Source organism: Varroa destructor, unplaced genomic scaffold (assembly GCF_002443255.2).
Source record: "Varroa destructor unplaced genomic scaffold, Vdes_3.0 BEIS01000007.1, whole genome shotgun sequence".
NCBI lineage: Eukaryota > Metazoa > Arthropoda > Arachnida > Mesostigmata > Varroidae > Varroa > Varroa destructor.
The window spans coordinates 31,043,375-31,187,553 of NW_019211460.1; the positions used below are offsets into that span (position 1 = coordinate 31,043,375).

Below are 144,179 nucleotides of genomic sequence, written 5' to 3' on the forward strand. Positions count from 1 at the left end.
AATACAAAGATGATAAGGGGCTCTCAGCCCGCACTGAGATCCGGTCGTCCGATAAGATCTGGCCGCCTGATTAACACCAGACACCATATAGCCATCGGTTATTTTTTTCCTAATTGCGGTTTATCCATTCCGACCAATGCACGTAGATGTTTCGGAATTCTGCGAAATGTACCGTACGGGCTGTCGTAGTTGTTAGGTCTAGATACTTGTCATCATCGGACAGACTTTCTAGAAATCTGTACATATTGAGTTCATACAATTTATTCTGGTTGAAAGCCAATAACCTCTTTGTGTCTATCGAATCTCAAGGTTTATAGCGGGTATTTCGAAGTAAAGCAACAAGAAAAGGCATGTTCTTAAAAGTATTTTACAATAGATTTTTTAAAATTGTAATTGCTGAAGCAATCACAGACAACGAAATCAAAGAAGTTTTGCGTTAGACGATTAGGAACTCAACTCGAATTCTATTAAAACAAATTCAAATATTATATCACACATAAAATACTACGTTTTATTTATCGTACGACTTTAAAAACGCAGCTGCATCTGTAAGTTGTGCTCGTATTTTCTCTAAAATGGTTACGTGATCGGCGACGCCAGTTAGCCTAAGTCCCAGCTGCTCAGTCTGGGCTGGAGAATAAGTACGTGCAGGGAACTTTTCTCTGACAATGCAATATAACTTGCCATAGCAGCGTCCCCCTTTGATTTTTATATTGAACACATTCCCTAAACTGATCTACTCCGATGGCTGCAGTCAACCATCTGGTGATTACTAAATACCTTAACGTCGTCATGTTTTCCGTTTATGAAGATGGCTTTGTATTGGAATTGTAAGCTCGTTAACGTCCATCTAACAGATTTACAAGACATGCACAAATGTAAATTTGCCTCGTTTTAGAATACTTGCTCTAGATACTTGCAAGGGTGACTAGCCTTAAATGCATGAAAATATTTTTTTAGCCCTATCGTAAGGTTCTTCTGCCGAATTAATCGATCATGCATCCAGTCAGCGGTAGGCCTACCCTGTCAGTTTCCGACCGTCTCGCGCTGCCTACGATGAACAAAGAACTTAATGTACGGTTACCACAGAAATGCGTCTGGTCATCATTCTAATACCACTTGGACATCTTTTGAGGGGCCAACAATGCGCCTACGTCTTTCTTCGAAACCTTTCGGGAACTGCTTTGCCGCCAAGACTGGACGAACTCAGTTGTGCGAAATAGGGGCCTGTTTCAGGATGCTTAGCGGTTCAACACAAGAAAAGTGGAAGACGATCAGAAATAAAGCCCCAACATCGGGTAGGTTATAAATCTATCGGAAGGGATCGTAAATGGCAAATGACGACGGAGAAATACGCTGTTCAGGTAGGTGACTTAGAGATGACCTCTAAGAAGATGGCAATGAAAACAAGCATAGAGGCTGAAAAAGAGGCTCTGATCTGACGCTTTGGTTGTAAAGAGTTTACGCTTGCGCAGGCGTGAACGATATAATTGTAAAGGAACTGCATAGCAGACAACCACTGGACGAATCATTGCAGACTTAAGTGGAATAGACAAAATTGGACTCAGGGAAGAACCAAAAAAGAAATAGTTAACCTACTTCTGAAACCCAGCGAGTGCCCCACAGTTCTAGAGTATTTATATATATATGTATATAAAGACTCTGCCATGACTCTCAGTAGAAATATATTAGGATTCCATGGAATGACAGTTGACCATAAAACACAATAGGACCGAGCTTACCTTAAAGCTAAAGGCGATTTTGAACTGCAATTGTTTGAGTGTTATAGGGTGCGTCAGGCAGGACACTTCCGACCTTCAAGCAAAGCTACAACTCGAATATGTTTTGTTTTTGCTCCAGTCGCCTATTATTTCATTTTTCTCGTAGTGTGGCAATTCACACATTGGACAAGCGGCAACGTTTTTAGTATGACTCCCGTGGTGAGACTCATTCACGACACAGGCCTGAATTGGATCCGTATACTTAAACTCTAAAGATCAGAAGGCCTTGCCTCTTATGAATACCTGCTGTATCTTGACTGAGTGATAAGGGCTTCAGTGCGGCCGATTATAGACCTTTCTTTCAGCGTCGCATCATTCTCAAATGCCCCTGAAGCCTAACTCATTCAGACCCATTGCTACTACGAAAACAAGCATGTGTAATACCATGTACATACAGACGCCCCTAGAGGTCTTGGCTAAGCTCGGTAAATATTTGTCTTGCGAAGATACGTGAGGCCGGATGATGAGAACTTTCAGACGGGCTGAGTCGCTTGAATAGGTGTTATCACGAGATCAGACAACCGGGCAGGTAAGATCTTTGGGTGAAAAGAAAAACAAGATTTGGACGAAGGAACAAATAGAACAACATCAATAACAACAATGAGTAAAAGGGGGATGAGTATGATAGAACGAAGGTCTACCTGTACAGTAACATCGACGATTATATGGTGCTGCTGCTGCTGCCGCTACTGCAGCTCACATTGAACGTATCTTCTCTCCGGAAAACGCTTAATCGCTTAAGGTCGCCTAGGTAAAGATGAGAAATAATCTCGGAAAATTTTAATGTTTCGAAATCTAAATTTTCAGTGCCGGCATAACTTCGTTCTATACAGTGTGGTAAAGGAACACAGTGTATAATCGGAGTATGTTATAGGAAGGCTTATCTTGAAACGTAGGACAAAGCTTTTATTGTTATGATGCTCTACGGTTCTGCGGAAAGGTATACTGCATCTGGCAAGCGTAAAACCAGGCCGATTTTTATAGCAGTTTTTGCCCTCTGGGATTTAAACGATTCTTCGTACGCACAAAGTTCTGCCTCGTCCTGAACAAATATGGATCAAGCCAAAAAAGGAAACAGAATATGAGAAGCGATTGACTTGACACGTACTCAAGAGTATTCTGCGTAGAAGACGTTATCGATTCGAGCATTGCAAAGTACAACGCGATCGCAATCCCCGATATATCCAGTGATTCTAAAAGTATATACCTATATGTACAGTAGCTTAAATGTCCTATAAGCTGTGTCTTAATGGATCTATGAAGACAGTATCATCAGCACGCTGTTTGTGCAGTATGCAGTTAATCACGATTTCAACTGTCACACTTCGTACAATTTTATCTAAAAAAGATCATACAGATAAAATCATAACGGAAACAAATAGTGAGCTTTGGAGGCGTTATAACGTTAGGATCAAGCTCGGTTGTACAGACGGGCTATTTTGTACGTATAATTTCACACCTTCCTGTCGTTTCAGACACTTTATGGCTTCAACGCCCAGCGCGAGCACTATGTGAAGTCGTCAATTGGTTCGCTCGTTCTCGTCGGCCTAGTTGTCGTCATTGCTGCCATCCACCTTCTCCTCCTCCTAAGGACCTGTAGGACCCCAAGACCTAGCTACCCCGTTGTGCAGAGAACGATAACGCCGCTCATCGATGGGTACAGGAGATCACTATGAAGGAGGCTGACGGGTTTGAATGTTAAACGATATATGAAACACATGCGAGCATATGTACATTCATAGGCAAGGTTCTCTCTACAGAGGCCTAACTTGAGTCTGAACTAGGTCCTGCCATTAACCGCCAAACGAACTCTGCAAATACAGACACTGTGGCGCCGTGCAACACCTGAGTCTCAGCAACAGCAGTAGCAGTGGGTAAAACTGCTAGCCTAAAGACCTAAAGAAAAGCGAGCAGAACTTAACTCGATGGAGCGCGCCTTTGCGATTCACGAGAGGCTAGAGAAAGCGGCTCTGAACCATCGACTCGTCGACGTCGAACCCGCTTGTTCGGCCTTGCGTTTGAGCTCACGCAGGCAGCAAACAGATCTAGCCTTAGCCGGACGGACAGACAGGAGTGTAGTGCCGCAAAATGAATGACCAATACCCTACGCCAGAGCTAACTTCTCTTGTGACCACAACCTAGAGCCAGGTCGAACATTAGGTTGATTTCTTGGAAGTTGAGCAGGCACCCGCACACAAATAAGCATACACACGTATACAAGTACATCAGTCACTTACGTATCGATAGGATGCTACCGAGTGCAAAACCGACAGAGTCTATGATCTGGTCGTGCTATCCATATGTTGTTCTCCTTGCACAGATTCACATATAGGGTGATCATGCATATATTTTTATGTACCATTTTTACTGTTATCTCCAGTCATCCACTGCCGTAGTTCGCTAATAGCCACGGGTAAACTGCGAGCAACGTGGAATATGACGCGTAATTATATATATTTAGACTCCGGTTATCTAAAGCAGCATAGCATCTGCTTTTTAGGCCTCACATGAAAGCTATTTGACGTTAGTTCGTTATTGTCGAGAAGGGCTTTAAGGCCCTATCTCTTGCGAATACAACACAACGGAGTTTTCAATCTAAGTGGCAAAATGGGACGTGCATAGTTAGAGCAACGACCTGTGCGGAGGTTGCTCCTGCTATCAGAGACCGCATTACTTTTCTACGTAATATTTGATAATACCATATCAATGAGCTTAGAACGATAACGCTGTAAAATATCCATATATATATATATATAGTCAAGTATTTTCTCTGATCTTTTCAGATCAGTCTGTTTGCACTGTATGCAAACGAAATCTTCGTCCTATCATGGTGTCCTGTGACGATGCTGGGTGATCATATTGAATGAAAATTTCGACCCAATAACCCAAATCAAGTAGATGAATACCCGTATAGCGTATTGGCATGAGAAATGGGTTAATTCCGTAGAGGGTATAACTTATGCGTTTCATGCAAGAAACCAAGTAGAGCTTTTCGATGGTATGACATTCACAACATCGACCTAAACAACAGTGAAGAACAAACTGATGATTAATTTAGAACATATTCTCAACTGTACGGTTAGACAATGCTAAGTAAGAGCGTTCATTATAAGTTGCATAATTTTTATTTATACGTAGTGTCTGATATTTGAAAAAAGAACCCAAGAGATACCTTTGTCTTTTACCTTTAGTCTTGAATGGAATGGCTCCGCAGCAGCGGCTTTTTCCACATAAAATACTGGCACTTTTTCTGCGGCAAACTCGGTTGACATGTTCACAAGACACATAAATAGGACATAATGGCATAACAGTAAAACAACTGTTAGCGCGTTGTTTTAGCCCCCTCTCAGACGCGCATCACTTGGCCTATAAACCTGAACAATGCATAATGCATGTGGACTTACCGACATCATTGAGCAGCGTATACATACAACAGTTCTCGTTAACCTAAAAGGTTTCAAAAGTGTCCGTTGCAAACGTCGCAATTCTCCGACGCGATTTTAACACGACCTGCACAGCAGCCTACTATCGACGGTGATGATTTCTTGTCGAAATGCCGTGATCAGCGGGGTATCGTAACGATCCCGTGCCCATCTTTGTGACATCGCATCTCAATGACGACAATACTCGCACGTCAAAAAAGAACGGAATCCTATAGAGACTCGGTGAGTACGCTACGCCGGGTCGTCAATGAAAGTTCATGTCGTACCCGGTAACTCGAAGACAAACAAGTAGCACTTAACTCGAGAATTCCGTTGACCGATTCACCGGCCGGTTGTGAGCTAGCCAGCCCGCTCTCTATGAAGAAGCATGCGGCAAGTCTGTCGCCATTGTGCAACTTCATTCGGTATTGAAACGCTCATCTAGAGCGTGCTTGCTATCGTTGAACTTCAGTGATGCCTTTGTTTTGTGCAAAGTAGAGCGAGAAACAGGCCATACTGACAATCGGTGTCACTTTGCTGAGCTAGTTTTGCCTGTGGCCAAGCGGCTCACGTATTGATAAAATATCCCGCTTTCTTTCTGGATAATTTAAACTTTTATAACGTTAAAACTAACAGCTGCTGGCGTACTCTATTAGTCAGGCGGATCTTTTCTGTTAAACTGAATTGTTTCTAATAGGCTTTTGGGCAAACCAAATCCCCTTCTACTGCTTTTGTGCAAAGCAGTAGTGGAAGATTCCTTGCGAAACAATTGGATAAGTGTCCAGAATTTGTTGTCTGTTGGGTCAATTACCCAAATGGATTAGGATTTTTTTCAAGTAGAACCTTCACTTAGTTTTTGGTAAGGCTAGGCTAATTTATTGATAAACTACGAAAGTGGCGTGTGTCCTAAGTAAGTGCGCCATGCGGCGGTATTGTCAGTCTTTCCGATAGGGAGAGCCTAATATTCAAGGGCATTGGGGTGGGAGGTTTCTTCCCAAACGGGACTAAAAAATTATCCTTGAAAAAATTTGACTAGAATTGTACCGGTATCATATCTTTACGAATCCGACAGATCTACTTTTATTTATATCTTCATTAAATTTTCAAATAATGGTTGAGAAAAAATTAGTACAACACAGTTTATTACTAGCAGGAATACATGCATCAATTTAGTGTAGGTGCACTAAGAAGGATACTGCCAGAAAGGCAGTGGAAAAGAGAAAACAAATAGATTTTTGTATATTTTCTGACTAGGGCCATAGCAGTCGACGATAATAGGTGGTGCCGTAGAGTTCTTCGATAGACATTCAGTTCAACATTGGATTCGAGTCGTAATATAGTATCGAAAACTAAGAGATAGAACTTCGTTCGCTTCCGCGCATTACATAAAAGTGCTCTAAATCATACTGAAGATATTTACTGTTCAGGGAATTTGAATATTATCTAAGTGTAAATGGCCAAAAATGTAAGTGGAAAAGTCTGATACGATCAATTTGTCACACATTCAATATTATGTCAGTTTCAATGAACTCGCAAATATTTTTACTTATTTAATAGTTTTTCACTGCAAGCTTCCTATCTATTGGCTACAAGCGTCTGGACAAATTTTGATTTTTGCTTCAAAACAGCCTCAATTAGACGTGTTACGGAAAAAAAAGGGACGTTCTTTTATCTAAATGATTTGGGTTATGTCAGCTTCATCCGTTCCCCTCTTCTTTGCGCACCGAAGGTCGGTTCCTTGTAAACACAATTGAATCCTTATAAACATAGCTGAAAAGAAAAGACCTGTCCTTATCGCTGGCTGCACGAGCAGGCCGTCTGCTTTGTACAACCTTAAGTCCATCTTTCCCCTATGCTGTGGTTCTGTTCAGAGGTTGACAGCATGGCGTCTTAAGCGAAACCTGAAAAGTTCGTCAGCATCGCGCGGATGCTAGGAATGCAAGGTGCGCAGGGCCTCATCTACCTCTCGACTAACTCTCTTTCTGCCGCTTTTGATAATGTGATTCGTCCTGCGAAGTTTCTGCTGACTAGTTAGCAGAAGCAGAGTAGCGGTTGTGTAACAATGCTTCTGTTGCGACTGCAAATGCTGTCTTGAATGTCTCCCGAAGCTGCCGCCGCCACTGCCACCAACGATGACGACGACGAAGAAATTCATGTCGCGGCGACTCGACGCGTTTCGTTCGCCTAATGTACATGTCCTCCGCATGATCCACGCTGAGGGACAAACTTCGTGAAGCGGCCCCAGTCCAAGATACAAGTGACATTGAGGCTCCATCACACAGCTACAAGCGGTGCTTCTGCTGTCGCCACTCCAGTGGCAGCAGCTACATTCTATAATAGAAGCTCTACGAGCTTCACAATTGGTCTTGTTACGAAAGCGGCTGACGCACCTCCAGCAGCAAATCATCAACAAGAACCTCTTGGAATCAAATCTTCGAGGTGGTTTTCTCCGCGACGACAGCCTCCAGCGGCCTCGCAAACCTCACTAGCTTCTGCTTCACCTGTACTCCTTTTTTTCTGTTTGGTATAAAGAAAAAGTAAGAGAAGGACAGACGATAGATACACGTATTGCTAAAGAAGGCAAATCAACTTCGGCTGAGGAGAGACGACCTGGACCTAGGTGAAACTGACCTCGTTGACGCCTCTGTTATCACGCACTTTATTCATCTCTGGTTGTTCATTGTATGCACAAATAGGCAAGGGGCCTGCAGCCGCGCGCTAGTTGGGGATAGTTAGTTGATGGTAGCGACGACGGAGTTGCGATGGCTGTGACGGTGTTGACCAAAGCATAACGCCGAGGAACTCTATTTTACACAAATCATTGTCATCGTAACGAGAAGCTGATGCTCAGCTTCAAAACCTGAGAGTTCATTAAGAGTGAATAACTGCACGAAGCAGTGAACAGTGAAGGACTGAACGATGGACTTTTCAGGACTATTCTTGTATCCTCATACGAGCCAATGTTTTTTGAGACGAACAATCAAGTCAGCCAGTTTGATTTGTGGCAGTAGGCCGAGACCAACTGGCTGGGTAGGGATGGTCTGTGCCATTTATTTGATCGCAGAGAACAGAAATAAGGTGACTTTAACCGTAGCTGATTTATTTGTAGTCATCGCTAATAGACTTCTCAAGCCCGGACGTTTCAGTAGGCTCTTTAGAGCAGAAACATTCCGGATTGCCAGAACTGTTACTTTTATCGAATATGCCAAGAATCTCTAGCTTCAGTAATATTGGCCACATATTGGAGCATTTATGAGAAGCTACGTAGTGTCTCGTGTGTTGTAAGCTTTAAAAAAGCAGTAAATTTTTTACTTCTTCGATTTGAAGTTGAGCTCTTGAAAGGCACTGAACTTCGCAGGTTTGCCTAAGCTATGTTCATACCCTTCATTTGGAGTTTGGGAAGTATTTTGTGTTCTGGGTAGAGCGTCTCTAGCTGCATACGATAGTAAAGTTCCAACATGTTCTCTCCGAGTTGTCCAAACACCCCAATTTGCTCCATCGTATCATAAAAATAATCATTCTGTTTCAATTGTACTGTCTGACTTGGCTAACGGTGACATTGCCATTCGTCTGCTCGGACCGCCGTCTTTTGCGTGTCTAGCTAGTTTTAAAGGCCACTCATATGATCGGGTCGAATATTATTTTTTTTGTCGATGGTTTCTCGTCCGGAAAAAGTAAACTACGCTATCGAATACGCCAATTTTTTTTCCATTGATTACTCTTCTTTTCCTGGAGTTTGATTCCTATTTTAGAAGGAAAAAACGCATTGTATTAGGATAAAAAAGGGAATTCAAGCTGAATCATGGTTGTGGTTCCAAGCTGTATGTTTTTTATAGGTCTGATTGGTTGTCCATGAACATGCGTCACAATTATCCATCACCAGGCCTAATAGAAAAAGAAATGTTTTCAAAAGCGGCATTATGCTGCATATAATGACTGTTGTGACACCCAATGCGCGCGAAGGACACAGCTCTTTTGACCGGAAGGCACACCATCCCAGCAACGACGTCACAGTTGCGCCGTTAGTCGCTGAGCTCTCCTGCTTTCCCCTCTCCTAATATATATACACGTTCGAGTTAATGTAGATATCTATATGTACTTTAACTGAGTGCATAACACTCTCTGCCAACGACCTCATCCCTGGCGACCCGCCCGTATATGGTGAACGAGCATAATCCCGGCTGCCGCCATCGGTAGAATCCAAATAAGTGCAAAAACTACGCGGCGCGCTCATTTTATATATAAAAACTATACTCAATCGTTAAGCAGAAGACGATCTGTCTTTTTATCTCTTTCTTTCAAGTGTACGAAGACTCGGGTCAGGTTGGATCAGGTCGGTGGGCCTCCGAGACTAACCGATAGCTCTTTGTTACAGTGCACTGAGGACAGTCCAGGACAAGCCTGGGGCTTACAGGTATATGTGTGTATGTTTATAAGCGCAAGTCTGTATATGCGTCTATTAACACAGGTATATATCGCGGCCGGTATGGACTAGGAGAATTGGAATAATAAATGTCTATCTGTTAATGCACAAATGTTATTGCTCTCGGCCCCTGCTTAATACGCTGCCGTTACACCCATCCTTTCCCCCCATCCGATATTAGGTAGCTCTTCGTATAAGATTGCTGGCCGCTTGTCTATCTCGCCGATAATGTCAAATGCTGTAGTTTTTTGTGAGGGACACAAAAGTGTCTTTCCAGTCGCCAGGGCAGTCCAGCTTTGCGTATGCCTAGAGAGCAATTGAAGGTTAAAAACACTGGATTTATATTAGGTAAACGGAGAAGAACTAGAATTAGAATAGAAACCATTTACAATGTTTCCCTGTTCTGATCTATCGGTTTGGTCCACTGCAATAGAGTTTATCAATCGTTTCTTCGTAACGGGAATCGGAAAGGAAACTTATATAGGCAGCATTACAAAAACATACATTAAAAAAAAAATATATATATATATATATAATGAATTGCTTATCAGACAATATTAACGTAGGTGTCAACTTCTGCGAAAATATAATACGGGAAACGAAACATAATATGCTAACTGTTAATTTTTTTTCCTACTTAACGAATCGATCTATTTAAGCTACCGAATTTCACGTTGGCGGCCGCGTGACGCGACACAGCACAAAGTAATCATAAGTCTATGGTGGTGCTAGCATCCGAGCAGTAAGAACAGCGAGCAACAACATGTTGACAGTCCTGTCCCGGACTGGTGCCAGGAAGTCTTTATTTACCTAGGGGGTTACATGGACAATGCAGAAGTACGCTATCTTGTTACGATTCGCAATGACGTTGAGAGAAGCCCGCTCGTAATGCTGTGGGGTGCTAATATCTGATCGCAAAATGTAAGATTTTAGATTCTGTCTCATTTAGCTGGCAAAGGATAGTCCAGTGGAGTGCGACATTTCGGCACCTTCGTTGAATTACGAAGCTCCTCGACATCTATGTACCCTCAGTAGAGGGTACATAGATGTCGAGGAGCTTCGCGATTGGCGATAACTGTGAAAAAAAGAAAAACTGACGACAGATAATCTCAAACAAGAAACCGTACTTGAGATCTAAGAAAGTTTGATCTCGTTGCAACACAGTGCACACGTTATAGTAAGCGTCTTTTATCAACACAGCCTGCGTGAAACGAGGGAACAGCGTTGTTAAGGTCAATCGTCTTATTATGATTTCATTATGCGAGAGTGACAAGGAGAGGTGCACGTCGGAGCAGGCCGCCAGCGACACTACATTTGGTGATACGAAGCTCTGGAAGATTTGCCTTCTAGGCGGATTACGATTAGGAATAATCGAGAATCGCCAATCAAGATAGGATCGAGAACGTACAAACGAACGATGTATCCATACGGCTATTTCATATTAAAGATTTCCTTCATTCAATTCTGAATTTAAGCTGAAGATATCTTCGTGATTCATAAATCCTGAACAAATTCTCCTTTCTATAGCAATGTCAGATAAACTCCGGATATGGCGCTAATCGTCCCACCGCCCGCCTAAACCAAACAGGTCCAATAATTCTAGAAATCTATTTAACATAGTTTATATATAGTAGGAAGTAACCGGAATAAAGTGACGACGTTATTTCTCAACCCTAAGGAGTATCTCCGAGTATTCCAGGAACAACTAGAATATTATATTTCGCAGTTTACTGCCAGGCTAGCGGATATAAACGTTATGTGAAGATAGGTAAGGTCGCCTCTGTGCTGTGACTCTGTATGGGATAGAGATGAATATGGATGAAGTTCTGTAACATAAAAGGTTAAATAAACTGAAAAAGAGACATGTTATTTTTGATAACACACATAGCCTGTCACGTGTTGTGTGACGCACAGATTTCTTCCAACGTACAAACGCCAAGGAATTAATCTTTATGGAGCCTGAAGATCTTACAAAACGCAAACGTCAATGCACAGAATCTCTACATCTTGCATGCAAAGCTAACGCTAACTACGAAGAACATGTGGCAAAAACTACGTAGTTACTCGGATATTCATAAAGATCGCGCTCATTCGAAGTTTAAATATGCAGATTATTATCTAATACATGTTTGTCATCCTATTTCAATTCATCTTTTGTGATCAGTTCAGACGTTGGGCAGCCCGGCCCGAACAACAGGTTCTCGGCGAAGTCACCTTCAGTAAGAGGTTTTAGTTGTAAACAAATAAAAGTTTCATATGTGCAATTGTTTCTGATTAAAGGTAAACGAATGATGCTAACCGAATTCCCGGGTTCTTTTCTTTCAAAAAAAACCCACCGGGTCAGATTTTTTTGTTTGTACTGCATGTCGTTAGTAGCACATACGAGTCTTCTTAGTGCTAATCTACGTTCCGCCGGGAAGTATCAAAAACATCAGCGAGTTGTTCGGTTCTCGAAGAGTTAAACAAAAGTTGGAAAAAGCTAAAAAAAACCCAACGACTTCAGTGTGTACTTATAAATAGACAGAACTACTTTCCCATGATCGGAAACCGTCAAAACAGGATACGAACTAAGGCCTTGAACTGATTTTGTCGAGCCCATCATAGACAAACAAGACGAGCAAAATACGGATCTCCGTACTAATGAAAAAAAAGGCTGTGATGCCCTACCCCATAAGAATGATCAGTATACGGTAGAGGGTAAAACAAATTTGCGGCCTATAAAGGTAGACGAAGGAACAACGACACCCTGTAGACTAGCGGCGCCTACAGCTGCTTCAGCTGTAAATCTGTTTTATTCTATTGAAGATCTATTTATCTTAGATTATAGGATTAAAACAGGTTTTGTTACCATACTGATGATTCAACGACAAGTTTAGGTTTACTCTCTGTCTGATTTACACCACAAACGGTCTACGTGCAGGCCTCAGCGGACCATCAACTTGAACACAGCCGTTTTCTACCTGACTTGGACAAAGGGGATCTGTTAAGTTTTCTGTTATTAGAAACTCCGCACTGTTTTCATACTAATCAATTTCAGCGACTGTCTTACATTTCTACGGTGTGCGTATGCATATCGTATGCAGTTATCGTATAAGTAATTATGACCCATGTGTGTGAAGTTTTGGTATCTGCTACAGACCATCTTTATTCAAGCTAAGTTCATCTATATAAAAGATGCAAGTTTAAAAAAACGCTGGTCTCTTCGGTCACCCTCCGGTGCCGACAACGTAAACCATTGATGGTTCATTGAGCATGCTCGCTCAATCAATCAATCAATCAACAAACGTGCATATCTACAAAGAGATATATATTTCTGAGGCGGGGCTTTTGACCAAGAGCGCCGTCAGCAATGGACAGCATCATCTCATTTCTTTGACAGAGCGTTCTATGATCGCTTTGTCCGCTGATCGGTCCTATCGGGCTCATGCAACGTATAAGAAATCTTGCCGATCTTCTTCACCGCCCTGAAAACTCTTTTACTCACTGCCCATGCTGATTTCCGCTAGCAGACTCCCGCATGAATAACATCTTTTGATAGTGCCGCTGAAATCCATGCAGGCACACACCCTTTGACGGCATACTTCTTGTCGTCTGCAACAGACTGTAACTATCAAAACTGGTACTACCTTTTTGATAACTACCGCTTTTCAATTTAGGGCCCTCACGATCCGGAAACCTAGTGAAACCTTTACAGATCTCCTTAGTAGGTAAACGTTGACGGCCAACTGGGTAAACCATGCAGTGAAAAGCGCAGCTTGCGGACCAAAAATTCAGTGTTAGCGGTTTGCTTTTAAGATGAGATCGCGGATCAGCCAGTCGGACGTGGCGCATATGAAACTGGTAGTAGTACACCAAACTATTGATCTCGGGCACAGCGTACATATGTACGTATATGGAAGGCTTGATTTCGACAAAAGAATATTGACCTTTTAGTCTCGTGGTCGCCCGGAAGAGGCAAATAAAGAAAATAGAGGTAGGTTAATGTCTATTTTAAGATCTAGTTTCAAATCAAATAGCGATTTCGTGCTTTTGACGCCAGATGGTAAATGTCTTTTCGCATCCTTTTACAATCGCATACAATTTTGTGGCCTTCGCCTTTGATCGTGTACTAGGCCGTATCCGACCCGGATGGCCGGCTTTTCCCAACAACATCGTAACTGCTACGGCCGCCCACACGTAAAACTTTTGAGTATAATTATTCTTGAAAAGACGTGCCGAAAAGTACGAACCTAGTACTAGTGAACCGACGCTAGCGTACATTTGCGTTACACGTGATTCCTCTAGATCAGCGTTTATGGTGTGGACATTGTCTAATTGCGTTGCCAATGCCGCTCGTCATTGTACATATACTTTGTAGGGATTTTCGCTGGAAGGCTCTATTTCCGTCCAACGGTAGCTCAAAGGTAGCTTGCATATGTCAATCGCCAGCTCTGACGCGCTTAATTCGGCCGGGTCCTGAGACAGTATAATGCTACTATAATATTTTGATCGGCCTGCGCCCAGCTCGCAAATAAAAGCCGTTGTGGGTATTTCGAGCTTACAGCTAATTCATTGTAAAGGACATTGCGAACGACAAACATATTCTTTACCCAAGACCGCTTGTACTTACGAGCTTGTCTGCGTTTCGCTTTCGTTTTGATCTTGACCTAAATTGGCGTTTGCTTATCGGTTCGACGGCATTCGAAATACCAAAAGTATTGATCTCAAGTCCTCGTTGTATTCTAGGTCGAGAGAGACAGTGCGACAATGTAACCGTTCAAACAGTGTCCTTGAGTATGCTCTTCTCAATTACATTTCCGCATTAGTGGCTGGTGTAGTTGTCGATTCTAGCCTCTGCAACATGCTGCCGTTTCTTCAGCTGCTGCTGGTTCAGCTCTTCTTAAAGATGCGAACTTCGAAATGTCGTGAGCAATTCCCGCGCGATCAAGATGTCGAGTGTGATGGATTAGGATACTCCCACCAGTCATAAACGCCATACGAACTCACCAGCTGAACTGCGTTCGATTGCCACCGCAATGGCGAAGTCACTTGAGACAGCGGAGAAACGGAGCCATGGTAACCGCGCATGGTAAAAGCGTTCGCGCAGCGGGGCTCTCGCACCGCTTGCTACTACTAATACTGTTAGTTGTGCTGTATCAAGGTTTACGAGTGTCTCACTCAGCTTCCGTGCCGTGCTCGGCTCTAACTACACTTCGGGTCTAATAGTTGGCAGCCATCGCTTCCGCATTGCAAACTGCGCCATCGGGTAGCGTATGGGCGAGCAGCCTCGGCAGAACTAATGACAGCGGCCGGGTTAGCGGTAGCCGTTGTTGCAGTGTAGGCCTTAACAGAGTCTGGCGACCTCGCGTACAATCGAGTCGAGCTGCCTCGAATGAAATAGGCTCGTTCTAAGGCGTGAAGAATGCCCAATGAAGATACGCCGATGTACGCTAATGAGAAACACCGACTGTAACAATAGATACCATGCTACTAAAGAGACTGCCTGAGGTCTGCACTGTGAGAACTCGCGTACTTCGATCGGAGTTTGAAAAGTAAAGCAACTTTTCAAAGTAAAACTGAGGGAATGACACATTTCACAGTTCTTCGGTATTAGGGCAGCAAAGTAGCTTTTGAGTAGTTGTGCAATTTAACCTTAATACAGGCATATAGGAAAAATGTTATTATTTCAAGGTATAGCTGTATTCAAGCAGTGTTCATGGGTCAGTATCATCATTTGTTGTAGTATATTTCGGCAAAGAGAGATCAGAGGATAAAATGGTCGACTAGTGTTTTCTATCGTCTAAATTTAAATAGTAAGCTAATAAATAGAAGAATTATAATAATCGTATTATCATTAAGTGTGACTGACCATCCCAGTCCACCTTGTCGTCCGGCGGTGTCTCACCGGATGGGATCCCATAGGCTATGATGACCACTCTTGATGATCGCTCTCATCGTTGGCCTTGTACTCTTTGTCGCCGTTCCTTCCGTTAATGTGCGTGCACGTGCCCCCACGCAAATTTATCCAGACGCTAACATCCCTCGCATGAATGCCAATGCGTCCTTTGAGTACCAGCAGCGGTGATGGCAATAAAAGCACTATGGTAAACTCGGCGACGGGGCCGGCAAGGAGCCCTTCAGTGTCTCTGACAATTGCGAACTCAGATATCATTCGACGCACTCGTCCGGTGCTCTGATAGATGACTCCAAGGCTTTCTCTCGATCTCTCTTTTCCTAATTCTTGTTCACATTAATCTTTACTTTGTTCAAGCTGCCGCTGCCGCTGCTATCGCGGTTGCCAGCCAACATAGAACCGAGGGCGCCTATGTTTTGTAACGGCTATCGGTTTAGGCAGCGTACGAGCAGAAAGTCGCGGGCGGCGTGGAATGTAAGCTCTGTCTCACCAAAATCTGTACGATGGCCACGGTAGTAATGATCGTTTCCGAGACGAAAACCATGGGCGACCAAAGCATTGGCGGCCGGCGACAGGGTTGAAAGTCGGACGTGGCGCACTCGTCAATTGTTGCTCAGATCGCTGAACTGAACTCTGATTGACGACAAAGGGCTTAGGCGACAGCGGCAAAAAGAAAAACGACAACGTCGAGATCATTCAAAGGGGTGTCTGTCCGCTAGCTAGGCTGGGACGTGAAGTTCTGGTTGGTGCTAGTTTTCCTGCGTCCATTAATTTCTTACCGTTCCAGTTCAATGGTCTATGATAGCTGCCAGATTGCCGCTGTCTCCCACGCTAAAATGGCCTTCTTTTAAAACAGTTATCTTTGCGGTGGCAGTTTTCAATCGCTAGCTAGGTATTATTTGTGACCCCGATGGATGGATTCAGTTGGTCCTTAACTTTGAATGGCAATACGAAACTTCTGCAAAAAAAATACATGTCCCTTGTGAGATCGACTGTAGCGTACGGACGACTGGATGAAAACATCCAAATGTTATGAAGCCTTATTTTTATGCGATTTTTGATTACGTGGAGTAAATCTAGGGAACTTACAAATTCGTTCGTGTCATTAACTTACTTGATTCATGTTTGGCTTCTGAGTTGGTCATGGTTTTGCGTACCTAAGATATACATATAGGTGAAAATCTGGCGTGGATACTTTTCGATCTCCGAAAGACATAAGCGTAACAAAATTCAATGTAAAGTTATGTGGAGATATTGCTGTTAGTGATCGTGGCTGTGCTTCTCTCACATTAAAGCACTCAACACTGAGAAGATCAAAACCACAAATAGCCACAAGAGCCGATCAACGGGCCTGGTAAGTCGTCAGGTATCTAAATGATAGGACCACAGACATGGAAGGTAAATAGCATAATTCTAGTCCAATCAAAAAAACTTTGCGTCTATTTGGCCGCTCACATAGTGCGCCCAATTCTTTTGTATATGTGTTTCTGCTATTATCGATACTAATAGTTGAGTTTGGGTCGCACTTCGTCTGATAGTATCGTGGAAGCGAGCCTCACGATCAGACGGTTAGCTGCGTAGGAGTATCACAAACGTACGAAGCTACTGCCCTTCTGGCCTGTGCAAACGACCCTCTGCGTTCTGTACCTACATTAGTAAACAACGGTGCAGTATCGTTGGCCTAGGCAGTTCCGATGGATTTGGTGCGGAAATGTAACAGAAACTCACAGGAAAAGGGCCGGAGTCCTTGAGATTGAGTGAGCGGCGCGTTCTGCTTGTGATTTAGTCCAGTAACTAGTGCACTCGTCCTTTCGACGAGTTCATTCTCGTTCTAGGTTTTTTTCGCTCAGTCCCGGACGCAGCATTCACATAACAATTCCACTGCGTTACAATGCCATACGACTACAATATCAACAACAGTAGCGCCAACAGTGTAGCAGCGTTCGATCAGAATCAATGGGCAATATTCATTGCTGGTGCTTCCGATTCAAACCGACCGGACTTATGTTCAGGAGCGTCAACACTGCGTACACACATACGCGGCTAAGCTCCGCCATCCTCTCAGTCGAGTATATGCTGCCATGCGCGATAGCTTGTCCTTGTGGGGGCGCCACGATGTAGTGGGTGCACCACTGACTAAACAGAAACAAACGGCCGCTGCATTCAATGCAAATAATAAACATGTCCCCCCTTGTTGTGCCGCTGTCAAACAAAGCAACCTTGAACGACCTTGAATGAAATAAAGGTTCCGTTAGAAATGCGAGGGTGGACGCTAGTTCGATAGGCGCGTCCCGAAAGATTTAAGTAGCTAGGTACCGCACTGAATGAAGTGCTATAGACGAGGCAAGGCGGAAGAGGCCGGTTAAATCAAATAGTGCAACAGGTATAAGGGCGTCATTTTTGACAAACAGGAATACAGTACACATTAGGATTTTTATGATAATCAAAGTGATGTCGGGATAAAATGCTCCTTCTCTGTTTCCAAGGGAGAACTAGTCGTTCAGTTAAGCTTCCGCCATTTAGTTAGCCACGGAAGCTTGTTATTATTATTTTCATTATAATAGGTGTTTCTTATTTTCGTTACACGAAAACTTTGCTGTGTGCGTATAGTTTTCAACTCGTTCACGCTGATAAACATGCGAGCATAATTTGAAGAAAATATGTTTTCTTGCGCAAACAATATTGCAACAACTCACATTGGGCATTATTCCTAACAGCTCTGGACTGATGCACATCTATTGTATTATTGCGAAACTTGTCCTCTTCGCTGGGGGCAGGCACTCTGTGAAACTGTGAGATTAGAGATCAGGCTTAACTGTGTCCAGCCAGGACCTGTCAGGTCATACGTACACGACATCGTAAGCGGAGACTTCGTGCAAGCCGCAACAGCAGCGCCAGTGACAACGGCAAGTTTCGCCTGTGCTCTATCACGTTACTTCATATCAGTAAGTGTCACTAGTCGTTTCATCTTTAAGATCAGCAGAGCGCATTCAACGAAGCTCGGTGCGTTTCATTCAGGAACACAATCTCGACACTTCGGCTTTGCTGTCGCGAGAATGGCTTGTGCATTGTGAGTGAGTACTGCGCTTCGAACTTCGCCCCCCCTTCGCTCTCTCGTTCGTTTTAGCGCCCCTCGTCACCCTCTGGGTAAACAGAGACAATATGGCGCCAATCGGATCAGAGTTCCACCGTGTTCCACTATGTTCGTATGTTGAGTTGCGCATGGCGTAGAGAATAGCCGGAATCAATCTTGAGCGTAATCTCGATCAGACCAACGTATCAAATCAGGCGTTCGTTAACTTTTTACTGAAACACAAAATGTCTCACCCGAATCAAGCGAATTGCCGCTGAAAACGCAACAACTGTATATGATTACAGCGAGAAAATTCACGCAGATTTTCGCAATCCTCAATTTTTGGGTATCGAGTGTATTGGCTTTAATATCCTGCCTTAAGTGGCGTCTCGTCCACCTTTGTATACTGTAGTATAGAGTCTCACCGCTGTGTCCATTGTGGAAGACAGAAAGAGCAGCAAAAATTTATTGTCACGTACAAAATCAATAAAAAATTATCCATAAGTAAATTGTATCACTATTGCTATTATTGTATTGCTTGTAAATCTGTGTAAGCTGGTTAACCTAAGAAAATCGAGACGTTGTAGCCGTTTGCCATAAAAAAACGTGTGCTTGCAACTGTTATTAAACGTACATTTATATTTGTCCTCCTCATAATATGGTATAATAACTCTTTTAATATATAGTCAAAATATCTCAAAGTTCTTAAATGGCTTTCGATTGGAAAGATGATTAAGTAAAACATCCTCTATTCATTCACCACTCAGCAGCATTCGGACAACGAGCTCTTTAGCCCTCAGATGTCCCACTTAAGCTGTTATGGCTGCCTTGCGCAGGCATTCTCGCTTTTAACGGTTGCCCCATCTGCCAGGAAACGAATGAGACTAGACTATCTCCATGGACATCTCTCCCGCCCCGAGTAAAGCTAAACATTTGGCATGGTATCTATTTTATCGCACTTTAGCTGAAGTTAGTTGAACTCTGTGGACTTCATTCACTTCAATATATTAAATAGAAAATTACTATTCGTTTAGCTCTATCAGTAAAATCGGATCCGTGTAAACGGTCCTTGCAGTATCTGAGTGCTAAATAATGTTAATCCTTATGAGAGCGGGCGTATAACCTATCGCTGGAAAGCGGTTAATGATACGATTGAGTAATGTGTTAACCCTTAGTAAATATATACAAAGGTAGAGAGAGGTAGGAGACATCAAGAAGCGAATAAATGAAGGCTTATATATATATTAAGGGCATGATTAGTTTAAATATAAAAAGTTCAGGTTCTGAAGGGATCAACATACGCACGCTACGTCCATAACTTCACTTTACAGTACCATTCGAAGTTACAACTTTTACACTGAAAAAGAAATTAGGGTATCCTAGAAAAGCATAATCGTTCGTCCTTGTGATATGGAACGGAAGAGGCTAGTCGATACGAAACCAGACGCAGCTGAGTTATTTAGGGAGCAACAAGGTGCACGCATGACTCCTGCGCTCTATATAGTTTAGCTGCTAGATCTCCTAATTCTAAAATTAGATTCAGTGTTAACATATGAAAACGTGTGTACTTTAAAATAAATGAAATGAAACGGTATCTGTGGGTATTTTAAAGGCCTTCTTTATAAAAAAAAAAAAAAAAAAAAAAAGGTCAATATTATTTTTTCTTTGTTTTGGAAAAAATAAGCAAAGAAAGTCGAAGGAAACGATGACATGTGGAAGCATATGATTTTTTTTGACACGCTTGTTAGAACACGTGTACGGGCTATAATTTGACAATTTCGAGCTAAAACTTAGCAATTCTTTCAAACTGAATCCTCAGTTTTCATTGCAAAAGTATGTTTGGCCAGTATCGATATCAAAACACTCACTACTTGCGCCATATCGAAAGTTATCCCCTACAGCGTTGCAGGCATTACTGCCCACTATTACTAATTGATAGTTACTGTCGTTAAAGTTAGTTCTCATGTAAAGCTCAGTAACTTTTACGTAACTCTAGGAAACCCGCATGGATAGATGATAATACCGAATTCTTTTCGTAATTCTATTCAGCCTATATAATTTTATACATTGATGATTGTTAGACTAATTATTCGCCAGAACCTCCACTCCCACTATAAACCTCCTCTTGCTTGTTACAAGGCTTTCAAGAGATCTATACTCTTTCGAGGCTTGCAAACCGATTGGAAGGAAAAATGGCCACCAGTTCCAAATAAACTCTTTCTATCTATGATACTAACAGGTAATAGTAACAACAAGTAATAAGGGTTAAGTTTCTTTTCACTGTCCCACTGAAGCTAGAAATCGCAGACAAGTTAAATTTTCAAAAAAAAAACCTCTAAAAGCTTTAGGTTTGCCGTATAGATATGTATTGTCTATCCACTCTAAGTTAAGAGCATACTGATTTGAATATAACACTGTTATATAAATCTAGCTGGCGGTATTATTACAACGACTACCTATGAGGCAAAGTTTTTCTATCTCTACTGAAGGTCAATTAGATTTACCTATGACTCTTGAGAAGTGCGTTTAAAATAATTATATCAAAATTCAACATTCGAAAATCGCATTATTTTTGGGGTGGGTCTTGATCTCTGAATAGTGAGGCCCATATGAGCCATATGCGCGGAGACCATTGCATACAAATTCTATACATATGACGACTATATATGGCTTTTGTGATCAAGAAGCGACGTGCTTTAAGCTACGTGTTGAGCACGTCTCGTTTTCGTTATTCTTCTTGGGCTACAACTGTAATTACTCGGAATAATTCGGATCCTCCTAAAATATATGGGCCATATTTACATTTCTAAATTAGGCAACGCAGTTCGCGGGTAGAATTTAACATGCAACTGATTTGTCATGAGGCTATTGTTCCAAATGATCCCAATCAGGTTCTGCTCGGATGCGGCGGACAGTTCGCCATGTTTCCGTGGTAGTAGTACTCAAAGGTTGGGAGCAGGTTAACTGCAAGACGACTTGAAGAAGCCTGCTAGCTTTTAGATCGACAAGTAGATAATTTGCGTTTTGTTATTACGGATTCTGTAGGATTTTTGGTCTTCAAATTCCTTTCGCCAGGTCACTCCTTGCAATGGACCTGCTCAACAGAGCGAACATGTAGAAGGTTGAAACTAGGACACATCAAATACGATAACTTTGCGTGACTGTGAGAATTTAGTTTGTCTCACAGAAGAAGTTTTTTTTTTTTATTAAATCTGTTCGTTCCGTTGCGGATCGACAGTTTAGGAATTATGACGATGGTGCGACCAAGTGTCATGACAGCTTAGAATAAACTTGGAAACGTATGCATCTAAGAAGCTCTATAATGGTAGCATTTTACTCAACTTTATAAAACAAAATTGTATTTACCGTTGAACTGATTAGTACTTAAATCGACATAACTATTTCCTATGAATCAACCAATCACTTCTTCTTATCCAGATGAACTTACAAGTAAATTATGCACATTTTTTTTCATATATTTGTAAGTTGCGCAGCATCCAAAGAGGCTATACTTAAGATATAGACTAAGAAGCGGTTTCTCAACAACGGTCTCTGTCGCGTTCACTGGTCACACTTCCACTCTCGATAAGCAACCTGTCCTAACTCTTTTGAAACCGGCTCATTTTTTGCGTCCAATAATACAGTTTTAAATATATCGTAGCTGTACGTATTAATACGGCAGCGAAAGCAATACTAATTATCCGCAGACTATTTGTTTAGCGTTCAACAGGGACTTCGTCCTTGTACCTTCAATAAATGGTACCTGCATTACCTTTTATACCAAACAATCAACCCCCTTTTCGCACTTGGCCTAGTCAGTCTATTACAACCACACTGTCACACTTCGCTGGTCATGTATTGATTTCCTTGAACCGTTTTTAAGTACCATTCGTCACATCTTTGATTGTTCCGGAGGGAGTGTATTAAAGTGGTAATGGGTCTCGATAGCTTAATACATTAGACCCTATTTTTATATACATTATTATTATCTGTAAACTATGTAAAATAAAAATAGCCTAACAGAGATAGCAAATGCTACCCAAGTTGACTCTATAGGGACATCTCTGACTGAAGAGTATTCTGTATGTACATGTACATAGGCGTATACATCGGCACATGAAACTATTTCCGCTGATATAGAGGAAATTCACAGTGTCTACAGCTGTATTGTTTGCCGCACAAAAGAATCCACTTTCCTTTACTCGTATCGTGTAACAAGTGCGGTGCGACATCAGCTTTTATGCCATTGTAAGAGACCAATGCCCATTGAGGTTGGACCCCTTTTGTAGAGTAATGGTACTCTTAAGCGCCCTGCTGAAAGCGCAATGGAACATGATCTATCCAGTTTTGAGCTGGTGGGATTTGGGGTAGTGAGAATGAAAAGTACTATATATATATATATATATATATATATATATATATATAAAGTTGTCACTTTTTAGCACTTCTGTCAAGCTAGCGCTGGCCCATTATATCTGCATCTTTAGATAAGTAAAGCTAACCTGAATTTCATGTTCGCAGACAAAGTTTTGAGTAATACAGTTGATCTATGACCGCTACCATGTTGGCCGAGTGCGAATTTCAATCCTGCCAGTTGGACCTGATTCCGTATAGGCTACTACCTACACATTCAATATTCCTTTACTAGGATTCACTACGAATCAGCTTAGATCTTCATTTAACAGTACTACATGCTGGCAGGAGAGAATCGCTAGTGCCACTAAATAAATTATCAGGCTGGGGTCGCCTCGGTAGTATTCCCCATCTCTCTAAACGAGCTAGGTTCCTGCATGGGGCTATAACCCCTCCGTGCGTCCTATGGACTTAACAAAACTGTTATGTTGTTCCCCATACTTCCGCGAGTTGTCCTTTTTTTATTCAGGATCCCTTTTATCATAGTTTCACTCGTTCTCTAATGCACTCGCTACCAGATGATGAAAGACATAAGCCTCTTCATACCATCCATCAGATCGTGACAGAGCAAGCGCGTATCTTTAATTTTCAGATCCTAAATAATGATTTCTGCCAAGGCTGTGTTTATGCTGACTGTGCCACAGGCTTGGATAACCCTAGGCGCACGAATTTTTAGTAGTTTATTCACTGTGACTCTCGTAGGCTTGGATGGAGTGCCTGCTACCCCCGTAAAAAGTTTATTCTTCCTTTTTCTAGGGCCATATATGTTTGCACATGGCGCCTCTGTGATAGCTGCTTGATGTAGTGCACTCCCCCTATATTACGTGATTGAGTTAAATACCCGCGTATCTCGTTATTTTTATACTTTCTGCGTTTAAAGAGAGTGTGAAAAGCTTTAATTGTTCCCTATCGATACGTAATATAGCCCCTGACTTCACAGAAGCCGAAGAGAGCCCATGTTGTTTCATCCATATTAAGATATCTCTAAATCCATGTGACTTTTTTTTGGAGTTCCTCTGCCGTCTGGGCTCGAACTGGGACAACCAGATCAGCTGCACAGGCGACAATTTTTACTCTCAAAAAAGGATTGCTTAGTTTTAGCACCCTGTCACATACAAGGTTCTTTACTTCCAAGCAAGCGGGTTTACGCGTTCGAAGGCCCTATTAATTGCCGTCAGGACTGATCTGTCTTTCTGGAAGCCACAATGGTTTTCTGATCAAAGACCCCTTTTCTCAGCAAAGTTTCTGAACCTTTGCTCTATTATGGCTTGCTACCTCTTGCCAGTGCTAATTTCGCCACTCGGCTATTATAGCATATACCTAACTGGCTTATCACACGATTGTATTACTTCAGAGGAAACCTTGGATTACAATAGTAATGTTGATGTTACATGGACAATGGTATTATGTTGATGATTAACCTAAACTGTCACGCTTTGTCCGGATTTCAGACGCACAAAAACGTTGATCAAGACCTTCTAGTTTACTCATCATAGAGACGATTTATTTAATAGTATCCGAAGCGTATATTACACTTCGTGTACACTGCAGTGTCACGAGTTTCATCCTTTTACTGCTTTCTAATTCCGAAAAAACCTTAGACAAGTTATTAATTTCTGTCTGCTAGATTTTTGAGCGTCACGAGTTTTTCGAGCTACCTACTAACAAATACAAATGGGTGCCACACTTAGAGAGTCCATTGAATATGCTGTGTCGGCCTGTATTCTTATTTAAAATAATTATCGAAACATTAATGTAAACACAAAGATATTAAGAGATACGTTCGCTTCGCTAAAAACAGGAGCAAACTTTTTTTTTGTTGTTAGGTGTTAAGTAATGACGAAAAGCAAAAATCCGATACAAAACAGATTAGTTGTGCTTAGGTGATACATGACTATGAACTAGAGCATCCGATTCCAGACAGCTTTGAGAGTGTATCAACAATAAGGCTAATATAGTCTTATAAATTGGATACTGAATATTTTTATTTGGGCGTGCTTGAAATGGATCTACTTTTATGCTTTTACATCCATTCGAAGAATGAAGTACGCCGTTGGAAATTTGTTGGACCAAAATGCACGAGCGCGTTTGTTAAAGATAATCTTTCCTCATAAACTATTCATCTCTTTTCACCCGAACGTGGATTAAGTTATAATTATATGTCAAATTTCCTTTAGGTCGCGGTTTAGAATTATAAAGCCTTCACTTTATGATTTTTCCGTTCTTCAGTGATCTCGCCAAGCGTGAGATAGCTGAATAATTTGGTGATAATATAAGGCGTCTACAGAGTAAAATATGAACAAAAGCTGAACGACTGTGATTGAACTATAGTGCAGTCGCCGTTAGCAGTTAAGAATAACTGTGACCAATTTGTAAAACTTAATGCCCCAATTGACAAAGTTTGGTGATGGGTCCATCCTGTATATTAGCACCTCGATATGCCTTTGGTCAATTCTCTCCTATTATAGAGGAAGGCGTACAATGTGCTTTAATAAAATTTGTATATTTCATACGCCCCTGCGGTATCGCTTTATTATAATTATTAATTAATTTATTTTTATATAACCTAAGTTTAATGAGACTGGGCTTTATTTTCAAGTCGATTCGCTAGTTGCGTAGGGTTTTATCAAGAGGACTGAAAACGATTCCACGCTATGAAGCGGATGCATTATATACGAGCATTAACGTTACAGAGGTTCTTTTATGTGTTCAAGAGTCTGCGGTCCCACTAATGCTTTTTTCCGGTCAGTTTTATCACGGCGGTTCCTTCTATAGCTTTGGATTCGGCTGTCCGTACGCGTTGTTGGAAGCTGCGGTTTCAATCTGTTTAGACCATGTACCCTGTATGGACCATGCGGCTATTATGTCAATTATTCCTACTTGTTCAAGAAATGGAAAGTAGATGTTCGTTGTATCGATGCGAGGACGTCTGCTATGGAAGGCACAACATCGGTGCCGTATTCGACGCTTCAAAATAACTAAATATGAACAAATGTGTCTATTTTCCAGATTAGCTCAAATCATGAGATCGAGTCACTGAGATGTAAAGGCAGAACGTCATTCTTCCGTAGGTGGTTTTTCTGGAAAAAAACGTTCCGGAAATGTTTGTAAAAATACGAAAGATTAATTCAACCGTTTACGAATTACAGATGTTGTCTTCTGTCCCTGTGCTATGCAGTCTGACAATGTACTTGAATACGTGTTTTTTTTTAGAATAAAAATTATTAAGGTTATTAACATTATTTTTCTGCACAGCTCGAGGGATAGGCTTAAGTGATAGGTGGCTTTTGAAGTTGGAACTCTTCAGGCGATAGCCGGCATGCAATCGTTTTACCATGATGAACTGTACCTTGATTAGATCTGTACTGTTTAATTCTAGGTTTAATTAATAACTGTTTTGTTTTTAATATAGCATTACGAATTAGCACCGAGTCTTAATATGTGCCGATTCGGCGTATTCTAAACCACTGTATATGCGTGGCCATCACGAAATTTGGCCTTGTGGCTCCCTTGGAAACGGAGTTGATTAAGCAATTGCCTCTTTCCCATCTTCTTGTATAGATTTTTCATTTAGGCGCAGCGCAGCAATATTGTCGTACGGACCAAGCTGGCTTTCACCGTGAAACCCTGTCGAATACTCTCTTCAACAGTAACCTTTGTCCCGGAAGTCTTCCCTTATTGCAAGAGGATTATGTTTTCGGTAACGATAGGACTATCTTGTCGTTTTATTCGTAGACACACATATATCGACTAATAGGAAGAAAGACGTGCTATAACGAGTAAGGATGTTTTCTACGACTGACACAAGATGGCAAGAGAATCTGAGCCGTACGGGTGGTATAATGGCGTTTGTCCAACGGTGTTGTGATACACGCAAATAAGCCCTTCACGACTAAACATATAGGAAAAAAAGCATCCGTTATCGAGAAGGCTTTGCTGAAGTAGACAACGGTGCATACTTCAACGGATACACAATACTTGAGCTTGAAATGCGATTAGCTTTTAGATATTAAATAAAAATGTTCAAACTTTCGGTGAGTAACTTAATAACGATTTTTCTTTGTACGGTAATAAAAATGTCCATTTTTTTCCTCTAGGCGAAACTTGTTAAATACAATATATTTAACCTTTGTGATTTAAGGTGCCGTTGCAATTATGGCTATAGGCTACTTGGTTAGGTGCATAGCTAAGGGGCGGTTTTAAGGCCACTACGTTGCATCAAATAGAGAAGGAACACTCAAATTCTATAACTGTGCATGGTGTTTACAACTACATTTTTGACAGACGCGTTGAGAAAACGAATTCGTCTGCTCGGAGCTTGGCTCATGCCTTCTACAACGAACGAAACCGACATAAAGCTGATTGGTTTGTGCGATCCGGGGCAGTTATTCAACTTTCAGAATTCAAACAGTCACACTAGAACTTCGATCTTCTGGATCTTCACAATGTCTCATTGCATCTTAGCTTGAAAATCAACTAAATTTGTTTGCTTGTTGCAGCTGTGTATGTTCGCTGTGCTTGCCATGACGGCAAGGCCGATATCTGGCCAAATCTTCTATTCAGCGTATCCACATGCGTACCCGAATGCCATCCCGTATTTCTACGTTTTCGGCTATCCTTACACGGGTTCGAACAGAGGACTCGCCTATTTGTACCCGTCACTAGGATACGCCTATTTTTACCCGACGTATGTTTACTCACACGCTTACTTTGCGAGATAACGAAAGGTAGCTAGAATAGATTTCCTGCTGCTATTGGAGCTTGCCAAATTCGCGTTGTGCGTAACCAGTGGCTGCTATGAACGACGCTGTTGGCGCTGGGAGTTATGTTGTGCATTTACGAAAAACGCAATACCGCTATACCTATAAAATTATTATTATATACTTATAAAAATAAGGATGTACTTTAAACACCAAGTCGTACCGCACCAGGTGCAATACATTTAGTAATTATATATATGGTAATTGTCAAGGTATTGAGATAATGGTTGTTCCAACACTGCAGGCTCTAGACCCTCTCTTCCAGAAGACAAACCCTTTGACTTGAAGACTTGAAGACCTGAAGAGAGCAATGAATTATGAATAAACACGGCTTGGATATGCTGGAAATAAGTATTAAGTTTTTTCTAACTGACGCTTATATAGGAAATTCATTAATTGTTCTAAATGTTTTGTACTAAGCTTATATGCTTGTACACAATCGTCAATTAAAGATAAATGATTTTGAAAACCCCTTCTAACGCTCAGTACGTTCTCTATGAAGAAAAAAAAACATGTTAAAATTAATAACAAGTTTATTTATAAAGTCATTTTCCGGTTCGTAAGCATCATTGTGCAAAGAGGCAAACTACCAATTTGATGTTTACTTTTTAAGCAGGTATGGGTAACCAGCATAGTATCCATATGCGCCGTATGGGGCATAAGCGTATGCTCCATAAGCTGCATAGGGGTAACCGTAGGTGTAGGCGTACGGATAGCTGGCGTAATAGACCTGACCAAGCGATGGCGTCACTATAGCAAGCACGACGACGCACGCCACGAGGGCGAACGCAAAAAGCTGTAACGAATACAGATATGTAGCAAACGCAAAAAATTAACTCTTGTGGAATTGAAGCTAATACATTTCTGTTTTCAAGTGAGACCCTTTAAATCTGTTTGCTGTACGCACTGTGTGTAAGAAACATGAAAGCAACATCTGTGATTTTATCATTGGCCACCCTAAAATCAACAGTCATCATCAAGAAGCCATTGGCCAGTCTGAGGGTACCCTAAACGTTGCTAAACCCATAAACGCAGTCATACACGATGTCTGAACTGAAAAAGATTTCGTACTCACAGAAAACACCTTGAACATGGTGGCTAATGGGTGTGTTATGCTGGTGCTGCTAGCTCTCGACTTGTGTCGTATAGTGTTCGTTTCGTCGATTATATATATACGTGCGAAGATCGCGTCAACAATATTTCACGGAAATTACGCCTTGGACGCACGCTAGCAAATAGTATTTTATAATATGTAGCATTCCCTTTCCGGGGTTTCATTCTTTGATCTTGCTCACATTTCCCGAAACTCCTCCGGTGTAGCTGAAAGTAAATCGTCATTGACAACGTCTCAGTACTTGGACGAAATCAACCACGTAAAAGGATCAGGATGTTTCAGCAGTGGCACGAAGCGTGCTGAAATTTTCATTAGCATTCATCTCGGCAGAGACGATAGAAACTGCCGGAAGTGCCGTAGACAACTAGAAACGATATGCAAACAGCTCATTAACTGCAGAAAAATAAAAAAAATCGTTTCGATGCCGGCTGATTGTAAAACACGGAATTTTGAATAGTGAATTTCCCAGATATAGATCTAATAAACTTGAGGTAATTAACTAAAGGGAAGGGAATTGAGGCATTAGACTTGTAGCGATAGTGTCATCCGCTATTCATCTTTAAGCAAAAAAAATCATAAACGCCCAGCGCCATCAAATTTTGATGATCTGTTTCGTGAGCTAGCAACTACTGGCCATTTACGTTGTATATTTTTAGTAATGCCTCAAGTTGGAGCTGGATGGCATTATCAGTGTCCACCGTAGTGTCATACCTCAGTTCAAACCAGCGTCCATAAATAAGTACAAACCTTTCAGCCCGCAGCAGCGACCACTGAGGTCATACTAAAAACAAACCAGTCCGATGGCCTCGGGACGGTTGGCTTGAAATGTCCCTGCACGTCGTTGCAATCTCAGCATTGTTCAAGAGCGTTCTTATACTAACAGTTGTATAGACATTAGTAACCCATCATATGCCCTGCAGGCCCCTACAAATGGCTTTGTTACCTGGCTGTTCCAGAGATCTCCCAGACATTTCAATGTTGAAAAGTGCAAATCATGTTTTTTCTTTACTTCAAAGAAGAAGGTGCCTTGCTTATCAGCGCGTTGAACATCGTTCAGTTGTGGTTCGATCTTTTTGGCCAAACTAGAAGCTCACAGCGGTACGGCTCTCAACGACACTGTTATAAACGATTATTCCCTATTGAATGCGATGCGTTTTCTACAAGCACTATTTTTAGCTTTCAATCATTGTCATGTTTTCCTTCGCCTTGATATGTCCGCAGAAGAAACCATATAGCTTTAAGGATTTTTCTGAAATTGCATTTTCGACTTTCTGGAACGTGAAGATCTATGTGGGGGCAGACGAATAACAGCTGATTCGATATTTAGTATCCAAACTTCAAAAGGCTGCGCCTTCACATGTCGCGTAAGCTAAACGTCAATTTCGCCTAATTCGATGCCTCATTACCATCGTATTCTCAGTTCTAACGTAAACGCGTAGAGCTTTATTTTTATTGGACAAAAATTGGTTTCGGCCAAGCTCAAGCGTCACGGGAAGACATCTATACGTCAGAATGACACTATCTCTGTACACGCGCGAACGCTCCAACGCTTTTTTCTACGTCAATTCGGGGCATCGATCAAGTTTTTTTAGATTGAAAGATACGTAGCTGTGCCACTTGCGGTAGACGTATTCGAGAACATTGTAGTCACCCCATCCAGAGTAGAGGTGAGTGATTCCACACCAGGTGTCTCCTCCTCAGCTAAGGATGCCACTGTACTAGAGCTGGGCCTCGATGGCAACCAAGGCAATAAGTGCCACAAGGGCAAAGGTGAATTCTAATTAAAATGAAAGAAACACTCAGTTGACGCCAATTAATCACAGTTGATGACAGGTCGGGGCCGCGATGCCATGAGGTTCACCGCACACGCCCAGAAACGCACATAGGCACATAAACATGTACTCTCTAAAACAATTTTACTGCAGCTAAATGCTTGGGGTGGGTCGCCACTCAAATACAATTTATATTAGCCTGAAAATCTGAGTATGTCCCGATAATGTCAAATTGAGTTGTTTCGCAAAAAATTCGCTAAGCAGGCACAAACAGAAGCCCGCTTCGTGTCTGGCTAGCGATATTCAGATGAACTTGTATAGCTACGAAAACAGAAGTCCTCTATACACTGTCCGCAGAATTCAAATTTCGAGACTCATGCTCGGAAAGGGGACGAATAGCTGATCATCTACCAATCTATCATTCAACGCCTTTCTGTCAAATATGTAACTAAAGAAAATGGTTCGGTATCGTTATTGTCGTTAATGGAATTATTATTTTCATTTTAAATGTCTCGACCCTCGTGTATGTCGACGTTATTATTTGCTGTCGTCACTCCTATCAATATTATGTTTTTCCGGGCCGGACAACTCTGCCTAATGGAGCTTTGTTCGGGCGCCTTGTTATTTGAAACGTGTTTAGGTATCCGCCATATGGAAGACTCACATCAAACTGAAATTGTGGCCATAGACAAAGCATATATGTGAGGCATTCTGTTATGAGTATTTTTGCTCATCTTAAAGTGAGCCCAAAATCTTCCATCAGGTGGCCATAAGGTTTGTTTGCATTGCACCTGTGTAATGCGAAGGCGGAAGTGAGCATTTAGAGATGATCCGCTTTTATATAAAGTCTAACTGCTACCTAGCATAGAAAAGCCATTATATATAATGTGAATCCGAGGCAATGAGCATAGCGCGAGTGCGTGGAAGACACTGATTATAATGTGTCTCATTGTAAAATTATCAACGTATAAGTTGCAGAAGGCACGTACCAGCCTGCAGCAACGGAAGATTCATAGGAAAAGCTTGGCAAATTTTTTGTCTACTTGTAGAAATATGTTTTGGGGGTTTGACACGGAAAGACATTATGAAGCGATAACTACAAGCAGCTTTACGGGTGTCGACAGCTTCTTGCCGCAGATGTGAAGTGGCAGTTACTATTAGATGTAGTACCTGCTGTGTGAGTTTATGCTAAAACGATGATCTTGTTAGGCCTATCTAATAATCTAAAGCTATTCCTAGGGATACCTTAAATGTTTCGTCGGTCAGCAATTCATTTAGCTATAAGATAACGTTTTCACAAAGATTTACGTTTACAAAAAGGAGCATTAGGTTGAAAATTACCTGGACGTAACCGGTATCTTTTCGAGTAACTAACAACCACTCCGGCACTCATCGCCCAAAAAAATGCGCTAAATTCTTGCTCGTAATTTTAACGGACTTGCGTAATACTACAAAAGCCATCTCGTCGAGACGTAAACACACGTGGAGATAAATTGTCCCGAAGCTAGGTTCAGGACTATATCTTGTAGTGGTAATAATTTTTATCGTTGCAGCTTAGACTTTTATCTAGCACCATTAGTAGATAGGTACAATTAGCACAAACAAACGCAACATGGACATACGTGTTTCTGGCATTTGTAAAAAGTACAGAATCTATAATTCGTAGCTCTCTCGGGGCATATGACAAAATTGAAATACATCAGCTCTAATCAAATGGGACACAAATAATATCGTCCGTCCCCAAATATGCGAAAATGAATCGCTCATATTGACTAGTACTTAAATCGTACACAATTTTTTTCCTACGTTCTGTAATGGATCTAAGATGATATAGCGTATGGTTAGTGGCTGTGAAGTACTCATCTCCAACGGCAATGAACAGAAAATTAACATACGCTGCGATCCTTCCTACCGAACATGGTCAACAGCGACATGCGTTCGGGTTACGTTGAGCAGGAGTTTTTGAATTTTTCATACACACATATTTCTTAGCGCATACACGATAAATATTCTCGTGTTATTATTAGGTCAAAGCAACGGCTGTCTGCCGCACGCCAAGGAGTGTTAGCCATTTTGTCAAATGACAGGACAATTTAGATATTCTTCAAAGAAAACATTCGTGCCGTTTAGTAAACGATTCGAAGCTATTCGCTGTACATAAATGTGTTAATCTATAAACGCTTGCAAACAATCTGTGCAAGATAACGGAATATTATGGGTGGCTAGATAAATCAGCGTTGAGAGAGGGTGATTTGAGCGCTTCCCTTCGTATCGAGCTCGCCTCAAATTGTGGCTAGTCGGCGATCGGCTCGGTGCTAACCGTCGACGCAAGTTGTCCAGACGCTTTCGCTACCATGCTATGGCAGATTAGTCCAGGTTGGTTAGGTTCTGTGATGAGCAATCCCTCGACTTCGAATTCATGACGTTGACCTAGTATTTCCTAGCAAGAAATAATTTTCTAGGATAGGTCGATGGGTTGGTATTTGTTGTCATTGTAAGTAGGGGTTTGGGACCCGATTATGTGCCGACGTTATGCTTTTCCCTGGAGCACTTTTTCCCTAGATGTAAAATAGGATCGCTTTGACGCCAGACTGACAAAAGCGAACCTCCAGCTATACGCTGATATCAATGGCCACCATAGCAAGCTGATGCTCAAGTGATTTCATATCACTGTCAATGAGTAGATCCAATGGCGATGAATTCTCGATCTTACGTGAAACTTCAATTCAGATCCCTTCTTGAGACACCCTGGCAAATCTAGCAATATTATTATTAGTATTATTTAGAGGATCTTTTCAAGTCGTATGGTGGGTAGGTCAATGCTAGCACTAGGACCGCTTAGTCTCACTGAATAAAACGCTTCGCAAACGTGCTATTATAGTGGGCTCTCGTCATGATTTTATACCTCCAAAATTTTACCATGCAGTCTGCAAATCGCTGCCCACTATATTTATCTCTATAGTTTCAATAGCAATGTAAAATTAATTTAAGCTAGCCGAAATATGGCGACATGCTTTTCATAAACCAATTATTGATCCGTCACAACTGTCAAGCGCAAAAGATTACTGGAAGTATCAACTCGTTTGCTGTTGATGTAACAACCTCATTCCCGCATTCGCTTAGCCTCAGTGACAGCAGCAGCAACAACAACAACTACTCCGAGGACGGAAAGAAGATCTGTCGATCGTCCGTTTGGCCAATGTTTGTTGAGGACAGCCGAGTTCGACAAAAATGAAAAAGAAACATTTAGAATTTATTGCCTTTTCCCCTGCTGGTATCAATGGTTTTAGTTCGGTAGTCCTCTCAACATTCACGTATTTTTGAAGCGTCAAGCTTCACGTGCCAGTGAGGAAGTGAACGAATCAATTCAGATTCATTTGTTGACTGGAGAGGAACGCGTGATGAAGCACGTAGCGTCAAAATGACAGGCCAACGCGGCCGATGCGCAATCTTGGGTATGGAACACCTCAACCGGACATACATATACATACATTTAGATATATTTTTGAACACCGAGACAGGGTAAAGAAGGAAAGAACCAAGCGGCCGCACCGAACCGTACGAGCCCTTTCAGAAACCAAAGGAAAAAAAGGTAACCGGTCCTTCTCTTCCCTTTTCTTGGCCTTTGCACAGTAAAAAAAACACAGTGCCATGTAGGCCGGTCCTATTAGCTGCGCGTAGCATTTAACGCATCCGATGTTCTTTTGTATAATTTTTTTGTAGAGTTTTGTAGAACACACGCACCACGAAACAACTATGTCGGTCTAAGGTGCTTTGAGTCCCAACTGGTCTACAAGGTTCGGCTGGATGACTGAGCCTGACAGCACAAAGGTTTGACTGGATGTGCCACCTTTAACAGGCAATGTTATGGCAGAAATTGTCTGCCAGACATCACTAACAGCAGATTCTAAACATGCCCTGACAATGTCGATACGGCAAAAAGTGTGCTTCGTTTCAGCCCAAGCTACATTGTTGGCTTAGTCTAAAAAGAGATAATGAGTGAATAAATAAAGTATAATAACTTGTTAAAAAGTTCTTCCTATTATTACTTCGATGTGAAGTATGTTTGAACACGTGAAGGCGACGTAAATGCGGCAGGCTGCATGATCACCACAACTGAACGAAGTAGCTTTAATGTATTCAGTTTTGTAATCATAAATATATCACAAACGCGTTCTACAGAATTAAAGAACATATTGAAGATGAGATCTATTAAAGAGCTAGCTTGTGCATAGTTTCTATAAGGCCATAGCTTCTGTGAATCAAGGACGTCCTGTTGGCGGCCATGATTCGCGTGGCTTTTAGCCACTGCGTTAACTGGGCCATGGGTTTGACTTATACGAAGCGTCTGAAATGAAAATTAGTTCTAAACGATTTCCAGCTATCAGGCAGCATTAGGCTGAGGCTTCATTCTGTTTTGCTCAATTGAATAGGCCATTGATCAAATGTTACTCCCTTCGAATTGCAAATTGCTCCAGATAGTCGCTAGTTGTGCATCTATGGCGACATATAATATGTATTCGTAGATGTTCTATCGCCCAAAAATATAGCACCGAAGCGTTATCGAAATACTGCTCATGTACGAACGTCGTAGAGTTCCCCGATATTTTTGGTTGGAGCAATTACGTTAAAAAATGTTATATCGAAACAAGAAAAAAGTCTACAACAGGTCAAAAAGCTTCAGCTAAAAAAAAAAAACCTAGACACCTAGAAACGACTAGATAAGCTACGTGAGAAAAACTTCAGCTTGGATGGAACCTCTAGCTCAAGAAATTCGTCCATTTTTGTTCCCTATCACGGTCTAACATTATGCAATTATGGTGTTTCAACGTGAATTTAATGGGTTGCTCTCGAATCACTGTTGGGGTCGCTGCGTATAAGACCTCTTTGTATTTGCATTTTAACCCAAATATTTTCAATCATCGATGAAAGGTGTACGTCCTGAATTAAACATGTGCATATATTCAGTTTAATGTTTGCCTTGTCAGAGCTAGATGTTTGCGGAGCGGACTGCTGTTTTTTTGCTGCTAAGGCCATTGGGGTTTCAATCAGCGCCTATAAGAACCTGAGTAAGATCGTACATGGGCGTGATATTATCGTAGATTATACCGACAGTATTTAGAGTAGTTTTTGGAAACGATTTAATTTATAATCCATAGCGCACGATTTTGGCGCCACTTCCTATGAGAGAGAGACTGGGTATAAGTACGCGCGTCACGATCAGAATCTGAAGTTAGTTAAAAGTCCCATTATATGTTTGTTACACTCAGTCAGTGACGCTTGTGGGTGTTGGTAGAAACTTGTTTCTACAGCAATATCTTCTGGAAGATTTTACTGAAAAAGTAGCCATGAACAAGGTTACATAGATAAAAGAGACAATCTTCTTCATTTTTTATAAGAATTAATCATCATTAGATAATTAAATCAACCGAAAAGCAATATCGCGAATTAGAACATATTGCTCGATTAGTGTTACACGCTTTACTGATTCGAAGTTATACCAGTATTAAGTAGTTGTCTCGATATGAACGTTCGTATATTTTTGTATTATAGAATTAGCTCATTTTAATTAATTAATTTTTTGGGTGTCCTTATAAATCTTTCTCTTTCGATATAAGACCGAAGGGCACCCTAGAGAGGGAGAGAGAGAGAGAGAGAGAGAGAGAGAGAGAGAGAGAGAGAGAGAGAGAGAGAGAGAGAGAGAGCGAGAGACGCAAGCGTTTCGCTATTGCTTCCCCATCTCCGAGGCCAAATATTTGTTTACTTTCGTTAGACATATATTATTAAAAGATGAAACATTGGACTCCACGTTCTACCTAAAAACGAAAGGATGGCAGTGACTCGCACATATATTATACACAATGTATGTATGTTAGTTATTGAATCAGTCTTCAATTTATCAGTTGTAGGGTAGCAAAATGCAACGAAACGTCATTCCAGGATATTTACCACGTAACAGGACCAATTCGTGATTGGATCGTTTGTAGTCTACAGACTCTTGTTGTTCGACCGAGCCTATCGTAGTCAGTAACTTGAACACCGGCCTTATTCATTCATTGTCTCTATGGGCTTCATTAGGTAATGCATTGCTTTTTAAATGTCCATGCAATTTACTTAACTGATCAATTGCTTATTAAGTAGCATTTGAAAGATTCAATTATCGCCTTTCGGCCTTCAATGAAAAAACTAGAAAGTGGAGCATTAGTTCAATTTCAATTATGTAACATTTTTTTATTTAAGAATATTTCTTAACTTAATTTTCTCTAGAGCGCATCACGTAGTAAAGTCATACGCAGGAGCTTGAAATCTCGGTATCCGAACGTGTGCATATACCGATACGTTTGTTCAAAACAAATATCAATAGTCGATAGACGTATGGGATCAATCTAAACAGGATAACAGTCCCGGGAATGGTTATTGTACGACTAGGTAAAGCCTTCCTGTCTGTCCTATTTCTCCCTTTTTGGAGCTTTGGGAAGCAGTCACAGTATTTGAGAGATGATTTGCTGGTCAGAGAGCATCAGTTAGCGTCTTGAGGCAACCTCGATGAGCACCGGCGTGTTGTAGATTGTGCTAAGTTTGTCTGTGTTCAAAAACATCGCATTTGGCCACAGTAAAGGTGGTCTATTAAATAATGCATCTGTACACTTGCGTGATCTCAGCTTATAAACGATATAAGGAGAAATATTAACTGAGAACTATTGTACTATTATGCCGTCAGCTATGTTGTAGCGTTATAGATAACCAATCTCAAATCGGTCGGGACCATTGCGCATACGTCGTGATACACTTAAGAGTATGCTATCATTTGTATTACTGTAGAAATGTATGTCATTATAAGTGTTATCTTGTTTTTTAAGCCTGATGATGCATTTTGTTTGCATCTAACAGAAGAGCATGTTTAATAACAACGTGCGTTACAGCTTGCTTTTTTGTTTATCGCCCTTATCATGGCCTTTGTCGTGTTATGACGACCACTACCAATACTTAAGCCCGTATCGCAGGGCTTTTACAAATTCAGTGTCATTTTTACTGTCGCTAAAGGGAAGGGCAGAGACTGAAAACTAATCAGCCTCTCCAATTTCTACCGAGAAGAGCTGACATTTGCTTATTTTGAATAGAAATTCAATTAAAACGTAAAAATTAATAGTCTCAAAGGCGTCTAGTTATAGAGAAATCATCTGGTTAGACTGCGGTTATACTAAATGGGAGGGGACCAGCACATTTGGTCATACAATACGTATCTCAATCGCGTAAAAAAAAATTAAATTGTTAACCGTATGGGTATAGTACGTCAATATTGAATCCTCCTCAAAGGCCAAAATACAATAGTAGCAAACCCGAACTTTGTTTTTATATTATCGCAAATCGTTACATAGTCTAAAGCTGACGATCTATAAACATGGAAGTACATCCAGCCATGAGGTACATCGTAATACTGAGAAACCTTGACCTACCTAGAAGAACTCTCTCTGAATCATAAACATAACTGCCGAAATAGGCATCAACAACGCTACCAGTCGTAAAAAAATGGGGGTGACCACCTCGGAAGGCACTTTGCCACAGCTACCTCGTCCTGATACCGTTTTTAAAGCCACATATGGCGCACCTTCGAAGACGGCCGCGCTGAGAAGCTGGCCATTATTGGTTTCATATAGTGTTCAGTATCCAACAAGGTAATGACTAAATATCATCGGGGTATTTAAGTTTCCCACGGAAAATGTATCTGATAGAACAGATGTTTCCACTCCGCAGTTGTAGAAACTCTACTATTGACGCATATATGATTGTTAGCTAAGAGGGCCTAGCGACACTGTAATTTATCAAGTTTCCCCGGGTAAGGGACACTGGTACTTGCCCGGACGTAACGTTGGGATACCATAGCTATCAAGACTTCTAGGCCCATATAACATTAGCAAATGTTATATGGACGCACCAGCTAGTATGGATATGCATGATGTAAATATAGTGACGTTGAACAATGAACACAAAATGGCAAAAGTGCATTTGTACATGGGAGAGTACATGGCGGAATAATGGGCTAACAAAATGCGAAAATAAAGGAAGCTTTGTAATAGCTAGATGGATTAGGACCCGCGCCCACCGGTACGTCGTATCAGTGGGGCTGTCCAATAACAAACTCGAAATCTGCTTCCATCATATAGATGCTGTATCTGGAATGGCTGGCGTTCGCGTTCAAAGAGACAGCTAATATGTCCGCTAAGTGGTTCATACAAACGGATTGAACAAAGCGTACTGTCAATGTGATGCGAACATACGCTAAATGTTATGTCAGTTGAGAGCTATGGTTTTGATGACCTCTGAGGTAATTTTTTGAGGACCAAGTGAATTTGGCAGATTTTTGCCATCGGTACTGGTCACAAGTTTCGCCGCAATATAAATTTAACTTTGAGGTCGGATCTATGAATATTACTTGACCCTCCTATTAATCTTACTTCGACTTAGACAAAGAATGCCTAAATTTATAGTACAATAAGGCCGCCACGTTCGCATTTACGGCCTTCGGTCTGGCGTTTTTTTCTCACGGCTATAAGGCAGGACACTGAACCATACCACCGTGTGTGGAGCTACCTGTGTTGACGCAGTCGTACGACGGGAACTAGACAGAAAATAGACGCGCCAATCACGTAGGAAGAACCAAATGACCGTCTGATGCGGATCAGTCCCCTTTCATCATTCGATATAATCCCCCCGAGTGATCGATCTACCCAAACGGATTGCGCCTTTCAACAACAAAAGTACATTTAATAGCACTCATCAACCTGTGAAGCGGTTACACATATACAAGGTAAACAGCGAATATGTAAGGGTTCTGTAAGCGGTGGATCACGAAGGCTATAGTTCCAACTGGATTTTGAACGTCTTACAGCTTGTCAGATTATTCTAATCTACGGATCTAAATCTATCTATCACTATTGAGCCTTGTAATTGTATCGTGTAACACGGCCAAGTTTAGAAACCGAGCTTGATCTAATTTCACTAGATTATTGCTTAATTGTGCCGCTGTTCGGGCCATGCCAATAAGCTCGACAAATATAGTTCCAATTCGAAATGCGGCAGTATGCAAGCGTATTCCAGCTCGTTTTTGTGTCCTACTCGATATCTTCGGCCAGAACCTGTCTTACAATTGGCCGTGTCGTTTTGTTACGGTCCTCGTAACCGAAGCTTAGCTGGCGTACGGCGGACCGCACTCAATGGGCTACAGTTTTCCGCCGCTAGGACAGAGAGACCAAGCTGAGGGATCATCAGCAACTACCAGAATACTTGACGTCGTCGAACAGCCGTCTCAGCTAAGAACTCTAAGAAGAACGAAAGAAGAAGAAGAAGAAGAAGAAGAAGAAGAATTTGATCTCGGGAACGCAAATAGGAAATCGTGACAATGCAGAGAGAATCGCCTAACTTTAGTTCGATTTCCAGTAATCGTACGTGTGAAGGCGATCATTTCTGCAATACTTTCGGGCAATAGAGTCTGCAAACGAACAACTGGTCAGGGTAATGGTCAGCTGATAAACAAAATGAAGTGCTAGACAGACGGGAAGTAATAAGCCGTTGATCAGAAGTTCTTTCAACTTCGCAACAACGAATTGTGCACTTTCTGCTCATCAGACGGATACATGATTTGTAAAATTCTAGCATAAAATGCGCAGCAGGGAACGCGTATACTAAATGAGCGCTGTCGAAGAAATTATATAAAAATAAGATAGCTCACTTGAGATTTGTACCAGGCATCGGATGCTTCACAAGTTCTAATTCGTTTTATGATAACGCGTAAAATAATGTTTCTGGATTAATATAGGTCTGGTTTGGTGTATCTTCAACAGTAATCCCAACAAAATAGACAGAATGACAAATAGTAATAGGCAAGTACCAGGGCGACTTTGTATTGTCGCGGAAGATCGCCACTTTTCTTCCGTTATCCTGCCACATATTCTACTTAAGTTACGCTTCTTTCGCTCTGACCAAAGGACTAACTTTGGTACATCGCATAGTAATCCTTGAGTCAATTCGAAATTAAGACAGAATGAGTAGTTTAGCAGTGACAGAAGGACGCAGGCTACGCCGGTGCCTCTGTTATGACGATGATGATAACGCAACGATAACGTGTTCGTCTGCAAACCTTAGGCCACTATAGACAGTTTAAACACGAAATCGAACGTAGACAGAACTTGTTTACTACTGAGGACCTGATGAATGCCAAACGGCGGGACGTAAAGCAGGTAATAGCGTATGGTGCAAAAGCACCAGAAAGTGCACGTAGACATTTCTTAATCACTGCACGACAGAGTAAGCGTAGGAGCGGTTTGTCTATAGTTTTTCGTGGTAGCAACAGTAACAAATAATATGATTTATAATACGATCAGCGATAATATTCAGAAAGCTGAGCTTTGTCAGTAAGAGATTTCGAATTGTATATGTTTATAGTAGACTAAAAAATTCACGCTAGCCCATACGTGGTGTAACTTTTCTTTAGATAATGAAGAGTTTTCTTTTCAGAGCGACGACCCAACCCCATTTTCTTTCTAGCTAGTAGTAAACGCTGACTAAATAGTATAGATATGATGGTAAGATTTGAACTAGCTGTACCTGTTTTTTTTTTCAGTGAAAGGGTTTGGCTTTTGCTTTAGAAATAAAAATATTCAAGTAATTATCAAAACACCGACTGCTTCCGGTGAAACAAACTTAAAATCTCCGCCTTTTTTTGTGTATGTTGGTGCGACAATATTCACTATTCACAGCACTCAGTTAAAAGAAATACGTTCACTGTTAGTTAGAACTTATTTTAACTTGAGTTTCTTACAAAATAGAAGTGACTGCAAGTAAAATGCTCCGCTGAAGGAGTCAAAAAAGAAATAATAATGTTCTGTCGTTTATCTTCAATCGTTTGAAATGCTTTATAAAATGTATATGCAAGGTAATACGCATGCTCGTCAAAAACAACTGAGATAATAACACATATGAATATGGTCGCTATTGAAATGTGTTATAAAAGTACTAACTAAAGTAATATTTTCATTTCTAGACGTTCTCTGACGAAGCTTTTAACGAGAACCAGACTTCGATTACGGTCAGTATTCGAGGTCACAGTACTGAACTGATATTTTTGCTATATCGTAGCTATTACAAAAACGAGAAGCGATTCGTGAAGGTATACGTTATTGTTGCTTATGAGGCTCTTATCATTAAGCTATTATTGCGATTTGGAAACACAGCAGATGCCATATATATAGCATGCACACATGTACAGCAACGACGTTGGCACATATATGTTCATCAGGTAGCTGCAAGCAACGCTAGCTTCCTGAAGTCGTATCGCCTCGGTGTTTTCTTCCTAAAAAACCTTTGCTCCCTTTCTCACACACGTTCATATACACACAAAATGTATGTTCTTTGGCGAACCTCCTCGTTGCAACCCAAACTCGAACTTATATAATGAACCGTTAAATCGAAATGGGCGCTTTTTGTCCAGTTTTGAGCATTGTCGAAAATCATGTCTTGGGCTAACACGCTCATCCTATTAAAGGACCTTCTCATACCTACACGTATTTTACCGTACACATAACCTTTTTGCGACTTTCTACCTTACTGCAATAACGAAATAATCATGTATCATACAATGCTTTCTAGCTAATGTGCGTCAGTGATAATAATAAGGGTCGGCGTTCTTTAAATTTTTCAAACTAGCCCGCGTCACACGCTAAACCGCGCCAGTAAGAAAGGGTGTAGGAAGAATCTCTTCCATGAGCAAGATGAAAAACGTACGCATTGATTGGCGCGAATTCTGACGGATTCAAGTTTAAAAGCTGTGGCAGGCCTTCAATCGATCAAAGACACAGCTTTGATATACAGCGAACAAGCCAAGTTTCTTCGTCAGCCATGTCTAGGCCATCAGTGAGTAAGCCAATTTTCAAGTTGAAACACGGTTCGAAGTTGTGATTTCAACGATATCTCCTCACCTTCATATACTACCAATCTCTTCTATAACTGGTAATCGTTGATCTAGCTAGACGTGGGAGTCATACATATAACTATGCTAATACAGAACTTCGCCGCTGCTTAAATATAGTAATATCGTGTCGTTCTCTTATAGCTGATCCTGGAGTCGGTGGCGATCTGTATTGCGTTTGCCATCTTCGTAACATCGTGCACTGCGCAATACGTCTATGCCAGTTACCCGTACGCGTATATATATGGCTATCCATACGCTATCCAAGGAAGTTACGGCTTCTACCCATACGCATTTTATGGATATTATGGCGGATATGCTCATCTACTGAAGAAATAAGCTTGCCAAGTCAAAGTGTTTGAACTGTCCTCCGCTAGCGCATGATCATATGCCGTTCAGGATACCTGAATGGAATAAATAAATAAAACTCAGAAACAATCAGAGTCAAGTTGCGATAGATTATTTTTAGCGTATTTTGTAAACAACTACTTCCAATATTGACGACCACTTACGAGTTTGGTGAGAGATTTTTTCGTTCTATTTCAGCTGTTTTCATGTTAATTATAAATCCGTAGGCGTCATTTTGATTAAACGACAGAAATTCGATTTGCGTCTCTTTCTCAGTAGAAATGTTGTTCTATGCTATATTCTGTGCGGTAGAACTAACGTGTGCAAAGATACAGCACATCTAACAAAAAAGTATAACTGTTGACGAGTGACGTCCCAAAATGGCAACAGTCGGACTAACTACTGTGTAATATGCGTGATTAAATAAAGAACGGCTTATTAGTATAAGAAAGAGATTAGACGCACATAAGATTAAGGCTTTCTTATTCAATTAAATTGCCACAGAATATACTCGAATCCTGCAAGTTATCCTCTCAGGAACTCGGCGATTCACAGATCAAAATACTATGAACCGTAGACATGTTAGCATGAGCTGACAGTCTTAGTGGGAATTTCTAAACGTCGTGTGAACGCTTGTAGAACTGTAGTAGGATTTGTTTGAGAAATAACTGAAAGGAAAATGATTTTGTCAGCAAACGTCCATATTCAAAGAAATTGTACAGATTTTGCACAAAATACACAAGTTTTACCCAACCGTCTTTAAGGTGCCTTAAATTTGTTACAAGCCCCCCAAACGAAGTAATGTCAACGATTGCTACTTTGTTTTGAACAATCTCTGGGGCTGTATATGTGTGTTTTTCAGACTAGTAACTTTTTAAAATATTAGATGGTCATTTTTGCGGATTAACTCGCATTTAAAGGTGTCGGATATATTAGCTGTAACGAACTTAGAAGTTAGAGATCGTTGCAAAAAGGTTCTCCAGACACAATTTACAGACCAGGATACCTAGCCTTGGTTCAGAATAGATGTCTTTCGTTAGTAAAATTATTATACTATTATAAACAGTCAGGAGGAACGTCTTCCTCGGGTTAGCCTGAAGTGGAAGTGTCTTCCCCGAGGCTAATCTATAGTGTCGATACGTTTACAAAAGAACTCCTTCGAGCAAGGCAAATATATGATACGGCCATAGCCTGGAATTTTTTTAGAAAAAATAAATACTTAATGTATAAATTTCTTGGTGTAATAAATCTAATGAAAATCTGACATACGGAGCAAAGCATCTGTAATTTCTTTTTTGCTGCCGTCAACTTTTGCTTTCGTTCCATTTCCTGCACGAACATTTGCTGATTTTGACAGTAGCGGGATTGCTAGTAATTATACTTGGGCGTTATTTTTAGTACTATGGTTACAATCGTTTTTAAGATCGGTTTAACATATATCTTCAACATTTAAGCTAAATAAGCATAATTGTTAGAGAATTGTACAACATTTGTTCTATATATTTAGCCTATAAGCAGATTTGTTTATACTCTGACCTAACAAGTATCATGTCCCGAATTTTATCGCTTGCATTTTCTGAGTCTCTTACAGCTACTGGTTCGCTAGCGAATCAGACATGACCAGATTACTTGCGTCTGTTTGTGAGGGAGTGTCCGACATCGATGTCATCTAGAAGGCATGGACAAACTCCTAAAAATAATGGATATATTCTAAAAAATATAAAAGCCATGCTGAGATTAATTCAGTGGGGCAAAAAATAACGTGTCGTTATATAAGGCATGCCATTCCAGTGTCACTTTGCCACACAAGATCAAGCTATCAACGGGCGCTATTTACAACGTAGTCAATATAACTAACACAAAAGATTATACCACACTTGGAATGATGTGTAGTCAACAATAAAATCGTTATTTTGTAGATAAAAAATTTAAGCGTCTTGTTTAATTCTGAGGAAAAGGCTTCCCACTAAATGAAACCTCTTCCATGCGAGGCAATTGCATCATAGGCTTTTCGGTAATGTCATCCGTGTTGAACGACCTTTTTATTCAACTGATCTTCTCTGCATTCAAACACAACCTGTTATTATATACTGCCCACGAAAGTTATGATTTCGATACACATCTGGGTTATGGATATCCTTCTAAAGGAGAAACCTAAAGAAGTTTATCAGTTGATTAATGGAATCCTATTATATTGCCGAGTAGAATTTCCGGAAACGTTCAGTGTCAGAATTCCTTCCCACCCGCTCTGCCCATAGTAAACGGTAATGAATAAGCTCTCATAAACCCTAGCCCTACCTATCGTATACTACTTTTACTTTAAAATGGGTACTATTCTAATCAAATAGACATTACCGTAAAAGGTCTTTAGTCAAAAAAATTAAACTCGAGTTTATGCCATTCCATTTAATTGCACCTTCATGCTTCTCTGTAGTTTCATGCCTGCGTTATGGTTATAGCTATGATGAGGCTCTCTGAGCGTTGGAAAAATACCCACCTTATCCGATGAAGTGTAGTGACGAGCAATACTCATCATCACCAAATTTGAAAGATGGACAAGGGATGAGCCTTTCATAAACAAAAAATAAACAAACAAACAAAAAAAGCTTGCTAAGATCCCTTTCTATCGTCGTAGATCAAATATGAAACACTCTTACGTTTCGTATTTTGTAGCGCCGCATGATTCCTTTATCCTTCTGAACCTTTTAGGTAGTGTAGCGTATTTGTTAGACCGTCATTTTTGTTTTCATCTTACACAGGCCCTTGCAAATAGGCTGCTTCTATTTGTTGGACTGATTACTCTACGAGCCAATGGACGCTTCCGGATGTTCTGGAATCTTACGAAGCACATCTGGGTTTCGGTTTAGTGATGCACGGCTTGGACCTACACTTCGGAACACGATACTGCCTGCTGATACCTTATTCAATACGCCTCTAATTCTATCTGGAACAGATATTATCCAACTGATAGGATCAATAATCTGCACAGATTCTGAAGTACGATAGCATCCCACATTTGAGGATCAGCAATATTATGGAGCCATAACCGGTTTGTGCATTGGAATAAGCAAACTTCGGGCTCGAATAGTGAAAGCTATGAGCGTCGAACAGAAGTTACATCATTAGTAACTTGACATATATATCTTTTAACGGACCCGGCGATCTCGAACGGAACGTAGAAGAACACATCGCGCAGGTCCACAATGGCCAACCAACGAGAACGATCGTGACAAATATTACTAGGCATTATTTCAAATTCTCAGTTTACCGTTTGTGTGCCATTACCTACGATGCTAAACCTTTAGGTATAGACCGGTATTGTAAATTCTATACGAAAGGAAAACTCATCCTGATAGGATGAGTTTTCCTTTCGTATAGAATTAAACGGCTGTCATAGCTCATGTGTCGATACGAACTAATAATAAATGTTGAAATAATCGTATCAATCGGTAATGTCATTTGCTCTAAAGCTAAGCACCTCTAATTACCCTAATATTAACTTGTAAGTAACTGGCAGTTGGCGCAGTTAACTGTACAACTTATATCCTTCCTCAATAGTAATGATTAAGTCGTTACATATAATTGAAGTAATTAATAGTGATAATGATTGTTACAAGCCGAAAAACAGCTGTTTAAAGTTGATTTTATTTGTAGAGAGCATTTTCGATTTACCACGACTGTCTTGAACAGTTCAAGACTCAACGGATATGTAATGTAATATACTGTTGGAAAATGCACACCAGTCTCTGAGCTTTTCCCAGTGTGGAGAACAGGGTGACTTAGCCCAGAAGTACGTACCATGCCAATGTCTATCGTTACCTGCATAACATAAATTTGACAAACTTTAAGTTTGTCCAGAATCAGTATTTTATCGATCGACATAGTTGCTGATTATTGGTTGGTTTCGTCTCGTTAGAAAGTTAGGTAGATTTTCTGGCAAGGGTTCTTCTGTTTGGTAAGGAATCGTTGTAAGTTGTACACGTAAAAGGTATTGAAAGCTTGCGCATTGGATATATTTTACGCTGCAGACTCTTTAGTACCTGTTCAATCACGATTATCTCTCATTACTAACTATTGTTACTGTTGACTATTATTATCGTTAACGTTCAGCATCCAGTGTAACGTGATTTGGCACAAAGTTTTCATAAAATACACTGAATTGCAGATTTAGCTGTGTTTATTGTGCCCTTGTATCTCTTGTAATTTCAGTATCTGTAAATGAATGATGGCAGCCAACATCGCTTTCAAACGATGCGAGTTTCATGCGATTTGTATGACTTGGTGGACTCTATGACTTTTCATATCAGTAAGCCTTGTTCGGCTTGAGAGATCATTCGGACATTGCAGTATACACAGCCATACTCAAATGCCGATAGAGCGTTTTCAAAACTGTCGATCCACTATCTTAAAAGTTAGCGCAACCTTTGTACAATATAATCAATTGCAGGTGTGCAGTGACCTCCATACGCGGACTAGTTCGAACTGCTTGTCGCTCTTACGTTGTTGAGAAGCGTTGTTCCATAAACGATCTGTACGCAATTCGTCCTAACGGAAAACTATTCAAACGTCTAAATAACTTCTTCTAACTGCCAGCAAGACACAACTGCTTCCAGTGATGATCTGAACGTGTCGGTATCTCCTTAAACATCTTCCATGTACAATATCAAAGAAATTGTCCTAAAAGGAATAGCTGCAAACAAACGAAACGCGACTTATTTCCTCGGCCCTCATGACATGAACATGTCACCCGGTGAAGGTGTTCCACGTGTTTCTACATGTTGTGGCGTTCACGAATGTGGCCGGGATAATAGACATAATAACTTCTATACGGAACATAGTCGTAGTTTGAGTACATGTAACAAGGATAACTGTAGGCATACACGGGTAGTCGAAGTAAAACTTCCGACGAGCGGACGGTGCTTCGAAAGTGACGAGCGTGACGAACATCGTCACAGCGAAGACGAAACGTTTAAAACTTGAAGTAGCATCAAATGATTTGAGCATCGGAAAGGTAACGTTTGTGACAAACAAATGAACAAAGATAACACATGGATGCTGACATCTACTAGCTGCAGGTTAGATCGAGTCGCTCAACCGACCTTAAACATTCGTGCTTTTGGCGCTTGAACGTAGATACTGGAGTTCTGGATAGTTCTACTCAGCCGTATTGGAGCAGGCTTCTCCTTCGTTAACACCGTGAGGCCGTACAAAGCATAAGGACTTGCAATAAGTATATTATCTAATCATCAAGACTGGTAAAAGTACGGAGCGTTTAACTTTGTCTCTGCTACAAATAACTCAATCTTCCAAATGCCAATTATTCCCTTCGAAACAATTTTCCAATCAATACAGGTATACCGCCGTTTTTCCACTAGTTTAAACAATTTTCGAACTTAACCTTGTAAATAAATCTTGATATTACGCTTAGCTTTATGTAGATTTCCTCGATGGTCTCAGACCTGCTATCTGCAGAAGAATGCGACCCAATTAGCCGGGTTCGATTCCACGACAGCGTAAGGATCACGTGCTTGCCAGCTGGTTGAGAGAACGCAAACGTGGTTTAGATAACCGCCGATGACTTTCTGTTCAAAATGGTCAGACACGATCCTGGTCAAATGTCCAGCTCCTCTACAAGCTCTTTAAGGATTTCGGTGATTCTTGTTGCTTTTTCGATGTTTTTGTCCGTTTGCACTGCCACAGGCCGCATAAAATAAGGACCGTATTCAAAGCTTTTTAGTTCACGGTGAAACAGTTGATTCAGATGATATATTCGGTATTTTTGTTGGCTGAGCGATATGTGCTAAAATAGCGACACTTATGCACACTAGCTTTTCAGATAGAACACGAATCACTCTACAATAAGAAATCTATAAATAAATAAAAAACGAAAACAGTCAGAAAGGCCTGTTGATCTATAACACAGCCACGGGTGGACTTTGAAATGTTTTTGTTATCTCCAAATGAGGATTACTTGAGTTATTGCGTCTGCAACTTGCAACCATTGACAAAAATATGTTTATAGCGTTGAAACAGTGAAGTGCACTTGAAACCAACACAGACTCAAGCTCCGCGTTCACGGGGTTCTATCGAGTCAAGTACAAGTAACCATCAGTATAAGAAATGCGTCTATTCTCAACACTAAATATAGATTATAGTGGCTTAGGGGATCTCACATGAAACTACCGGTCGCATAAACCCACTTCTACAAGAATTAAGGATGTGTTAAATGGGTTGCACAACTTGCTATCTCTCTTGTTGAACAAATATTCGCTCTAACGGGCAAGCATTAAAGCTTTATCAAACAGCACTTACACGGACGGGCTCAAAAATCGATCAATAGTAAACTAGATAGAGATAATTATGTTTTCACGTGAATATCCCAGACTTTCCCAGCTGTGATGTATACTGTCCCATTTGTAGATATGAAAGCGCTTCATAATAAAATTTAATCTGCTATTGTAAGCGTATTTTTGCTATTTGAACGGCGTGTGAGTGAACCCGATCGCCTTACCAGGTGTGTTTAAGATAGGACTATGAAGGGAGATATGTAATAGAAGGCCTTTGTTTAAAACAAGCTAACAAGATGATACAACAGTGCTAACGGACCCTTATAGACTGTAGTCCTACCTCGACGTGTTCGAGTTTCTATCTCTGCAAATATAATTCTGCCTGTGTATGTTGGTATTCCACATACGTGAGAAAAAAGACGTCTGATAAAACAATGAAGTGTATCATTTACTAGAGGTCATTATTCTAGTTTCTTTTTTTCACAGTATTTTTTCCTCGCTCTCCTGAAGCAATATGCAGTGAGGTAGGCAAGTATGTTGTCGAATAATAATTATAATAATAATAAACGAATGCTTGTTAAGGGTCAACAAAAACAAAGGGAGCATCACAAAAAAATCAGACCGATGCTTAATTTGCTTTGTGAATGCTACTACCGAATATTGTCGAGTTTCCAAGAGCAGAAATTGGTTTTATTTAGCCGAACCTAGATGGGAACCTGTGATGAGGTCATATCCCAATTTGCTCGCGCACGCAGCAAATGCACAGTACAGATGAGCGGCAGACCCAGTCTATTTCTCCAGTCATGCACGAGTCGGTGAGTCATACTGAGTGACGTATGTTTTCTTGAAGCTCACGTACAGGTCTGATCAAACATTCGACTCAGCCACTGTACAATAGCCTTGTTGGGATATGTGACGCTGGAAAAAATTGTAGATATCAACTAAATAAATGTAAGTTACGTCCAACTATTTCGAGGAACGTATCATGTATGACTGGCTAACCTCGTGGATATAAACCCTTTGTATCTTAGCGATATGGCCTCTTGATGGGCCTGTTTGAACCTTTAGGGGGCTAGAGGCTAGAGTAAATATAGTAAAAGCAGCTTGCCACTTGTTCAGATCCGCATCGCGCCCTATGTTGCGTTATCTTTAACACTTGTATCATACGTTGCAAATGTCCATGTGACTTACCTTTTGTTTGCCACTGAGTGGTAACCCTGTCAGCTGGCTCTACCCGTATGTGTATATTCATAGCGGAATACTCCCATGAGAGACTACACTTATTCATTTATGTATATTAGAGAAAGTGGAAGTCAAATGATATCCAATATGGTCATATTGTACCCTGTTCATGTTCAGATTAGCGATGATACATTTAACTGCGTAGACAAGGCTTAGTTTTCGGCCGGCCGTAACATTATTATTATTATGGTTACTTTTAGCAACACGAAACTTATATTCCATAGCTTTCCATAGCTTAAATCTGTTTTTTAATAGGAAGCGGAGAGATAAGGGGTCGTAGCATCCGAGTAAAGATAAAGAAAACTGAGTTATTAAACTTTAGGTAGTTAAGGGTTTTGCTGGGTGTGATGGCCCAAAATTTTATCAACATATGCGCAGTTCGTCAATTGAAGAACATTATGTCCCATGATGCAAAGAATTTCGTGATGAACTTGAACGACCCAGACGTTTCTGGGTTTGTGGCACTTTTTTCTGGGGTGATCTCTATATGCTCCATAGCGACCACATGTAACGAAATCGCATTGATTGTTTCTATATTCATTTTACTTAAAGTTAAGTTGTGATCAATTTGTAATGATAATATACGTACCTAGAAATATGGAACGCATCGAGGTGCCATTGGCATGCTGGGGTCGTTGAAGCCATTTAGGGTCGATAATCCGCCACTCAACTACGAACAGGATATGTAAAGTTATTTATTCTAAGTTACTGTATAACCTGTTATTTACAATAATTCTTCTATCTCGATTTTCATTGACCAATACCAATCTATGAAAACGTGCGAAAAAACCTGTACGTTGTTATATTGTGCAGTATGGATATATGGCGACCCTTCCACTTTATATATTTATGTGTTAATAGGGGATTTAAAAAATAAATATATGACCGGAAGTAGAATAGCGGAATTTTTTATTTTCAAATGTTTGTCTTAACCAGTAGGCTAGAGCAACGTTTTCCTTTGAGCACTCCCATGATGTCTCTTTGGTATCATGCACACCATGATAGTGTACTGGTATCACTAGAAGAACCCTGAAACAAATAGAAAAGCCATGTCAGACGAAAGCCAAAGGGTTAATTCGGATATACTGGAAGCAGCCGGGCTTAAGTCAATAGTAAATTTCACAGAAATGTTCTATGAAAAAGCAATTTGCAGTAAAATCAACCAGAGTTTGTCGTTGCTACTCTTTTATCTATTTTTACTCGCCTAGCTACCTATTTTGTATTTGTCGTCCTTGCAGCACTTTTTGCCAGATACTGTGCTTATCCGTACGCCAACAGTTATGCTGACGACGGTTACCACCTGTACGTAAACTATGGATATTACGACACTCATACCTATTTTCTGAACACGTGGAAGAAGATTCACTCGGTTAGAGTGTCATACAAAGCCGTTCACCGGCAAAATACTCTTGTCAGTTCTTGGGCGTTGTCCTCAATCGTGATGCCTAAATAGATCCTCGAAGCGCCACGGCTAAGTAGTGCAAGATTTCTTTTTTGGTCGATTGATCTATTAGTATTATCTAAGCGAACCTATCTTTTCTTTTAGTCTTTATTTCCCACTTGAAACTTTACAAAGATAAGTAGGTTTGTTAACAAATCGACAAACTCAATAGTTGCGTATGTGTCCTTACAGGTTTGAACCAGGCCTGACTGTACAAAATATATTCGCAAGACTGTATGAGCTTTTTCAGTAAGTTCCAGAAAGTAAACAATCTATCTGCGCATGTGGTTAGAGCGATTCGTCGTTCTCGTGCTTAAACAGATGCGCGTATAGTTGAACATAAAAAAAAACAAAGGTCTTCGGCGGGATCGAGGAGAATTCAACAAGCGACCAAGTAACGCTAGAAGACGGAAATTAGTCGAAATAGCTATATTTATATGCTTTAGATAAAATCGCTTGATCGGCTTCGTCAGTTTTATAAGACTTCTATAGAAATGACCTTCTTTTTGTTCACTGTTGACAACTTTTGGATAACATATTCTAGTAATGTTTAATGCTACATTCGTTTTGATGAAAACTGTTTCTATGTATGCAGTGTTTTTCCATATAATAATTTTCTCGACGTTCGATTTCATTCTCTTAAGACTTGCCCGTAGCAATAGAATGATTGTATAGTCTTCAATGTTTACTAAGACTGGAAAAAAATTCCCCGAGGCTAGGCCACTAACGACACTGCGCACTGCCTACCTCATAGGATATGCGGAAGACAAATCTGCGTCCTTACAATAGGGCAAGCGGAAGCACCGCTGCTACATTACGGGGTGCGTATTCCGACCGAATTTACATATGTAATTACTAAATACTGAATCCCAGCAAACAAAAGCTAGATGTGACTATTCATATAATCACTGCTGTTTTGATAGAACAGAGCCCTACGTAGGCTAGTCAAAACAGATTTTTCAAGGGCAAGAGACCTTTCCGAAATTTTACTCTAAAGCGACATTTTGTTCTGATTGGTAAATATCACCATATGCGATGACAGAGTCATTGGCAGTACTAGAAAGGGCATGTGAGGAAGGGCATGAAGAACGCTACTCATAGGCTTCAGTCGCCCTGAGAAAGACATTTTGTGGTGATGAATATAAAAGTCATTACGCCTCCCTTAGCTTCAACAACAAGCACAAGCCTGATCAACGATTGCGATTAAGCGACAGAAACAATATCTTCAACTAGCCATGCTCAAGTTATCCGTGAGTGGAGTCTTGTAGCTTCCTCTTTAATATAGAATTCACCGAGATCGTTTGGCAGGTTTTATATGTTAAGAAGACTCATTTTATTTTCGCAACGGTGATGTCGTTTACCTCGGTGTTGAGGTTTGCTATGAATGCATAGGGTCGCTAGAAAGAAGCGTATCTGAAAGAAAGAGCGATTAAACAGACCAACTAGATAACATCAACTCTAATCTGAGTGATTTTTGTTTACCTTTTAATGGTAAGTTGTCAATAAAATGATGAGATTAATCTAGGGAGCTAAATATTCAAGTGGAGCATGACTTTTATATTCCAGTTCGTTTTCGTATTAGTTCTGGCACTGCTTGTCGCAATGTTTGGGGCTCCGGCAACCTGCCAGTATGTCTATTCTGGATACCCATACGGGCATGCCTATGGTTACCCATATGCTGCATACAGTAATTATGGCTACCTTCCATACGGATATTACGCTTCACCGGCGTACCTTCTCAAGAAGTAGCGCCTCTTCTCAACGTTTGACAGCTACCATGATATCCCGACGCTAACCAGCTCGAGAATAGCTTGACGTCAATGTTACTTACTTATTGATTCCCGCTACTTAAAATGCTAATGGTGCCCAACTTTCCTCGCATCACATATTTTAAAATGTACTGATAAGCAAATTTAACCATTGAAATAAACAAACAGGATCAAACATGTTATTATCGAGTTATTATTGGACTTGAGTTTGTAAAATTACATTGTCTTATATATATTGTTCCACGATTAATTCGTTCCAAGACGCTTACGAATAAATTCGACCATTTTATTTGTTTTGCCCTGCCATAAATTCGAGAGCGTCTGATGGATTTTAAAAAAAAATGCTCTCGTGGCTAACATTAGACTCTGGTCTTAGAAAAGGAGATTTGATATATGCACTTTACACACCAGCGGCAATTACCTGCCTTCTTATATAGATATAACGGTAATGATGTTTATATGTCAAGGATACATTATGAAGTATTCTCTCTCTCTCTCTCTCTGTACATACAGGTGTGCTTTACGTCACCACAAGTGACGACTGTGCCAAATGTGCACACAGTCATAGTGCACACACAACGTGTAGCTTACGCCGAACCATGTGTTCTTATTATCAAATATAATAAATACAAGCTTTTTGCATCATGGACTTCTGTTTCTGTTTCTGCTTATTTTCTGCAAGCGACATACTATTTACGTTTATTAACTACATATTTGAACACAACTGAAAATAATCTCTGTGCTTTCTAAAGATATTGTATCGAGTCTACTTTCTAATAAATGACAGCACTTCAATTAAATCACTATGAAACCCCTTAATTAGTGCTGTATAATATGTCTAAAAGATAAACATCTCACTATATAACCGTGCCTGTCAACTGACGTTGGTCTGATCAAAAAAGTTATTGCTGAAGTACACCGTCTAGTTGTCCACGCCGGTAGTTAGAACAGGAGCGACGGTAGCGTCCTGCGATATAGATATACTACACCCCTAACACATAAACTAAGGTTAGGTTAATTGGTATAAGCGAACGTTCAATTCTTATTTGTTTCCATCGAATACAACTGATCCAAGCAATTGTATATAGAATATATGTTAAACTGTCATAAACGTCAACGATGTGTACCGGAAATTTTGAATACGATTAGTGTCACCGGACACTGTATTCCGTATGGCGTATATGTCCAACAGCGCCATTTAGCGGACGTAATCAAGCCATTTGGCGGGCGGTCGTACGAGAATTCGATTCAAGAACATAAAAAAGCTGCCATTGCACACATTCATGCCATATTGTTCGCTTTTAATATTCAGCTAAATATATCACTGATAGGCGGCCACTGTTTGTTCGGGGCTAGAATTAGTTTGTGGGCTCGTATTATACTGCTTACGGATGTACACGGTTTTCTATGTTTTTTAAACTCCAAACGAACTAAAAGCATGAACACTAGCTAACTAATACACCTATATCGGTTCGCTACTCAAATCATTATTTCATATATTAGAAAAATCGTATCTAGACGAGGTCCCCAGTTCAATTTTAGTTGTAGTTATTTAGGTGCTAAGATCAGTGATAATTTTAGCTGGCTAGCGGCCGTTTACTAAATGAACTAAACGATCTCGTTTGACAATATCCTATTTCATAAATGCCATTTTTTCTCGGTCGTCTCTAGTCAGAAATGTTCGAAATATCCTAGAAGACTTTTACGAACGCGTACGAACATTGAATTTTGGATTCGGATGTAGAATCGGGGTTGGGTCGCTACCTCGCCCAAAGGTTCGCACTCCGTCTCTCTCAGCCAAACGTAGACTCAAGACAAACACCAGTTGTTGCTGCTTCCTATGAAAGTGCGAGTTGACAGTCGTACCGTCATTGATTTCGTCGAAGGCAGCTCAGACAAAGCCTATTTAACTATATTAATTTTCGTTAACCTCTAGTAAATTCTAGCTCGGGCTATATTTAATAGCCATTTTCGATCATCGGCGGATTTGCAATAATTTTCGTTAGAAGACTGTTCCATATCTACGAGATTAGCAAAAACCAGAAAGCGAGGCACATCGTAGACACCATTTGGACGGCATTTGGAAAACGGCAAAAACGTTTCTCTTCGGTTAGCAGAGGCCGGTGTCCGTTAGGCTGTGCGTCAGCATGAATTGAGGCGTGGTTACTCTATCGGGGCTCAGATTCGTTCGGAGGAGAATCCGATCGATCAAAGGGCGCTCAGATGCATCCATTACCTTTCGTGTATATATCGGCGGTGTTCAATATTTGTTCGTGAGCTTACAGCAGATAAGGCCTTTTAGGACGGCGCTCATAGAGAGTTCATTTCCTGATTTGAACTCGGTACCCGCGCTAAAGAGGAGTGACCCAAACGTTTGCAAGCGAAATAAAGAAACCTGCAATGAAAAAACCACAGCGCGTTCCTTACAGCTAACAAACAAAAGTTGATCACCTATTTTATTGAATCTTACGATTTAGCATGGCCTAGCATCGTGATAAGACTGGACCTTATAATCAAATGCGTGCACCCCATATTGAAAACTTTTGTATTATAAGGGAACATGTTCAATGTGTCAAGACCATTAATAACGTTGGTCGTTGACTTCTAATCACTTACCTCATAGTGTATGTATGTGGCAAAATATATGTTCGTGTGAAATATCCAACTGATTATTCTTGACAAAGCTTTCGCTATTTTTATCATGTCTAAACATTAAAGTTTATTAAAATTTATTATCCTGGTTTTCCTCAGTCACCCATTATGACTTAGAATGCCTCTACATCAATTTTCTATTACCATCAATTACATAGATGATCAGGGCTGAGGGCAATTTGATCGAGTTCAAACTATGTATAATTAATGAAATATTCATGTTTCGAGAAATTTTTTATACGGTTTGTAATAGGTCAATGCCTAACTATAGACTAAGACTAACTATAGACAAGACCTATCGTCTGAAAAGATATCCTTAGATGTTAATCAGCGTTACCTATTATTAATCTATAGATTTTCAAATCATGGCTTTACTTTTACGATGTTTCTATAATGAGAATGAAAAACACACAGTCCGGGTGGCGTATACCGACTAACACTAATAGTTCGGTCAGTATCCAAGCCTATTACTAATTGATAGGAAGCCCATATATTTTGCCATATATATATACAACTCACGACCTATTTCTACCTCAATTTTATCTAGCCTTGTTTTTTCGTGCCTTGACACAACGTTTTTAACTACGAAACGCTTGGGTATGCCACCGAGCTGATGTCGTTCCGTCGCTTTCGATTTGCCAAAAACGTGGCACATCTGTCATATTAGCGTCTTCTCTGGTTTTCTCATTAGCTAGATATTCCATGACGAGGTGCGGTGTTTTGAAATAGATTTTTAGCTTTACAAGTCAAATATCAACTATTTCATCGAGAGCAATGCAGAAGATACGTTACTAACTAACTAATACATAATATTGAATTTTTTCACGAAGCTGATTTTTGCCAACGTACCTATGATAAGTACCCGCAATGATAAGTAACAATGCGTAAATGGACACTGGTCCAAATCACTGATGACAGCCTGCGCTTACCCTTTTATAGTATACGTACTTGCTCAGTTGAAAGCACATCATACACGAACAGTTTCCCCTTTTTCGAAAGTAGCGATTTTGTACGTTGAGGGGTTTAGAGGCTACATTAACGTGCTAAATGACTCGTGAAATCCACTCGTGTATAAGCAGCGCCTCGATGTCAGGCCTCAGTGTACGCGAGTCACTTTGCATAAAGAAAGGAACGCAGTGAGTTAGGCGGCATTTCGCTGGATTTGAATAAATTAAATAACAAACTGAAGTTTAATGGATACTACTCAGAATACACATTAGTTTAAAGCAGACTACCGAAAAGTGCTGCTCCTCTTTAGAAGATAGATTTGTAATTGACCGCCATCCGCGTCACTAATAATGTCGGTCGTGTATATGATGATGTTGATGGTGCGATATCTTTTATGGCGGGACAACCTCTCATAGCATAAGCGTACGTTAAAGTGTATCACTTGTGAATCGTGCTGTTTTTTACTTTCGTTCGTCTTAGGACTAGATCTCTCGTACCAGGTCAGCTTGGTCAACAGGCGCAAATTCGAGCCATCCGTAATCTGAAGGGAGAAAAGTAACAGTGAAATGACTGACCCGACAATCTGCGGCTAACACTAGAACTATGCAAAAGCTAGATGTTTCGATATAGGGCAAATAGTATTAACACGTATGAGAAAATAGGGGGAAAAAATGTCACTATATGTCTGCAAGTGATTTAGATGACAACGAGCAACCCTCGTAGAACAAGTCGAGCGTTGAAGGTGCTACAATAAACTCTTATTAAACGATAATTTTAGTTTGACAATAGATTGTTGATGTACACCTTTCCGGATTTTGTCGCCTCGCCAAAATGGAGTCACAGGCAAATGTGCCGACGGATCGGACCGGCGATAATTCACACTTCAGCGTAAACAGCTTACTTAAGTGCCCCGTATCTTACCAGTATATTTAATACGTGGTATCTGCATTATACTATACGGTGTATAGAGACAATTTTCGCCGCCTTAAACGATCGGACTTAACTCCGGTCGGTGAACTGGAACTTCAACGTACGGGGCAGCTCCACAGTTGAAACGATACTACGCCGATAGCTATTAATCGAGATTGCATTCTAGACTGCGTATAGTAGACCGCAGTCTAATTGAGAAGAATTTGTATGATTGTATGTTTCTAAAGTTGTTTGAACTTGAGGGATTGTATCGTTCTCCGATAATATGTATTTACTATACCTATACTATTTACTATAGCTAGCGCAATGCAAATTCGTTTTTATCAGGGCTTTCTGCAATTGTTCTCGTGTAAATTGGACGATCGTCTTAGCTGTTGGATTGTAGTAAAGACAACAAATATCTAAAATGTTGCCGACGATCTTCTGGTGACGAGAAGGTGCCGACGTAAACCCCGCTTAGATTCATCGCGCATTTTACTTGGGGACCATACGTTATTTTCGATAATTCCTGAATACTTACTTCAGTGGTATTTCGGCTCAAGTTCGTCGCCAGCCGTCGGTACTGACAGAGTAAATGCAAACGACTCATTTACACGTAGCTGAGTGAGTGAAATATGCAGAACGCTTTGAACAGACGGGTACAAACAAAAATCAACGCGGACTCGTGGCTTAAATAAGTATAAAAGCTGGGCCTGGCTATAAACATTCAATTGAAACGACCCATTTTGACACAGTGAAGTATAAGCCCACTGACTGGTTGAAACAGCCATGTACAAGGTGTCCGTAAGTAAAGTCATTACTGAAGACATGTCAGATCTTCTAGCAATGCGATATGATAAAGCCGACACATTACGAATATATTTAAATCTTCATCGCTATTTTCAGCTGCTCGTCCTCGCCATGACGTGTTGTGCTGTACTTGCTATACTCGTGACGCCCTCCGCTGGACAGCATGTCTACCTCGGTTATCCGTACACATATGGATACGCCTACCCCTACACCGGCTACGGTGGTTATGGCTACTACCCATACGGTGCTTATGGATACTATGGCACTCACGTGCGTCTTTTGAAGAAGTAAGAGAAAGCGACGTTGATGACATTGTCTGAGTATTCATTTGAAAAATATGTTTGTAAATGATCGCTTGTGCCCGTATCCTCGAATAAATTCTCGAAGCGCTGAGTCACTTATTTGTAATTAATTTTGTTGTGTTACATAATGTTGTGTACGAAGCACCTTCTATGCGTGTGGTGAGGTTAGTTAGGGTACTCACTATTGCATAGATAAATAGACAGGTCAGTACGATTTCTTCATAAGAAATTTTTCAGGAAACACATTCAACAAACGTGTACATATCTTCGTTGTACATATGATTAAGGCCTAGTAAGGGCTTACAGAACAGCTAATCCCTTCGTAAGTGTCAAGATAGTTTTCATCAAAGACAATACTTTTCTAATGCTAATAATACTAATCTAATGCAATGCTGCCAATTGGTTAGTTCTTACTAATATCTTTTAGTGTTTCGAGCTGCATCTTGCGAACTCTGGGCATATCAACGTTTAGATATCCATATCACCTCGTCCTCTGTAGAGCATAGGGCTGAAGATGTACAACAATAGTAAGTGTAAATTAAAAATTTAATCCTACTTGTCATTGGAAGGCAGTACTGCAATAAACATTTACGTACACGAAGCCGTTGGATGAATAGAAAACGTATGTCTAAAAGGTGGACACCACTTTGTTGCTATGTGATAAAGATTAAACTATTTATTTAACTGGCCAATAATTTATACTATATTAAGCTTTTAGCTTGTCTGCTACGCAATTCAAAGGAATAGTACTGCGGTGGAATCTTCCCGCCAAACATATACATTTCCCTTTCTTCCTGAAACGAGGCCTCTGTTATTAACCATTTCAAGTCGATTAAAAAGTCCCCCCTGAAGATTCCTGCCTCAAATTCTTCTCAGTGTTTACATGTTGCTATTATATGTATATGGATATGCTCGCGTATATTATCAAAACAAGTAATTTCTATCCAGCGACTTGTTTTGGTGGTGAGCTTATTTCTAAAACATCCGGAAGTCTGAGCGTGCTGCAGTGATCAGAAGTAATCGCATAGCAGTTTAGGTGTACGGAGCGCCAGCTTCAGCACCATCAAAACGCAACCCACGTAATCCCGAATGCATCGTGGAAGTAGAGAAATATAGTCAATACTTATAAATCTCAATTAGAACTTCCAAGTGTTACTCCAAGGCGAGGTACAGCTGCACGTTTATTGAAGAATATTTAACTTCTAGCAAAAAAATACAGGGCGCTTTAGAGAATATATGTACCACTTAACAAGTCTTCTTTGCTTTTCCGACACTTTCAGAGTGTCGTCAATGAAAGATAATAATTGGATCAAGGCCAATTTTTGAATAAAGATAATTAATTGAAAAATTCTACTAGGAGTATGAAAATGTAGCAGAGATAAGAAGACAAGATCAAAAGGAGGTTTAGGCAAATATACCAATATGTCTCGCAACGAATTGAGTAAAAAATACGATTAAAACAAATAGAACTGCTCAGGATGTTATACAACGTTCTAGGAGACCACGAATATCAACAAGCTTTACCACCTAAGACACAGTGCTAGAAAGCTATAGCCAGATACTTCAAAAATTAGTAAAACCATCAAGTTTTGAACTTGGCTTCAGCTGATCAAGTGTCCGCAGCATTCTAAAACGTTGTAAACGGAAAAGTTATATTTTAAGAATATACATTTTACCCGTGAACATGATTTAGCCCGAAAACAACTTTGCCAATGGAATTGGAAAAAGGCGAACAGAAAATGCAGCCTACGGGAAAGTTTGCTCGGAACGAGAAAATCACATTCTAGTAATTGCACCTATTGACCAGCTGTAGATCCACATATTATGCAGTATCTATTTACAAAGAAGGTAAGTAGACAAAAAGTAGAGTGGGCCTTCTTCAATAACCCAATTACCGGTCCTAATTACTTAAATGTATTGCAAGGATCTGTTTCGGTGAAAATGGTAAATGCTATTTCCAGCAAAGCGCTATGATCGTAATACAGAAGGATAACTTCTTCCGTTAAATGAAGAGGTTCCATTGAACATCTTGTAGGTTCGCCGAGTCTAACTTAAAACTTTTCCCTGTGGGGATACTTTAAAGTTGAAGTCTATGTCGGAAAATCTAAAAAAAACATTATTTAACGAGAATGCGTTACGAAATGTTTTCTCAAGCTAAATGCGAATAAAAATTGAAGTTAATCATTCAAACTTTTTGGGACATCCTACAAATTAAACCATATCTAATAAAGAAAATTGAACAGGTATCTCATTCTACAGCCAGCGACTATTGACCTATAGGGCATAACATGTGCCATTATCACTAAACCTATCGACATTTTTATATACCCATTCGGTATATACCCCTATGCCGTATCTACGTACTATTATTGCAGACCTTTTCTGGTTATGCTTTCGATACGCCGTTTTCATGGCGTCAGATTCGATGGCGACGTGATAACTTTAAAATACATGAACTTACAAACAAATTTTGCCCGCGATCTAATTAACCGGCAATGCTAGGTTTATGCTAAATATGAAATATCGTAATTGTAAACAAACTATTCCACATATTCCTAATACAAGTCATTATGAGAGAAAAGCTGTAAGCACGATAAAAATGAAAGACGCTGTTATAAACAGTGTTATAAACTTCCGTTCAAGCCAATGTGGTACATATAATAGGTGGATGGGAGCCGTCAAAGTGAGCAAGAAGCAAGGTCTATAGAGCCAAAAATCTCAAAAAATAATTTTTATCCAGATTACTGTTATGACTCTCCCTCCGATTGAAATTTCCTTCAAACCGACAGTTTACACTATTTCGTATATTTGGATTAGTTCGTTTATACGAAATAATAATAATAATTGTGTGAAAACACAGTTCGTGTTATTATGTTGTACCGTAGAGCCGGCCTGTTCGTGCTCGAAGAAAAAATCGTGTTCCAACACAAAACTGTCTGCTACTCCACCTAATTTAAAAAGTCGCGGCTCAATCTCATGTATTGTGAAGTGTGTCATAGATGATTATGTGATGCGTGTTCAAGCAACCAAGTTGACTGGGGTCTAGGCTCGCCGAGTACATTTGGCCTGGCAGAACTGGGACAACACTTAATCGGAACCTATGTTTGACCCATCTGAAAAAATAAAGCCAATTTTCAGTCAAACAGACCATCATGAACATGCAATTAGACTACCTCGGTAGCTTCCACAAACAACCTCACTTCGAAAGGGAACAACACTATCGTCTCGTTGATTTTCATTATAACGCGCGTTCATAGGGCGATGTACAGATATTGTTGCTCAAAAAAATTGAGCGTACCATAAAACTGACGAAATACACTAGGTCAACGCTACGAGATATATGGATTTTACATTCGAAATCGAACGATAAAAAAATTCGAATTCTAAGTATAAGATACAGAATTCAGTATACTGTGTAAGTAAAAGTGGGATCGAGTCTTCAGAATAGTCCTAAGTTAGGGCGATTCAGATCGCGTGAAGCAAAAACGATTTTTTTAAACGCATACTTTATTCACCTTATATTATAATAAATATGTAAATAAAATAAATAACGCCAGCGACTAAAAGAAGTGCTCTAACAGTAAGGAACCGACCACAAATATATTATACGTATATTTATCACTTTCATTTAATATCTAACGAACAAAAATTATAATATCATCCAGGTATAATTACTAATATTTTGCACGGTTCGTCACGAACGGCTTGGCGGTAACACAGTGACTATAACAATGAGCCGGTCTCTCTCATTGTAAATGAAATATTCTTTTTTCTGTACCTAACCTATCAACGTATCCCAAACAGATCTTCTTAGCACCATACTCATAATCGTTCTAGATAAATATCTATACGATATAATGGCTATAGCAGCAATGTATTCTTTCTGTTGATTCGTGCTGTTTTTGTTAATTTGTATGATTCTCTTTTTCCCGAGTTAAAAATTTTAAAGTGGATATAGGAAGGACTGTATTTAGGACAGAAAAGAAGAACTACTAGATAACACCAATAGAAGTAATCTAAAAAACACGATGAAACTGCTAAATTTCATGACGAACGAGAGGTACGTAACCCGAATCGACTTAGACGGTATTCATGCTGTTTAGTTATACTCTCTTTTAAACGTATTGTTTCTCTTATTGCCTCCTTAGTCTGCAGTAAGCAATGCGTGATCCGAACGCCATATATATACGACAGTTGTTAACGAAATAGCTTTTTCAACGAAATATAACGTCGGGCTATTGGTCAACGAGCGATTAAAAGCGAGAAGAGTAAAGGAAAGCGATACGAACTGCGCTCTCAATGTTGGCACCCTGTTAACAGATTCAGTGATTGATCTGTTGTCCTTTTGGCTTACTGCTAACACTTCTATAAGAGTATTATACCGTGTTACACGTCCGCATGCTACCGCTGACCAAAAACTGGAACGGAAATTAAAGCAGTGCATATTTGTACTTCGATTTACAAATCTGTGGTAATGTTCGACAACTTGGCCCTATAGGCAGGTAAATAAACGAGAGCAATCATATCAATTTCGGCAGGGTTTGAAAGCATCATACGGCGGATCGATTGGGCATGACAAAAACAAACATAGATGGTCTTTTGGAATCTGGAGATATCTCATCCAAGTTTTGCCACACGAGATATACTGGAGAGGCTACACCCCAAACCAGGCCATTTCCGAGACGTTAGGAGGAATAACAATAAAGACTACGAGCATCACGTCAAGCAAGCAGCTTCCTGTTCACAGAAATTTCTATAATTATACGCAATTCTAACGCGGACCCAAGCGTTGCTCGTAAATAGCATTTACAGTAGTTTCGGCACCCTGAACTTAAACCCTCAGAATCTGAACTCTCTAGAGATAGAACACATTAGCAACGGTTTCTTGTAGAACTTAATTGACTTCAACCAATAGAAGTTCATAGTCATAGGTAACTAAAAACGACAGATCAACTTAACCATTATATATATATATATATATGGTACCATTATATCTTGAGCTATCAAGTGTAAGGTACGGCAAACTTTTTACTTGGGAAGCAATGCACGGAAAAATAAGCCACGGAAACCTGAATTAAACATCAGCTTGAAAAGAATAACAATATTATTAATTAAAGCCACACATTATAAGCGATAGAGCTTATAATTTACAAAAACTGCTATAATTATATAACTATAGTTTAAAGTTTTTGGCCAACATTTACAACCTAGAGCCTTACAGCCTTAAGATAACAGCATCCCCCTACTCCATCTAAATAACAAAACGCCCGTAACTTACTTAGCTCCGGTTGAGTGATTAACGGCGCTATGAGAACCGTGGTTATTTTTTTTTCAAAGAGAATATCTCTATGTCAAAAATCAATTTGTTTCACATTATACAATATATTTGTGTAGTTATACAATTACGACAAGCATCGAATACGCAGTATAGTATGTATATATACATATTTGCTGTCTGCTGGTAGCCAGACATTACTACTAAAAACGTTACGCAATACTTGCAGTCATCTCTGTCCCACTATATATATGTAAAGCAATGAGTACATTAAGATCGTCTGAGCACTGAAAGCAATGTACTCTTCAGGAGATTTTTAGAAAAGTAAGTACGGCGTTTAAGTGAAGATCAAATGTTGCGTGCTATCGCGCGTTGCTTACGTTTACAAGATAGTCGCCATTACTTAGATGCAAAGATCGACTCGAATACTGTCATACGAGTTACCCGGCGGAGACTGCACTCATCTTCTACAATGTCTTCTTACTATACACAATAATTTGAATTCGCCGATTATTTGTACAGTCATTCTGTTCTAATATATATTCCGAAGTTCCTTACGTTTTGAAGAACTACGTCAAACGAGCCTTGTAAGAGAATGATCTACATTATCGCGCCTTCGCTTATCTTACTTAACCTTTACGGATTTTTCGTTTATTTGAACGTACGATGATTATCCTGTGAACTTCAGGATTTGTAAGACCTCGCAAAAATTCGTTCCTTCTTGGGCAGAAAGCGCTAAATGTGGACGCTTCTGCAAGAAACTAACATTAACGGTCCGCCTCGAAAAATGGATGTAGTTCTTTATCAATTATTAATAGGCTGAAAGATATACTACCTTAAGGTGAGCGACTAGCAATATGCTAACATGTGTTTGTTTTAAGTATACCATTTAATTAGCCAGCTAAAGGTCGTACAAAGCCCTTGCGGACATTTAGCGCAAACATCAGTACCTTGCCCAATTCGTTTCCGTACAACTTCGATCACTTCAACGTCCTGTAGATAGTTCTCGTGAAGACAGCAAAATGAAATGGTAGCTATGCCGATATTGACTGGAACGTTCTTTTGTACATACGGAATATCCGTCACCTGACGTCGTACGTTCAAGTAGAGAACAATACTAGTAGTTTGAAATACTCTCCTGTATTTCACTCATAAACTAATTTACTCGCTGCCAGGCCATCTACTGCCGCGAGACATTCGACAGTGCAACGTCACACTTTCCCGCGGTCATTGTCTTAAGTAATAATGTTTGTCGACAGCAATGTTCAGGCTAGCTAATTATTTCGGCTCCGGAGCCGGCGAGTCGACTGCTTGAGCGATCTCTTAGTAAATGTTTCCGCCTCAAACGCTACCATCTCATGAAATGCTCCTCGTCTGCCTGAAACGATGGGGCTTGCTGTCACCTGTGAACCACTTCTTAAAAACTCTCAAACGAGTCAATTTTATATCCAAAAATATTGCACCAGCATCTGCAAAAAAGTGTAGGCGTCGCCGATGCAATCATCTTCCGAAACTGCCTCTTTAGGCCGGTTCAGAATGCTTAAAAAACACTAGCCTTATTCATTTATCCTAACTTACCCAATAACACAATACGCGGCGTAGACAGATCTTCTAGTAACGCTGGCCATAATGAACTGTGAACAAGGTCTGTTCACAAGGCAAGGGGCTGTTCGGCGGAACTACAAGGTCCACGCATATAAGGTTGTCAGCTTCTGCAAGGTTGTTTGATGCTGACAGTGCGTCAGATAGCGCCAGAAGGCGACGATAGAGGAGGAGCGAGAGGTTCGATGTTCCCCTCTACAAGAAAGTCATTCGTATTACAGCGGAGGTTGCATAGGTGGTAACTGTCAACACCGGAAGCATGTTCATAGACGATCCCGTCATTTATGTCGGAGAATGTTGAAAGATCTCCGACCTATCAAACAAGCCCTGATGTGTTGTATAGTTCGTCCATAACAGTACGCAACAGTGGGAAATAGCTCCCGCTAAATTTGATTGCTTTCCTTATTCAACTGCATAATTATACTGAATATCGTATTAGAGAGTAAATCCTATGGAAAAATTTGTTTATATTATTTGGCGTAAATTAGGTTTTTCCCTCTCGAATACGGTTGAAAACAATAATAATAATAGTGTAATTTTAATATTAAATAGCAAGTAACCTAGCCCGTAAGATGTATTTCAAATGTGAGACCCTAGTTTCTTTGCATGTGCCGCAACTTTTATCCCTTACGTAGCTTCGCTCGAACTTCTTCTTGGATCGCATTCGTTGGATACAGCGTATACACTTGCACTATTTACGGATGTCTGTAGACATCGTTTTCATCTTATTGCGCTCAGTTATTTCCGTTTATAGCGTCAGCTAGCTGACTAGGTAATAGAAACCACTACATCTTTTACAGGGGTAGTCAACTGAAAAGTCAAAACCCGTCAGATCCAATTATTTAGATCCCATCAGATTTTTCAAAATGTTAGAGAAACTGAACCATTATTTCAGACGCTAAGCATCGTTATAAAATACTCACTTTTTTATGCGGTACTGATATTGTGGAAAGATGGCTGCCTCTTCAACCGTGCAAATAATGCGCAAGATTCGTTTAATTGGTTGGTAATGGCACTTTCACTAAGTTCATGTGGGATCAACCTGCCTGTTTCTCAGAGTTTCCCTAGTACATGCAGACTATTGAAAAAAAGATATGTTTTAAGGTGACTAGGGTGAGTTTGCATATATCAGAGTCATTAGAATTCCTAAGTCCTTAGAGTCTTTACAAATTCAGTGACTTCTTGGCACCGCTGTGTCGTTCCAGCCGCTGTGAAGTTCGGTTACGACGCACTGGTCGCTAAAATCTGTTAGATATTGTTCATTGCTTACCAATTTCACAGAAAATCCTGTGGTTATTTCAGCTGGACCGTTCCTGATGAAGTAGTGAAAAAGAATGTAGTACCGGATGCGTAATTGTCAAGTTTTACAGTGTGCAAGATCAATCAACGTCAAATCAAGATCAACGAAGTTAACGAAACTGAGAAAAGGAGGTAACTTAGATAAGCAGTGCAGTAAGTTTCAAACTCCCAAACACAAAACTAAATCAATTCTGCCGAAATTACCCTTCGACAGGCCTGATGCCGTTTCGGCTATGATACTTAAGTTAGAAACAACGACCAAGACCGACTTATCAAGTTCTTATATTGTCGTGTATAAGACGGTGCCGATTGATCAAAAAAGGACGCACGCTCATCCTAAAACGAAATCAGGAAGCAAGCCATTATAAAGGAGTCGATAGATTATCACAGCAAACGTTGAACATTGATCTCTTCCCAATCGTCCACCGTACAACAAGATGGAGGAATCATTTAAAAGAAACAATCAACGTTCTTGGGAAAAAATATCTGCCATTTTGCTGCGTCGCTAGCGCCCGTATGCTACGCGAACCTTTTGCGGGGTTTTAAACATGAAATGCAACAGCTGGAACAAGCTGGGATCCATACTGTACGCCGCAATGGACTCCGGGTTTGTAAAACCTTGTAAGCATGCGTATTTATTCGAACGAGTTCAGGAACGATAGGATTCATATATTATTAAAGGTGTGCCTCATTACAATAAAAAGTTGTGTATAGACGAGGCTTCTAATAAATAGGGACTTGTGTGTTTTCCGCGTTAACGCTCGAAAGAATACACTGATTTGGCCAATTGGAGTAACGTAATGTGGGCAGCTCAGTTAGAAATAAAAAGCGCTTGCAGAATAAAAACATGCAAAAAAAGAAATTTACTGAATATAAATAGACACAAAAGATACGGCATTATTCTCCTCTCTCGCGCGAATTCCGTGTAATGCTATTTTACGTAGGTATTAATCTCTCTCACAATGGGGCATTATTGGGGCAAGATCGGAATGACTTAAGCTACCATTGACAGTCAAATAAAACCTTCAGAGACTCTCAACCCACTGACTTCTACGTATTCGTAAATATCCTACAACTCTAACAATGTAATAGGTATTCTACAAATCCTAGAAAATTAAACACAATTGTCTTCATATGGCTGCGTTAAAGGCGTTCCTTTCGCAGTCACTTTCGCAGGTTGCCAACCTGTCTGTTTGGGTTGCTCGTTAACCAGCCCCTAATCGGACAGATCCTTATCCTGTGATCGATACTAAACAGCGATGCATCGAATTTCGGTAGAATGTTTTCCCCTCGTATAGTTTCGTTCTGTCGTTGTCTACATTTCCGTGTTAAAATATGACAATATGGAGTAATTTTGCTTGCTCCGTGAAACGTCCCAAGTTTATTGTTTCACCACGAACAGAATCACAACTAGATATTTGTGCTGTGACGAGGAACGGGTATTTCAGCAACCGGGTGGCCACTTTTTCCGTCTACCGACATACTCCCAAACGATACATTCGCCGCCAAGTCCACCATTAGCACAGCTAATAGCGTTTTATTTTACTTCGAAAGTAAATGCTACTAGCTCTATAAGTTCAATTTAGCCGGCCCCCACTTGGCTGGGGTGGGGCGGGCTGGGTCCTAATCTAGTTTTTCTCCTCACACCATCTACTACAGTAACAACGGCAGCAGCGGCGGCGGCGACAGCGAAACGTTATCATCAATGTACTTGCCAGTCCGCCTACATCGATTCGCTATGCTGACACCTAGAGTAGCGCGGACAGCAACTGCAATAACACTCCTTATGCTACTGTCGTCGGTAGAAAAGAAGACGAGACACTGATCTGTTCGTGAGTGTCCGACGACTGCGGCGATAATGGCACAAAGTTCTGCCGACAACTATGGCATAAACGTTTAAATGCTCTACCCCTTTTTTGCCATTGGGTTCGGCTCGCGCACACGCAGACACAGCCGTCATTCAGATGAACGCACCGTCTATAGAAAATGTGTTCAAGAGAAAGGGAAGAAGGGAAATTGGAAAGCATACTGCAAGGGAGTGATGGCACTGGAGATAGAGCCTTTGGAGCAGCCCGCCCCGGCACCGTTACGGAACTACGTTGACCACAGCGAAGACGAAGGCGAGCTGGCGAACAGTTCTCAAAAAGCAGAACTTGGCGTGACTGGGTCATTTCGTGCCAAATCAGACTGAGCGGAGCTGCTGCGCCAGACGCTTCACACAGCGCCCCAACAACCGATCCACGACGAACAGTTAGTTACGGTCGCTGGCATTCCGGACACGATCATATCCTGTACAGGAAAACTACTGGTTGTTGTCTATTATATGTATTTGCAGTATCCAGAGACATATATGTATGATACTTATAATCAGTCAGCAGGCCATAACGGTTCCTACTCAAGCGACTGAATCAACCGATGGATAAACGCGAAACAGCCGCAAAAATTGCTAAAAGTATGTGAAAATTTGCCAGTAACACGTAAAGGAGGAACCAGACGTGAGACCCCACAGAGGCAAAGCTAAGCGAGCGAATAGCAGACCTAGTGGCCATTCGTTACCTGAGTTGAGCTACGTCCTGTGAGCAGCGTCGCTCGAAGCAGCGGCTATAACTGGTCTGCCGTAAGCAATTCTCACAAACGCCATATTACGCTGCTACGAAGGGAAACACTAAAGTACTGAAATGGCAAAATAGTAAGAGCCGAGTTGTTTGTCATAATATGCGGCTTCAATTGGTGCTAGATATCTGACCTGTCGTGCAGAGTACGTGTTGTTAGTGATAACAAGAGTTGATGTTTTCTGAATGACGTTGAATTGAAATAATCAGTAACAATGTGCTTGATATAGAAGTGAGTGCTATGGTAAACAGTTATTTTACTTTTTGAAGATGCTACCATCACGAATACCAGATGTGGGCTGTTCGTGATAACGAGCTAATAATGACAGAAAAACAGGTCGTTTAGACGGACCGGAGCAAAGTTACGTACGTGGTCCTAGGAACAGATCAATAACCTTAGCAAGTGTTCCACATGCTAGCGAGCTGCGTATACTGCAAAACTATTCATCAGTTATCGGAGTAATTATTGCCTCAATTAACGCTGCGTTATTCGAACGATGGCCTACACCGGCACGAAGGAAGGCGATGAGCAGGAAGCTATGTACCGCTTCCTGACGCCTGGTAGGTACACCTGTACACGTTTAGATTGTGCATTTTTTTGTGTTGCATTCTGTTTACGTGTTCTTTTTAGGCAACAAGTCCGCATTATTATTGTATATGAGGTGACGTCAAACATTTTGCAGGTGTCGTTCGTTGTCGGGACGGGATATACTAGTGTCACTCATGAGTAGAAACAATTAATATATATATATATTTGTCCATCTTTGGAACTGCGCGTATCTAGCTAGCGAAGCAAGTACTTAATGATAATACGCCTCTCCTTGACATCGTGGACAACTATCAATCGAAAATTAACTGGATATTTTAAGAAAGCTCACACCCACTTCAACAGCAATACAGCCATCGGTACCGTAGCGATCCTATATATGGATATTCAAATCATCTGGCCACTTCCAGTCGAAAGAAAAACAATCCGTTGACATTCCGTTAATATAAGGACATTTTTTGTTTTCGGTGGCTTTTTGGTCCACGCCAAACATGCTCGTTACAAAGAATGGAAAAAGAACGTTATTTTCAGTGTCATAACATTGAGAAAATGCGTAATTGGTAATAATGGCGATGATATCACCTATATTCCTGCATAAAAACAAATGACTAGCCCTCTACTTACCTCGACCCTCGCTAGTGATCAATAGCAATGGACTGGGGCGATGTAACCGTTTTAACTTTATCCTATTGTATCTGACGTATTTAAATATGTCGTCGAAATTAAATGTCTTCTATCCTGGTCAAGGTGTTAGGTTATCTATAGGATTGGCAATACTAGGTCAGCCAAATAGACGTCTAACGAATCGGCGCTTTCACGAGGTTAACAGATTCTAGCTTCGTTAGATTTCTGTTAAACATATCTAGGATTTCTGTAATCACAGATAACGTGTAAATAGATGTGCGTGATGATTAGCTATTCTGCTTTATTTTGACGTTATCAAAAGAAGTCGATAGCATAAAAAAAAAAGCGATTTTTACATAAACTAAGCTGTACGGTATCAGTCCGTGTAGTTATTGAGCCGTTGAGTAGCTATTTAGTTCAAGGCGAGGTCTAGCGTAGTTATAGGCACAGAAATAGACATAGTCGAGATTCAGTCGAGGCCATCCCAGACCTTTCGAATGGGTTACACTTGAATTTCACTTAACGATGATCTATAATCAAGGCGATGTCAGGTTTTTTAGCGTTCGAGGCTATTTTTACTGCGTAAACAAATGATCAAAATCGCCTCTGCGGTGTAGTGTCAAGAGCCTGATCCCGCTAGAAGGTCTAGCCGGGGTGGGTCTTGTTGACATTGTTTCGAGTTTTTCTAATCGGCTCGTAAGACGGCGTGGTAATCACATGCCGTAATGAGCATTTGTCAAAGCTAAATTTAAACCAGCGATGGTCGCATGCTCGTGGTTAGCATTGAAGGGATGCCAACTAGTTGAACTTTTATCATTGTCGCTAATGTCTCCGACGACAGAATCAATGTACAAATACACAAAAATAGTAATTAAACGATATGTACGGATAAAAGTGCTCCGAAATCTTTGGAATAGGAGGTAGTCACCTTTGTGTTCACTGGAGAAACAACATACTGAGGGCTTGTCTCTTTGATTTGTAGGTAACGCTGCCTTTATGTTTGACATAAGATACGATCATATTATTATGATGCAATACGTTTTTTTTTCCATACTTACCTCTGCCATTAACATTTGACTTAGTAATCCCCATAGCTAGAATATATGCAATATTTACTTTATAATTGACTCATAAACTTCTAGCCTAAGTATAACCGTTCTAACATTTTAGGCAATAGTGTTTACCTTGATTCACTGATTTACGCTTAGTTGGTGTATAGAACTAGATTTAAGCCGCTTATAGGGTCACGCTTAGTGCTATGCGACATTAGACAGGGTCATTTCATTAATGATATTTTACCAGCTAAACGATCTGGATAGCTATTCTTGCTATAATCCTAATACGACTTCTTAACTCATCGTCATCATCATAACAGTGACAGGCAGAACATCGAAAAAGCTTTCTTCTTGAATAACTGGCTAAAAATAGACAGTCCATATGTATAAAATATGACAGTTTGATATGCTTTACCGTGCAAGTCAATTTCGAGCACTGTTACCTATTGTAAACCAGAAGCCCGACCCAGAAGGGACCTAAGTAAAAACTGAGCTACATACCAATGGGTATGCTGCAGCATGTTACATTTCTGCAATTTTATTCGTCCTTGACGAGAGCAAAGAGAAAGCATCCGAAATTATCATATTTGGCGATATCATATATTCCGATCGAAATATACGTAAGGCCCCTGCATTCTTCACAGGACAACAGCTGATTGCTGGATGTGTTCGACAGATCGCGAATGACAGATTGTGGATGACGAACAGTTCTCAAGTGCTTTACGCACAAACGTTTACCTCTTTAGTTATCGGGCGCCAGTTGTTGTATTTTACGAATAGGGTGTTTGCAGTCTCAATCAAATAGAACGATGAGGCGAGATTCTAAAATGCAACACTAGCCATTTATTGCCCCTTCTGGGGCAACTAGAATAGGTGACGGGATAGTTGCTAGCGAATGAATCCTTCCACAACGACTTTATTCAAGCCGCCGATCATGGCGTATTGTTACTGCCGTCGAAGTGTGCGATTGCTAAGTTTGTCTGCATTTCAAACCAGGCCGATATCAGTTTTGTCAGACATTGACAAAACACTTTTGCTAGCATTCGATCGCAGCTCGATAAAGCCAGCTTTTGAAGCCGAGCGTTCAAACTTAAGGCTTGCCTATGACGTAAGTAAGCAGTAAAAATGATTACTTTCAGTCATTTACGTTGAACTAGATAGAGGGTAATCTGAGGGATAGAATAGAGAAATCGTGCTTCAGGAAAGTGAAAGTCCCTATTACAAACGCGTATACACTCTTCGTAGTGAAAGTCTTACCTTAAGGGTCTATCTAGGCGATCACGTGGACCCTAACGTGGCATTCTTTTGTCCTTCGGGAAAATTATCTTTATTGCGCTAGACAATGATGACTCGCAGCCGGAATCAGCAGCACTTATAAGGTTTTTCAACTCGACTTGTACCTATTTAAATTAAGGCGCTATATTGATTTTGACGTGATCCCGACTATGCCGCGTCGACCACTGGGTTCACCAGTAGTCCTTCTCCTTGAAATAATTGATAGAAACGTGTCAAGCGTGTACGATCAATCAAGATAGCGATGATTTTATTTACCCATTCTAGGTGCACAGAGACACGACGATGGTGAAGTGGCGACGCGTTCGTTTAGTAGGCGCAGGGACACAGATGCCTAGCTTCGAAACCGGCCGTAGACATAGAATTTTTCAGAGCTCAGTCGTCTGAGTCAATGCTTGACGGCAGTATAAAACTCGAAGCATTAGTACAGTTCTATATATTTTTCAAAATCTAACATCATAATTTTTTTTCAGTAAATCTCATCAAGTTCTTGACTTTCACTAATGCGGAGATAATAATGAGATGAACAAAAGTCGATTAGACCTAATCCGATTGTTACACCCATTGATATTTCGAAGTCAGGTCTAAGGTTGCAATGGGATTTGCGCTCGAGCAGAAACAACTATGTTTGGGCTAAATATCGTTCTCTAGCGCTTTTCTCCTTATTTTCGCTATATGATTTCGTGCCTGTGGTGTGTGCAATACGCAGTAACCCAATAGGTAACTACCCAGCCAGTACTAGAAGGGAGGGAAGGCGACTGCCATGACAAACAGCAAAGACAAAGATAGGTAACAGGATTAGGGCAATGCAACGCCTATGTTTACATAATGACGGATACAGATATACTCTGCCGATATAAACTGAGCGAGTTACTTCGGGTCATTGGAGCTCGGCGACATTGATAATGATGACGCGTTCGGTCGTTTATATCATGGTTGGCTTGCACTAACGTTGGTCGCAATGAATGCTCCAGCCATTGTTTGGGGGATCGGATCATGTACGTCAGTACGCTCAACGTAGGACGAAACATACGGACAAAGTGCTGCACTGGGGTTGATAAATGTCACTCTGTTCGCGCAAAGATAAAGTGTGTCTGATGGTTATTATTGGCCGAGGACGATGTACTCGGAACGAAATCACCACGCTACGTACGTACGTCATGCATCGGTAAGTGTTACATGTTTTGAAGGTCGGATCACTATAGCAAATGCAGTTAACTCTTTTGAAGTAGACGTTTACTCAGCCTATGCAAGTATGGTAAAGATGACTTTCTTTTCAGTCCAACCTCTCTCACATCTAGCGGTAGTGCTATAACGATGCTTTCTTTTTCTATCAGTTGTTATCAAATAGAAACAAATGCTTTAGGCTTAGGTGGTTCATTAATTGCGACCAGTATTGAAAGCTGAACGCTGTAGCGTTTGTTTATCATCTAGCTGGCTACCCGACTGTCGTTTTTTAAGGTAGAAATGAAATCGTTTTCATTATGCTATAGGAAACTTAGTGTGGGATCCCATCATATTGCTAGCTACCTAGTGACGTTGTACATCCATGCTTGTTTGTTTTTTTAGCCTAGAAATTCATTTATGGAAAAAATCATTGTGGGGTTCTCACGCCAGCCAACAGAAATTGACGTTCAAACGTGCATGTATTTTATGAATATATGCTATTCATTTTTCTCTTTACACGTACGAATCACTGTTAGACAATTACGAAAACAGAAATGGATCGCAATGGAGACAAGCAGCTACTTTTTGTTGCCTGCGGTCTTGTCTACCTGATGTGTACGTTGAGGTTCCATTGTGACAGTGAAACTTCACGAAGTGCAGTTGTTTTACATGCTAATAGTCACTGTAGAAATATGCTTTTTCTGAGCTGAGCGCAGCTTTTCTCTTTCTTCACCAGACACGCCACGCGAAGTTAACGGTTGGTAAGCGCACTGGCACAAACGTAGAAACACTACCCCTCTGCAACGTGAAAAGAGAAGATGTACTATGAGATAACATACAGCTCCTCCGACATAATTTGAGTACCCTGATGAATCATATTTTCGAAAGCACAGCAGCGGATAGTGCCTGGCTTATAGCCGTAGGATCGCAAAATTTTATGCTCGGTTGTGACGATCAGAAATTTTTCCTAAACATGTAACGCTGTCGCAGCACCAGCTTACCGTAACAGTTAACGTTATGTAGTACGCCACTGCTTCACAATGGAAATTTCTACCCGAGGAAATCTCAATGAACAAGGTTTCAATTCTTGCAAAAATGATAGACAAAACGTATACTGAAAATTCTCAGCAACTTTTGTCCCTTCATTTGTAAGCGTCTTAGGACGGACTACACCGGCCTCATGCAACTTTTTTCCTGGGGACATCTAGCCCCGGCACATACTGGACTAACGTTTCGTTCTCGTTCCTTTTCATAGAGCCGTTGCTTAAGCTTAATAATAATGATTAATCATTCTTTGACAAAAGATGAATTATTCAAGTCACGTTATTGGCTTTAGTAACTGAGTTTTTCTATCTCTCAAAGGCAAAGTTTAGGGGGAACGTATCTGAAGTAAGAAATATTGACTACACGCACTAAATACAGTAATGAGGTTATGCTGGAAAGCACCGATCGCATTTATGATATGCAGACCCTTCGCTATTTACGCAGAACCGATGAGCTATACTTATGATGGTAATTTTCAAAGATACCGGAAACGCTTGGCCAAATTGACAGTAGTTACCGACGGCCGGATTGCCTTTTGCGGAGCAGTGAACAAGATCCGACGTGTGTACCACTTGCACTGGCACAATTGTTTACCCAATCGATGATCCACTGAGGCCTAAACACCGTGTCTCGTTTCTGTGACACGCATCTGATCCAAATAACCTCACTATAGCGATTGTCTAAATGACTGTTGTGTTGTTGCCGGAAGAATTTTCCAGCATGGCGGCGCCATCCAGACGACGTCCGCGATGCACTTGTTGCGCAGTGACGTTTGCAGATTGCCGTGCAATATTTACATACATATCAGCATACATTTGTTAACAGTGAAACGCCACTGCAAAGAAGACTAACTGAAAAGAGAACAAAGTACACATCTTCTTGTGAAATTATCCATATAATTCGAATATGAATATGTCGTATTCGATTTAAAAAATCTATGAAGTTTGATTGTCGAGACAATTGATGCGTTTATTACGTAAACTGAATTTTACACTGAACTTACTTTAATTTACCCCATCACGCTGCCGGTATATGTGGCGTCTTATGTATCTTTGGCTTAGTTCTTCATGTATGACATCATCTAAAAGAAGTTATTTCGTCATTCAGCATGGGGGTTGTGTTGTGATGATATATGTAGACCTCATTTCTACATCATTATTATTATTATTGCGGTTGTGACTGACCGTCTGCATCTGTACAACTGTCCGTATTGGATACTGACCAATTCGCAATGGCTAGTTCTTATCGACGGCATCGTTTCAACGAACGCTGCTACGCACATCACATTGTACATACATATATATAGTCTATAGTAATTCGTTATATTTCTGCGAAGATATAGGAAACGGCTGGGGCTGGACCGAATTAAGTCGCCATTTCGTTAGTGGGTCAGTGATCCCACTTTCTTCTGCTTCGTATCTACGTGAATCAAATTTGCTTGCAGCGGCGGCACTTCGGCTGAAATCATCAGGATTGCGGCCATCGCTTATCTAAACAGACCAATCATTTACCTCTTATCCTGACAAACGTTTGCGTGTCGGTGTACTTCTGAAACCTTAGTGAATTCCTAGCGCTGATAGTTCTGACCGAAGGTAGAAGTTTTTTCCTCTTTAGAAATACTGCTTGACATACGGTAGGTATGTAAAATTCGAAAAGCTTCCGAGTAATTCGTCGTTGTAGAGTACGAACGACGCGGTGTCTTGAATCGGCGATTCCCAATCCCCATTATTAGTAGCTTAAAAAGCAATATCACGTAACGACATGGACAGAGCTAATCTCAATTGACCAAATGTAATATGTGCGCTTTCAGAACTAGTGATTAACTCACGCTAGGGGGCAGTCAGTCGAAGCAAACCGGTTTCATTTGAACGGTGCATTAAGGTGCTGAGTCCACGCTCTGCACGGAGCGATAACGTATTCACGCTCGAATAATAACCTCTGCCTTATACGTGAACGTTTGAATGAAACATGTGTGGATATGCACTACGACCACTCGGACCGGTACGGATTAACGGACCGTTTCCATTCGTACACTCGCAAGCTTCTTAGGCATCATTTTCAGTGTTTCGCGATTGAGCTGACCGTGTTTATTAGGGTCTTTGGCACACAATCACGGGACATACACATACCTGCTAACGCATCGACCCTGAACTACCCCTCGCAGAACTGTCAACTAAACTTCGTCTATAAAATTCCTGCATGGCACCACGCAGATGACTTGGATCAACGGCAGTCTCGTAAGACACTTGAGAAGCCATCGATCTACGTTGACACCTGAAATTAATCTCAATGCAGTGAAGGAAGGCGGCGTTCAGAGAGTTTTAATATAGATGTATGTGTGAAAGGGGACGAAAGCGATCTACAGCAGTCGCAGTAGAGACGGGTGCCACTAGTCGACTTAAAAACCGTGTGCCGAATACTGTGTCAGACGTTTCAGATCATTGAGACTACTGCTGCTCAGAGTCACTGCTCACTCACCAAAGCCAAGGCCGTTTACAGCGTGTGTCCTCCAACGACAAACTATTTGCATATTTCGCCAGAGATGTAAAACTAGACGGTCGTGCACAAAAATAGTATTTCTTTGATTATTGTAGAGATGGACCAGTAGAGATTTTGTCTTGTCATGTTTGACATTTGGCTACTTCTAGAGCTGACTCCATTTGGACTCTTTGTCCAGTCTTGGACACACGAACCGTTCATATCTCGATGTACTGAATTTAGCACTTCGCAAGGCACAAGGGTCGGTCAAGTGCCTCGAACAGTCGCTGTATGGGAACCTCTATGAGATTTGCAAGTTGAGATGCACGCTTTCGTACGGAGCCTCACCCACACACTGAAGATAACAATACGTAGCGGATGGATAGCTTGGATTCCCGACCGGTTGCAGGCCCGCTGCTGTCAATCGAAGCGCATGATTTGTCAAGCATTGAGTTGTTCAATTCATCCCGAACAAACGTCAGCAGTTTAATAGATCAGGCGGCTATGCGGCATAAGCGTATTAACCCAAGTCGAAATACAGACGAACGTCGTCCACAGATTGAAGGAAAAAGCAGGTCATCATCACGGTGGCTGTAGTAGTGGAGAAAGTAGGCGTTGTTTGTCAGGCCACGATCATGGATGAAAACAACGAGTCTTCACGTCGGATAGGATTGTGCAGTCATTTTCGGCGAAGTCTATGAACGCTTGGCTTCTGATGTACAATTTGCGAGCGGATAGAGCTTCGCCCCCTGTCGTTAAAAAAGCAAAGCAATAATAAATAGTTTCCGTACGAGTGAGATCCACCTGGCATGGTCAGTCGAAAACAATTTGTAAGCGTGCTCGTCCAATAGCCAGCTGCAACAGCAGCGGTATCAACAACGGCTCCAACAACAACATTCGATATGAAGAATTGCCTTAAGGCTGGCGCTCGTGGGTGATGTTTAGGATTTAAATATAATGATGTCGTAAGCGAGCGAAAGGCTGAGTAGAGTAACGAAGCTGATGAAAAGCCTCAAGGATCCTCGTCATCGGTAGAGTCGCCTGCAATGAACAACTATAATTTGGGATCCACCAGAAAAATTACTGTTACCGTTACATATATGCCAATGTACAGAATAACCATAAATATGCATAAAATATAACATGGAGGACAGAGGATAACTAACAAATTAAACTATTCCTATAGGTAGGAACTGTGAGAGGGTTTTTTCGTGAATAAGAAGTAAGTGCATTCATTTAGCAGAAAACACAGATCCAAATCTCAAAGATCTTAGACTGTAATAGTTGCCACTTGATTGTAATACGACTTCAATAAGTGTACAATAATATGAGGCGTGCGAAAATTTTCGTAAAACGCGGCTCGTATTTTCGAACTAGTCAGTATAGCTGATTTTACTTTGTACGAAATTAGCTTCCGCTGAGCTAATACAGAATAGTTGTTCAGCATCGACGTTCTTTCCTATGTAGGATTTTTAGAAACTTAGGTGAGAGGCCAGTGCTTTACTTCGCGTAGCCCTTTCGCCCCCTAAAACACACGTATTTTATGCGAGCGTCGATTTTTCTTAGCATATGATTATTAGTAAGTTTGTTTTTCGGAACTATAGTCAATCTTGGTATTTCAAACTCATCAAAAAACATTCCTCCCTCATGTTAACTCAGCCTTGTTGTACACATTAGTACCCTAAGCGTAACGTTGCCAATAAATGAAAAATGTTAAAATTGAAAATTTGTTGTCACGTGTCTGTAACCCTTAATATAATATAATAATAAGGCTTGTTTACGTTTTTGATGTATGTTTATAACTCCTCAAAAATGCGACAAAATCTATTAGAATAGAAAGCTACAATTGTCTATGTATGAATCAAATGAACGTCTAGTTGTAAGAGGATTTATATAAATGTACAGGGCAATACGCAACTCGATGATATCTGCAAAATATAAGTGATTTTGCTTCATCCTGTATACCAAGGACTAAACGCCATCTGCTAGGTTGTATACGTATGAGTATATATATAATTTATAAATCGAAAGTTAATATATTCACACGACGCAATATAGTTGATTTCTTCAAGTGGTAATACTTAGTTGCATAAAGCATAAAATATGAATTCTGCTACCGTCATCCGAACGATCCAATTATCTCTGACGTCTCGATGTGTCAACTGTTTTAGGCGTTCAAATGCTCTGTCCTATTCTCTTTTTGAATAACTTGTCCCGTCTGTATTTGTTCTTTCTTAGACACGTCCTTATATTTATGTATGCATGAACGCTTACTGGACGTTCTAAAAACTTAATATAGGGACAGTAATAAACAACAAAGCAAAGGAACTATTTCTTAGTAGCACGTGCTGTTATGAACAAATGTCGCAAATTTGCGCTGGAATTCATGTAATTTTGCTTGTAAAAATAAATACTATGGTTCCAGATGTCCTGCATACTAGTAAATATCCATTCTGTTCGCTCCACGTTATATATTTTCTATATCTCGTTTTTTTCTTGCATCTCTATACCGGAGTGGTAAAGTATACTTCATGCTACGCTATTTGGACACAAAGTGATTAACTGGATTTTTCGATAACAAAAACATTATCGCAGCGTAAATAAAAAGTTTAAAACAGGTCCTGCTAATAGTTTCTATCGATATCGTTGCTGCGCACCGTCCGGTAAGGAAAAACCCAGTCCCTACAGAAAGCAGGGCTCTGCATTTACCTGGGGCGCTCTTAGATTTCTTTAGCAAACCTTTTAGACGTTTCGGACCAACGCCCGTACTTCTTCTGTACGTTTAACACAACGTTTGCTGTACGTTAAAAATGGGATACCTGATTTGGATGCTAAGGAAAATGCTTATAATTGTATCTTAAATTTTTCTGGATTTTCATCTTGATCTTATTTTAATGGAGTATCAAATCCGAAGCCTTTTCCTTGATAAGATACCTCGTTTGGTGTTGATGAAGCTGATTAATTGGTATTAATTGCTCAGATGTTTCCTTTTTTCAGGCGAGGCAGAACATCAAGAAGCTGATTTCTCCGAGCAAGAATGTGTCTTCGTACGGAAGTAAGAAATGAAAGTCGTTCGTAATTTCCTATATAGTGGACGACCATAGTATTAAATAGTTCTTTTCATAAAACGTGGATCTTCTACTCAACTACTGTACGTAATGAAAACCAAAGAGATGACACGCCTTCAAAAAGACACATGTTAGAGGTGGTAGTAGGTGGATTTGCTATAGGAATTTTGTACAGTCTGATAAAAGGTTTCTTTTTTTTTTTGGCATTTACAACCAGAACAACCTAGAACAGAACCCAGAACAATCTTGACACTAGTTAATCCTAGACCGATTCCTATTTCATACAGCCGATAAAGGAACGTCTTTATAGAAAACTTGCTCTGATACGATCGTAATATTTCTATAACTAAGTTAGATAAATGTTCTGAATACAACAGGAGAATAATCAAGTAGAAGATCCGATAACCGAGATGTAAACCCTATTGGTTTCACACAGTCGACGATGGACCCCATTACTTCTTACCGTGTAGCCCTACGCCACAAACAAAAAATTTAGAGGAATGAAATCCGAAAGAAGTTTCTGTTCCATGAAAGACTCAGGTTCTCAGAAAGACAGACTAAATAAATTTTGTAAATGGGCGCACTTTATATTAGTCCACAACCATAATATTTCTGAGGCCGTGGTTCGAGCATCCTGAGCGTTCGTTGTGATTCCACTTGTTTCCTAAATAGCTATTAAAGAATTAAGCGAAAAACAGAGTCATCAGAAGCGTATGTTCGTAACTTTCTACGTTTGAATGTTTTGAGTCAATTAAGAATCTCTTGCATCGACGTGAAGGAACCTTCTTCGAACATTTCGAACTAAGTGCAACTCTAACACGTCTCGATATACCAACACCACGTTACCTATGGTCATCAAGATTTTCCCCAGATTTTTTTTGGAAAAAACGCCGCTATTTTTACTGTGTGAACAAGTCTTCAGAATGACTTCATCAGTATAGCTTTAAGGAATTGTTGCCAGTATAAGATCTAACCAAGCTAGGTTTATCTGAAATTTTTTATTGAGATTAATGAAACGTCATAATCACGATATGCCATGATTACCTTTTGCTTACGCTAAGATTTAGAAGGTATGTCCTACATTTGTTAGCGCTTTAGGTCTGAAAAAGTTGAGCGAGCAAATTGCCATTACACTGAATTATACATTGTACAACCGGCGCACATTGTATATGTTGTCTATTAGCCTATTCTAGCTCCACTGAAAAGATTAAGCAGGCTATAAGGAATGCTTTTGATACAAGCAGGTCGAATAATGTGTGATTAGATATATATATATATATATATATATATATATATATATATATGATGATCCTTTGATGATAGATAGGTGCTTGCGTAAATCATCATAAAATAGGTCGTTCTAGGATCTTTTCTTATCGTTGCCTGTTTCGATGCCCATCTGTTTCTTTTCAGATTTCGGCGTCTCTCGGTATTCTACACATGGCTAATGACACCGAACAACCATATGGAGGAAACCCCGGCTTGTCGAGCTCTAGCGTCTTGCCTTGTAGTAGCAGGATTTGCCACAGGTACCAATCCATGGAGTCTTCCCTATGCTAGAGTTTTTCGTCGGCTTTTTCAAATGTTAAGACACGCTTATTCCAATTTTGTGTGTGGAAATCTGTTTTTGTTAGTACGGGTAGCGCGCGAAGCTGTTTACTCGATCTCAGTTTCCATAGAAATGCCTAATATAAACAGATAGGACCCAGTAATATTGCCTGATTGGGTGCGCCCGATAGTTACCTTGCGATCTGAGCGGACCGTCGCAAATCGTTCCATTCGCATTATTGATCTACCTATGAAATAAAGCCATTTATGTGTCCTTATTCGTTTGCATATTAAAAATACGTTTGATCATATCTTTCAATACAACTTTCCCCTATCTTGCTATAAAAGTCTATTAATTTTACTGGCAGATTACCAGTATTCAATCAGGTACTAGCATATTATTAAACCGATTTTTTTTCGACGATCAGCCTAGTGGACCGACGTATCCGACTGTTTTCTCAGACGCATAACGTTAAAACAGTTATCGTTAATTTATCCCGACTAAATGTTTACTTTGTTTTTTTTTTGGTTTTTCGTATAGAAAACAATTATAGCAATGTTTCTAATCTAGGCTTTTCGCCATACTGGCAAAATTAGTGATGATATTTGTTGATAACAACAAACGCAGATTTCATCAAAGCAGATATCGGATCACTTTAATCGACAACAGGTAATAGAAGTTTAGGAGAATGAGTGCCACAATATTGGAAAACTGTGGATCTTTCAAGTGTATTCTGCATACAATTATCATTCACACAATGATGGAAGTGTTAACTGCACGATGCAAAGCTAAAATACATTTTCTCAATAAACAACGCATTAAGCCCTGCATTTCGTATGACAGCCGTTTTTCAGCAGTATATGCTAAAAAAAAATCAAATAATGATTAAAAATAGCGTGGATGGAAGATAAACGAATAGCCCAACCTATAATAAACATAATTTAATTATCAAAAATCTTACCTAATTATTTTATATATTAGTTCAGCATAGGGTGGCCAAATAGTTTAAGCGTATAATGAATGTGTATCGTTCATATCACTTATACTGGTTTATGTTGCTAAGCATAACCCATAAGACGAGTAAAAAGATAAATTTATCCGATAAGAAAACCAGTTCGCTTATTGATCTGTTAATATAACTGGCCTAAAAAATAAGGATTTGATCGTTTAAACATCTAGCGATTAATAAATATTTCGCTAGATGTTGATATACTGAAATAGACCGTTAGCTTTCGCCATCAATAGAGGCTCGTTTATTTGATAACGTGCGTAATGTATTCAAAATTCAATGGTATGTAAATAAGCTGAAACAATTCTTCCCCAATTGAGCCGTAACGTGTGCATATGTATGTAATAGAACATGTGCAATACAGGTGATTTATCTGGCCAGCACTACTGCGTTTCATCAAAAAATGCTTGTTTATAAATAGTAAGTCGAACACGAAAATGTCTACAGGGTCGTTTCAAACCCATTTTTGTTTAAATGGCAATTACGGAACAAACAGATGATGCAAACTGTAGCAACAATGGCGGAGCTACTCGCAGGTCACCGCAGACCAAACCAACAGCAACTAGAATAAATAAATAAACCATGTTCTTTTTTTTACTTTTAGTCATCTATGATTTCATCTATGTAAGTTATTGTGTGCACACTTCGCCAATATAAATCTAAGTTTACTAAGCACACGAAAGTTTACTATTATGCTTCTTGTCGGTCTAGGTACGCAGAGGAAGTTATCCAGTCTAGGACCTTAGCAAGACATACTGCGTTTATACAAGCTTTTTTAATTCTTCTTTAATAAGTATTGAATAGCTGTTATCATCATTATTATCAGGCCCCCTTTGGAGTGTTTCAACTAGCTTGGAAAAGTCATACCTAATTGCAATCTTTCATCCTTGTTGGTGACCGCTTAGACCCGAAGCTACCTAACGTTCAAGATTTCCCTGAGTTCCGCGTACGAGACACATCTGAATCACACGAGGTTTGAAAATCGAAGTTCCGTTGTCTCATCTAAGCCAAGGACCTTTGAAAAGAATAGCTCTAGTTACAGTTCACAAGTAAATTTCGTAAAGAGCCGTAAATCGTATAGACGCTGACGACATAATGTATTCAGTTATAGATTATTCAATACTTCTTTCTAATACCGTTATTGCTCACGATATTTCTAGGTACAGCCTTGGTGATACTATTCTTCTATTTGGGATTTGCCTATGACATTGATGAGGGAACCATGCTCGGAATGTTTGCACTCGGCAGCTGGCTTTATGGTAAGCAGTATCTCACACACGTCAGCTCGATCACCACAGTATTCGTCTGAAGATCCCTCTGTTCATTGAAACTCCCAAAAATGTAATTAATTATTATAAGAAGACTTGAGCGAATTTACTACTTAAGCTCGACTATCTTCTACCCAGCAATGACTTAGTAATTGGCATACAACCGATAAACATTACTGCTAGTCAAATAATGATTTTATTGATCGTAAATCCTTGCAATCAGAGCTTGTTTCGACAATAGACACCCCCCACATGTATATTAAACTCTTTGGAGTATTTAATACTTAGACGTATTTAGGCTGTTGCGTCATACGTAACTTAACTATATATTGGCATTATAAAAAAAAAACCTATATTCTACGAATGCGTATATGTTTTGTACACTGACTGCAATGATTTTTTTTTGTTTTATATTTTTTTATTTTACTTATATTTAGAGACATGAAATTGTGTATGATAACGGTAAGTTCGTTCGGAACCAAAGAACAGGCGGTCTAAGGAAAAATACAACAATATATAATGTGTTGTTTCTACATGATCTTGCTAGGTTTGGTTACCGTTTGGAGAAAAACGGGTTGCTTCCGACCAATCGAGGACAGTGGACCAGTTGAAGTCGCAACGGAAGCACCGCTATCACAACCCGCAGCAGCGTCGGTTGGTACCCGTACAGCGCGGCAGGATCCGCCATCTTACAAAGAAGTAACCAAAAATCCACCTAGCTACCTAGAGGCACTCCGCATGATGAAAATGGCAGGAGCACCGCTTTTGGAACTGAACGCCATCACTTTGAAGTCTTTACATACTCCGAATCCGACTGCCGAGGAACCTGAACACAATCCATCTAATGGCTGCCGACCTTCCTAGCACAAACGAGTTTGCTCTCTAGACGACAATTCCTAATTATCTATTAGAACTAGTTAAAACTGTCAACTATTACAAGCTACCATCTAATCACCTGGTGCTCTTAAGTTGTATTTGTACGCCAGCGATACCGCTTCAGTAAATAAAGATAAATAACAAATCAGTCACTCCTCAGTATAACGGGACAAAATTGTGCAACTGATTTAACACACAACACCGTGGGAAGAACTGGCGTTGGAGTTGCAGTGTACTTTGAAGGTTGCTTTTACTCTTCAAGTCCAAAGTACCAAAAAAGAACTGTCTGTATTTTTTGGTCCGGTATAACTTTTCATAGCTCGAAGCAGATTTTACTAAAATTTGATCGTTTGTATGAATGAACAACCCGCAAAAAAATACTACCAAACCTGCTTTGGGATAGTCAATGAAATTTATTCACTTATACCACGCAAATAACCTATTTCTAGATTTGTTTTCATTACCAGTCACGCCATGGGCTCACCACCGACTGTGACCGTCACGCTATAGGATGAATACGATAACGCTGAGATTGTTTTTTCACAGAAAAGACATTTGTGAAACGCTTTTTCGCAGTCATTTCGAAGATAGTAAAATTGATATCGACACTAGTTGACAACAACGTTTTCGTGTGAAGATTGCGAAATTGTATATAAAAAAAAAGTGGATTAGGATTCAATACACTTGTATATTGTATGCACTATAGGTGATTAAATATGTGTATTTAAAAATAAACGATATGTTAGCTTTATGCCTTTAGCCTATGCTTTATACTTTTTTAGCTTAATGCCATATTGTTTCATGGCTAGCAATGGCATCTGTACCGCAGACTGCACTTAATTAAACTATTATTTAATAAAAAGTTGATATCCCTAAAGATTTCCCAAGTGGTCTTAGACGTATGCTTCACATTCCAGAATGCTATTAATCGAACCCTTTACGAAGGCGCTGTACAGGCTTGTTTGCACCTCTATACATCCAATGTACTCTATAGAAAGACTCGCGCCCTTTGTCAGTCAGCCTCAAACTCTGACTCAATGAACATAAATAACAATTGGAACCGTCAAAACCTCTCTGCAAATGAACTGCTAGCAATCTACTTTTTGCCGTTTGCCACGCTGAAAGGTTATGCTCACGTCCAGAATAAGGCAAAAAATTACCGCCTTTCACGATCCTCGCTAGGTGGTGAGTATCCGCAGGAAATATGAATTCACTCTCACTCATTGAAGAAATGTGTCCTTACAAAAAGATCTCATTGCATCAAATGTCAGGTTGTCATGCGATGTCTCGGCAATAGCAAGAGAAGAGGTTAAGGTTAACAAGTTAACCTTATCAACCACTAAAAACAAACCAGTTGAAGTTGTGTAATTCTTTGATTCGTAATAATAATATCAGCTATTGCTGCATTCTTCACACTCAGTCACACGCTAACTTGGTCCTCTCATACCACTGTTTTATCGCCTTGCGGTCACCGACTAGTCTACGCCTGCTTTCATGGAAACTACTGGTCACACGACACGAACGAGGAGGCGCTTCCACAGCGGTGGTAGCAGCCAACAAAGCTTCATAAGACTGCAGACAGCACAACCAGCGTTCGTTCATGTGCTTGCTTTGGCTGGCCGCACTCACTTCTCAACACTCGGCTCTACGAGGCTCTTTTACCACTGCGAAGCAGACGACAAAGCGGCCAAGCGGACAACAACAGCGCTGTCGTCAACACTTTTTTCTACTGTAGGCATATGCGAACCGCAGTACTCACCTTAACCGAGAGAATAAACCCATCGATAGTCAGCGGGAGAGCCGTACACAGCAGTGTGAAGTTTTGCGAGTGTCGCTGCTGCCACCGATTGTGCGCCGGTTTTCGGTGAGTTTCGTGCTCCGGCCAGCGTGTGACTGAAAAGCATACAATGATTGATGATCAACGAAATACGGCTGATAGCGAATCAGATCGCTCAGCTCATCGCTAGCTCGATAGCCACAATATACCCTCTGAGCGAGTGTTCGAAGGATGCCACTCCGTGGGAAATAGTGCCGATGTTGTCCCTGTTTGAATGGTTATCTAATGTTTTCCTTGTACCCGTGCTAGCAATATGTACACAGTCGAAAACGTTAAGCTGTTATGATAATGCTACAATATTAAGCGTATTGGTTCACTTTGAAGACTTGGCCAAGCTCACTGAAACATTACGGAGCACTCGCTGCATTAATGAGCAGGCAGCAAATGGACGCACGACCACTTATGCGGGTCGGTGTTATTTTGCGATTCGTCGAAATTTTGCATTGTACGGACAACGAAGCTCAAGAGGGTGCAATTGGATGAACGATATTTTCCGCAGTTGTAAATCTGTGAATTTACGAATACGGAGACAATTCCTAGAGCTAGTCAACTCTGGCTGGGGTCTTGCTTAGAGTTTAGTTATTGTGCATGGAGGTAATTATATATCGCGTCGTTGGACTAACCATATCACTACGTGCTCTTTGAACTCTATACAGGACAAAAATAGAACGCTTACGAATATTGAACCTAGTACTCTAAGAACATCTGCGCCTTCGGTAGTACTCATCTTTACGTGATATTGAGAACAACAGAAGATTCGCCCACGGTGGTCTACAAACTTAATGGAGTTCCATTCTAGCAGCAACAACGGTCGTTGTTGAAGTTAAAGTGTGCAACTTTTAGCCTGATTGCCGTTTTTAGACAATCGGACATTTTTTGGTTCAGTGAAAACGCATTTCTATTAACTACCAGGTGCCAATTTCCCGTTACACGCTATATGCAGTGCTTCCCTCATAGCGAAATCCTTCTGTATCATTTGTTTGAGTTGAATAAATGTGAATAAACGTTTTATAAACACACAACTGATTGGAATCGAATAGGTGTCCGATCAGATGTTTCTTACATGCTGCAGCGCCTGCACACACGGCGTATGTGAAACTTTCTGTGTACACTATTACCCGCCTTGATGTTCATTTTGGTTAATCGATGTTCGCTAGAGGTGTTCAGCCCCTTTTTGTCTGGTAGTGCTCATTGGTGTGTTTTGTTTAGCATTTCACGCGCCGTATATATGTTTTCGCAATTCTAACTGGGAGCACAAAAAGTGCTTTGTCTCTGTGTATTTGAGCACTGTATCCGGGAGTCTGACTTCCTACACCGCATGGTGAGGTTACGAACGCTCTCTGAAGCTTATCAGAGAAGAAATATAGCTCAAGTGGTTTGCTTAATATATTGGTAAATTAATTCTCTATAATGAACGTTTGTGATGAGCACAGAAGCATCGAAAGGCTGCTTATAGTGCCACTTAGACCGTGCAATAACGGTATAGCAGAGTTAGCAACAGATTGCGGCATCTAAAGTATGCAAGTTAGTCGTAGCATATTGTAATTGCATCAAAACACATAAATAGTCATTCTGTAACACTCACATGTCTTCCTCACGTGATGAAGATTTGTTCAGAACTTGCGAATCAGCTCACTGTGACCAGTGTCATCACAGAGTGAATGATGATTATCTTGTGCCTTTAAGCGCAGAAAGCAAACGGCCCACAGCATTCTCTGAGAATGTAAAAAAGTTCTATAGTACATAGAGATATGATGATAATTTATTGCATATCACCTGAGAATAGCAGAAAATAACCACTAATATGTTATTAAAGTGTGCCATTGATCGCTGCTGGTTTCCGTGGAGGTAAATCCGTACATCCGTTTCCATGATGTAATTTTAGCATATTTCCGGCGGATTTAGTTCGCGTATATTATTGTGGAATATATCACACTTCTCTATCCTCAAGTTTTCTCGACGTTCATTTTTTGTACTTAAATAAACTAGCTTAAATCCTTCAAGTGCTTGCATCTAATTGATTTTAAATTTACTTTTCCGTTGTTCGATTGTAGCCCACCTAGATGGACTAAGTGTATCACCGTTGCATTGTAAACTTGGTACAATTTTTAATTGCGATTCGATGTAAGAAATATAAAATCCTAGTATACAAACTCGTTAGCAATGTTTATAGTGTATAATTCCCAGAGTTCACAAGACAAGAAAAGGGCATATTTTAGTCGTAAGTAGCAGTAATAGCACGAAGAAAAGCAAAAACACATAAATATCTTGAAACGATGATGCGGGAAGTGAGGTCTGTTGTCTCTTTTTCGTTCGTAACCAAAAGCTTTCAACTTATAATCGGTTGAATATAATAAGGAGCGTATTAAAGTTTCCCGCATGCTTTTTAGATGTGGAACGCCTGGGCAATTGGTTTGTTAAAAGCGTGTCATTCCTAGGTATGCGCAATGCAACTTTCTAAAATGGCCTGTACAGGGAATTTATAGTTTTACCAGCGTTTGCAAACCGTATCTAAGTTAATCATCTTAAATTAATGCGGGCGCTTATTGCGTATATTTTCGAGAAATAACTCCCTCTTGATAAATATTAGTGAAACAAGTTTAGCGCGGCATGTTTGCGATTGTTCGAAGTTGATATCGTAAGTGCATTATTAGTAGTTAGCACCGATGTTCCTTCCCATTTTTAGCCCAGATTAATATTGAAGTTAGCTTCAGTGGTATTGCTTGCCCTTTGCATACTGGGAGTAGCATGGTTAGATTTGAAGCGGACAAGACTATATATTGGCTTACCTAGTAAACTACGTGTATGATGATGGTTTTTTATATTTCAGATACGCCACAATAAAGTAATTTCATTCTAAGAAGGTGGTAAGTAGATTGTTACAAATTATCCGCAATTGTCTATTTGTTTCTTGGTTTCTCTTTTTCATAGGTCGAATTCTGTTGTGGTGAAGCTGAGCCTGTTGCAGGCATAAGGCCCGTAAACGGCAGGCACGGAGCGGCTAGCGACACTATCGTCTACCGACCGAGAAATATCATTCGGTAGCATTATGGCAACGATGGATCCGGTTTGGTCTACTCAAACAACGGGATCGGGAAGTCCATCCGTCGGACTGGGTGGTGGACCTTCGTTGCTACCCGGGCCGGGACCCGTAACGACAGCCGGCTCCCCTGCCGGTGCTCCTGGTTCGCTGGGGTTCGTTGGAGGAGAAATGCTTAATGCCGCAGCGGCCGCCAGTTCGGCTGCGCACAACCAGAAGACGCCGATCAGCGTCCTACAAGTAAGTGCTGTATTCGAATTTTGCTCGGGTATTAGATCTACCTGTAATTCATTGGCTGAATGAATTAACTAGGTTATGAAAACCGAGGCATTGGAACCCAGTTGTGATGTCAATTTCAGAGTTCTATCATGTACAAAACCATTTTTGATGAGAGCAGACCTATTATATTTTATGGAAACATAGAATCACATTGAATGATCGTCAATTGGAAACGGAACGAATTGATCATCTCCAATTGTTGTCTTCTCTAACTAGTTGAAACTATCAAATGTGTATGTCTATGCATGTATCAATTAGTTCCCATGTACAATTTGTCGTGTTATGGGTGTTGAATGCTAACATCCAAGTGTTATGCAGCGTTAGAACACGCTTTCTACATACAAGTTGTTACCATTTGTAAAATAAAATATATACGAAATTTCAATACGTAAAAAGTATAATAACAATTCCAAAATGATTGGGTGATAAATAATACGATGGACAGCCAATTCACAATGGACCGGCACAATTAATTTAAAAAACAAACATGGAAGAGATTAAAACACTTAACAAAGAAGGTAACAATGACAAAAGAAAATACTAATAAATTATAAGCCAGTGATAAATATATGGGACTTGAACCTTATTCCTAACGTAGCAGTAATTTTCTAATTTGTTTTTTTTTAGCATATTTTGTTGGTTTAAGATTTAAAGTCCTATTCATATAAATGTAACATTTACTTCGATTCCGGGATGGCAGACACTGTTTGATAGTTTCGACAAAATGGTATATAAAACAACGCTTGTATGGTAAAAACGGAACTTTCTAAACGTAATAATAATCTTCCCATGATAGCGCAAAGGGAACCATATGTGCTTGCTAAACTTAAGGACACAGGGTGGTCTACGTTTGAATCCGGTCGTGGACATACTCCATTTCGTACTGGGAACCATCAAGTAATGCCAAGTGGCTTTAATACCAGATGTAAAAATAGCTTTCCCAAAGTTGAGTAGCATCTGGCCACTGGAAAACGACAGGCTGAAAAGGTTTAGCATAACCGAATCATCGAGGACCGGTTTTTGGAACACCGCATTAGGCAACAAAGAAAAATATTGATTTTTTTTTCACAAATTGACCCGTTACGATACCAATGCATAACAAACTAAGGGATATAGAGAACTACTAACGCCGGGTTTTTTAATATTTTTCAGGAGGTGTGCAGTCGCAAGAGCCTCACTCCCGAGTACAAACTCATCTCAGTAGAGGGCGCAGTTCACGCACCTACCTTCTTCTATAGGTATGAACATTTATTTCTACTGACGTGCGTTATTGTTTCAACTATGTAGATATCGATTGTTTTTTTGTCAATATTTAAGTTGTCTTGCTTTGTCTAGGTTACCATTGTGTCCATACCTTTGTCTAGGTTTCACGAAATACATGTTCATCACATAAATGAGCTGTTTGTGTAATGCGTCACATTTAAGTCGCATCTAAACTTTGTTAAATCATCATTTACATTTTATTATCATAGGGTAGAAGTAGGCGAAGTATTTGCAACCGCATCAGGACAAAGTAAAAAAAAGGCTAAACATTGCGCTGCAAAGGTTCTTATCGAAAAGATTGTCGAGGACGATTGTGGACCGCTCGTCTTCCTCAAGTAAGTTGCTCTTACTCCTGTGTCCATACTGAAGTATCTACTGCGCTACCGCACATATAAAGATTATTGCAATTAGTATATCACTTCAGGATAACTATACTCTTTTTTACCTATTTTGTTGTTTAATCTAGCTATGCATTGTGATTTCGCTGTGTATTAGGCCACTTCTACTCGAGGGTATTGTAGGAATGAGCGATGGCCTCGGCAGCGAGAAAGAGGGTTCATCCGCAGCCGCAGCTTTGAACACATCCGGCGCATCCGATACTGTTAACGGAGGTGGATCAGATGCAGGGGAAGATGACGGGATTCCCGGGAATCCTGTTGGCCAGCTTCAGGTAAATTATTGCTATTTCTACGGTATCTCTTTGGTAAAATTTTGGTACAAATAACTGATGGCAGTAATGATAATTGGCAATTGTCATTCAAATAACGAAGTATTTTTTTTGCTAAACTAATCAAAGACATATAAATGCCAAATTTACACTGGAGTGAAAAGAATAGTGGACTCGACACAGATATCTGAAGAAGCCATATGCAGTGAATCAGAGGTGAATTTATTTTTAGCTATCTATTTAGCACAGTCATTTTTCATGCTAGAAACGAACACATCTCTCCAAAAGTTAAACTTTCTTTGATTATATATATATATATTGATTATATACTTGATAACAATGATTTGGCTAAGTTATGTTTGATCATACACGTTTAGGAATTGTGTATGAAGAAACGCTGGCGTCCGCCTTTCTACGAGACACAGATGGAAGAAGGGCTTCCGCACGAACGCATGTTTGGTATCATGTGCGTCGTTAATACCTTCACTGAAATTGGTTTCGGCAAGAGCAAGCGGTTAGCCAAACGCCAAGCCGCCTACAAAATGATTCAACTCATTGAAAAACTACAAACGACTGGAACAACCAATGGAGAGAGTAAGCGATTTTTTCTGTTGTATAGATGCCATCGTCGAATACGGTATCACTTTTTTGTTTTCTTTTTGTAAAAAAACAGAACTCTGTTTATTTAGATTAGCCAAAATGTGTTAACTTTATTATAACTTGGGAAAATTGCATAATAGTATCATCAACTATTCGTACTAAAGAATCATTGAAAATGTGAATTGTGGGCATCGATGCGTTAATGCTTATCCATATCACTAATTTACTTATTCTATTATCCTCGCTGTGAACTGGTGTCGCAGGCGGTGGGCTTGAAGTAAAGTTCTCCGAACTCGCAGACGAGATGCGCGATCTGCAAATAGTGAAGACGGAGCCTATTCCAACAATTACCGCCAAACATTCTCAACAGGTGTCCAATATCCTCAAGCAGCTTAAGTCTTCGAATGGTCCCCAACTGAATGATCTACAGTACAAAAATTTGAGCACATCTGGACTAAATTACACGGGTCTGCTGCGGGAAATTGCAGACGAGCAGAAGTTCGAGGTGACCTACATCCCCGCGGAGACCGTCGAGGGTCGGGCGACTTGCCTTTGTCATCTGACGACGTTACCACTGGCCGTTTGCTTCGGTATAGGCGAAACAGAAGAGCTCGCCAAAATGAACGCATCCCACAATGCCCTCCAGTACCTAAAAATCATGACGCGTAAAAAGTAGGCAAACGCCACGCTGCAAGTACTCAGTTTGCCATTCGTTGGCCCGCCAAACGTCTTGCAATGACTCTTCGATGTAGTAGTATTACCAGCTTCAAAATCTGCTGGGCTTACATAGTTGACGGATCATCATGGAGCGTGGCTATCGAAGCATCTAATCAGGCCAATGACGGCAAAAGCTCTTCGTTACAAGAATAAAGTAAGCATTGTATTGGGATGCAGCGTTTAGAGATCCATGGGCCGACGAGAAATGATAGGCACCGCGCTATAGTCAGAGGCAAAGCCATGCCACGACAGTGGCAATAATTAGAGCATTGTTAACTTAATAACCGATGATATAGATAAACAACTCGAGGAGAAACACTTTAATTGTGCACGATACACGTGATCTAAAGATTCTCAAGAAACAAAAAGCGCACGAAACGATTATGACGATTAAACGATAGTGTATGTCAATTTAAAGCGAACATTCACTAAACGTGACGTACATACGTTCATCAAACAAAGGTGACAAACGTGCACGCTAATCAAGTATTTTGATTCCAACAATGTATTGCTTTTCAACAATACGTTGCTTTACATTCATATATGTATTATTGTGAATAATGCTGCAGATAAAGGAAAATAATTATACGAGACTTAACGTCTTCTTGATCTTCAGCACCAGAACATATGTTGTGTTTAAATGTGACTACTATTTATTTGATTATATTTTTTGCAATTCTGACGAAAACTAAACAATGTGTTTAATTTAACAGGGACGGTCGACCGTCTAGAGCGATGTAATCGAATCAGAGCACTGACGTAGTTAGTCTGTTTGATTACTATTGCAGCAGTAATAATTGAGAACAAATGGTTATTGAATCATGTAACATTTAGACCCGTTCATCGATTGTACTGCCACAATGAAGATAATACTTGCTTAATTGTATATTGATCGATAGGCGCTAGTTGTGATGAGTGGACAGCAGATCATTATATTACATTGCGCAAACGCTTTCTTGCAGGAACTTTACATCTCTTGACATTCACAAAGCATAAAGACGCTAGTTTAGACATATGAACATACCACGAAGTGGTACAATGTATACAAGCGGATTGTTCAGGTGTAAGTTGTCGATAAACTACGCTGGGGGCTATACTTAAATGGTTTAATGATGACAATTGTTTGATGAGAAATGTTGCACGGAGCAGTCGAAAGCTTTGCTTAAGTAAACAACAAAAAAAAACCGTGACGTAATGACGACTGATTACAATAATGACAAGCGAGAAAACGACGGGAGCAAGCTTAGTAATGGGCGAGTTTAGTTCATGTTCTTGGGCGCTCCATTGCTAAATAGAGCCTGATAAAAATAAAATAACAGAAACGATACAAGTTCATTAAGTTTAATCCCACTATACACTTGATAGGAAAACGAACATTTAGAAACGATGATGATGTCGCTTTAGGTCACACGCCATTGGCAAAAAATCGCCTTGGGCTTTAATTGTAGCAGATATTTGGGTGGTTTCAGGATCTTTTAAGTGAAATGGGATACGTTCGGCTCTGATGAAAAAAAAAGACATAAAACAATTAGGAAAGACAAACGAACAAAAAGCACTAAGTTAACAAAGGCAAATTAGTACGAATTACAGATTGCCGATAGAATTTCATAGAACTATGCGCATGTGTATCGGGGGTGCTACTGGTACAGGCCGTCCATTCGGTATTATTAGGCGATATCAGGCCGCCAGTTATAACGACCGGAAGATCTGCGTCGCACTCAAAAAAAAAACAAAATTCACAAAAAAAAAGCCGACATTTTACACCATCTATTGCTACGACACATGACGCTGACAAAGCCATTTGCGGTCTCAGCTGCCTTATTCATTCTCGCCCATCGTTTATCGTTTATATAACTCGTAATAGTAACGATGGTAATAGAAATAATAACAACAACAATAAAGTTCTGCTATGGATGCATACATAAGATTTAACAGTCCGCCTATCCATTTCTCTCTGTCACCACTACTATTTCGACCTAAACTTATGGTAATGTAATGTCACTCATATGCTGAGGGTCACAGCCCGCAAGTGGGAGAAATATTTCTGCCAACTGGCATATTTAGATAAGAACATCATGCAAAGAAGTGACAATACACACGAACACGGTATTACCAGGGCGGCGTATATGTGAAATGTAGTTTATTCTTTGACAATCTTTGATTCGTAGAAACTAGCCTGTAAGTGTAGCCAATATAAGAAAAAATGAAACGATAGAAAGCCAGCCAAAGCCGCTACTGCATCATAGATTACGATGTAAAAGATAAGAGAACACGGGAAGGCCCCGGGCGATACAGACAGTAATTTGGAGAGGCCAAATAGAACGAGAAAATTGTGACTCGATGCGACAAAAACCCCTTTGCACATGCAAGCACACAAAGAAAGATTAACGTTGAAATACTTCACTTAATATGCTAGAGATTGAGGAGGAAAGACGACAATAAGTTTAACACGGAACCACGTTACAGCGTATAGAAGGCAAGCACAAGAGGGAAGTAACTACAATTCATGATTGGAAGACCTCACCAATTGACAAAACCGTATACGCTATCTATTAAAACTAAATTGGGCACTAATGGTAAGCCTTTGCCATTGTGATGATGAGAAATATTGAGAATTATAATAGTGCTAGTGGATGAAGCGGAAAATGGAGACGATCCCGTGAAGTATGAAAACGAAAAAAAAAAAAAGATGAAAATATAAAAGTAATGAAGCTTAAACCAGTTTCGTGACAGCGAACTCGCCAAGTTGTTAGCGTGACCTGGCAGACAGTTTGATATATTCTTACATCCCTTCCCGTGAGACCCCGGCTAGCGACCGAATTTCGACCAGAGAATTCAACAACAAGAAGTATTGCTTCAACCTGATAAATAGTATGACTCAACCAAAGAAATAACTACGGAGTACAAATATAGATGACTGCATATACGATCATCTAAATCTTACCGAAAAAAAAACCAATAATAATCGGATTAGGAATGAATCAAGAGACAAATGAAATTTCTGTCCAGTGAGCGGATGCTTTCTGCAAGAGCGATCTGCTGACTACTCTTAACTGTGGAGCTGTTTAACGAGTTCTGGCTGATTGATTATTCTGGTCACCAAGCCGGGGAGCGCAGAACGCAACTCGGCGGGCACGTTTAGACGAAAGCAACCTCGATTTTGTCTGTAGCGGGGGGCAACCCAAGCACGTTGGCGTTCTGGCTCGGTAATATCTCTCACAATTCTCTTAACGGAGAACTAACTGTCAGTCTAAAGAAGGGCATACAATGAACTAACATTACACACATAAAATTACACGTACCCACACTGATGCCGACAATATATGCCAACCACTCCCGAAACAAATAACTAAATGAACAACAAGAACAAGACAAGATTTTACATACAACAGAGGGTAAATTATGCAGGGGCGTGGCTACTAGGGAGGGGGTCGTCCGTCCAATGTTACGTGTTCTCAGTTTGCCGGATGTGAGATGAAACTTAGATGTTTGCGGGATTTCATATGATCTTTTCTTTGTTGATGGGGGGAGCATGCTGGGTTTGCCAAAGTACCGAATACGTGCTCGAATTAAATGAGAAAATGTTTGTCTGTGTTTATTAAAACTTTTTTTTTGGTGGATTTTGTATATGAAACGAATGTTTTGTGACTGAAATAAAAGCTCGTTGGTTTGGATAGAGTTTTGCGCGGTTTTCGGTCCGGGAGGGACGGCCTAGGACAAAGTGGTGGCGCCTCTGCTGCCGAGCCAGATGCTGGCCCTCGGGCCTTCTTAATACTTGTAGATACAAATTCTGGGTGATAGCAGGAACCCCTAGTCACTGGGACGACGGCGGACTCCAGACGAATGTCGACAAAAACACTGCGCGCCCTAGCATTGATCTTTAATCATTAATGATATAATGGTGGTGATGATAATAATGATATTATTACTACTATTACTTATATTAGTACCAAAATACTACAACTGCTGTAATGGAGGATAGAAAAAAAGTAAGAGCTAGATAAATGAGTTCGAGAAATATATATATAAGTATATACATAGGTGTGTATGGGAGCAGTGAGGTCGCGGGGGCGAAGTCGATGCTGATATCCAGGAAGGACCTATTTTTCCTCCTTGTAGAAACTAAAAAACAGAGAAAAAGGGAAAATGTTAAAGGCCCTTCCCGCCTTCGTGACCGCAATGGGCCGGCGCACACACCGATCTGCAACAGTAACAACAGCATTAACTGCAGTGGCATAGAAAGTAATCGAAGCAATTGTAGCTTGCGCGTGCAGAGAGAAAAAAAAAAGACGGTTACTCTATGCTACTTGAAGACGATAAGAAAATGATTTATAAACCTGGATGAAGGTGCTTTTCTAGCTAAGCAAGTCAAGTTGAACGTTCTAGTAGTGCGCTCGGCTACTGTATGGTACAGTATTCTTGTTATGTGACATGCTTTGCTGAATATAATGTCGAGAAGACATATTTATTACACCATTATTATGAATGGTATGTCATAATTGAGAAGATCCTGACAATACGATAACCAAATACTGAACAAGCAAGGGAGGCCTAATCAGAAAAGGTATTTTCTTGCTTTTGAATTATTCGACTGATCCAAATGGGTAAAGGAGCAAGAGAAGATATGTGACAGCGTGAAGAGAAGATAAAGTATTTTAAGAGTTACTGTATATTATAGATATATGCATGTGAAGGGGACTTGTTTTTTGAATTTTACAGTGTCGACTTTGAATGAGCTGTCGCCAGAATCGGTGTGGTTGCTGAAAGGCATTTTGCGTCCTGGCCCCGCTGGCGCCCGAGTCGTCCCGTGGGGTTCCTCAGATTTGCGTTGCCCTCCGTTAGAGGCTCGTTTATGAAATTATATTAAGTATATATATATATATATATACATATATATATATATATATATATATATATATTATGTAATAATTATTATTGCTATATGAGATTGACATTTAATGACACAAGGTACAGACACACATGCGGACATTTACATACCTGCGAAGGAAAGCCGTATAGACACTCACTGAAAAACCAATAGACGACAAAGGAGAAAAAGATTATAATAAGAGAAGTATGTAGTTCTACAAACTGTCCAAGCAGAAGGAAAGCAGAAACTATGCTTTGAGCTCGTCGAGGCAAGAACCCCTCCATCGGCGATTGGTTCACCCCGCAATTTAATGGCGACATTATTGAAATGCTAAGATACTGGGGCTGCTGTTCTTTAAATTTGTTTAGATGATTGTTATATATATATATATATATATAGCAATCGCCTAGACAAATTTAAAAAACCAAGACGCTAATACAGCTTGGCTAGCTACAGATTTCTTAAGTTCCTTCGAAACTGCCAACGTATATAATATAAAAGTGGTCGTCATGGCCAATAGCAGAACATCTCTATTTTCCGAGTAAAAGCACGTTAGGTTCTATTTTTCTACGCTCAGTAAAAAGGCATGTCGTGATTACTTTCTTGCCGAGGGGATCAATCACCTATGGGGGTGTCCTACTCCTGTATTGTGTAATGTAAAGAGTAGTGTGATACAATGAGTACTACGATATATATATGGACATGAAAATATATTACATAAATCGTTGACACAGGCCTGATCCACCTTCACTGTCCAATGTTTCGAGAAGGCCACTTACCACAACTGACAATTGTTTTTGCGTGATTATTTTATTAATTTACACTGTCTTACAAGTATGTTGAAGATTTTTCTTCACTCTAAACATGACGAGAGACACTACCTATACGTAAAAACTGTGCATGTTAACCAATATGCGCCGTCTTTATTATCACTATATTAGTTATAGTTCTATAAGATACTATATGGCTTGTTATTTGAAGATGAAAACTAGCGATCTATTCCTTAATTATTGGTAACTGTTTTCATTCGATAATTATGAACTAACTTGCGTCCACGTATGTGAGTGTCCAGGCGTACGACGTATCATACCCAATAATTCAACCATCCATAACTAGCCAGGCTCTCGTAAAAATAGGTCATCTGAGACTAATCTGTTAGAATAGGTCGTCTGTATATGCTCAATAGGTCGCTATTGCAGTCGGCTTTCAAATAAGTCTTACTATTGCATTGGCGTGTAGATTTAATGTAAAAGACGGGATATTGTTGTGGAAGTTGTCAGTGTTATGTGATCGTGGGGACATGTCTGTGTCTGCGATTACGTAATAAAATTATTAAGACTATAATTTAATAAACATGATAAGTACGCATATGTCTCAATTACGCTGCTTTTTCATTCGCGTGTAACCTTCAGTTCATCGTCAAATTTGCTCGTATTAACCATATCGATCATCTGTGTCGCGATATTATATTTTACTTTTTTCGGTACGATTAAGGATGAATACTTCTCTATATTTACTCCTAAAAACCCTATCCTATCGCAAAACCTGGGTAAGATGAAATGGCTCTTAAGACAAACGTTCTTGAGATCACTAAAATTTATACAAACAGAATACATTTTTAACTAAGCTATTAAGGGTGTGATAAACGCCGCTGATTGTATATAAGTAAACAAAATATTATTATTACTATTATTCCACTTTAAAATTAAGCTTAGTTCGCTTAGTTAAACCGATCATCAGTATCTCTGGGCTGCTCTACAGGAGCAACGACGAGCTGTCATATTATACGTAAGTCTCAGTAGTGATCTATTTTTCGCTCGCAGTGACGATGGATTAGTTTGAAAACTACTTTGTGAGCCAAGGGTCCAGAGCAACCTATCTGACTTCGAAAATTACAAATTACGGCAACTACATCGATCGGTAGTGGATTCACCCATGTAAGTTCACGTAATATCGAGTTTACAAGTGGCAATTGGAATTACGTATATCTCGTAAACAGCAAAATTCGATAGAAACTACTGAGAGTAGCCGCGTTGTCAGTGATTCACATAGCGCACCCTTATCGTTTTTAATGCATGTTCCTGACGTCTGATATTCGAGCGTATTTCAATGAAATAGCAATGTGGCTATGCAAATGTATGCTAAGTAAAATTCATTGATTTTCCAAACTTATAACCTTCATACAACAATGTGTACCGCATGACCTAATCCTTTAATATTTATTATATATTTGATGATATGCCATCGATTCTCAAGAAATAAATTCAAATAGGTAACGGACCTGTATGGTCGAAAGCAGGTAATTATCTATAACGACTTTCTACCATCAACAATTTGATCATTCCACAGACACTGAGCAGACCCGTCACACACATATTGCCAAAGTTTTATCGAATAACCACAGAATCCTTATATGATGGGCGAACACCTAAAAAAGCATACGATACCGACATCTTGTACTTTTCAGAAAAAAGTGTATATTCTTGTGTTGCATTTTTGACAACTTCTTTACAAAATATTCCATGTAACTTTGTAGCGATATCCTAATTACAGAAGCTTTTTCGAAATAAGCTTTACAAACGAGAGATATAATCGTACAGGAATCTGCGGAATTTTGTTTTAGTATTGTTGGGGCTTACCCTACAAAGCGGCGCTACCAAAGTAATAACGTTAGTAGTATTTTTTACACTTTCTATTTTCTGTACTACTGTGTTCAATAAACGAAACGTAGCTGAACTTCTATTTAATGTGCATAGCACGTTTATTCATCAAAAAGGTAATGCCTGCCTTTAGTGAAAAGGCTAAGGACATTCAATGAGATGGCTGTTTCAACAATGCGATATTCAACTATTACATTTACTTGAATTAGAGGAAAATTGAACGCTTATACAGCCGTGGAGCTTTACTATATATAACTTGCTCGGTATAGAACTTTGAAGTCAGACACTTCTGCCTATGGTAGTGTTTTTATCCTGGAAATAAGGTCTTATTGCTACATAGTCGTGGGCTTTTGATGTGGATGATGCTTTAACTAATTGTCAATATCTGATTAGATATTTGGTTTACTTAATAACAAATGGAACCAGAAATATATCGTTCAAATAATATTTGAATAGATTTCCATCGTCCATCAAAGTAATATTAACATTAGTAGAACGCCCGACGGAAGTCTCGTTCGAGATTTTTATCGCTTGTTTTTTTGCTGGACATTCTCCTGATTTTCGTTCCGGGTGTTTTTTCGTTCGAAACCGCACGTGGATCTTTGTGGTTAAAATGAGTGATTCTGAATCGCTTCGTGGTAAGACCTAAACCTGAAAAGATGTGAACATTTTATAGAACTTTCTGCCTGTAATTATATATGAATTGGTGAGCGAATACATGTGAACAATGAAATCAAACACCTCGGTGTTTTAAGCATTCTATATTGATACGTAAAACGCCCGAGCGTCTATGAAAACGTATGTTATCATCTAATATGTTTTCACCACACTGCAACATAACGATACGCAAATCTTCCTGATCGTGCTATACCATTACAATAATACATTGATCTTCATCGAGAAAATTACCTTCACGGTCCCGTTTCAGCTGCGTTGTCACAGGAAATTTTCTTCCTTGACTATTGATCCCAAGGCCTTGCTCACGTTTCCAACCCATCTGTTTAAGCATCCGAAATCCGATACTGGCTTCGGGAATTCCGTATGAAGGGTCCACAGCCACCTGCACGGCCGCTCGATGCACAATCGAACTTTCGTGTGTTTTTTGCTGTTCGACGTCAAATTCAACTCCACATAATGTACACCGAGTGTTCTCGGGTTCAGCTATAACGCTTTCTTCAGCATATCTGTCATTGTTATCCTGACTTTCCGAACCGAACTCTTTGATTGCCTGGTACACCCGAATTTTGTTTCGCTTTCGTGCAAGGTCAAGCGCGGTTTGACCCTTGTTATCTCGGAGATCTCGCGTCGCTCCAAACTTTAGTAGGAGTTTGACGCAACTTACATGTCCCTCGTACGCTGCGCAACTAAGTGCACTCCAGCCAAATGCATCTTGGACGTCCAGATCTAGAGTTCGAGCAAAAAGGATTCGCCTTAGCTCTTTGTATTGGCCATTTTGAGCTGCCAGAAACAGATCCTTCGGGGAAACCTTGTGGTTTTTTGCAACAATTGGTTGGTTAACTGGGTCTTGTTCATTCGAAGGGTCACTTATAGGCTGTTCACATTTGTCTATTTGACTAGTACTTATAACCGGAGCAGGATATGACGTGGACGGAAGGCCAAGAAGGTCCTCGTAAAACGATTGCGCCTCTTCGCCGGAAAGACGGCTCACTGTAGGCGGTGGCGATTCTGACTTTACATCAGAAAGCTCAGCATGTTTCTCTTGTGGTTTCACAAAGGCGATCGGCTTGTACATTGCGCGTAATGACTGTCGACAATAGCACCGAGAACTGGTTACAGGTTCTGACGACTTCACTATTCCTAGAACACATTGAAACCTTTTCGAAATTGACAAAAGCTGTTCAAGCTACATTTCTTTTTACAATAAATGGGCTTTTGGACGAGGGGCCTAATTTAATTCTATAGACAATCACGTATCCTAACAAAATGCTACGAACAGTTTTAATAGTGGTTCAGCTGATCAAAAATCGAACACAGATACAAGCACTTTAAGAAGTGCTTACATCAGTGAAAGTCATACTGTATTGAAAAAAAGGGCGGGAAAGTGCGCGGCAGCTGATACCAAGAATAGACAATGCATTACTTAGTAGAACGAACAAAGTCTTTTAGATTTAAATAGCCAAGCTAATTTGATAAGCTATTCGGGCAAAATCGAGCTCACTATTTGTTTTTTAGCAACAAATGTGCCTGCTCACCTAGTACTGTTTGAAAATAATAGCAGACGATAAAATAGGATTGCTGTGCGGGATATATTTCATCATAGTACAAGTATTTCGCGGGATCTATCGAAAATTACACTGTATACTTCTCAAACGAATTTAAAAGGAATAAAGAAATTTTAAGACATTTTCGACAGTTGACTGTTTGCTTCGATTATGGCATTCCGATAAGTTACGGAGGGAAAATTAGAAAGCTTAGTAATCGCAGTTTTTCGATGTGAGACTGTATCACCAACTAGTTATACGTTTTTCGTTTTTTCTATGTAAAATATTTTTTTTTCACAAAGGAAGTAAGGTCCATGGTAATGGAAGTTAAAGAGAAAGCTTGAGCGCGCGCATCTACAAAGTTCCGCAATATACAGAGAAAATTCAGAACAGGATGCTGTGCGTCACTCCAGGCCCGCAGGAGCGTCAATTCTCGCGGGCATTTTTATTTGATATAAGTTCCGTTCACCCCGATTACAGCCAGTGAGGGCGAGCCGTCAATGCCATACTGAAGAAACTTTTTCACACAATAGAAGTGGTTGTAAGCGTAAAGAAAGACATTCAATAATAATTTTAGGAATATAAATTATCTAATATTTAATATATAATAATAATAAAGAATATAATAAATGATAAAAAGTAAAAATATCTAATAACTGCAGTAACTTTGCATTACTAAGTACGGCCTCATACGTACGGAGTACGTGAAATGCAAGGGTTTTAAACGGCCAAGAAGTGCAAAAAGTGACAAAAGTTTTTTTTTTGAAAAGAGCCATCTGTGAAACGTATTGAACCGGAAACGGCAGCCGTTATGGTAATAAAAGAAAACAAAACCGATTTACTGCACTTTTATTACAACTGTTTAAAGATACTGTGAGAACTCCACGTCATTTTACTTTTTTTTTAAATTTTTTTAAATTTTTTTTATTTTTACGTTTTTTATTTATTTATTTATTTATTTTTTTTATTTATATTTATAAATATATACATATAAATATATATATAATATAAATAATAATAATAATAATAATAAAAATAAAATAAATAAATATAAATATAAAAATATTTATAAATTTACGTCAATTTACTCGAAACCTAGGCTGACAGTAGTTTATCGAAATTCTTTGTCAACGGCAATTTTATTCGTTTTTTTTTGTTCTACAGTCCGGCTGGTGTGTGTCTACATGAAATTAAAGTTTGTGCGGAATACTTCGTACGAAAGACTTGGTCGCATCGGCCTAGTTACTTTTAAATACTCAACAAAATTGTATACCAGTCGTTTTCTTTTGTTCTACAGGTCGGCAGGTTTATGTGTCCATATAAAATTGAAGTTCGTGCGGAATACTTCGCATCGGCTAAAAATCTTATACGTACAACCGTATCGATATGTGCAGTGCTCTAGCTGGTCGGTACATTACGTGGAGTGAAATGCCCGGCCTTTCAATCCATGCAGTATGCAACAAATGTCTATGCAGATACAGCTTCGTTCATTGTCTACAATAAAGATGACGAGCATAAAATCAATTAGATGAAGTATAAATAGACGGTAAAAATCTACACGTGTACATACGAGTATTTATAAGTTTATAAACAGTCATACACGTGTACATACGAGTATTTATAAGTTATTTATAAACAGTCATATATATATATATGATATGAGCATATGGACCTCTCCGTCAACATCGATCTACTTTTAGGATTGCTTAGCTTCTTTGCGCTAATGTAAGATCTCTACCCCATCCTATATACTAATTAAACAGACATTTCTATAAAACATTTTTCTATCTTGAAATCTACGAAGCCAAAATTGATCACAACATTCCTTCGCCCGAAGATAAACACACGCCAATGCAGACACAGATAATATAGGTAACCTAGAGCGCTATAACGATTGCAAAATCTGTTCAAGTTGCCTTTGGTTTGACTATGGACTCTGTTCAGCTTGGCTTATTCGTTTGTAAAGAGATTTGCCAGTTTTCGGATCTCCGAATAAAAACACGGGTGGTTCGATCCACATTCCCTGGGCATTTTTCACTGGTCCTGGAATCCTGTCCCTCGATCTGGTCGGTACTGGCTTTTGCAGGAATTTAGTAATTGTGAAGACGGCCTTTTCAGCCCGGTGGCTAATAAGGCACGAACTAGTATTTGACGGCGTTGATGGTTCTTGGCAGTCCTCGTTTGTTTTTTTCGTACTCTTCAATCTGAGATCAGCTGTCCCCGGCGGTGATCTCATTTGTGCGTCCTCTCTAGTATTTGGTGACGACGCTTTTAGTGCTAGTTCGGCCACAGCTGCTTCTTTTGATGACTGCGTCGTCGGCGGTTGAGCCAGTGTCATTGAGGCTAATATCTGATTTGATTTTCCCATTCCCATGTCCAAAGTGGAAACGGCTACGTTTTCATTTGAGACTCTTCTGGACCGTCTGGATATTGGTAGCTTCGACTCAGAATGGCTGATTTTTTCGCCTGGACCGACTGATGGTCGAAGCCGAAGAGGCGGAGTCAGATTCTCAGCTGCCGAAGTCCATGAAGTAGGTTTACTCTGTAAAAAAACGAAAAAAGTGCTCGTGTCAAAGGAGACAAATATAACTCTCCGTATCATAAAAATGATTTAACACGGTCTATGAAACATACTTTATAAGCGCCTAATATAAAAACTGTACATGGTAGAAAAGATACTACATAAGATAGTACATAAAACACAAAAATAACTCTTCAGTTTATAGAAATATTCGTAAGGTTTAAATTTAGCATTGCAGGCTGGTGTATAATTGGTTAGTCGGCAATGCATAATGAATGGCGTAGTGTAGTTCGAGGAGAGCTAGCAGAGTAAGAACTCACCCGTGGTGTCGCACTGGGTTTCTTTAAAACTATTTTTTTTTCTATCTCAGGCTGACTTCCTTTTTTATTTTGAACATGGTCTATGCTATTTGTGGCCTTCCGTTTTGCTGTGATGGCGTGTCCACTTCGGGTGGCTGTTTTGACCAGTTTCAAAGTAGACTTCGCTTTTTTTGGATCGGCAGGCGTTGCTGTGGTAACCGATTTTACTGAACCGGGAGCTTTCAATTCAGCACCCTTTCGCAGACCCACACGCGTCGACTCTATTGATTTGCTTACGAAAGCCGACTTCGCTCGAGACGCTAAAGTGGCAGCCTTCACTGGAGCACCTGCTTTAACCGAGGCTGGAGACTTCACTGGAGAAAGACAGAATTTGACTGCCGTGCCAGTTTTCATTTGGCTGACTGGTTTAGCTTGAACGCCAGTACCCCACTTAGTGACAGTGAAAGGTTTGAGTCCCACCGATTTTTGTATGGTGACGATTTCCGCCAAAGTACGCGAATCGGTGGTCTTTGTGGCAGCTCCTGTCTGGCTTCGGTTACTTATCTTGTTGATAAGAGTATTACTGTTACTCGTATGATCGGGTTGCACCTTGCTTGCTCCCATTTCTTTCCTCGACTTGATGACCTTTGGTTGATCTGTAAGCTGCTGTGGTTTAGCAAACTCGGACGCTTCAAATATTCTACTAGAGTCAGGATCTCCAGTAGACTTTAAGGTATTTGGCGAGCTTATAAATTGCGGTGCCTTACCCACCTTGATGGTTTCCAACGGCTTGCTAGAGTCACCTTCCTTCACGGGCTTAGAGGAACTAACCACGCATGCAAGCTTCTCTGTTTTGTGTGGGTCAGGCGTTTTCCATACATTACAAGAGTCGATGTTAATAGTAGATTTTACCGCTTGACAGCTGTTGGAGTCTTTTGGAGAGGGAAATTTTTCCTTTTTTGTGTCCGTTAAATATGGCTGATTGACGTCGTCTATTTTGTCAGCCTCAACAACCGTAGCAGTATTTTTCGTTGATCCTTCTATACTATGTTTGGATTCGTCTGGTGTATTCAGTTTTGATCCATCCTTTCCACTCATTTTAACAGCAACAGACTGAATGTGGCTTTACAAAGTTTATCTTCTTATTCGAGCCTAAATGAGACGTATATCCGAGAAATCCACGTTAGATTGTAGCCTGTTTTAGAGACCAGGCTAGGACGTACTGAGCATTCATGTTCAGTGACTTCTATAGCTCGGAGCACATAAGAAAAATTTATGTACTAGATAGTAATATAAGATTAGCCTTACGGAATTAGAGTGGGAAAGCTTCGTTTTTTGCGAAGTTTTGAGCAGTAGTACACTTAGAACGCTGCCAGCTTAAACGTATCATTAGAAGATTGTCACACACTATTCGAACGATGCCAGCTAGAATTGTTCTCGACAGATTGTATGCGTCTTGGAAAATCATTGCCTATAAGAGTGCCGCGTCGAACCTCGATTTAGGAACAACTTACTAAGAGGTTATTAATATGGCAGTGTCGTCTCACAACATATTAAAAAAAATATACCGATAAAAACTTATCACCGACGTGTCCTGAAGGCATACAATAATACAGAATTCGCAGATGCTTTGTTCGAATCGCCGGAGCAAGGAGCTGCCGCTCTTTTGTTAAAATACGGGGTCGGCCTAATATTATTTTATATATCCAGAACCGGTATGCCACAGGTCGTATTTCCTACTATAGATTTACTAACTCGAACTTAGAGGTCTCCGAGACAAGATGAAGTTAGTCCTATTGTATGTCTAACCGCGTTATGCTGCAAAGTGATGCGGCTTCTGTCTTAGAATTGGATTTTTAAGGCAAAACATTTTTGTGCCAAATCACAGCGGTGACAGCTCGAAGCCCTCCAGGCTGTTAGAAGAGTACCCTTGCCCATCGGAGTCGCGCTTGATTATCGTCTTTTTAAATGTTCCTTTAGGTTAAAACTGGAATATCTCTCACATTTAAAAATCAAATGATAGGCTTTTTCATCTTAGCACCAGCGTATAACGCAATATACTTCTTCGTTGTATAAGACTCTCATGAGCCTCGAAAGGTCGGTAGCTGTTGGTGTAGTAAAATCTTTGCAGGTCTGTCACGGAATAACATAACTTTTTAGATTAGCAGATCTTAAGGCAGCATAATATTTACAGTCACGTATTGCATCTTTAACGCCCAAAGTGAAATTAAAGGTCAGCGTTAACAAGTAGAAACGAAGGAAATCATTTAAGAGATCTATAGTATGAAGTATCTGTTCTACGTACAAGGGTCCAAGTGACCGTGTCCAAGCAGGAAAAGCCCCTCTGAAGCTCGGAATAGTTGTTAGATGTAATGAGCATACTAGAATAACAATGATCAATCCCACTGCAACGCAAACGGCAACAGGTGTTACCTGGGTGACACGACTGTCGATGAATTTATTGCAGTCAGCGATATGTTTGTTTTTACAGCAACACTGTTGTATAGATGTACACGTCTAATTCGAAAAATCACGATGACCCGTTCTTTCCGGCTTTACGTTTCAGACATAAGATACCGGAAAATTATTGCTTATGATTGCATGCAATTTACATTGAAACTATTCAGTGATATGGTAGTGTCTCTTACTCATTCAAGTCATAGGGTTTCTACAACATTTTGATACCATATGATTTGGTAAGTTTAATGGAATCTGACAATCTATATTTCGCTACCGCCTGTGGGTATATTTACTAAAAGGGCGGTTAAGTCTTTATTACTTCTTAAAACGACGATTTGTTCAGGCTTCGAGACTTGGACCAAGGGACGCGTTATACACTTTTCCTCATCCCCCTGTAAATAGTCTGATATAAATCGTTGTGTCTTTCTCATAAGTGATCTATTTGAAGCACTAAACGAGCTTGAAACCGTTCATCTTTGTGCCTCTAATATTTATTGTGTCCTAATGCATTTTACCTTTGTCATTTGGTACCGTGAACATTGGTAGCACTCATTGAATCTACTGAACATGAAATTGCATGTAATTTCCATAACCGTTCGGATTTTAAGGTATACAATCTACTCAATCGAAATTATTGCTGATAGAGCTAAATTTCGCACTTCAGGTCTTTCAGTCATCACGAAAACGGAACGAGGCTATAATTTTCTGTGAAAACATACATCAAGGATCTAGTGGATCGGGTACCGGAGTCCTGTGGTGTCGAGTTCGAGATTGATTCGCCTAGAGATTGATTTTCCCGATATAGCGTAACGTCATCTGATTGGCGTGAGTATCATTCCGCTCCTTACTCGTAATAGACTGGATAATAGCTTCTTAGCAGTAGTAGATCGAGATTGGTTTTTACCGTGAAACAGGCATTATTGCCTGTTGGTGGGGTGTCGGTGCTAAGAGATTTAAAGCCCGTATGGAATAAACATGCAAAAGACTTTCAAAGTACAATACAAATAAAGGGCCTCAACGGTGTGACCAACTAAAGAGATAGGTCCCAAAAAATCTTGACATTTCCTACTTTTCCTAATATTGACTCACGCGTGGTAGTCATATTAATAATAACCGTAGTAAAAGACCTCTCCCTGTAAATTACTGTTGTAGATTTTTACATCACAGTAATGAATACTAGCCGGTACGACTCATTATTGATGATGCCTTTGGTTAGCAAACCCACGTTAAATTGAAAACCCATTTTAGTGAATACAACTAACATGACCAAGTAGTTATCAGCTTCCGAGGAGGTGATTTTTTTTTATCAACATCCGTTTCCTCACGCACAGAAGCATTAGGGTCTGCAGGGACTATGATAAATGACACTAAGAGTGATTTAAAGAATCAGATGTGTTTATATGGATTTATATACACATTTTTAATACATAATAGAAGCGACATTTGGTATACGATAGTACCTAGTGTCTACATGTGAGATTTCATTTGGAAGTGAAAACCAGTTGTGCCTTTGTGAAGCGAAAGCGTTTTCTCGGTCCAACCAAAACGATGCAAGCAAGTGTGGAGCTTCTATGGTCATCAGGTCGATTGCGTATACTCCACAGCTCCAGTCCAAGAGACTGCAGAGCCAAAATTCACACGGCACTCAAGAATCGACTAACGACCAAAAATTCAATATCACACAGCAATGGACCCCTAAACTATCATTATGTTTTTTTAAATCGTAACATTGTTATTATGGATAGCATGAGTATACTACAAGCTTTGACCGAAGCGCGTCGTCTGGCAGATGCAGATGCTGCCAGGTCGTTTTCTGAATCTTTTACGGTTTCTTCGTCGGAAGCGTAATCGTTAGCTTGCCCCTCTGTCCGTATTAATGGTGCCCTTACCGGAAATAATAACAAAGCGAAAATTGCAATGTCATTAAATAGATACTTTTATAGTACGATACCTAGACATGCTCTTGAGGGCTCACTGGTAACAGCTACAGGCCGGCTTAATTATTTTAACTTAATTGTTATACTGTACCAGGAACAACTTCGTACCTTTGCATAATGACATTTTCCCAAATAAAGCATCGTTGGATGTTGGGGCTACCCCTACGCACGGATACTCCATTGTCCGAGATATCGATAAAGACTGCGTGACTCTCTGTGAAACGTGGCCAGGCTTTACCGTCGCCCAGTATGGGTATTCTGGAAATGAAATGTCGCGTCGTTTAACGTATAAAATCGGTCCAATTTAAAATCCTAATTGACCTCCAATATTCTTCTAAAATCGAAAACTTACGATAATGATGTAGCAAGGTTAACTAGTCTGTAATATTCACATTTATACACATCTACAAAAAGAAATCATTAGTGGGATAAGCGACAGACATCATCATCAAAGGTTGTGACACTAATGTAAGATGTTCAGTACCGCATTGTGGGGCGTTAAGCACTACTTCATTTATGGCCAGCGTGCTAAATTCTACTGAAGTCAGCGACATTAATCTAGTTTCCCTAGGCATGAATAAGCTATTTGTATGTCTTGCAATCAGCTTTTAATGACCGGTTTTTTTGGCGAACTTAAAAAAGACGCAGATGGTTGTGGGGGCTTCGTGTACCATGTATATCAAAAAAAAATTTTGCTGACGTTTCGATATCAAGATAGCTATCTACAAAAGCAACATGGCTGGGATCCGTCCAAACTATTACGCTTCCAATTTAAAATAATGTAGTTATTTCTGTTGACGCGGTTAAATCTGCCGGAGTTATTCTGATGATCTTCATCTGTCAAATCTTGTTATATCATTACCGCGTTGTTGACCCTCGGAGCCCAACCCCTGGGCATGTAGATGCAATTACGCTGAGCTAGGAATTATTTCTGTCTTATATAGATAGGGTATTGATATAAATTAGGCTTTCCGGGGATATTTGACGGTTTGAAATATTCGAATAATTGAGGTTATATATGGTAGGACTTGGACATCTTGTTTAATGGAATTACCTCCTCACTTGCTCAGATATGGAAGACCTGACTTCACACAGTTCTTAGCTAATGTGAGGTTGTAATTCGCCTCACCAAATCCTACCTGGTTATCGATCGCTTGTTTCAGAGAATTTACAGTAGGATACGCTACACTATCTATTGCCTTTTTCCACAAATGGAAGCAATCGAAGTCACATAAACGTAAACCTAGAGAACACGGGATTTGAGATCATCATTTGATTCTGTCTTCTTAAATATAGGCTGCAATTAAAATATGGTGGCAAGGTAATGCATTGTCGTCAAATAACCACACTATCAATGGTCATGCCACACTTATATTCATCTTCAGGTTTACCCAGTTTGAGATATCTGGCCCTGACGATTTCCCTTCCGGCCAGTACCTTGTAATAGCAACTGGCTCGGTTATCCATCCATGCAAGGACGCATCACTTTCCGTTCGAATTTACCCAACACTGGTATTCTCTCTCTCTCTCTCTCTCTCTATCTTACATGCAGTGCTGTCCCCCAGACTGCGTCAAGTTTCATCCATTGGGAAATTGTCTAAAAAACTAATTCCGCTGTTTCTCCCCTTTATCTTCAATGTTTTAATTAGAATTTCGTAGTATGGATTTCGAGAGATTCAATATTGACTGCGCTGTGCATGCATTGTTGTACGTAGCAGCTTCTATAATTGCAACAGCTGGTCTTTCCGTCTAGGTCATCTAGTGATTTGCCTTGCGGTCTTCAACCTCCCCATTAACGTTATTAAAATGACCGCCTCACTGTCGAACCGTTGCTTTACTGTACACTCTTTAGCTTAAAGCTTTAATATTCGATAGATTTTATTAGCGTTCCTGCTTTCAATTCAATCAAGGAGAGCATAAAACAATACTTTTTATAAGAAAATGAACTATTCTCTAATGAAACCCAATTAGCCTGTATCCGGAACTAGCAAGAGAGCTATTTCTTAATATCTATCAAATGTTATTTGTTTGTGGCGCCTAGTTTGATGTTTCTTCGAAATTTTCCGCCTGCCAAGTGGCTCAGCAGACGTTAGTCGTAGAGAACTCGTGTTATCTGTACTCAAAAAGCTAATCCTCTTTCCAGTTAACCTTCAATTAAGCTTAAGATCTCTGCAACGGCGGCCTTATTTCGGAATCATGTTTACAATTGATGCTTGTTAAATACAATGGATCTGCCTACAGATATTCGCACGGCTTACGGCGGTTCCTACTTACTAAATCTGTGAATCGGTATCGCAGGATATGATGAATGTATTGTTACTACGCAGGAAAAAGGGGCTATATTTCAGGTTATTGGTGCCAATATGACAGTTAGATAATAATGTTGGTGGTAAATGTGATAATTTGATCACTAACTCAGATCTAAAACGAGGAAACAATACTACTAAATGATACCATACACTGTAGCTTTTTGTCCTTTCTGAGGGAAATATGTAAGCCTTTAAGATGTTCGTCAATGTTAGATTCTGTCGCTTCAAATTAAGAAGTCCTTGTATTTCGTTGTAAAGTCATGTAATGTCCGCATCTTTATGCGCTCCTATTAGAAACATGTTGCAAATCAACGCTTAAGGTGGTACTTCAATATTTATATGCCTATTTTTTCTGATCATAATAATAATAATATATATTTTTTATTAGAAGGCTAGGAGAATTATCACACGAACCGTACACAAGTACAACTTTTAATCTGGATTCCTTATGCCTATTCCTCTTACCATTACATAGAGCAGCTTGTATTAGTGTTCGGTAAAATTATAAAAAAAATTTATAAATTGCTCTTTTTTGGCATACGATCGTGATTCAATATAGATGCTGGGAATTTTGTCAAAAAAAACACCAGGATCAGAGCTGCTCAAGTAACTATGCAGTGTTACCTCTTCAGAAAGGCTGTTCTATGAATCGGGTGGAGCTGGAGTAGTGTAACTTAATATGAGGTACTCTCCGATAATGATAAGCTTGAATCCAAACTGTGAAAAGCGGGATCAATTAAATATAGTTTTAACTCAGAAGGTGACAGAATGGATTCCTACATTGGGGATGAGTATTTTTTCTTAGCACACATGCTGAGTTCCTTCGAGAATGCCTGTGCGGATCTGCTCTGTAGATTAGATAGAGTCAAAACGTATATAAATCAGTATAGCAAGGCTAGCTTCTGTCGAAATCGTATTACAATAGGCCTGGACAGACAGTAAGTACAAGCGACTTATATTCAGTCAATTTTCATTTGTTTTTTCGTAAACGATACACGTCAAAATGGGCATGCATTTCTCTGCCGGTTTAGTACATAAAAATTTTATATAAAAACATATTAGCACCTATCAATATTCTTACTGGTATCATTCTACAAGGGAAATACCTACTATACCAATAGCTGCCTAAATTCATATTTGGGTGCTTTAAGCCATGGGATCATTTTGTCGAAGTCCGACTGTTTTCTAGGAAAACTGGTGTTATTATTATGTTATGCGGTAAAGATCGTATATGAGAGTGCTTGCTTAAGTCTGCTTTACATCATACTTCTCATAAAAAAAAAAACAGCGGAAAGTATAGCGATATGATTATATGAAAATGAATAATTTATACTGCAATTGAAAAATCAGTGTAGATGAAATAGGTGAGTGTTTTTATGTGTGTGATTTATGACTAATATGCGGTATTTGGAGCAAAAAAATTCTTAAATTTTAGAATCCGTGCGGGTGTCGTGCTCCCGGTGTTACCGTGCAGCCAATCATAAGCTTTATCATCTAAGGTGTATATTTAGGCCGTCTTATTTAACGCAATGGTTCTCACTTTCTTGTCCATAACCCATTTTGACCTTACTTAGCTAGTGCATTGTCTATTGACTATTACTGCCTCTATGCAGTTATAGTTCATTATGTGAATTGCTATCATCTCTGTGAGTAAAGTAGCAAGAAGTAATACATGCGCTTTGCCATAGGGCTATATGTACATGATACTAGGTTTTTTAAAAAACAATATTGATATATTTATTTAAACCTGCTTCACAAAATAGAATGGAGTACAATATTAGAACTAAAATATGTAACAATGGCACCTACCCCTGGCGCGTGAAGGTACCCCAAATATGCAGGATTTCATCCATAAGATTTTCTTCAAACGTAGTGTAATTTAAATTCTGAACGGTAGCGTCGGACTTCGTGACATTGTCTTCCATTATAAGTTTCTTGAGAACTCTCAGATTTCCCAGGGTATAAGGTAGCTCCTCGCCGTGAAGCGCTCCTGGTATGTCCTATTATAGATAGATAGTTTCGACTTGTTCATATCTTCAATTGTCCGTGATTGTGCTGTGGTAATGTGTCTAACTACTAACTTTGCAACACCTGATGGCCTAGGCTTGAAACCGGGCGTAAACACGCCTCGTCTAGTCCAGGGGCGAGCACCCGTCCGGTGCAACGGCACTACCGAACGTGCGAGCTCGAAGCATTTATTTAGCATGGAGAAGATGAGAGTGTTAAGCTAATACGAAATCAACCAGGTTTATCGATACTGAAACATATGTACGATAAACGTTTATACACTCGAGGGCAATTTCAAATCGCTTTGTTACTCACAGGTCTCGTTTGCAGTTAACACCGAAATACGCTCGTCAAAGCTGAACTAAACAAGGATAAATAGTGTGTAATCGACGGCGTTGGGCTACAAGTCTGCTTATGGGATCTGAAGTTCACATGTTTTAGTCATCGATCAACAGAAAATCGCCAATTTGTACGAAAAAAATACGCCGAGTTTACGAGTTTATTATACATCTACTAGGAAATACTACCTCGTATAAACTATAGGAGGGCTGATGTTGAAAGAAATACCGGTAAACTCCAACCCCTGCAGCAAGGGCAGCCTGCAATGCGGAAGAAATTATCTTTAGATAACAAGTGCATTTATGTATTAAAATCTACCAATTTTCTCATTTCTATTTGCGCACTGTGACTAATGGTACATTTCTGTCTGTTTGTTCGACAGCAGTTTCTTTTTTTATCGACGAACGTTGCTGAGGCGTTGGCGAGGCCTATTTTTCATGGTTGTTGTCTTGCTTAGAGTTTTTAGATTTTGTAGGCTCGGCTGACCCAATCCATATAGGTGGCTAAGAAGTTGGCTAAGGGCCGATTCAAACCCGCAGAGGGATCAATCTACTAATGGTTTTGGTTAAATTTCGAATTTACTCGATAGCGCTCAGACCTAAGAAATAGCCGGCGTTCTACGATAGGTTACAATGCTGCCGTGTTAGAAATAATTAGAAGCAGTATAATGCACTGGTTTTGCTTACTTGGGAGTAGAAGTGTGCAGGGCACGTAAAGAAAAGGTCGGTAGCGGCGTCAGCAATTAGGTCCACTATTTCCTCTTCAGGATATTCACGCTCTTCTGGAAAATATGCAGACACTATACGCCGACTTTCAGCCAGCGGTGTATGGAAGACAGCACGCAGTATTCCTACCAGTGAGACCAAGTGGCCTACACCTGAAAATAACTTCCTAAATGCAATACATGACGGAACTTGAGACTCCTCATTTGCTTTGATTGTTATGTGTCACCGTATCGTATTAATAAACTATTTACATTTTGAGTTACTTGTCGTCCTCTAGTCGTTTCTAATCTGTATACCTATAGTTACGTATATATTAGCGGAGGCGCTATAAAGGCACTCTTTCGTTATAACAAAAAAAAAAAGAATTGTTTTTTTTTGCCACAAGAACGTCTCACAGTATACAAGCATTTAGCAATAAGACTCATCCGATTCACACAAAAGCAACGCCCAGACGGGGTCTCGAACCCCGGACCGTTAGGTTAAAAGCCTAACGCTCTACCGACTGAGCTATCTGGGCGCCCGGTAGATGTGCGACGTTTAGGAGAACAGCCGGATATCAGGTGAGGGAGGAAACAAGTAAAAAATCTAGACACTTGACGTTACTTATACGTTTATACACATACACACGGTTCTTTATCAGATAAAAAAAATTCCCTGTGTACCGACACAGCTCGGTCAGCAGGCAAGAGAATTTTTAATCTGCTAGTAGCGTGCTTGAGCCTCCGTCAAAATAAAGAGGGCTTTCTCAGTTCTTCTCAGAACGGTAAGGGTAGTACTCAACGGCATGCTTTGAAAAAAAAGCCTAAATGAGAATATAATTGCTTGCCTTGAACTTTACTCTATCTAGTTAATCGGACGAATAATGCAAATAAGTGAAGATAATTATTGTAATTAAGAATCTACGTAGCGGTAGGCATGCTTCGCTTCAATTCGAAGCAGAACAGACCGCTCCCATAAGTTCTCGATCTAGTTACCTGAGGTTCTCGTTACTGTCCAAGGCGCGTCTCGCAAAAATACTAGCCTCGTGTTGGTTTGTGCCAATGATAAGCTGTTCGACATTAAATTCAACGTGCTCGAGTTGAGCGGGATCGAGAGAAGTGTAGTCGGATTCGACTGGTGGAAGTGCCATGCCTTCATAACCTGTAAACGGACATAGGCCACTTGAAGGTGTTAGTCTGTCGAAGTTTTCTCTAAAACTTTCATCTTGTCGAACGACACCTTTTCTGAACGTATGATCTTCATTTGACCACGTTCATAGTGTCTTTCTGACTTTGTAGGCCCTTTCAGGTTATTAGCAAACGTTGTGAACGGCATTGTTCTCTGTTTATTTCCGATAATTCTTTGAGCATTTCTATATCATTTTGTCACGTGTCTACATAATCATCTATATAGATTATTAAGAATAGATTTTTTTGCAAAATACTTACCAAGAAGGTCAGCTACATGGACGAGTTCCGTCGCGTTGATGGTTCGTAGGCAGTCTAGTTGTTGCCGAGAATCGCCGCCACATCCTAGATTTTGTGCCGCTCTGGAAATAGTTCCCAGAAGTATATAGCGAAGAGGTCATTAACATGGCCCAGTTTCAACCCTTACAAGTTGACCTAAGTAAACATGCGCGCATCGACAGGCGTCTGCTTGAACTATTCGAATATTAGTATAGAGAAAATTATTTTATATTCTTTATAGTAGGTATTTATGAGCGCTTCGTGATATGTACAGCAAACAGCTATTTATAGAAGTGCAGAGATACTGAGAGGTACGAGAGATCTGTGAAAAGTAATATTTGTAGAGCCATAACTTGCCGTAAAAAGTAAATATTGATTAGGTCTTCAGATTTTGAAACTTCATATCATAACTTCCTACAGAAATGAGTACGGATCAAACTATTTGTAAGGTTTGTCTTCATATATGGACTTGAATCAGTATGGTATAAAAACGTACGTTCGGGCTAATTAATTCAACCCGTAACATTTAACTGTAGGGCTCTACTGTAGCGTACATAGATACATTGCAGTTGTGTAAATAATAGACTCTAAAGATTACTTCTCCAGCTCTTTACGTGGAATCCTGTTTAATGTGCTAAGAGATAAGCTTGAGCCGCTTTGTAGAATGGCTCTCCGAAAAAGTCCTGCAAAGAAAGACATCAGTAGGTGTTATTTATTAAATGATAAACAGTGCATGAAATGAAGTTGATAATAGGTTTTGGAACCTTCCCTACCTGTCGTGTTTCAAAATGAAGCGAACTTCGCTGAAATCATGACGCTACGAGTCATTTCAACGTACCCTTTGCATGTGGCGAAATTGCATGCAGAGCTGCGGAAATCGCCCCCGCGCTGTGACCGCACACTGTCACCTCCGTCGGATCACCTGTAGAAAGGTATCGCCAGGTTTGGCAAGGTCTTAAACTGATTTTCCATTGAGCAAATTAATCTATGCATGCTTCATTTTGATGCACGGACGATAACAATTGATACCCACCGCCAAAAAGTGCGATGTTATCTCGAACCCAATGCAGCGCAAGATTCTGGTCCCAAAGACCAGCCGTACCAGTCAGCTCCGGAATCTCAGAATGGTGTGCAAATCCCAGTAAGCCAACACGATAACTAAGTGATACGAAGATCACTCGATTCGCTGCCGCGAAAGCCCCACCGTCATAGAGAAACAAATCGGAGCTGCCCCACTGGAAGCTACCGCCATAGATGAACACGAACACTGGTTTCAACGCATCCTTCCAGAATGAAAGTTGATTTGAATAATATGTCTCCAACACGTTTTCGAGTCAAACATATAATTCGAAAAAAAAAATACAATACAGATACGGGTATTTATTCATGGCCGATTAGCAAGCTTTATAGCTATCAAGATCTATTACTTACTCTGAATGCGCAACTAACTATTTCAGAACAAACCCAATGCTCTCACTGCGCTTACAGATCAGTAGACGATTCTACGCTTACTCTTTGCTTTATTTGTTTGAACAATAAAAAGTTTGTATCACTATGGAAACCTTAACATTTAGCCTAGAAACACGCGGTGTTTTTGAATCGTTTCTCTATATACCCACAGTATAACTAACTAAATGTTTCACTTCTTTGAGCCAAAATAGTCCTCAAGAGAAATAAACTTACCTGTTCGTGTCTATAGTTCTAGCAGTCTCCGAATCGCCGTTGAATAATTATATACGTTCAAAAGAACAGAATTCCTCAGTAAAAATCATCATCAGTTCGGCTTGTGTTAAATTTCAGTGGCACAGGCACCTCAAACATCTCGAAATTAAAAATCTCTATTTGTAATAAACTCTAGCTGATACTCTATCGTTGCTTTTTCGATCATCCTTCATATTCTGACTGGAACAGGAGTTAGTTAACTCTAGTAGTTCTGTAGTGCTATGGCATTTGTACCTGCGTCGTAGAGCTACCCAGCGTTCCTACGGGCCTCCAGATATTGAGCATCAAACAATCTTCGGACGAATGATTCAGGTAGTCAAGGCGAAGGTGGCGGGAGAGTCGTTGGTCTGCTTGCGGACACCCGGGTCCCTTCTTGTGCGCCTAAAGTATGACCGACAATATCGTTGAGAACAGTAGGTTGTTAGATGCTTGTGACTGAATAAGGTCGTCACTCTTCTGCATATTGATTAGCTCTCCCTGTTTATTGGTTAATATATTCCTCCGAACTACTCAACTATATGAAATGCACCCCAAAAATAGAAGACAATGGCTTTAGGAACTCGAAGCTGCCAGGAGGCCGTAGATGTCGACGATCCCTTGCACCTGCCCTTATTTGCTTATAATATGTTACTCTTACAATTAGTGCCTACACGACAATCTACTTGGAGACTACATATCGAACCGTAGGAAACTGGATCTGTGGTTGTTAGGTTTCTACTTGCTTGTACCTATTTATAGAATAGGCATACAGAATATTTCCGAATGATAACATCTCGCTAACGGACTTTGCAACTTCTTTCCTAGACCACCTGCCACGTGTACAGTAAAATCGTATCTATTTAGGTGGGTTGAACCCATTACTATAGCCAGTAAACATGAATGATGCTACGTATTGTAAGCTCACTTGTTGGTTGGATAAAAAAATCCCGATGTTCAAGATAAATATCGCTGTTACTGTCTTTAGTTCCGAATGATTGTAATGACCATCGTACAACTGATGTTGAAAAAGCATGTAAACTTTCTTAAAGTATCATCAGTTTATCTCAGAAAGTTTCGTCTGAGTTGGCTGACAACTCTGGCTTTTAAACGGGTGTAACAACTGCGCGACAAGTTAATGATGGCGGCTGTAGGTGTTCTGTGTATTCAGCTGTTAAAGGCTTCGTAAATCGTATGTAATTTTTTTTCATCAAACAGACGCAAACTTGAACTTGTCAGAGAAAACGTTTGAAATTTACTATTGAACTTCGAAAGAGGCACAATTTTAGCAAGATCCAGTATCTAACTGGCTCCTTTTTGGATTTATGCTTACAATTTAGGTAATATCCGCTATCAGTTTTACGCTACAAAGATAGATCAAACAGTCAGCTAGTGTTAGTAGTGGGACACCCTAACAATATTTCCGGGTGATCAAAGGTGATCAGCATGCAATACGCGGCATACTATATATCTATGTGCTACTAGAACTCTGTATCTGCTTGTTTGTCTAGTCCAAATCGACCTTTGAAGGTGATCGGATCGGGCTGATTTTCGGGAGATCATGGTCGTCGTTCTTGGTACCAATCGAAAGCTCTCGTCGAAATCTCAAGGGCACACTATAACAGATAAAAGCCTAGCACCCATAGGAGCGAATTTTATTTTCAACTCCAATCGATAAATGTTGGTGAACTAAAATACAATATAGGCATTTGCATACAAAAAGGGTATTTTGGTGTGATAATAGCCGAACCCCCCCCCCCCCCCCGAAATAGAAGTGTTGTTTCACTTACGAGACAGTGGAGTGAAAATTCGTTTTGAGCTATTTTTGGATGCTTTTTTTTTAAGAGAATTTTTGATAAGTATCAGTTGGAAGGTTGTAGCGTCTGCCGTATATATATCTATAGATTCTTTGAAAGAAATACGAAAACGTTAAAAACATTTCTCTATACAAAAAAACAGATATTTGTTGACGGTCATTTTTTAAACAAATCGGTAGGTACTGACAAGCTGACCAGAACCGCAATACATCTTCTCATAGCTAAAATTGATATTTGACGTGGAAAAAGTCAAGAATCCCATATAGTAGCTTTTCCTTACATGGTATTCTATATAATGGCAATCGATGAAAATTCAATACATATGGCTATACTTGAGACTGTATTGGCTAAGCTGGTTTGCCTGACAAGGAGCGAAACGACGTTTCAAATGGTTTATGAACGAGCCTCTAATAAAGGTCAGTTGCTAGACCAATGTCAAGGTGATTTTCGTGAAAAATCTTGCCGCTTTATTACTCAAAGAAAAATGTTAGCATGTGAAATATTTGTACTTATTTATTAGGAAAAAAAAAAGGCATAGAAATCTAGGTGTCGTTCCAAGGACGGGGTCAACGCATACTATACCTTGATCTACAAAAGGACATTTTGTGAATCGATAGCAAAAAAACATTTTAATCGAGAAAATTTATATCCATATCATATGTATTTGAATTTAGATAAAAATATATAATTGCTCATTTAAAAAAAGCAACGAGAAACCCTTAGCCCGGTAACGTCTCAAGACGGGTAAAGAGTCAAGGACTTAGCCTTATCAATTGGAAGCCCGCGAGGCCGTCTAGTACAATTTAAAGTTAATCAAGCATCAACCGAAGATACGCTGCGTTATCTGAAATATGGTAAGTGGGAGCGTACTAAAACTCGGCCACGTTTTGGATGAGATTTTATACTGCTGACAGTTATCTAGCTAACGCTATTATAGTTTTTTTATCGCGATAAATGCGGAAACAACATTTGAGTATTGAATATATACTGTTTGACTGCGTCTCAGGTATTTGACCTTTATATTTATTTTTAATAATCCTATTAGAGTAGAAAGCGGAAGATCCGGAGCCAGACAAGCAACAACGTAATTTCCGTTGCACTGACAAGTTTCCTTTCACCATTTACATAGAGATATCTGCTCCACCTATGATCTTTACTACATATATGTAATTAAGCACAAATTTGAGAGATCTGAATTCAAGAGAGAACTTGCGTTTTTCTATTGAAAGTATTAAACAATGAATGGGTCCATCAACTTATTCGAAGCTGATGACGTTATGAGGTTCTGTAACGCATGCCTCAAAACGACGTTGTGCCAGCCGTCTTTTTGAAAAGCAGTGAATAGGAGCACACGTAGGAGAACCCAGAAAAGAAGATCGGCGAAGCCACAAAAGTAAACTGCAATCAATTGTCAACTATAACTATTTTGTTCGCATAATCTTTCTTAATTTTAGGCGGCGTCCGTTAGTTTTGTTGTAAAGCGTTCGCCTCATCCGTGAATACCATTGCAGTGAATTTGTAAACATTAAGTAATTCCAAATAGCAAAATTTATCTTCCTTTTTTTGTTGACAGTACAACTCTCAAATGGGACTAGCTATTCGGATCTTTGATAGAAACGTTATTCATTTTGCTTACATTGAAAGTTGCAATTAGGACTCTCTTCCTAATCTTCTCTGCGACCTTTGACGTAGTTTACCGCGTTCTGATAAACTTCCAACTAGAGGTTTCAACAAATTCTGTTTGCTATTTTTCAAACTTACCCATTGGAAATCTAATTTCTTTAGTTGCTTTTTATCTAGTGATACGATCGACTGCGTAATTCACCAGATCGACAGTAAACAGCGTGTACTGCCCTGTTCCCATCGATGACGTACGAAACATTAGTACTATGATTACTAATTAATATACAATTTTTTTTTTTGTTTTTTCGCATCTGGCATCAGTTGAACTCAAAATTTTATCTCCCGATCGTCCGATTGATGTTGTATGTGAAGTTTATTGTGATCCACTGCGTCTTATTTGTTATTAAAATCGTTGCGTTATTGTACGTCGTCCCATACTTAGTTGTGATGACAAAACAGTATGACAGAATCAAATGAGTTAAATCGTTCCGGGAATCTGTAAAACGTGCTTACTTTATAACATTGGGTAATTCCATTGCGTCACAGCAAATCTAGACATGTTTATTTCTGTGATGTTTTCAGTAGCTCAACTACATACTTCTCAACTATCGATGGTGAAACGTTTGTCGAAATCAGAAGGTGTTGTGAATGAGAATACGTAGGACGTTTAGACCTCTTCCGTAATCGGATGATACTACGTTGAGTTTCTACGTTTTCTTCGCACATCTTTATCACAGGTCTCTTTAGGTAACGTATAGCTTCATTTCAGCATAGGAAGACTAGTCAAATTCAGCATCGATCATGATTGATCACGAACCTATATTGCACATATGATAATTTAAATTTAAAAATCTATAGAGTACTTCTCAGCGTCACAGCAGGCGATCGGAGATCAAGTCATCCTCCCATTTGGGACGGTCAGTGACACGCGAACAAACGCCGATTGAGATCGCGCTAATATTTACTGATTAGCGAGCTTTTTGCATATCATCTATAGATTCTATACATGGACTCTATAGATTCACTGTCTCCCAAGTTTGTATACGCGTTTTTTTCGTTATTCTACATTAAGAAAAAAAAAAAAAGAATATATATATATATATATATATATATATATATATATATATATATAGTTCAACGAAAAATTTGGAAACTCGCGGTTTTATTTAAAACAAAAGCTCATATTTACGATCTAACTAAAAAGCAGATGTTTCGTCTTCAGCAATAGATAAATATGCCCTGGGACGCTTTTAAGCATTCGGCAAGGGTAAATATATACGTTTAGTACTATCTCAAGCGGATGCTTTACATATTCCGTGTCGCCTAGATTATTTTAATAGACGCGTCGTTGCGTCCAACAAAGCCGAATAAAAGCCGGCGGCTTACCAAGATTATAAAAGTTGACTATATAAATACATTGCACTGGAAATAAAAAAAATCGACCTGGTTGCCAGGAGATACTGCTACATTTAGCTGGAATTTTTCAAAGGTCTATTTCCCTTTTTACTAGCACTTCTTTTTTTATTATGCACCGATACCGTTTTCAATTGGAAATTGAGTTGTTTTTTCCCCAGCCATATAAAAACAAATCATCCGATAGCCGGTGTAATCGATACACTGAACAAAAGTGCATCGGTCTACAAACGTTGCTTATAATGTAAAAGAGCCTCACCTTGAGTATTCCTTGCCAAGGCAAGGCGGGTTGTGGTTTGGCAAAGCGTAGTTCGCCTGTTGGAGGTCGACCAAACGGAACTCCCAAAAAAGCTTCGACCTCTTCGCTCGAACCGACTCCTAATCGAACTCCTTCTACGGATCCGTATGGAGTATTCACCAGGGGGCCTATAAAAGTGGGCGCTGTTTGCCAATAATGTAATGACAAGTTTATCGCTGAGGTTCGCCTCTTGACGGGCTAATGGCATTATGAAGATTTATACTAGCATTCATGCTTACATATGACATCTTTGATGTGTGAGACTGAATGTTTATATTGTATGAAAATAGAATGTTAGCGTCAAGTAGAACTTGATAAGAAAAACTGTAACAGCCTATTCAGTGTTATATGGCGTTTAACTTCAATCTATTAACTAACTAAAACAGACACGAAGCAATGCATGCAGTGCACCGAGACCCTTGGGGTCTTGGTGTACTGCATAAAGACTGGACATTCTGAAAAAGTCTGCCCTTAATAGCGGTTGTGTGTGTAAACGGTGGATTTCTCACTTGCTCGTTGTTGAATTTCAGTCATCTATTTCTGCATCATCCATCTTGGATACCTAATTTGAAGGAATTGAGTGGGCATCAATTCGTATTGTACTAATAGATACGAACTGCAAGTAATACATAAATGTCTCTTAACTAGTTGTGCTGGTAACTACCTGACGACGTCACGTATCCAGTCGTCGATTGCTGTTCCGTTTGGACATGCGTGACCTGAGACCATAGCAATTCCACGAAAATCAAGAGTGCCCACATTGTCTGAAACCAGCAGTCTCTAGCAGATTATCATGAAAAATATGAGGGACACCGTACGTTCATATCACGTTGAATATGGCACCATCACCCGTTCGACTTATATATCATCCTCAACATCGGTGAACACGTGTATAACGAATGGCATCTTAGGTCAGTTTATGTCGTCAATCCAGCTCACCTAATTAAGGTTCGATGAGTGTTGTTGAAGAGCGGTATTTACCAGTCCTAGAATAGTGATCGGCGCTAGTGATCTAGTGCCGTCTATAGACCGCGTTTTTCCACTGCTTAATGGATCCTTGTTAATATCAAAAGCTCGTGTAAATTTGCTAGCTTATTTTTTCAGGGGTATATTCGCCCCGCTAAAATGATCAACAGTTGTTCGCGTTTATGCCGCTGCTGCTACATGACTCATGTCTCACACATGATTGTAACCTAGCGGAGACCTTGACATATCCTAGATATATATATATTTTTTCCTTTCTTCAATGTCGATCTGCGTACCGAACGCAAAGATAAGATGAACTGGCCGCTTTTTTTTCTTTATCCTTAAGATATGCCCGTCACTCCATTAGGTATGCTCATATGTCGCAAACCCAGCTGATCATCGTGAAATCGAACTTACTCTGAATGGAGGCTGACGGCAAACGCAACGTATCTAATACTCGAACGTGTAACGCAATGAAAAACCGCTTTCAATCATCGTCATTTTATTATCATCATCTAACAAAGGACGTTACACCTGTTACATTCACAAGGCATAATATTATCTTTGGCATTTTTCCGCGAAACAGTACGGTCGATAAATGGCCCGGCGAATTTATATGACAATAATAATAAAATGACAAATGATCCAAATGTCAAATGGAAGAGACACGAATCCGTGTGAATTGCTCCTCAGCGCCAACAAACAGTTTTAACTAAATTGAATCATCTAAATTTGGACACAGTCGAATACGAGCTTCCTGGTAGCATTCAGGTGAGAAAAAGGAAAGACGAGATTTTTCTATCAACTATATTATCATCATCACGTAGAGTTGAGCCGGAGGATGTTGCATTGCCGAAATTAGTATGCCATCTCCGCATACGGTTCGTTCTTTCCGACGATAAGACTGGTACAATTTTGCGGCAGTTATATATTATCTGGGTACTGGTATCAGTAGATCCAGAAAATGACTCAGGGATAGAGGCGCTGCCTGACTGTATAACTAACTAACTAACTAACTAACTAAAACGGGTCTCAATTCCAAATCAATGTTTGCGACTGTTTCATCAGGCTGTTGCCGAATGTTTATATATTTACTAGCATCTATTAGCAAGCAAATAGATGCTGTGCTTTAGTGTAGACGGATTGTGCTAAATCATGCAAGCGTACCTAGTGTGACGATGATACCGAAAAATGACGGCTACAGTGAATTTACCGATAGTAACGCTATAGGGTGACATAAACAACGAACGAAGAGAACAAAGTGTAAATGGATACGTTATTAAATATTCTGTCGTCGGCTAAATAGTTCTTATTGTCGATTCATGACGGAAACATACATGCTATAGATTTCTACCCGTATATATGCACGCTATTTTACGATTTATATAAATAAACAGTAACATTATAATTACAACCTTCCGGTTCGGCGCGAGATTAACGACGACAGCGTCGGACGCGAGAGCTATCAAGGTAACCCAGTAAAAAAGGCCGCGTCAAACCCTAAGCACAAGCACCTAGGAAATACTTATTGACACACGTTTCTGTTTTTTGTCTCTGCCGATATTTTCTGACACCACCTGTTATAGGACAATAGATTGTTCGAACAACGATCAGATCACGTTAGTGCGTAATAATCGCCACCGGGCACGAACACACATCAGCACACGCCTAGAACTTCACCGGCTAAGATATGTGCATGGCATAGAGTGTACGTATGCACAGAGAGCCAACGAATCCTTGTTTCGGTTGGTATAAGTACGCAGCTTGCTACTGTTTTGTAATAGGGTCAAATTAAATCAGATCTAATTGCAACGCTATGAGCTCACTGTCAACTGGTTATATCGTTGCCCTGGCCTTTTATCGCGCCCATAGCACTCGCGCAGAAAGAAATGCCGTGCTAACCCGATGGTCACTGTTGCGCCGGCCGTTGCTCTACGACGTCGGATGCAGCCCTTTCCCGGTCTTGTTTTTGTATGCTTGCGAAGAGTCAAACGCCATAAGTGCCACCTGGTGAAGAGCTACGTAAGGACACAACGGTTGACTGACTGGTGTGCTGAGGTCCTTCTAGACACAAGTATAATTTTGATGCTATTCGTGGATATACCACCACAACTGAATAAAAAGGACCACCCACTTCTTCAGCTGCTCGGTGTCATTTGTCAATTGCAATGAAAAAAAAATTTCAAAATGTACACCAAGGTGTTTTGTTTCAGGTAGACGATAATATGCTCCTCCGTGTCGACCCACTTGGAGTTGCGGAGTTAAGTTAGCAAGCGCTGTTTTTAAAAAACGATGGGAAAGATTGCGTTATTGGATTGGACGCCACCTCCCTATTTGTTGATGTCCCCTGAGAACGACCAGCACACGCTTCTAAAGCAACGTTATTATACAATGACGGGAAGCTCAAAGAAAGGATCGAGAAGATTATACTGTTATGAGAAGAACTTGAGTAGGTGTGTGCACGTCCAAAGGATTTTTATTCAAGTCGTTCTTCTACTGAGAACCCTGGTCACAACGTGCGTCTCGATGATACGGCAGTATTATTCTAAAATAGTAGATATAGGGAAGGTCTGTATTAAATAGCAGAAAACACATACTTTACTTGCGTGCACGTTTAACACATCGAAGGATTTCCTGTACCATCGTACCTTATCCATGTTTCACAGTAACAGAATTGCTCTGTGCCAACTACCGACTTCGTAACATTATAATGAAAGTCTGTCGGCCTTTAAACATGTACCCTCAGATGAAGGCTTTCAAGGTACAGCCAAACGACAAATACTGCTTATAGGTTTCATGGTGTCGATGTTTAAGTGTCAGCGAGTCTTGACCTTGCCAGAGCCGAATAACAATGCTCGTTTGATTTCTCTGACAATTGTCCTGGTGTGCCTTCCGTATTTGCTTAGAAATCTCCAAGACATGACCTATAACTTGATGCATCATTTAGAGAACTCGGTGGCCCTGGGTGAAACCTCACTGTTTCCGAAGAAAGAACTACCGACAACATTTAGCTATGGCAACATCAGTTACTGGCCATAATGAAAGATAATTAGCAGAACTGTGAAGCCTTCTTAAGGCAGCCTATCCAGCAGGGTTTGCGTGGGCACTCCATGCCGTGATACAAACTTTAGGACAATGACATTCAGTATTCAACATTTCTACACCACGGTCTTAGTACGTATGCTTCGATTGGAATACCGTTGTGTATTTTTCTCTATTTGCGCTATAACCTGCCTTTCCGGCTATTTTGCTCTGTACTAGACCGAACAGACACAATTGAAATAAATCTACGATATTTTCCAACTTTGTTTAGACTCTCAATCGAGTAAAAAAGTTCGAGTCGCTGGCCTTCCAACAACTATGGGAAATTGCGTAAGTGATCTTCGCACGAGTTTTAGGAGGACGGGGTTTTCTTAAGCGTTTTTTGAAAAAAAAAACAATGAACATCTCGAGTTCTAAGGTACGTTAGTTAATGCAACGTACATACAACTTCAAGTCGGGAAAAATGTTGATCACAATCAGCTGAAAGTTAATAATTATAAGTTGGATGTCTTTTTAAGCATCTTGTCTCATTTGAAAATAGGCAAAGCTCAATTTGATAAGATCTTATAGCCAGTTCAAATAAAGAGCATCAAGATAATTTACTTCGAATTTCAATGTACTACTAGCAAAGAAGACGCGGATCTTTTCTAACTGAACCAGTAATGATTCCCATTCCGCGAGAGCTAGTTATGCCCTTAGAAAGGTTTTCGGAATACTTCTAGATAGACGTATCTGCTGACTATGGTACAGGTTCGAAAGCCAAGTTTCGTCTCAATTTACAGAGACATACGGTTCACCTTGTCAAGCAAAATAATTTGTCATTTAGCCGATCATGTAAGAGATGATGGTTCGGGATACGGGGTTTCGAGTCCCATGGACACGCTTCGTTCCGTGCTGGGAGCGAGGTGTTTGTCGAAACACATAGCTATATATCTGTTTAGTAGAAAAATGAAGTATTATTTAAATAATGGCTTGATAAATTTTAAAAATGAACGACCTTTTGCAAGTGTGATATATTTACTTGGCGGACTCTATCGGCATGTGTTGTGAACCCTTCAAATTGTTGAATAAAAATCGACTTGGAGTAATTTCTCTACTAGCGCCATATTTAGTGTGACGCTCCTCTGATCAAATTCAGTGTTAAAATTTCCGAAACGAGAAAGAGCTACATTGCATTGGCAAAACCAAGCAAATTAGCCTAAATAGAAATTGGTGTCTAAAGGGGTGAAATATACAGAAACACGGCACATCGTGCCTATACGTGTCACTCCAGATCTCTACTAAAAATCATTTACTTGATGTGGGTAATGCCGTTTTGGATTGTGATTTAATTGATAAAACTTCATTCAATAGAATTACTTCTAAGCTCCTACCCGGATCTCTGCGAATGCTGCATTTCATCTTTTGTAAAGTCGGCCAATTCTGAATAGACAAAAAAGTCATAGACAATCTTCTACTCACTTATAGTCTGTATATACTGTTACTACTAGATAATATGTACAAGGTAGCTTGCTATGGGAAGACTGCGATGAACGAACGCGTCTCGATTCAGCTGAAGCTTTTCAATTCGAAACGTTGAAAATATTTGACTGCAGATTGGTGGTGAAATACATTTTCCGTCAGTGTTTGGTTAAGTCAAACTTACTTATAGGACCATTACCCGTTTTTAGCTTTGGTCTGGGTTTCCGGGGTGGCAGTTACTTCGAGCTCTATGGATCTAATAACGTTAGCGCCTAAAATGTTGTTTACATCTGGAACACTCATACGAACCACCCGATCTGATTTTTACCAGAGAGACTGTGGCGTTATCTATCCAATTGTGCATATTACATCTACAATAAGGTCAACCGGTGGCCAGATAATTATCCATCTGCCATGATAACAACCCCTCATAACAAAGTTATTACGGTACCAGCTACTCTAATTACCATTAGCCTGTTGTGACATTGGATGATTCGTATAGTGAGGTCAAACTAAGCTTGAGGAGCTTCCGTTTCACGAATCCATTAAACCATTTCATATCCTAAGACTTACAACAGAAATTAGGCCTTCAGACATTTGTCAGTTCATCAGTCATTTTCGCACGAGGAACTTCCTGTTGCTTTTAGCTGTAAGCATACATAAATATGCATTAGTCATGTTCTTAACGTGTGATCTGAAGAAAAGAAGTAGTCTTTAAAAGAACATGCTCTGGTGGACCCGGTCATCATTTGGTCGAGCACGAAATTGATAGGTACACACTCTTAAGCAACGATTTAACATGGCTCAAGCGATCGTGAACTCCGCTATCTTAATCCGCACAATTCCTCTTTTTTTTTTTTTTTTTTTTGCTGCTATAAACTACTCATATTATTTCGTTTTGTATAGCTACGGAAGAAGGTGACTTCGAATATGCTTATATCATCAAGTACATGCCTGTTGTGCACTGGCGGTTAGTCCTACCTCGGCTTGTTGCGCTGTCGTTCGGTGCTCATAAGGGCAGGAACAATGTTGCCCCTGTTGCGGGCGCAGTTGTTTTCTATTCCGGCTGTGTGCCAGCTATTCTTTTCAGATGGGCGAAGAAAACTGGTAATAATCACAATACCTCCTCCTCTCCTTGTTAATATTTCAATAATGTCACTTATTTACTGGACGTGAATAGAAAATTCAGCGAAATACGAGGGACGCAACGATAAGATTACCCTTGAACATCATCAGCGTCCACGACACCCACGACGATAACATTAACTAGTAGAACAGCAACAAAAACTGCAATAATTTTGTGGTCACTCTGCAGTCTATAATTTGAAAAGGAAAGCAGAAATTTCCGCGCGACGTGTTAAGGAAGCAGGAAAATAGGTCGCGACCCAGAGAACAGAGCAAAGCGCAATCACGGCTCGGCCGTAATAGGGATGTATAAGATACTTCGTTTAATATACCACTTTGCGGCCGGAAGTTGACTACGTCTACCTGAAAGTCAGAGCGTAGGGTAATCGCTTTCGAAAGAACATCGACGACGGACTACAATAAAAGCAAAGACTTCAGCAGTAGTGATAACAACGATAACGTGCCCACGACATCAGCGCAATACCAACAGTGACGGTGACATTGAAACCGTTGACCAACTCGAAACCGTTGACAGTTACCATTGTTTGTCAAACAGTCGGTCGAGCTTGACGATGTGATCTAACAAACTGCGCGATACTTTTTTTTTTTTTTTTTTTTTTTAATGTCATTCAGATTCTCGGGAAAAAGACAAAGAGCGATTACAGATATGCTGTTATTTACTCAGCTGAGACCGAGGTTGAGACGACGTTAGCTTCGAATGTTTTTTCTCGCTTGTGGCTTTACTTTGTATGCGTTTGAGTAGTATTTGTTTGATGTTCTTACATGGATTATATGGTGGGCGCGTGTTTAACGTCTGTATCTTTATTTCGTTCGAAAGACACTATCCAGAATCAGATGATCAAGATATAGTTATATTAGTTCAACATTAGGCGGACACTGAACATAGAAAAGCTCGTGGTGAAGTCCTTCATTTTTGTGAAATAGGGATGTATCAATTCTGTCCATATTAAACTTAGTGGGTTTTTAATCTATATAGTTTTGTAGTGTTGGAAAAATCATGCATACGATGGCATACTTAAATGATAAAAATAACCAAACTTCATTAGGTTTTTTTTTGCGAAACGTCGCTTTATATAGGGACGTCAAATGCGGACCGTCCACGTGTATCTAAGAGCACTATAACGGAGAGATGGTCAAAACGGTGGATGGTGAACGGAGACAAAAGGTCTTTGTTCACTAGAGCATCGTGGAACTTGAATCATCTAAGAACTGCCCGATCATAGTTAATTTTTATCTCCAATTAGTTTGAACTGTGCCGCAACTAGAACTTGATCAAAGAGATCGTTTCCAAAAAGTCATTTCGCCATCTGTAACTTCTGAAGTAACGTTTTCGTTTTGCATAAAACGTTTTTGACTGCATCACCGTTCCCAGTAGCTTTGTCTTATTTGGGATCTCTCGCAACTAATTGCATTATTGAAAAAGAATGGGCTTTTCTCAACAATGTATATGAGATGTAATGACTGGATTAAGCTAAACAAACATTTTTGCCTTCGATGACAGTGTATACGCTATTTATTAAAAATTTTCAGCGTCCTCAGCTGGTGGGGACAGCGGAAGTTCAGTCAGAGATATGATCGATGGCGCAACAGACGATGCGGTAGGATTTTCTGTAACCCGCTACTAGGGGGCACTGGAACATATATTCGCCTTCTGATGGCCCGACAAATAGGTAGGTTTAACGAAAGATGTAAAACTAAAACTTAAAAGTTTATCACCATATATTTGGGTAATGCCGTTTACAGACGATGCTTATCCTGACCTAACCTATCAAGGTCATAAACCTATAAAATTGCTCATCTTTGAAATAACGCCGTGATTTCTTATGATTTAATGATGGCCTTTAAAGTATTACAATGCTATAAATGCTGTTCATTAAGTGCTAAACAAGTTCATTGTCACATATAATTATGCTGTACATAATTTTATAAGGTTTGCAATTGTTAAGTTACAGTTAAGTACAGTTACATTAGGGACAGTTAATTGTATTGATAACAGGCAATCGGCCTATCCCGTATTTGCAGAAAAACACGCCGCAGTAGATTGTCTGCACGTTATCGTGCTCTTTAAGCGTTTTTCTATATCCTTATGGGCGTAAACTACGTTCAAATGTGCACTTATCATTATACGAGGTGGAGTTGACTTGAGCAAGACCTCTTGGAACTACGAATTAAATTGGTCTTCTTTCCAGGTTCACGCCGATCTTTGGCCGACTGCTGATTTATTGAAAATTCATTAGCTCCAGCCAAAACTTACGTTCTATTTTTTTAACTGCAACTTTAATTTAAAAATTTCGCAACGGTATCAATGCTGTGCTCGGCGTGTGTGAAGCTAAGACGCATGTTTACATTTATCGACCTAGAAACTTATACGTAACTAGCTAGATTATATTACGCACGTTAGCTTAGACGATTTTGAGATACGACGTATAATATCTTTGTTCCCACCTTTCTACACAATCGATTACTGATGGCTGTAGACTTATATTGAATGAGTAGACTGTAGGAGACGGCATAACTGTTCAAGGGTTCGCTCTTACCTTTTATACTTAATTACTTTCTTGATTACTTAGTTAATATCTACGAATGATGAGCAATAATAACTTATGGCCTAAGCTTTAATTAATCCTTAGCCCAAGAGGAGCATTTAACAAACGTGATTTTAATCACAAACACAGACAGGCACTGAACCTGAAAGCATATAATATATAAATATATTGACAGTTTTATAAAAGGTTAATTACACAGTTTATTTATTTTTTGTTGTAGCTTTTATTTACCATTTAGTCGTTGTTAACATAATTGTTGTAGTATTCATACTATTGTCATATATGCTATATATCATGTGATGAGTGTTTCTTTTCACCTCGTCCGTCATTAACAGTATCGATGTTACACAGCCTTTTTTTTTTTTTAATTTCCCTTATTGTCGTTTTTTTCTTCCCTACGAGAAGGTCAAGGCGGAGGAATGGTTGAAGAGTTTCTGTTCTTTTGCATCGTTCAGTATACATGATATTCTCGCATCTTCAAGTCATTTCCATCTGTGAATGAATGGTCAAACTCTTAAACGGATGTACCGTTCCTTTCTCTCGCTTCTTTCCATCGTATATTGTAAACTTCCGCCAAACGCCAACTGACTGAAATATAGAACTGAACGCCCTGGAACGATGCTCCTGTCCAAGAACTTCTTTATTTCTACGTCGTTTCGTTCGTTCTATCCGAACCCGTCCCTTCTCAATCGTCTCGGTTTTGTGTTGAAATACATTACCCTACCTAGTTGGTTTGTGTTAGTAAAGCGCAGCTGTTGTACTAACAACGATGGGTCAGACAAAGCGAAGGCGGTACACACGATGTTGTTGGGAAAATATCAATAGGACAGTGGTGTCCTCTAATGGCATCCAAAAATTCGTATTTACTTTTGTTTCAACAAGGATTTGTCTTATTGTTTCGCATCGCTTCTTGTTATAATCCACTCTTTCTTCCTCTCTGTCTAGCTCTCTCTGTGCTATAATGAACTTTTCTGGTCATCTGGCCTTTACCTCCTCAAGGTCAATAACTTAGTTCATATTTTCTCTAACTTTATTTAATTTATTATGATAACATTGCTATTCTGCTGACAATCCAGGAGTGGATCGAAGACTACTCTGCGTTCATTGTGATGCGCGCCCTACAAGCATTGGCTTGCCTATGTTTTTTTATGGCAATCGTGCCGTCATTCCTAATAATTTTCCACCCGCTTCTCATTGTTACTTCCACCTAGACAATAACTTGCCAGGCTGCTAGTTAGCTACCTTTCTTATGCATAATAATAGTCAGGCTGGCTCCAAAAAATCTATATTGACGTACGAGGCTGCGGCAATAGATGTGCGCGTGCCAGATCCCCTTTTTTGTCCGGCCACCTGAAACGAGCAGGGACCTATTTCCTAAACATCGGAAATGAAAAATCGCGCGAAAATAAACGGCAGATCGTATCTGATGGTACGGCAATATTTCTGCACGTTTCTTGGGGGACAGAGAAGCCAAAGCTGACTCGTTCAAATTTTCGTTGACCTCATGGTAAAATAAATTACAAACAAGTATTTTGTGTCTGTTTTACCGAATTGTAGGCGTTTTTGGACGACGCATTTTGAACGTATCATTGAAGAATAGCTTCACGAGCAGTGTTAGCACTGGAGCGGAGACGAACTTTGAAGTCGGTGAAGCACAATAGGGTAACACTGTCGCACGTTTGCGCATAATGATCATTGGTTAATGACGTTACGACAAAGTGAAGCGTTTCAGGCCTGTACCCGCGTATATCGACAGAAAGAACGAGCGTTGCTATTATAACATGATCTTACGGTATTATCATATAGTGTTATGCTATATGGCGGAGTATGGGGTGCTAAAATATTACCGTGCTCCAACGGTAGTATACTGCTAGACGACTTTCCAATTATTGTCACGTTCTTGCCATCGCTTATTATGTTAACACATCCAAGTGGACAGCTGCACATAATAGACACGTGTCATTCTCATTCGTACATCGACAGACCTGCGCACTGCGCCGGCCGTTGCCCCCCAAGCGTTTTTCACTGCAATTTAGCCCCATACCATTATTCCAGCCATTTTTCTAGTTACTTTCTATCTCATCGTTTCCACCTTGTCCCTTTCGTATTATATCTACGTCTAGCTAGAACAAGCTTTGTAATTAAAGTCAACATCCTGCTTTTTCATAGCAATGATAGGAATATTATATAGCATTGCTATCGAATTCACTGCGGAGCAAGCTGGATGACAATCAGGTCTATATATATAAACATAACAAAATGTACAGCTCACAGCGGCCATTTCTGGCGTTCGAAAATAGATAATGATTGAGTTCAATTGTATCTCGACTCAACCAGCAGATGTGTTTTTCTTCTTTTGAGGTCTAGCCTCGGGTGGGTACCAGAAAGAAATTGATTCAATGGAGACGGCCATTGTCAGTCTTCAACAATCAATGGATCGACCGATCATACTATACGATAAATAGTCATTGCACTACGTGCCTCCATTGTGCCATACTGAACTCTTTCTCTCGTTTGCCAGTTCTACGGATATATATATATATATATATTTTTTTTTTTATCTAAATACAGTTAGTAGTGTTCGCGGGTGTGTGTATGTGTTCCATGTATGTATTCTGCCGATACATGCTTCATATTTTATAATCTTCTTGCCATATAGAATGAAAATGAGATATAGAGGGAGAGAAAGTCACGGGTTTATTTAGAGATCGTTTTTGCATATTTTTCAATGATTTCTAATAATTTTTTGGCTCTTTCATCTCGATATCTGTATATTCCATGACGTTCTCTGTTTGTATTTCTCCATAGATTCAGAGACCATTTACGCGTAATACATGTCTATCTGTTCTGGGTCGACTCTGTGCTACCTTCAGCACACACTCGCTGGGCTGAGTATTCAGCGCAATTATACAAACTTCTTAGTAAAGGCAACAGCGGAGTGAGTAATTGCTCATTTTTGGAGACGTACAATTGGAATTACTGTTACTAGAGGATAGCGGAGCCTCGGCTCCTGTCGGGTGTAATATATAAGTAAGTTAATTTGAATTTAGCGTGTATTTCGGATGTATTTAGCTTAATTGGGTCGCAATAGTTCAAGCAAGACCGACGATTGACAAATTTCTAGCTCATGGAAACCTATATCGAAGGCCGATAAGTGGACAGGTAAGTCGCTGGCGGCGCAGGCTTTAACGTCGTAATAGGCGGCCATCTTCTGTTGCGGCTTGGAGGATCTAGCCCGTGAATAGTGCTGCGCTCGATTGGTTTCCCATTGCCCCCATGTCGGCAAGAACAGTTAGACGAATCCTATTACGTGGGGCAAAGAACTGTAACATCGAAACCAATACAGCACGTGCGCGTTAACTAAAATTCATTACTCTATTATATATATATATATATATATATATATAGTGTTACAAAAATACACATGCACATGTTATACCTTTAATGAATGAAGCAAATGATGAACAGTCAACATACCCTGACAGTCTGCTTAGTCGTATCTTGACAATGTGTTTTTCTAGAATAGCCCGTAATGTGGCTAGAATGATGCGGGTTTTTTTTTCTTTTGAAGTAATGATGTATTTGAATATTTGTTTAATGACTGGACAAAACAGAATACGAATTATATTCGTATCATAATTGATTTATCGCCTTCCATGTCAACGACTAATAGGCCGCCAAAAATGACAATGTGTGACTAGTTGGGCCTGAAACGCTTTTTAGATGTAGGCTATAAAGAGCAGGGCAACTATAAAATAGAGCGAGTTTTTCAAATGTGTAAGTTTTAATTTAAAAAAAAATCATCTAATCGAACTTAGCTGTTATTTTTCCATCAAGTTAGGAAACATAACCAGCTTAGACCTGCTTAGCTGTATTGCGCAGAGTATAACATAACCCTCAATAAGAATGCTCAATAGTAACTCGTCGTGGCGAAAGCGCTAGCGTAAAAACGTGCATGAGCGTTCACTTATGCAAGTTAAGCCTATTTTATAGTTCATACCTAGGTGCATTTGAACATACGGGATTTACATCGATGGCTCGAACAGCAGTGGTGCAGTCACAACGATTCATGGATGAACAGTACATGTGTACAATACACAACCGAATTTTGGATTTATGCAGCTTTTTCTCAATAATGCACCGATGGCCTATTGAAGGCCGCGCAAATGTTTCGCGAAGCGTTCATCCATGATAATTAGGTCCACCGATCTTTTTCCGCGTTCTCGCGACGGTAGCCTAGCGGGCACCCATCATCGGCATGGAGGTTGATAGGATTGAGGGTTCACTCTAATGACATTGTGGAAACGCAGCAGAAGCTTAAAGGAACAAACAACCACAAGAACTGATCCCAATACGTGCCAGAGCTCTAAACTACCGTGAGCAGTCAGTAAGTAGGTCTATGTGCATTCATTTATCGACTAAAGTAACATCACCTCAACCATGAACTTGCTTTCCTGCGGACCTGTTATTCCATACGATTAAATATTGCGTTATTCGTACGGTATGTCTCTATAGGCAGGTGTGGTTGAACCAGGATCTTCTAAAACAAAAAAAGGCCAGCCAATGAATCATTTCGGGCAGATTTAACTGTGCGAGAGGAGCCCGCGATGCGGTTGTTTCTATATTCGAATGTACGTAGGGAACTGGTGGCTCCTGCAAGCTAAAGTCGGGACAGCTTTGGAGAGCGGGTAGACAGAAAATGTCACTCGCCTTCGTTGACGCCGTACGCCTGCTCTCTCTTTTTCTCTTTCCGATCGATTAGGTTGGTTAGCAGTTGCTGCTTCAGCTGCAGAAGACCAGTGGCTGTTGGTACAGCAGCAGCATCAGCAGTAGTAGTTGAAGAAGTACAACTTGTTGAACGTGTTCGTGGTCAGACAAGTTACGAATCGCGTTGATTTTGAAGAGAGAAACCTATCTACTACAATGAATGGCCTGTTCTAAGTTAAACTGTGATGCTCACACATCGGCGTGTTACTAGTGATTGTAGTATCTGCGATCTTGCATTTGTATTAACACAGCGCTCGCGCAAAACATCTAGAGAGAAACTAGACAACAGAATACTTTTCTTTTCCTGAGGCGGCCCTTTTGACTTTAGCTTTAGATTAGGGTAGGTTCAGGTGGTGACGATGGGCACTTAAGGTATAGTCGCTTGTTAGCTCCTTCGCTTCAATAACACCCTTTTCCGCCTTCCCGTAACGAGCGTCGACACTTTATGCCATCTGGTCCTACACAGACCAAGGGTATCAATACGGCCGATTCCTCAACTCGGATATTAGTGTTCTCTGATGTTGCTGTTGCAGTTGTTCTTGATGCTACTGCTGCTGCCGCCGCTGCTGTTGTTGTAGGAGGAAGAGAAGAAGAAGACGCGGAAGAAGTAGAAGAAGTTGTGGTACGAGATGTTGTAGCGGTGATAGTGGAGGTTGTAGCACTTTACATTTGCGGCACCTGCTCATCATCATATGCAATACCATCAGTTGATCACCTCAGAGCTCAGAGAACCATCGTACCTTTGAGGATGTAATCGGTGAGAAGAGTAGGCACGGTAGGTGAGTCGTCGTTGATCGCGTGCAGAATCTTGATGAGAATTTGCAGTTCGGAGACCGACACCCGAGAGCCCACCGCAGGATTGTACGGAATTACTGTGGTCAAATACTAAAAAACGAAAACGTGTTCAGAAAACCCACACAAACACAGCGACAAGTGCAAATACCATCAATATACCGTGCTGCACCTTGGGCTGCGTCATAGTAATATGTTTGTGGGCGTACTTCGGTAGTAAGTGGTCTTACCACCGCACGCGCGAGCCCTTTACTAAAATATTAGCTTTATTGCCAACTGATTCATTGATAAAATGCTCTGTGGGCAGAATATGGACAATTTGAACGAAATACAATTCCGAATAGTACGATATTCGAGTTCCTCTAAATCAACTCCCTAGCGTGACCTTTCTTTTCAGTGTGCCTATATGGCCTAGCATAGGAATTCAACCAGCCATCGGAGCCACTCACTTTCGGCTCTCCGTTGACGATAGTATGGCCTCGTCCACGTTTGCGATCGATGGTGAACTGGCGTCGCTTGTTCTGCACTGTCAGTAGCAGCGAAATGAACGTGTTTTTGGTCTCCTTCTCAAAGTCAAGCTCATCCCGCTGCGCGAGCTCGGCCACCAGCGTCTCCGATAGCGACTGCACCTCGCGCTCAAGAGCGCTGTATACTTCAACGAGTTCTGCAATGCTGAGGCTGCGCAGTCGGTCGGAACGGATCAGTCCGGCGATTTGGGCCCTCAGCGAGGTCTCACCACAGGCCGCTGATGGTTGAATGCATGCTTGCGCTGGGCTATGGCTGTCTCGATCGCCGGGAGTGTTTACCGGAGTCGTCTCCCCGGAAGCAATTCCGTCATCTGATGAACAGCTCTCCTAATAAACGGACGAGGAGACAAAATGAACGGTATAAGGTTATGTACGATAGAATACATTTTGTTTTCAATCAGCATCGCAAGTAAATGTCTGGTACGTATAAACAAAAAAATCTAGCTAATCTTGTGCAATGGTGTCTATGAGTTAAGTTTCATTAACTGCGAATTGACAAAAGTAATAACCAGATCAGACGATGAAAAGGCTGAGTGGACAAACTACTATATACTATACGAAATGTATAATAGTGAAGCCTAGCTGATATCTAATATTTAATTGGCGATACCCGTACGGCGTTATATATATATATATATATGTATATGTTAGTTGGAACGTATCTAGCGGGAATATCAACACCATACCAGCACGTACACTCGCTCTTCTCGCTGTAGTCAAAATGCCTATTTCCTATATAGCCTCGGATCAAACGTTTACCTCCAACGCATTGATTATCGTCTAATAGGATCCCTGATAGGCGTCCACTGGTTAAAGCTAACGTTAGCAGAAGATGATCTTCACTTGAATAGCTTCTTTCATTCAATCGAACCATAAATATACATGAAGTTAATTGATGATTCATACCATTCGATTTCGGTTGATTTAGCTGGACACCGAGTACATACACTGATACTAGCTATTACAGAAATCTGCCGTTATGGGTGCCAATACGCTGTTCCAGCTGCTTGGATATACAGGGCACATATAGGCGCTAGGTACTAGTAACGACTCAACGATATTGCCAGACGAGTAAACGCAATGCGTTCATTGTTTAAACATTAAATACTAACACAGCTTCAACGAACGAAGGAGCACTGTTTAACGATAAGCTACGGATGGTTATTGACGAGACGGCCAGACTAAATCTCCTCGTTGTCTTGCCTACAACAGAGCAATGGGCCTGGTAAGTCGACTTCGGTGCGACGACGAAAGTGTTGGAGCTGACCACACCACACTCAACAGTAAAGGTAACTCGGCCTGGTCCCTGCGCTGCCCTATCGGTTATACTATGTTTGTAGTAACGTAGTATAACCGATGTTCGCATGCTGTCCCTTTCATATTCCTATTCCCCTATAGCCAGTCCCTTCGTCTTGTTCCAACCCTAGCTTAGGTCCTATGCTGCTGAATGGTGTACATTCATCTTAATGTTGAAGCCAGATTTAAGGTAGACGAATGGCAGTGGTGAGTCGTAATAGCTGATTATTATGTTGACGTGCACAAACGCAAAGATGTTTATTCTGAGAACGCTTCCAGCCGAGCTTGAAGTACTTACAGCCATAATATCTTCGATTTGGCGAATGACCTCATCCGCGGATTGTACGGGAGCGGGTGGCTCGGACGTAAGGCTGCTCAAAATTAGCGAATGAAGATCGAGATCGCGATCCACGTCTTCCTCATCGGAAGAGTCAGTGCTGTGACGCAGCGTCTGACAGTCATTATATCTGAATGAATGAGTTAATAAAAATACGCGAACAACGTACAGTGAAATGATTTGAAATTAAGGATCTAGTTCGTACTTACTCAGACGTTAAGACACGACTAGTGCTAGAGTCTAATTTAGGTGAAAACATCAATGTTTCAAGTAGATGTAATAAAACGACCATTGTTTCTAGTAACGAATCACGTTGGAATACCTATTACGGAGATATGTCGGTCGTACGGTTGTTTGTAGCGTCGGACGAAACGTGTTTTTAACTAATAAGATAAAAAGCTTACTGTTCGTTTATGTTGAGCGCGTCTAGTTGCATCTTTCTCGCGTAGCTCTTTGACCAGTCAATGGGCATAATGTTGCCATAATTGCCCGTCAGAGTCCACCAAACCCTAAAAAATAACAAAAAAAAACGATTTCCATAGGTTAGTTATGAACACTCCTACATAAACAATCAAAATACTTAGCAGGGTGATAATAAATAAATAAGCTTGGTCACATACCTAGTTCAATTAGGAAGCAGGCAGACTGGTTAGAGCTGAACGTATGAAGGGCCAGGGGCCTACTCTAACGCGTAACTTAATGCTTTCATAGAAACAGTGTGTGATATAGCGTGAACGAGATATTACAACTAACAGCGTAACGCGGTATGTCATCATTGAATAGTACTCCGTTTAATCTAACGCGGACAAGCGGAAGTAGTTAGCGCGTTGATATCGGCTATTTGGGTCTGGGCTGTCAATCACGCAACAACAAGCGATTTTAATTATAATCTATCGATGATTAACTATGTTGATTGTTCAAAAATTATGGAACACGGATTAATCACAGACTTGTCAAACAAGCCATATCCTCATTTAACAATGGCCATAAAATGTCTGCACATTTTTCGAATTTGCACGAAGGCTTCCACTACAACCCTATGTCCCGATATGTTTCAATTATATTTACACTTACGGTATAATCAAACACTCGACCTGCAACAATAGAGACGGCTGAGTAACATATAGGCATCTTCTGACTGAAGTGCCGGTGCCCGTTTGCGGCTGTCTGTATAAATGGACGAGTCTCACTGGCAGCATTGTATATGGATATATGACGCCTCTAGCAATAGCCAGCAAACGTGCTTTGAATGAAACATTTGCATCCGTTTCGGAAATAGCGGAACGCTGCAAGATGACACAGGATAAAATGTCGCTTTAGCACGACGATTCTTTCCTCCGTCCTTTCTGAGTGAGGCCTCAGATGTGGCCCTAGATGTCATAAAATTGACGAGAAGAGGTCGAGGGGACATGGTACTTGTATAACTATCCTGTTACATGCATAGTTGTCCTGTAATAGGGCAAAACTTAGTCTCGTAGATACCAGGCTACCCAAATGGGTCATAGTAACTTCGTAATTTGGCCGCACCAATGTCAGTTATTCGTAGTAAAGCTATTCAACATTGTTTTCTTGACAGGATGCGAAATCCGTCGCGCTGCTAGAGCTGTTGAGTAAGTTTTACCTAGCACTATTACGTATTGGCTGCGTATCCTGATAAAAACGCTATTGACGTAGCCAGTATAATATCTTATCAATTGCACATCGTATGATCACTGCTTTTCGATTACTTACGTAGTCGCGTAGAGTCAACAGAGGTAGACTCGCATAACCAAAAAGCAGGGCCAGTGCAATGTTGCGTATCGTATTGGAGCTGTCCTGAATGGACGCTTGATCCTAACTTTATATATGCACATATATGCTTCATATATACGGCCATGGAAGTTGCACACATATCTGATAGTGACATGTAATAACTTTGCCAGCTAAACATAGAAAAAAAAAAAGAAGTGCAACTTAACCGCAATGATACGGGGAAACCTCACATAATAAAACAGAAACGTGGCCGGCTCCAATACCTAGGACAGGTAAATCCTAACCGGCCAATTTCGTTTGCATTTCTAGACAGGTATATCGGGAACTGCTTGAACAAAGACTACGGTAGTCACTGAACATATTCTTTTAAAATGATGAGCATCGTTGTCGGCATCGCTTGTTTAACAGAAT

The 144,179-nt window shown here is 40.1% G+C and overlaps 6 protein-coding genes, 9 long non-coding RNA genes and 1 other non-coding gene across 43 annotated transcripts in view; 8 read left to right on the forward strand and 8 right to left on the reverse strand.

Moving 5' to 3' along the window:
* Positions 1-11,883, forward strand: part of LOC147754572 (uncharacterized) — a 45,328-nt gene extending 33,445 nt beyond the window's left edge. Inside the window, exon 5 of the long non-coding RNA XR_015316385.1 lies at positions 3,257-11,883. This is a non-coding gene — a long non-coding RNA (uncharacterized LOC147754572). The remainder of the gene's footprint in view (positions 1-3,256) is intronic.
* Positions 11,884-26,057: 14,174 nt separating this feature from the next.
* Positions 26,058-28,561, forward strand: LOC147754574 (uncharacterized). The gene is made up of 3 exons (XR_015317394.1): positions 26,058-26,072; positions 26,567-27,039; positions 27,505-28,561. It is a non-coding gene; the product is annotated as an uncharacterized LOC147754574 (long non-coding RNA).
* Positions 28,281-29,000, reverse strand: LOC111254414 (uncharacterized). The gene is made up of 2 exons (XR_002675018.2): positions 28,841-29,000; positions 28,281-28,561 (listed from the first exon to the last, which is right to left on the reverse strand). It is a non-coding gene; the product is annotated as an uncharacterized LOC111254414 (long non-coding RNA).
* An 11,874-nt stretch (positions 29,001-40,874) lies between these two features.
* LOC111254145 (uncharacterized) lies at positions 40,875-43,433 on the forward strand. Its single transcript, XR_002674944.2, has 4 exons — positions 40,875-40,889; positions 41,693-41,737; positions 42,355-42,561; positions 42,761-43,433. It is a non-coding gene; the product is annotated as an uncharacterized LOC111254145 (long non-coding RNA).
* A 6,186-nt stretch (positions 43,434-49,619) lies between these two features.
* On the reverse strand, positions 49,620-58,296 carry LOC111254063 (uncharacterized). The gene is made up of 7 exons (XR_015317328.1): positions 58,108-58,296; positions 57,801-57,844; positions 57,285-57,468; positions 55,940-56,098; positions 51,427-51,522; positions 51,083-51,163; positions 49,620-50,169 (listed from the first exon to the last, which is right to left on the reverse strand). It is a non-coding gene; the product is annotated as an uncharacterized LOC111254063 (long non-coding RNA).
* Positions 52,920-53,885, forward strand: LOC111254062 (uncharacterized). Its single transcript, XR_002674913.2, has 2 exons — positions 52,920-53,184; positions 53,501-53,885. It is a non-coding gene; the product is annotated as an uncharacterized LOC111254062 (long non-coding RNA).
* Positions 58,297-58,857: 561 nt separating the features above from the next.
* Positions 58,858-59,419, forward strand: LOC111254408 (uncharacterized). The gene is made up of 2 exons (XR_002675016.2): positions 58,858-59,016; positions 59,119-59,419. It is a non-coding gene; the product is annotated as an uncharacterized LOC111254408 (long non-coding RNA).
* A 9,795-nt stretch (positions 59,420-69,214) lies between these two features.
* On the forward strand, positions 69,215-86,849 carry LOC111253659 (uncharacterized). Of its 2 annotated transcripts, XR_015316535.1 has the most exons (6): positions 69,215-70,673; positions 81,318-81,375; positions 82,802-82,917; positions 84,852-84,919; positions 85,107-85,205; positions 85,762-85,901. XR_015316535.1 is itself a non-coding variant. In XM_022813378.2 (5 exons), the coding sequence occupies exons 1-5, from the start codon at positions 70,610-70,612 to the stop codon at positions 86,076-86,078; spliced, it is 654 nt and encodes a 217-aa protein (XP_022669113.1). In that variant the 5' UTR covers positions 69,359-70,609; the 3' UTR covers positions 86,079-86,849. The 2 variants fall into 2 exon arrangements, 1 of the variants encoding a protein (XP_022669113.1); XM_022813378.2 differs by lacking the exon at positions 84,852-84,919 and having other exon boundaries at positions 69,359-70,673; positions 85,762-86,849.
* Positions 71,561-87,389, reverse strand: LOC111253660 (uncharacterized). Of its 3 annotated transcripts, none has more exons than XR_002674759.2 (4): positions 87,251-87,389; positions 76,846-79,361; positions 76,360-76,693; positions 71,561-75,596 (listed from the first exon to the last, which is right to left on the reverse strand). It is a non-coding gene; the product is annotated as an uncharacterized LOC111253660 (long non-coding RNA). The 3 variants fall into 3 exon arrangements; XR_015316537.1 differs by having other exon boundaries at positions 76,212-76,693; XR_015316536.1 differs by having other exon boundaries at positions 71,561-76,693.
* A 426-nt stretch (positions 87,390-87,815) lies between these two features.
* On the forward strand, positions 87,816-98,171 carry LOC111253655 (protein Loquacious-like). Of its 9 annotated transcripts, none has more exons than XM_086974315.1 (8): positions 87,816-87,954; positions 88,584-88,839; positions 90,859-91,207; positions 92,399-92,484; positions 92,719-92,844; positions 93,005-93,179; positions 93,554-93,770; positions 94,040-98,171. In XM_086974315.1, exons 3-8 carry the CDS (start codon positions 90,977-90,979, stop codon positions 94,450-94,452), a joined length of 1,248 nt encoding a protein of 415 aa, XP_086830441.1. In that variant the 5' UTR covers positions 87,816-87,954; positions 88,584-88,839; positions 90,859-90,976; the 3' UTR covers positions 94,453-98,171. The 9 variants fall into 9 exon arrangements, with proteins under 9 accessions (XP_086830441.1, XP_086830443.1, XP_086830440.1 ...); XM_086974317.1 differs by having other exon boundaries at positions 88,584-88,755; XM_086974320.1 differs by lacking the exon at positions 88,584-88,839 and adding an exon at positions 90,758-90,794 and having other exon boundaries at positions 87,825-87,954; positions 90,881-91,207.
* Positions 98,172-102,100: 3,929 nt separating this feature from the next.
* LOC111253656 (G patch domain and ankyrin repeat-containing protein 1 homolog) lies at positions 102,101-104,243 on the reverse strand. Its single transcript, XM_022813373.2, has 2 exons — positions 102,933-104,243; positions 102,101-102,674 (listed from the first exon to the last, which is right to left on the reverse strand). The coding sequence occupies exons 1-2, from the start codon at positions 103,774-103,776 to the stop codon at positions 102,511-102,513; spliced, it is 1,008 nt and encodes a 335-aa protein (XP_022669108.1). The 5' UTR covers positions 103,777-104,243; the 3' UTR covers positions 102,101-102,510.
* Positions 104,244-105,310: 1,067 nt separating this feature from the next.
* On the reverse strand, positions 105,311-108,692 carry LOC111254009 (uncharacterized). Of its 2 annotated transcripts, XM_086975382.1 has the most exons (3): positions 108,374-108,692; positions 107,087-108,217; positions 105,311-106,787 (listed from the first exon to the last, which is right to left on the reverse strand). In XM_086975382.1, exons 2-3 carry the CDS (start codon positions 108,161-108,163, stop codon positions 106,173-106,175), a joined length of 1,692 nt encoding a protein of 563 aa, XP_086831508.1. In that variant the 5' UTR covers positions 108,164-108,217; positions 108,374-108,692; the 3' UTR covers positions 105,311-106,172. The 2 variants fall into 2 exon arrangements, with proteins under 2 accessions (XP_086831508.1, XP_022670150.1); XM_022814415.2 differs by having other exon boundaries at positions 105,312-106,787; positions 107,087-108,691.
* Positions 108,693-110,899: 2,207 nt separating this feature from the next.
* On the reverse strand, positions 110,900-132,170 carry LOC111254737 (acetylcholinesterase-like). Of its 13 annotated transcripts, none has more exons than XM_086975365.1 (15): positions 131,587-132,155; positions 131,179-131,252; positions 125,801-125,900; positions 125,098-125,279; positions 120,244-120,390; positions 119,321-119,603; positions 119,126-119,209; positions 118,886-118,970; positions 118,270-118,370; positions 117,817-117,982; positions 116,804-117,008; positions 116,306-116,377; positions 115,581-115,771; positions 111,571-111,720; positions 110,900-111,409 (listed from the first exon to the last, which is right to left on the reverse strand). In XM_086975365.1, exons 2-15 carry the CDS (start codon positions 131,200-131,202, stop codon positions 111,232-111,234), a joined length of 1,968 nt encoding a protein of 655 aa, XP_086831491.1. In that variant the 5' UTR covers positions 131,203-131,252; positions 131,587-132,155; the 3' UTR covers positions 110,900-111,231. The 13 variants fall into 13 exon arrangements, with proteins under 13 accessions (XP_086831491.1, XP_086831492.1, XP_086831499.1 ...); XM_086975366.1 differs by having other exon boundaries at positions 125,098-125,264; positions 131,587-132,154; XM_086975373.1 differs by having other exon boundaries at positions 119,321-119,570; positions 131,587-132,154.
* On the reverse strand, positions 117,287-117,359 carry TRNAK-UUU (transfer RNA lysine (anticodon UUU)). Its single transcript has one exon. It is a non-coding gene; the product is annotated as a tRNA-Lys (tRNA).
* A 164-nt stretch (positions 132,171-132,334) lies between the features above and the next one.
* Positions 132,335-134,690, forward strand: LOC147754575 (uncharacterized). Its single transcript, XR_015317458.1, has 2 exons — positions 132,335-133,421; positions 133,941-134,690. It is a non-coding gene; the product is annotated as an uncharacterized LOC147754575 (long non-coding RNA).
* Positions 134,691-136,973: 2,283 nt separating this feature from the next.
* Unc-76 (fasciculation and elongation protein Unc-76) overlaps positions 136,974-144,179 on the reverse strand; it is a 95,976-nt gene continuing 88,770 nt past the window's right edge. For 2 of the 4 annotated variants that reach the window (XM_022814729.2, XM_022814723.2), the window contains exons 4-8: positions 142,421-142,525; positions 141,978-142,146; positions 140,306-140,710; positions 139,805-139,949; positions 136,974-137,620 (exon numbers count right to left, since the gene is read on the reverse strand). In XM_022814729.2, the coding sequence (XP_022670464.1) occupies positions 137,604-137,620; positions 139,805-139,949; positions 140,306-140,710; positions 141,978-142,146; positions 142,421-142,525 (841 nt within the window). In that variant the 3' untranslated portion in view covers positions 136,974-137,603. Of the gene's footprint in view, positions 137,621-139,007; positions 139,950-140,305; positions 140,711-141,977; positions 142,147-142,420; positions 142,526-144,179 lie in introns of all 4 variants that reach the window. The other 2 variants (XM_086975380.1, XM_086975381.1) reach the window with 2 other exon arrangements.

What these genes read in the sequence shown, in the direction of transcription:
- LOC111253656 (XM_022813373.2), bottom strand. Translation starts at nt 103,776, where the DNA reads ATGTACAAGCCGATCGCCTTTGTGAAACCACAAGAGAAACATGCTGAG. An exon ending in GCTGAAACGGGACCGTGAAG is followed by an intron (nt 102,675 to 102,932) that starts GTAATTTTCTCG and finishes ACATCTTTTCAG; the next exon opens with GTTTAGGTCTTACCACGAAG.
- LOC111254009 (XM_086975382.1), bottom strand. Translation starts at nt 108,163, where the DNA reads ATGAGTGGAAAGGATGGATCAAAACTGAATACACCAGACGAATCCAAA. An exon ending in AACCCAGTGCGACACCACGG is followed by an intron (nt 106,788 to 107,086) that starts GTGAGTTCTTAC and finishes GTTTTTTTACAG; the next exon opens with AGTAAACCTACTTCATGGAC.
- LOC111253655 (XM_086974315.1), top strand. Translation starts at nt 90,977, where the DNA reads ATGGCAACGATGGATCCGGTTTGGTCTACTCAAACAACGGGATCGGGA. An exon ending in CGCCGATCAGCGTCCTACAA is followed by an intron (nt 91,208 to 92,398) that starts GTAAGTGCTGTA and finishes AATATTTTTCAG; the next exon opens with GAGGTGTGCAGTCGCAAGAG. An exon ending in GCACCTACCTTCTTCTATAG is followed by an intron (nt 92,485 to 92,718) that starts GTATGAACATTT and finishes TTATTATCATAG; the next exon opens with GGTAGAAGTAGGCGAAGTAT.
- LOC111254737 (XM_086975365.1), bottom strand. Translation starts at nt 131,202, where the DNA reads ATGTCTGAAGGCCTAATTTCTGTT. An exon ending in CTGAAGGCCTAATTTCTGTT is followed by an intron (nt 125,901 to 131,178) that starts GTAAGTCTTAGG and finishes TGCTGGTTTCAG; the next exon opens with ACAATGTGGGCACTCTTGAT. An exon ending in CTTGGCAAGGAATACTCAAG is followed by an intron (nt 120,391 to 125,097) that starts GTGAGGCTCTTT and finishes GTCATACTTTAG; the next exon opens with GCGCACAAGAAGGGACCCGG.
- LOC111253659 (XM_022813378.2), top strand. Translation starts at nt 70,610, where the DNA reads ATGGCCTACACCGGCACGAAGGAAGGCGATGAGCAGGAAGCTATGTAC. An exon ending in AGTAGCAGGATTTGCCACAG is followed by an intron (nt 82,918 to 85,106) that starts GTACCAATCCAT and finishes CGATATTTCTAG; the next exon opens with GTACAGCCTTGGTGATACTA. An exon ending in ACTCGGCAGCTGGCTTTATG is followed by an intron (nt 85,206 to 85,761) that starts GTAAGCAGTATC and finishes TGATCTTGCTAG; the next exon opens with GTTTGGTTACCGTTTGGAGA.